Source organism: Gouania willdenowi, chromosome 14 (genome assembly GCF_900634775.1).
Source record: "Gouania willdenowi chromosome 14, fGouWil2.1, whole genome shotgun sequence".
Lineage (NCBI taxonomy): Eukaryota > Metazoa > Chordata > Actinopteri > Blenniiformes > Gobiesocidae > Gouania > Gouania willdenowi.
In genome coordinates, this window is record NC_041057.1 from 25,472,732 (window position 1) to 25,614,075 (window position 141,344).

The window sequence follows — 141,344 nt, forward strand, 5'->3', positions numbered from 1 at the left end:
TTTCATTTTTCACATTTTAAAAACAAAAAGTGTCCAACAGGTTACACTGCAGACCTGTTTGGAGCTCTTTGACAAAAATAAAGTACACAGCAGTATTTTGGTTTTACAAATAAAGAAAATCACAAGGTTTGAGGTAGATGATAAAATAATAATCTAAAGGACAAACTAACAAAACATCTTTAGGTTTCCATGTAGTGCAAAAATTTAAAATGTCCAAATGCATCAGCTTTGTGGATATTTTGATGTAAAAATATTAATCTATGAATAACTTACAACAGCTACAGTGTGGTGAGCACTTAGGGACTTTTTTCTCACCCATGGGGTTGATGGGTAGGAGGTGTGGTTTTACGCCCTATATAATGTGTTGGCGCGCTTTGTATCATTCATTCATGTGATGCTGCTGAATTGATTAAAAGCTATACCACCCTCCACTTGAGTCGTTCATCATCCTGCCACAACAGGATAAAAGCTCCTAAAAAGTCAAGCCTGAGGCGGTCCCACTGGCATCAACGTCGGCAGCTGATGTAGCCCGGGCGTTTATCGGGACGTGGGTAGTATGGTTTGGCATCCCTGCCGACCTTTCCTCTGACCGCGGTCCGCAGTTCACTTCCGAGCCCATGAAGGCTGCCCTCCGGGCCTCCCTCACGGACTGCGGGTGGGTCGATAGGCTTCCATGGGTCATGCTGGGCCTCAGAACTGCGCACAAGGAGGACAGCCAGTACTCGTCGGCCGAGTTAGTGTACGGGCAGCCGCTGTGGGTCCCGGGGGGTATCTGGCCTAGCACTACTGCTCCCTGGTTGGCGTCGGTTCAACATGCCTCCCTGCAGGGTATCACTAAGACTTTCGCCCCAGTGCCCACTACTCAGCACTGCACACCTGTGTCTAGGGTGCCGGCGGAGCTGCGTTTGGCGAGTCATGTATTCATTCGACATGACGGGCATCGTGCTCTGCTTCAGCCTCCGTACAACGGCCCCTTCTGGGTCCTGGATCACGGGGTAAAGCATTTGGTGGTGGACGTTGGTGGCAGGCCGGATCAGGTTTTGGGGGACCACATTAAGCCTGCTCACCTGGACTTAAGCCTCCCGCTGGAGTTGGGGGTGCCCTCCCGCGGTGACTCGTCTGTCTGATTGCCCTACGGTGTTCCCTAATTTGAGTTAAATACGAAGATAATGCCTGAATATTAATTGTTCAATTAAATAAGATGAAATAAAATGACTTGTGTTGAATATACAATTGTTACTTTTGGAGAATCTTGAACACGTATGAGTGAGGGGGTAGTCATGGTATGACAAAAAGGCTCAAGGGGTACACAAGACAAGAAAGGTTGGGAACCACTGGTCTAGAAGAAAGAATTAGCCAGGCCAGTTGTTGATACAGCAGACAGTGATGGGTTCTGAAGGAGTCGTGGAGAAAACACCTGCACAGACTGTTATTAAACAACACTGAGTGACTGCAGATTAGTAAGTGTGATATTTTGATAAATTATATCACTGTAATCTATAATAGGAAGTAATAATTGAGAGGAAATCATTTTTCTTACTAAGAAAGTAAAGCAATAAAATGACCAATAAAGTAATTTCAAACGATATGTGATCTTGTTTGTAACAGAATAAATATGAGAGGTAAAAGAACAAGTGAAGTCAAACATAGATATTTTACTTACTCTACTGGTATGATAAGGGATGTATAGATAGGTAAGATCAAGATCACGGGAAGATGTACAAATGTTATTCCACTGAAATAATATTGACTGAGATTTTGTTTGATTAAGTAGTAGTTTATGATCTTGAAGCCATAGCTGCACTGTATCAAAGTCATGTTGAAGTGATTGCTGAATATCGGTGATGTCAGACTTTGAGCAGTAAATTACCGTATCGTTTGCATAAAGCTGAATATTACAAGGGAGCTCAATGATAAACATTGTGAACAAAAGAGGACCAAGTGAGGAACCCTGAGGCACACCACTATCTATACCATGAAATTCTGAATAGCTACCTTTAGAGAAAACACATTGTTGGTGTAAGGAAGTCAAAAATGCATAAGTTTTATTTAAAACAACCACCCCCTATTTTTAAAAAATATTTTCTACAATATGACTCTTGACTTTTAATGGTGTGCAGTTACACCGCTTGGTCAGACGATGGCGACCGCGTGCTTGTAGGGCAGAAAGAGATAAGAGATTGGGCCAAATCAGCGCGTCTCAGAAGTAAAATGGCGCTGGCTCGATAAAGATGTGAAAACTACGTCTCTCTCTCTTCATTCACCTACAGGTACAGTTTTACAATAGTGTATGCCTTTTACTAATCCATACTTTAAAGGAAATGGTTAGGAATCCGTTTAGTGACGTTGTATGGTAGAGTTAGAACTAGGAGAAACTTATATTTTGTTCAAAGTTAATAGTGTATGGCTGAGCGTTACCACCGCCATTAGAGTAAAGAAGGAGAGCACGAGGTACCGTCAGTGTATCTTATAAAAAAAGCTTTAGAATGTATAGTGTTTGACTTGATAATGTTATTGTGACTATGTTCAAAATGTTTGTCTATGTTAATAGAAGTATGTTTCAAATGTTAAGTGTATGAAACTACAGTACAGTGTTAAATGTTATATTAAAACGGTCCCTTAGAGACTGAAACCTTATGAATAAGTTGCAGCTTCAGGTGGTTTCAATAGAGTTTTATGTTTAAACAGTATAGAGTGTGTTTGTTGGATATTGTGTCAGCCACAATAGATATATGTTGGTAGTATGTTAAGGGGAAAGGTTATTAGTTAAAGTATTTTTAGGTGTTTGTCTATATGCTATAATTGTAATATTATTTGAAGTAATTTTTTTTATTGTCATTTATGTTTAATTTATTATTTTATAGTGAAAATGATGTTTTTCTACAAAGTGTGATACCGATTCAAGAAAATGTGTTTTGTTATTGTCGGAAGTAAAATGACGCTGGCTCGATAAAGATGTGAAAACTACGTCTCTCTCTCTTCATTCACCTACAGGTCCACAGTGCTCTTCAGCCTGTGTATCTCATGTGACCGCTCAGATTCCCCTAGGTCTGACGCCGGTTACATTGGCGATGATGTAGATATGAGTTGAACCAGAGAAGAGAGTATCTTTCAAGACCAATCGCATCAATTTTGTCTCGTAGGAGATAGTGATCAACCATGTCAAATGCCTTAGTAAGGTCAATAAATAAAGCACTAGTAAACAGGTTTTTGTCAAAGCCAGTGAAAATATCATTAGTGAATTTCAGTAGAGCAGAAGTTGTCGAGTAATATTTTCTATATCCAGATTGTAGTGGTGATTACAAACTATTATTGGATAGATAGTCAGAAAGTTGATTAAAAAGAATATTCTCAATGACTTTGACAATGCAGTTAATGATTAAAATTGGTCTATAATTATGAATGTTGCTCAGGTCACCCCCTTTATGGAGGGGAATAACCTTAGCACATTTCCACATAGAAGGCACTTCACAGGTAGATAAATATAATCCAAAAGGTCAGCTAAAGGAAAGAAAAGAATATGAGATGCAATCTTAATACATTTGAATTCAATACCATCAGGGCCTGCACTAGCACTAGAAGAGAGCCTACTAATGGCCTGCTGAACATCAGATGGGCTGATTTGTCTAAAGGAAAACAAGCTTAGAGTGACCTGCCTAACGAAGGCTTTAGCAGAGTGACTGGGGTTTGTACTTGATCCGGAGAAGTGCTGACTGAAAGCGTTTGCAATAACCATTACATCAGTTGTGGTTTTATTATCAACACACATATTAATAGATGCACAATCAGAGTTTTTTCCAGAAATGTTTAGGATTTTTGAAGTTATTGAATAAACAGTTTTTATGGTCATCTGATTTGGCATTTCTAGTGAGAGTGTTCCTAAGTAATCTATACGCTTCCTAGTCAGCGGTATAGGCGATATTTCTATCCTGCTTTATCTCTCTGTTTAAAGAGATGAAGCAGATCACAGTTCACCCAGGGAAGATGGTGCCATTTGACTTTAATCACTTTAAGAGGCGTATTAATGATCTTAAAAACCTCATCATGAAAATATTGTCATGCATCATTAACGTAAGGTATGATTTTCAGTCGATTCCAATTGTTATTTAATAAGTCATTGATAAAACTATCACAGTTGAAGGTTTTATTTTGTCGAACTGTGATAAATTTAGGAGGTAAGCGAGGAGTTTTAATTTTTGATCAGCAGTCGACAGTGATTGCTAAAACAGTCAGATAGGACACCAGATTCCAGAAATCTATGAGGATAAGTTACTAAAATCAAGTCAATAAGAGTTTTAGTTTTAGGAGTAATTCTAGTGGGTTCTTTAATGAGTTGAGAAAAAGGTGCACTGTTAAAGATGTTGTGTTCACTGGCAGAGGATGGGGATAACCAGTTAATGTTGAAGTCACCAAGCAAAATATGTTTGCCTGTTTGACTTAAAGATGTAGCAGTAGATATAATATTAATCACACAATCTTTTCAAGGCAATAGGTAAAAATGTGTGTGGACTCATTTTCTTTGGTTTAGAGCACTACATCACCCTGTACACAACTGTAGAACCACTTCTCAAAAAGCCCAATCTGGACCCAGCAGATTTAAAAAACTTCAGGCCCATTTCTAAACTTCCATTTTTGTCCAAAGTGTTGGAGAAGGTGGTCTCTGATCAGTTGGTACCCTTCTTGGAGAAACACAACATTTTCGACACTTTTCAGTCCAGTTTCCGTAAGAATCACTCCACGGAAACCGCCCTGCTTAAAGTGTCCAGTGATATTATGATGTCCGCGGACTCTGGAAAATGTGCTGTTCTTGTGTTGTTAGATCTCTCGTCAGCATTTGACACTGTGAATCATCAAACCACGTTGACAAGACTGCGTGACCTGGTTGGAATGTCTGGACCAGTCTTGGAGTGGTTCTCCTCGTATTTGTCGGGGAGGAGTTTTAGTGTCTATGCAAATGAGTTCCTGTCTGACCCTGCTGATTTGCTGTGTGGGGTTCCCCAGGGCTCTGTTTTGGGCCCGATTTTGTTTTTACTCTATATCCTTCCATTAGGGAAAATTATCCAGACCTTTGATGATGTTTCCTACCATTTGTTTGCGGATGATATTCAGCTTTACTGCTCTTTTAAGCCCTCTGAGATCCAGAAATTAAGCTCTCTGCTGAAATGTCTTGCGCAAGTTAAACAATGGCTCGGTGCAAATTCCCTACAACTAAACCCAGACAAAACGGAGGTGCTGGTGTTTGCCCCTGATGACGCTATGCCAGGGATTCACCAGTATTTGGGCGACCTGAGTTTGTCTGCGAAAAACAAGCCTTAGAAATCTTGGCATTATCTTTGACAAAGCAATGTCATTAGAGCACCACTCTAAACTGTTGACAAGGAACTGTTTTTACCAACTGAGGAAAATCTCTAAACTACGTTCACTTGTGTCCAGAGATGATCTTGAGATGATTATCCACGCCTTTGTGTCTTCCCGTTTAGACTATTGTAACAGCTTATTTTCCTGTCTAAACAAAAAGGCGCTGTCACGTCTTCAGCAGGTACAAAATTCTGCGGCGAGGTTACTGACTCGCACAAACAAAAGGGCCCATATTACTCCCATTCTAAAAGCCCTTCATTGGCTCCCAGTCACTTTTCGTTTCAATTTTAAAATTCTGGTGCTGACCTTCAGAGCCTTGCATGGTCAGGCTCCCTCCTACATTAGAGACTTGTTGTGTCCTTATACCCCCTCCCGGAGGCTGAGGTCTCAGGATCAGAACTTGCTCATGGTCCCCCGTACCCGTTACAAGACCAGAGGAGATCGCTCCTTCCAGGCGGTCGCGCCAACGCTCTGGAATGATCTTCCATTTTCCTTGCGTTTGCTTGATTCCGTTGATGCTTTTAAGAGCCAACTGAAAACCTATTTGTTTCAGAAAGCATTTTAAAATTCCAGTGATAAAGGGTTGTTTTATGACCATCATATTTTTTGTGACAGTAACTGTATTTTGTATTGTATTGTATGCACTGTATGTATTGTGAAGCACTTTGTGACTCCTGTCTGTAAAAGGTGCTATATAAATAAATATTACTTACTTACTTACTTACCCATTAGCATAAAAAAACCTTAAAATTAATGTTTATTTTTTCTCAAATCTCAAAGCATACAGCAGTGATTCCCAACATTGCAGGGGTACTCTTAAATATTGATCAAATGATTTGAAATATAATAGGATACTGTTTGTAGCTTTTTAGGGTCTTTTTTGGGCAAATTTACCACAAACTAACAATAATATTGCTCAATAAATACTGTCTTTTTTTTGTAATTTGCTGAAATTAGATTGTTTTATGCTGTAGAAGCCATTTAATCACACTTCTGACATTAATGAACAAAATTAGCTATACTTTCCAAAGAAGACAACAATTACCTACTTGTAGGAGCCAAATTAAGTAATTTTTATTATGATCAAGTTCTCATCTTGTTTTCCTCTGAGTTGTCTCCACCTAGTGGGCGAAGTGAAGTATAAAGTGGAATGGAGAGATACCTGGAGGAAGACACAGTCTTGGGACTTTTGTTATAGTTTATATCTATCTATAACAATCAAAAATTCATTTTTTTAATTGCAATTTTTGTTATTGGAATAAACCTTGATTCATTTTGCTTTATTTTTTGTGGACATTGTTATTTTTGTAGTGGAGCGTCAGGCCTTTTGCTGTCACCAGAGCCAGGAATAAAGCTTTAGAACTGGACACTAACAATACTAACACTACTGTGGGCGACAGTGCCTCAGGTGGTAGAGGGTCGTCTTCTGATCGAGAGGTTGGGGGATTGATCCCAGTACCTGACTATGTGTCGAAGTGTCCTTGGGCAAGACATGAACCCTAAGTTGCTTCCAGTGGTCGACTAGCGCCTTGCATGGCAGTCCTGTCCCATTGGTGTATGAATGTGAGAGTGATTGGGTGAATGAGCTGATATGTAAAGCGCTTTGAGACTGCTTCAGTGTGGGGATAAAGCGTTATATAAATCAAGTCCATTTACCATTTACTAATGAAGTAATCACATGAAAGTTGCATTGTTTTTTTTTTTTTTATTTTGAATTTGGATTAAGCCTTGTTCAAGAGAGGAAGTTCAGCAGACACACAAATGAAATAGCATATTAAATTGTGGAGGCGGTACTTTTGATATGAAGAGGGGGTACACCTGATTTTACAAAAACAGGACAAAAAAAATTGTGAACCACATGCATACAGTTATGAATATAAATATGAATAAAATTATATTATATGCTAATAAAACAAACTAAACTTCAGTGGCTAATTTAAACACCTAGCAAAATGTCATCTCACTTATACTGCATTTGATTGCACTCGAAACCTGGTTAAATCCAACAAAACGAATAGGAAAAGTGCAATAAAACGGCCCTTGGGCTCGGGACCCCGACTTTGGGCAGGATCCAAGGAGCCTGAGTCAGTCAGAAATATTTTTTACTTTAATGTGGCATCTAATTTGGCATGTGTTCCCTCTCTGTTCATTTCAACTCCGCTCTGCGTAAGTAGTGATTCCCGGGGGGGTCCAGAAAAGAGGTAAAATTTCAAAGTGCACTGATTCTTTCTCCACACCACTCTTTTTTATGTGTTGCATTCCTCTAATTATGTGTGGAATTTCATCACAATACAACAATATTTAGATGTCGCAACACTTTTAGCAATCCATATCTACCCAGTGGGAAATTATTTGGCCACTTTCGAGAGCATGTTTTTGAAAATTAGTAACTCAAGACATTCCCCAAACCTAGCGGTTTGTGGAAGGCATTTTTAAATAGAGACCAAAATTATCCTTCATCTTTATGTTCACTCCGAAAGCCCCCAAAAACAACATTGATCTTTGGCTGACCTTGATTTGATTTCAGAATTTCTGAAAATCCACGGTCATTAAATGGCCAAATCTTATTTTGTACCTCCAGTATCTTTTCTGACGTAACTAGACACATCTCACTCAATATTCTTAGTAATTCTGGACATGGCAAACAGTGCCCGTTCGAGCACTGAGCGCTGGCTTCTCGAGAAGCCTGTTCATTCCCTGTCATGTTCGCGTCTACGAAGTAAGCAGGATGTGCTGTCGTTGTACCTGTTGCACCTTGTCGAGGAAAAGAAGACCGCTTCGGAAGAATTGAACTTGGCATGTGGCGAGGTCCTTAGCATATGGGAAAGAGCCATGATCCCAACACAGAGTGGATGCTTGCGTCAGGAAACTTTGAGGAATCCACAAAGAATTCCAAGCACTCAAACACTGAAATCATGGGCGACAGTTGGACCATGTAGAGCTGGCACCAGGAACCCCCGAAGGTGAGCCTCCGAACAAGGCCCCCCAACCCATGAACCGGCCACCATCCAGCAGGACAGCAGACAGCGCAAGGACAGCAGCCCAAGCCCCGCTGCTCACCGGGCAGCACAAGCCATGGGGCCATCACGGCGAGATGGTGTCGTGCAGCAACCCCCAGTCATGGGTGCCCGTACACACCCATCGGCCCGCAGATAGCAAGACAGACCAACCAGGCGGTCGACAGCGATGCAACTGAAAGCGGAGTGGCCCTGGCTGAGGCGTACAGTGCGATGCTATGAAAGGATGAGGATCAAAAGCAATTCATCTTCAGTCTTGTTCGCGAACAACGATTGTCCATCCCGACTCCCTCAAAGACCTACCTGATGAAAAAAAAATTAAAAGTGGGGTGACCCCTAAATCATAAATTAGGGAGACAAAATTTTACGTGTAATTCCTTTTTGTGAAGTTCAATCAAATTAGCCCTGTGGAGAGAAAGAAATATCATGTTAATTTTTTTGGACCTGGTTTGGTATCAGGATTGAAACCCAAAAGTACAGATGGTGGTAGAGTTTGTAAAATGATGGAAATGGCTCTTGTACACACTTTTTCAGAAGAGGCAGGGTGACCTTTAAAAGTGCAGGTAGGGGGTAATGTCTTCAGCTGATCGACCAGTTTGTCTGGCACTTCCTAGCTTTCACCCAGCTTTGCAAGACTGTTGAAGTAGTTTGTAACTTTCAGCATTTTTTTCAGTGAGTGGAGTTTGCCTTACCATGAAATGCACCAGTGGTGTCAAAGCCAGTGAAGATATCTACCAGTCTAACTTTGTTGTGTTGTTGGAACAAAGTCCTAAAAAATAAAGAAAATATCACAGGCCAGACTTTTGATGCAAAGACTAACCTCGTTCCTGCTGACAGCATATTTTGTGTAGAGAACACACAATATCTACCTCTTGTTAAGGTGATCTGAGTAAAGGAACTTGCACTTTGATTGTCATTCTACCATCTTCTGATATAAGAAGATAAATTTTCCCTTCATAGCTCTCCAGAACTGTTACAATCCTCGCCGTATTATTTAGTGTTCAGTTTGTGCTCTTTTTTTTTTTTTTCCTTGTCTGCACATGCTGTCAAAGGTCAACACTACAAGAAGTGCAATCATTATAAGACAGCAATGCATGTTTTGTTATTGCAATAAAATAAATTGATTTATTTTATTGCTTAATTGTGACCATCACCAGCCCTCCCTAAGGAAAGGTAAGAAATCTTTTATTATAGGGAGGATATAAAAAGGGAGAGCAGTGTTACACCTAAGTGGAGGGGGAGGGGAAAGGGAGCAGTGAGGAGAGACTCAAGATAGAAAATAAAAAGGGTGGGGAAGAATAGATTGTTATACAGTGAGGGTGAGATGTGAAGTTGTAGAATATATTGTGCTTATTATGTTGTGTAATCAAGCCAAGTGTAGTGACAAGTGTGAAGCTTAGCTATAATGGTGGTGACTGTGGACAGGGGGAATGAGTGAGTGGTAGTACCTAAAGGTATTTGGGATTAACGTGTCTAAAGTTAAGCCCAGTATGAGTTTTTTCATCCCAAGGCGTGCCAGTGCATCATATACCAGTATATGTGCAAAAACCGTTACCGCAAACCCAGGATCTGCCCCGGGCCCGCAGATAAAGCCAGGCCAGCAGAAAGAGTGGGGGCCAGGGAGCTCCAGGCTACACCCCCACGGCCGAGCAACCCCCCAGACGCCCCCAAGATCCCAGGCCGAGAGGCAGCCACCGCCCCCCACACACACATCAGAGGAAGCCCAGAGCAGCCGAGCACCCAGCGCATCCCGAACCCAACCCCCAACCCCAAGGCCCCCCCGCCAGCATCCCCCCCCCACCCCCCACCCCCACCCACCCACCCACACCCACCCACACCAAAGCACCCAACCCCCGAGGGGAGGGCCCAGAGAGCCCCCAGCCTGAGACCCCAGCAGAGGAGCCAAGGCCCACGCCCAGAGCCAGCAGGGACTGGACCCCAGGCCAGAAGGACCAGGAACGGAAGCAGCACCGAGAGCAGCGCCCCCAGGGACAGCGACCACGCCCACGGTTACCAAGGGGATGCTGCAAGTTGCCTGCGCCAGATCGCCTTTCCTTGATGCCGCCCGCGCGATGAGCCCTAGACAGCCCCCCCCACCAAAGGGCCCAGCCACACCGCAAAGCCCGGCTCACAGGGTGCCGCCCAAGCCGGGGTCACCCGGCGCCGCATCCGCAGGCATGGCAGGGCGCGGCCTGCACCACCCGCCCCGGAAGACCCCCGCCAGGACCGGCCCGGCCAGCCGGCCAGGCCCGCCGGACCCCAGGAGCACCACAGCAGAACAGGGAACCCCCAAGGGCGAGCCCCCAGGCTAAACTCCCGTGAAGCACTGGTCTAATACAATTACACACTTTCCAAGCTCAAGTGCACTGGCTCTAGTTCAGTTGTCAACACTTTTACAGGCAATGTGTACTAGTAGTCTGTCTACTGGCATTCTCCTTCACAAGCATACAATCAAGAGCATTGCAGATTGGCCTTCTTGCATTTGCAGAGGTTTCTACAGCCTTTTTTCCAGCTGCACTACACCAGTTCGAAACAGCTTTTTGAAGCTCTGTGGTTCAGAGCAGTTTGTAGGACCCACCCTCTGTAATCTCTTCATATGCTGTTCCAAAGCATCATAGATTGATGGGATGTGCTGGACGGAGTTCCTCTTGGTGAAGAGGTTCTTTCTGGCCTTGTTGAAGTCCATGTATGGGCTGGTGCAGTCATAGACAAGCAGCAACAAGTCCAACTTCAACCAGCCTTGGTCAAAAAACACATGTTCAGTATGTCAACGAATCAAATACATAGGACATGTTTCTTAAAAAAATAAAATTAACATAGTAATACACTTTCATGGGGCTGCTAACAAACTAAAATGACACTGCCCCACACAAAAATACCATGTGTAAAAAGAAAAGCACCCTTAGGTAAAAACAAAAAATTACAGTGTCCTTGCTTGTAAGAAAAAAAAAAAACAAGAATCCTCCAGTGAGGGAGGAAAGGTGTTTAGCCTTATCCTAAAATGTTGCAAAATAGACAGAAAAATTTGTTTCTCTCTGAGAAAATTGCTCAATTGTAAGCCAGCAAATGAACATGTTAACGCTACATACATTTTAAAATGTTATGTTTCAAAGCTTAATGTATAATATTTTGATAAGAATGACACTTAAAAAATGCAAATTTAAACTTAATTGTATAAATGTTAATAACAGCAATGATCAATTAACATTTTTTTAAGAATAAATTAGCTATTTATGACTTTTTTTTACTTCTAAAAGGAAGATAATATTTATTATTGAATGACTTTGACCTTAGAAAAGCTAGCAGACATACCATTTGAAATTCTAGTACGTTAGCACAACTAAAATGTTCTATATAAGCACTTTACACCAGCTAAAATCAATTTCACTAGTCACCTCCACTTGAAATATTAACACTTGTTAATATTGTATATATGTATAAGTGTTCATTTAATTGATATCACTGTGAAATCTTGTGGAATCTTGTATGCCATTATCTTGACTGATTCTTTCTTTTTTCTTTTTTTTTTTTGTCTGTGCGCTTAGAGTTGATGTATTATTGTAATTGGCACTGTATAAATAAAGCTGAATTGAGTTGATTTTTGTCTTTTACATGAAGAGTTCAAGGGGATTTTGGTGTGTTTAATTGTTTTAAATGTGTAGTAGGTCCAAGAAACAAAAATGCAAAAATGTTCAATTATTCTATCCAATTAATCATTTATTAGGTTAAAATATGCTACATGTTCTCCCTGTGCTGCGTGGGTTTCCTCCGGGTACTCCGGCTTCCTCCCACAATCCAAAAACATGACCGTAAGGTTGATTGGAGTCTCGAAATTGCCCATAGGAGTGAATGAGAGTGAGTGGTTGTCTGTCTGTATTGCCCTGCGATGGACTGGCGCCCTGTCCAGGGTGTACCCCCGCCCAGCGCCCAAACGAGAGCCAGAGATTAGCACCGGCAGACCCCCGCGACCCTGAAGAGGAATAAGTGGGTCTGAAAATGAATGAATGAAATATGCTACATTCATCGATCACCAAGTCGATTAATCAACACAACTAATGCCAAAAATATGTTTTTGTTTCAAAAATGAATGCACATGCCGGTTGATCCACAAACGCACTTTATACAAACGACAAGCACAATTGAGGATTTACACATAAGTCATGATAAATACACACATACAAATAATAAAACTGTGTAAATTGTGAATATATTTGTGGATTTGAAAAACACATGTGAAAATCTGAAAAACAGTGAAAATCTAAAAACCACATGTGAAAATATTTGTGGATTTGAGCTCTGCTTTCAGTACAATAATCACTGCCATGCTCCAGGAAAAGCTTTCTCAGGTGAATGTGCCTGACTCCACCTGCAGGTGGATCACAAACTTCCTGTCTGACAGGATTTAGCAGGTGAAGCTGGGGAAGTATGTCTCAGACAGCAGGTCCATCAGCACTGGCTCCCCTCAAGGCTCCTCTGCTATTTTCTCTGTACAGAACCAACAAGATGATCATGACAGTGAAGACTCGGACTTTGACATTCCCGGTCGCTGAGAGTGACTGTTTTGTGGACACAGATGGTTATTATCATTAATTAATTATCTTCGTGTAATTTTATCTGGAAATTGCTCTTGTAAACCTCAACTCTGTTGGTATGGATTATTTTGATATGAAAGTTGGTGTGCATAGTAGTCTATTCTGGGCTGCTGGCCTAGTTTTGATCCATCAGTTTTTTTGCCTGTGTATCTAAAAAACTGTATACATTGCCAACTATTTTTATAAATGCAAACTTATCATTTCAAAATCCTGTTTTTTTTTTTTTCTTCAACAAGCCATCACCACAGATGTATGTTTGACCTGTTTCAAAATAAACTGTGGTCTCTGTGCTCACATGCTTCAAAGCAATCATCAAATGTTAGTTTTGCAATTAGTGTGAGAAGATACCCACCGATCAGTTCATCACATACTTCTGTTTACTCTAAATAAGGTGACAAGAGTGCTACCACAGAAAAGCTCCTCAAAATGCATTACAGATGCAAAGGCATACTGGGAAGTACTTGGTCCGCAGGAAAGTGCACAATATTTGGAAAAGTTACCTTTTATTGGTGGTGAAGATGCATACAAGTTGGCTCTTTCGTCTTGGATCAATGATGACCCGGAGAGTCTTCCGTCTGCTATGTATCCTGATATCATCAACTACCTGGTTTTCTCGACAAGCCCATAGAAAGCGGAAGAACTTAAATCTTATAAAAATTTGGAGACCTATAACCAGATGGTGGGTGGATGGGTGAGGGAGATGTGGTATCAAGTCATCAACAACAGATGTGTTGTAAGTAATGCAATAATGGTAAAAGTTCAGACCTTTTACCTGGAATACAATGAGAAATACAGCATATTTTAGCTCTTCATTTTATGAACTGTGTTGCTACTGTAGTAAAAAATTAGTTAAGAGCTGCAGCTATCAACAATTCACTTACCCGACAAGAAATGGGCCAAACAAATTTGGATGTTTTTCAGATTTTTTTTCTCGTAGCCACAAGATCCTCCTTTCCTCTGATCATTTTTGACATTGTTCTCCGTGATTTGTTATATCTTTTGGCAGTCTATAAAACTTCAAATGTTTTTCACGGTCTGACCGATTGGTACAGCCAAGAATACGACAATAATTCACAATTTCCTCTTGAAATTCGGGATTTGCTTATGTGCTTGCGCTTTATTTACCTGCTGCATATCACCAATATGGCGACTTCCGGGTTGATGGACGCGCCGTGAAAATCCTCTATAGCAACTCTCCACAATAAGTTGTTCTTTACCTGCAGTGCAGTTGTACTCTGTCTCAATGACTGGAGGTGTCCGAGCATGCAGTAAGTATGATTGAATAAGAACTTAAATGAAGTTCACCCACAATAAAAAACATGTTCAACACTGAAGTGTATCAAAGTATTTTAACATCTCGATATTATAAGGTTCATATTCTTTTCAGCTAAGGTTAACTGTTTTCAAAACATCATAGTAAAAAGCTTAGAGTTTGCAGAGATTACAGAGTTTGCAATGATCTGGCCAGCAGCTCTCAGCAGGTTGAGACACTCTGTTTCTGGACTCTGATTGTACAATAAATGTAATAATATTTGCAATTCAATTGTCCTGAAAATTTCTTCTACACCACCTTTTTTGTCATCACCATCCACACCACCAGATGCAACAACACTACTGAATTTTACTTTTTAATTGAACACAATACAATTATCTTGTAACAGTGTTACTTTTTTGGTCTATGAAAAGTAAAACCTTAAATCACTTCAATACAACACATGACTCGGCCATATAGATGATGTTGTTTACCTCTGATCATGCAAACTAAAACAAACATACAACAAAGTCTAGGAACAAAAACACTCAAAGAAACAAACTGTAAATTAGGAGGTAACAAGAGTTAAAAGTAAAGGACCTTGATCCAGTAACAATCCACCAGCAGCCACCCTGGGACCAAACACTTCTATAATAGTGCTGGGAGTTTAGAGGAAAAGGATTCACCTGTGACAATGGAAGATCAGCGGCTTGCCAGGCAGCCCAAAGTGCACAGTATATAGCTCCCGTCAAAAGTTGGGAGAATTTGTTTAGGCGAAGATCTACTGTATATGCAGACTGTTAAAGCCATAAGATCAACCTGTGGCTGGCACAGGGATACCTACACATTCCTGACGCCATCACTGGACAGCAAACTGGAGAGTGCATAGGTCAAAGTCAGCAATAATCAAAACCAAGGGCCTGATTCTGGATGACAGAGGGCTGGTAAAGCGAGACATAGTTTCAACATGTGGCTGTGGCTAAACACTGAGTGGAACTCGTTGGTATCATCTAACTAATGATTATTTTAATAGTCGAATAGTCATCAATTATTGAAATGATTGATCAACTAATCGGATGACAAATCGTACATTTATTTGCTCTATGTTGCTACAATCTTTTAAATTTGGCTTGGGGCAAATTACAACAAATAAAAACAACAAATAAATAATTAAAACAATTCCCAACTTAGTGTAAACAGGTTCCTTACAAAGTTTGTGCATATTGGTCATTCCATTTGTGTTACTGTATATAATTAATTAATTACCTCATTAATAATGAAATTATTTTCTAAAAAAAATAAAAAGCACATGAAAAGCAATTACTGTTTAAGATAAACCATTGCTGCGGAATCTAGTCTAGATTATATCTAATGAGTTACATAAAGTTATGGTTGATAAATATCTCTCTGATTACTATAATTAAACCAGATCAGGTTTGCTGATTTATTCATGCAGGATATTTAGGTATAATAATCACAGTAGTTACATTACTGTCTAATGGGTACAGCTTTGTCTGTGAACACGTAAAATATAATTAAATATATTGCGTTTCACAAGTTGGGACGGATGAATAGTGACATTAGTATTTATTCTAACATTTATTTCACACAATGTGTAAAATGTTTGCGTTTATCCTTCCATACAAGTATTAAATCTGACCATAAACAAATCTGTGGTCTTTGTGGTTTAATGAAAGTAAGCTGTGTAGTTTTCATTTGGTCTATTCCTTTAATGCAGTGGTTAGCGTTAGCTCTTAGCCCAGTCTTATGTGTCGGTGGGTTAGCTTAGCATGCTTTAATAAAGCACCGTGTTTGTGGGAACTTTGAATAGATCTGATGGAGGAACTTAGACTGGTTTGCTTTGTTGGGTGGGTGTTTGGTAGACTTCAGGTAGACTGTGACGAGCAGAGCTGCGTGTGAGCGGTGTCGACAGCGCTGAGCTCCTGGTAACTTAACGGCGGTAATAGCGACATATTTTTACCAGTGGGAATGTTTTTGACGACATATCTCCGCTAACCAGGTAAAGACATTAAAACTCTAATAGAAACGACGAATGAGGAACTATCAAAAATCCAAACATGGCTCAATGTAAATAAACTAGCCCGAAATGTCAGCAAAACAAAATTCATCAGCTTTGGAAATAAAAAAATAACAGAAAATATTAGACTGAAACTAGACATGGATATAATTGAACAAGTAAAAGAATATAGAGCACTAGGAGTGTGGATAGATGAGAAACTGACCTGGAAAAAGCACATACAAGTAGTTAAAAACAAAGTTGTCAAAAGCAGCTACATCCTATGGAAATTACAACAAATACTACATACCAAATCACTGAAGACAATCTATTCTTCCCTTGTTGGGTCACATTTAAATTACTGCTCAGAAATCTGGGGAAACACCTACAAAACGTATCTTGAACCTTTATTTAAACTACAAAAAAAAGCAATTAGGATTTTATATAAGGCACCACACAACGCACACACAAATGAACTATTTGAAAAGGCCAAATACCTAAAACTGCAACAAATAATACACTACAACACACAAATTCTCGCATATAGGGTATCACTAAAAACACTCCCATACCAAATACAAAAACGTTTCACATACAAACACACTGCTTATGAACTAAGACATAATAATGTGTTTATACAAGAAAGGGTTAAATCTAACATTGGAAACTACAGCACTGTCAACAGAGCTATTACCAGCTGGAATAGCCTTGATGCAGAGACAAAACAAGCTGCAAACTTGGCTAGATATAAAGAAAAAACTCGGAAGACATTTTTGCAAGAATACGAGATCAACACATCAATGAGAAAGAAGATGAACTTTTCTTTTGAACTGGAGGAACACAAACAACGTTTGGGAATGAAATCTACGGGGAAGAAGGACGACACGAACGACGATGGAGAGGAAGAATCAAAAAAAAAGAGAAGACAACACTGACTACAGATGAGAATAAATCCTACACAAAAAAGGACAAAAAAAAAAAAAAATGAAAATGTGTTCAGAACCAAAGAATGTTTGACCAGAAAGACAAGCTCTGATGTAAATTTTCTGTGTTCAAAATAGGGGACGGGACTCAGATAAACAACCTGCTTCTCTCGTCTCCTTTTTCGGCATGTACAAAACAAAAAAAAAAAGAGAAAAAGAAAACTTCTGTGAATGCAACCATGTCGGAAATAAACTGAATAAATAAAATAAAAAAACATGCATACAGCTCTGAGCAAAGATATATAGAAAGTGAGATGAGCCACTCCTTATGAAACAAAAATGTTCTGCTCTGTCCACAGTTTGACCCCAAAAGTGGAAGACCCAGCCCTACTACCCTTCACTGAGAATATATTTTCACATGGTTGTCACTTGGGGCATGCAAGGCAGACCAGTACTGAAACTCATGACATCTGTTAGGACGTGTAGCCATTATTAATATTCATATGGCATTGAACCTGTGCTGATAAAGTGCTGAGTGTATGTGCAGGGAGGAGGCCCAGCAGCTGCTTGTTCAAATATCTCCTTGAATTCTTATCTGAACTGGCTGAAGCTGGATTACAGAAATGCAAAACTTGGGAGTGGCTTCCCAGCCACCAGGCCCCCAGCTAGTGGCATCACCTTGTGATGAGTCTGACCCATGGTTTGATTTGCATAAATGGCTGAAGCAAGTTGTTCATGTGAAATCAGGACTTTATGAATGGATAGCCTTATGATGGGTGAGGAGCAGAGGTGTTCCGTTATTCCCTGTGAGCAGATCTCATCAACATGTACAGAATGTACTAGAAAGAGTCAGGCCTCCACAACCACACACACCTGATGGTGATGCTCGAACACTGCCCCAGGTATGACAGAGGATTTGACCTCACCTAGCTCAAAGACTGACCATGCTAATGAACTGATACGGTTACTCAGACTGTAAGGAGCTTCAGGCTGGATTCCATCACTCAGTAGGCCCTGTCTCAGCATCCGTCACTGATCCAATAGTGATCAGATGTTGAATCAATGCTCTCCTAACATCTTTGAAGGCTTCATGCTAATTTACGCCCACATCTAGAGAGGTGATACCAGCAGTGGGCTGTTGTGTGTTTGACCAGTCTCTATATGGCGCATCTCCGCTGCATCAAGCTTTCTATGGTTGGATATGAAGCACTGGTGTGTGGCTTCCAAAATAAAAGTGAGGCCACACATTGGATCACAATGACTGAACCACTGTGAAAAGTTTTTGACTTGCAGTGACAAAAACGTTTATTCCTGAGTTCCTTGGTGCTGATGACATTTACCTGTGATTTGGTTACTGCATTTTCTGACCTGCGTGCTCCTTTGCAGGGTCACTGGGAATTTATCAGTTTGGTTATTCAATTTCAAAAGATGTCGATATTTTTTTTTTAGAAACATTATTTGAAAAAAACAATTACGTTAACAATTTTCTGCTGACTACAATGAAGAAACCTATCTAAATATTGGTTAACTTAATATAAATTGAAATATGAATTGATTTTATTTTACAAATTAAAATGATAAGAGGAACCATTACAGAGTTGTATTATGTTGATCTGTTACAGGTTTAACATTTTGCATCAGCTTTTACTTCCAAGCTACTGAGCGGAAACCCGGTGTCGGAGAGTTTCACTGCAGTGACGGTGCTGCGCATCCCAGCGACCGGGAACAGCGAGCGATCTCTGAACACATCGGCCTTTCCCTCCGCCGTACTGTTGGCAGCGTTTCCAGTGGGCTTTAGCGGAAGGCTTGGACGGCGTACGGAGCCCGGGTGTCGGAGCTAGTATGCGCATCCGTCCGGACCGAACCCTGTGTGTTTTGCACGGAGAAATGAGGCAGCGCGGGGGACGCCTCGGAGACGCTGGGCTCCGGCCAAACATCACTGCATTTTAGCACAGAGTCGCTTTGCATTGCATTAAATCTGCTGCAGCGCCGATCTGTTAATATTTATCCTCTGCTCATTTACAAACGTGCATGGTGAAACATGCAGCTGGGCTGAGGGCTCCCCCCTCCACATCTCCATCGCTGCCATGACAGGCAGAGGGATCCTCTCCGCGGCTCGGCCGGCCGGACAAGAGGCAGATTGATTTAGGACTGGAATCTGCGAATGTTCTTCAGTCTCTGTGTGTGCATCAGCCTGCGTTAACACACCGTGACTCTCACTCAGGGAACACAGCGACAGGAGGAGGAAAACAACATGTCCTCTCGATCTGCATTACCGTCTGGTAACGACAGGAGTAGCGGAGACCATGTAAGTGCAGCCTATAGCCTGCTGTGTGCATGCAGGTGCTGGACCGTGCATACCTAAAACAAAGCTCGGTATGTGTATATGGGGTCTGATGTGATTGGAGTGACAGTGCAGATGGTGGGAGGGAGTGTGCTCATGGATGGGGCTGTTTGTGGTGGTGCTGCTGATAATCGGACTAACCTTGAGTGTGTGCGCAGAGAAACAAGCAGCCCAGAATCAGTCCATCTGCATATAATCAGTGATCAGCCGTCACCTCCTATTAGTACGGCTGTGGAGAGATAGTGATGTCACACTATCGTGTGTGTGTGTGTGTGTGACCCTTAAATTGTATGGGTGGGACAAGAGAGCGCACAGGAGACCAAGACGTATGGAGACAATTTGCATGAAGTGAGCGTATTACATTTACTGCGTTAACGCGACTAGTGTTCCGTTTCTGCGAAGCTTACAAAGCGCCCAACCCTGAGCAGTACAGAACAGATGAGGCCTGCAGAGACAAGCACAGGCTATTTGCATGATCTATCTATCTATCTATCTATCTATCTATCTATCTATCTATCTATCTATCTATCTATCTATCTATCTATCTATCCGATGTAATATTGCATTGCATCATTTGTTGGATGTAGACATGTATGTATATATGTTTGTATATGTAAATGTATGAATTGGCATATGCATGCGGACTGTGCACAAGCAGACCTTTCCTCTGCAATTAAATGACAATGACAGTTTATTGAATTGAGCTGATGCAATGTTTACCTTATCAGGCAGGTATTTTGGCTGATGAGCAAAAGTGTGTGTGTGTGTGTGTGTGTGTGTGTGTGTGTGTGTGTGTGTGTGTGTGTGTGTGGGTGTGCGTGTGTGTGTTACTATAAGACATTTTAGGGTTAGAATATCAGGGCAATGAGGCATCCTTTGTATTTCCCCCCTCACTCAGGTGTAACACTGTTCACTCTTTTTACATATTTTCCTCTAAAAAAACTTCACCGCCGTTTGTGTGTCCATCTGTTTTGTTAGCTGGATATCTCAAAAAGTTCTTAACAGTTTTAAATCAAATTTGGTGAATGATAGACAATGTCAAAGGACAAAGTCATTCCATGTCATTTCACAAATGGCTCACGCACTTTAGTCTAAAAATATTCAGAATTTTTTTGCTTTGTACACTACTCCACTTCCATTTTACTTCTGCTTTCTTGCAGAAGCAAGATGCTGATGTTATAGGCTTCAGCTCCTAATATGCATCATGCCACGTCAATAGTAATAATATAATTACAGTTAACATATATTAGTATATTTTATGTATGTAATAATGACAACTAAATAGTATTGCTAATAATGATACTTTAATTATCAAGCACATTTTGTACAAAAAAATGCAGTTTAAAGCACTTTGCAAGGTTAAAATGTGCTTCCAAACGTTTGCCCACCACACATACATCGTTCATTCCTGGGTACAGAGAATATTGGTTAAGGAGACGCCAACAAACGTTACCATATTTGTGGCCTACCATTGGTGGGTGCTGGACTGTGCTGCTGACGCTGCAGAGGCTGTCTTGGCGCTGGTTATGTGAATCATTTTGTGGATTACAGCAGGTCCAATTAATGTCCAAAATGCCATGGAACATTTGTAAGATGCAAACCTTGTATAAAATGGCACATTATCATCTGATGGAGACAGGCGCTCTATCTCAAAACGCTGGTGAAGTTTGAGGACTTCCAATTATTGCCGTAGCTCCTTAACTTGGGGATGTAGAGCTTTGTTTTCACCTTTTATTTGCCTCTGCTCCTGTTTGAGGGACCACATATTAATCATGATCCAAAGCCATTTCATTCTCCATCTCTCAGTCCGAGTGTAGTTGTGAGCCGGAACTCTCAATCCATGGATGCCGTTCACACACACACTCGGTCTGGGCACAGGTAGTTTGTACCCATTCCATGTGAAATAAACAGGTACGGTTCCCTTCTTCAGCTTCCTCATGCCCTCTGTAGCCTCCATATATCTCAGCAACTACATCACATAGGAAATTTTGTATAGTAATACAGCTTCACCTACTCTCTCAGAATCTGAAAATGTCTGCTATACATTCTATCTGGTGGACATGCCAGCCCACTAGCGGAACAAATCAGGGGGCGGAGCAAATGACCGGGCCCTTTAAACCCAAATAATAAAGCTCATGATATAATTTTACAACATACACATGTCCTCAACCACAGGGCTTACAAGCTTCGGCCCCACGGAAGCTTTATTTTGAAGTCCATCAAACTGACATGAAGTATAACAAAACAAGAGAACAACAAAAAATGTATAAAAACATGAGGCTACATGGTCACTAATAATAAAACAACACAAATTCAAAGCAGTTCAGCACCACTGATAGCGACTGTATCAGTTTTACACCCACTTTAACCATTTCAACTCAGAGAATGTATCAGTAGCTATAAAGTTTAGTAAAACTGGCTCAATGGCCCACATGTTCACAAACACAATTTCCATATGAAGTACTATAGACCTACTCACCACTATTTGAAGGGCATATGACGAGCCTTGCGCTCTGTGAACTTGTCCACATGAAGCTCTGTATGTCCCTTTTCTTTGCTCTTTCATTCTCTATGGACAACATGGCAAGTCCACTCAGTCTCTCCTGTCCCACTGTGCTCCTCAACTGGTTTTTAATGAGTTTTAACTTGGAGAATGAGCGGCGCAACATATAGACCCATTTCAGTGTGGACAAAACATGACACGTGATTGATGTGCGCGCATACTCGGTATAGAAACAACGTTGCTACATACATGCAGCATTCCCGAAAGCGAGTGGTCATCTGATGTGAGCTCCTGGCTCGATGTTCAATGGCCAGACATTTATACATATCTGATAGAAAAGCCCAGTGTATAAATGAAAGAAAACCTAAAAGCATTTAAGTCTCTAGATGCTTATAACTACTTGTTGCAGGCGGGTAGGTGGGCTGCTGTACTCCTGTTACTGAAGGTTTCCTTGTATTTCTGCGTAGTCTGATCAGTTTCAACAGATGAGTTTCCATCTTTATATTAAGTCTCTTCCTCACTGTCCCACATTTGGATATCAGTGCATTTACAAAAAAGTGTAAGAAATCTGTTCTCTGTTTTAATTTGTAGTATAAAGGTTACTCTTTCTTGGGATATAAAACACATTTTCTTTATGCTTCTTAATTTTTGTTCTGGGGGTGTTTTTGTAATTCATACTTTGTAGTTTTAAACCTTGTATAGTACAGCATTTGTTATTCTTTGGTCCAAAGGCACAATTTGCAAGGCTAGCAGCCATGAAGATAAACTTGACCAACACAGAGGTCAAAACTGACTAAGATATATATGCATTTCATATATGATAATATTTCTCCAGCTGATGAGAACTCCTTTCCAGGAAATGCACTTACTTATTAAAAGTGTGGAATTTATTTCTTCAATGTGGGAAAACAATTGATACAAAGTTAAACTAGAATTGCTCAGTGATACAGCAGAAATGAAATTTCCAGAAAACTAATGGTATAGTTTAGAAATCAAAATTCCATTCATACATTTTTGTGATTGAAATTGAATTAAATTATCTTTGCTTTCTAAAATGATCAAATTTGGGGAATAGTGACCAGTATAATTATTGTTATAATTATTATGAAGATTTCATTGAACTGGTGCAGCATTTAATCTCTGTTTTGACAATGATGATAGATATATCATAAATAAATGAATAAAACACCCCCAAAAAGTTTAGAACATGAGAAATATGTTCATAATAAATATTATGTTTTCAAAAAGAAATGTTTTTCTGATGCAATGTTTTTTTTCTTTATTTTTTTTAATTTTTTTATGTTACTCATGAACAACTAATAAACAATAAATAATTATAGGACACAGAGACAAGCTACAATGACTTAATGTAAAGGATTTTCATCATCTGTAAGTGGTGAAATAACTCAAAGTTGGGGTCCAAAATACAAATGAAGAAGTTGCATAAAGAAAAAATATTTTACATCCTACGAAAGACTAAATTAAAACAGAGATCAGATTTTTTTTCTTACATTCCCATATGCAGTTATGGCCCAATGAAAAGTAGTTTTCTGGATTTCAACAGATTGTCACCCAAGAATCAATACATATATCTGACTAATCATTAGTGATTTGAACTGTCTATATGTACATAGCTCAAAGCAAACGACAAATTCAGACATGGAGGGCGTGGTGAGAGGGCAGTTAAAAATAAATAAAATAGTGAATTTTAAAAATAAAAAATAAAAATAATTAGCACCAAAGTTATCAATATTTAGTATCACGAGCGGAAGGAAGATGATTATAGCCAAATCAATATTTTGTCCCACGCTTAGGTCTGTGTGTGTGTGTGTGTGTGTGTGTGTGTGTGTGTGTGTGTGTGTGTGTGTGTGTGTGTGTGCGTGCGTGCGTGCGTGTGTGCGTGCGTGCGTGCGTGAGAGAGAGAGAGATGCTGGGAGCCGGATGACATACTGGAGGGGGATGGAAGTGTGGTGCTAAAGGGCTCAGGACTATCCAGGCACTACTGTGCCAGCATCTGTTCCCATTTTTTCCCCTCCTACGTATTTCTTACCACTAGTTACCCTTTTTCTTGTCGACACCTGTTTTTAGTAGATATCCTTGTTCTTCTGTCGCTTGTTTACCACCAAAATCTCTACCATCTGTTGTCTTTATATTTTTGACTGTCACATGACAGGAAGCTGTGTCTGAATGTGAATGTAACACATGAAGAGTTGTTGCAATGATGAGATGTTGGAGGTCTGGCAGGGTTCTTGCCAGGGCTGTTGAACATAGAGGGCCCGACATTGTAAATTTGATCCCCGAAGACAGTGGTTCCCAATCTTTTGTGTCCCATGTACTCCCTTCACATTTTCGTCAAATCGTGCATACCCCCCTTCATGTCATATGTACCCTCTCCATAATTTCATATGTGTTTTCATTTGTGGAACAGTGGGCTCTCCTAAACCCCTAAATATGTCTCAAACATTGGTCCAAATTCAATACAATAAGTGGAGTTTAAAGTGGAATTTAGTTAAACTAAAACTTCTGTGATTACTTCAATAGTAAGTAAATACAGTCTCCTTTGTAAAATGTAGCTAATTATTGTCTCATCTCATCGGAAGTGTGATAAAATGCCCTCTACAGAATAAAATAATCCTGTTTCAATAAATTACAAGAAATTATGTTTTTTTTTATTCCCGAGTACCCCCTGCAATGTGCACCTGTACCCCTAGGGGTACACATACCCCTGGTTGGGAACCACTGCCCTAAAGAGTGATGTTGCCCAGCAACATTGTGGGGGGGCTTTTCTGTTGTTTTTTCATTTTTAATTGGTAGCGTCGTAATAATTGTTGCACACTTAGGGGTGTATTCACTAAAGTTTTAGGGGTATTAAAACGTGTGCAAACTAGTGCTGCAGCTATCGAATATTTTTGTAATTGAGTATTTTGTCAATTTTTTCATCAATTAATCGAGTAATTGGATAAATTACACTTGTGTTTGGAAACAACTATATCAATAGTGTGTTATGAAATATGAAAGACATTTTGAAATGAGCTAGCATTGTCAGTTATTCCTCAAAGTGTATTTAAAATTATTTTTCAAAACTTCAACACTTCAACTTAACAGTAAACAAATGTCAGGGCAAAAAAATAAGAATAAATACAATAAATGTAGTAAAATAAACACAACCCGTTTATCATAATAAAAAAAAGTAAAACGGGTGTACTAGCCACTGCTATAACCCATCTGGTAAGATCTGCAGCTTCCTCCACAGTGCATGAGGGACAAAGCTGTGCATGCCCCGCTGTGATGTACTGTGGGGGACAAAAAAAACATTGATTTGTACAACAAATTCAATAACCTTGCTCATAAGTAAATCTATATGCTAATGAATGCAGATTTGTCCATGTTTAGCATTTATTTAGCAATTTTTAATAAATATAATTTTTTTCGTTCGGTGTATTTTTCTGTAATGTATGTTTTTTGGAGTCATTGTATTTTGTATGTTTCTGTTGTCTTTTTGTGCATTTTTTGTATAATTATTGTTTTTTGTTGCCATTTTAGTGTGATTTTTAAGTCATTTTGTGTAATTTTGTATATTTTTTGGTGTAATTTTGTGCATTTCTGTTGTCGTTTTGTGTATTTTTTGTATAAATATTGAGTTTTGTGGGGGGTTTTTAAACTAATTTTCATATTTTTATTGTCAGAATCAGAATCAGAATCATCTTTATTCGCCAAGTGTATGTTGTACACACGAGGAATTTGACTACTAACGTTGTTTGCAGATGACACAACCATTCTATGCACAGGCAAAGACATTAAAACTCTAATAGAGTCAACAAATAAAGAACTATTAAAAATCCAGACATGGTTAGATGTAAATAAACTAGCCCTAAACGTCAGTAAAACAAAATTCATTAATTTCGGAAAGAGAAAAAAAACGGGAGATATAAGACTGAAACTAAACAAGGAAATAATAGAAGAAGTTAAAGAATATAGGGTACTAGCAGTGTGGATGGACGACAAGCAGTTACATCCTATGGAAGCTTCAACAAATCCTACATACCAAATCACTTAAAACAATCTATTCTTCACTCATAGCATCGCACTTAAATTACTGCTCCGAAATATGGGGAAATAACTACAAAACGTATCTTGAACCACTATTTAAACAACAAAAAAAAGCTATAAGAATTTTACATAAAGTACCATACAACACACACACAAACGATTTATTTGAGAAGTCAAAATACCTAAAACTGCAAGAAATAATACACTACAACACACAAATACACGCATTTAGGGCTTCATCAAAAATACTACCACATCGAATACAAAAACGTTTCACATACAATCAAAATTCCTATGAATTCAGACATAATAATGTGTTTAGACCAAACAGGATCATATCAAACGTTGGCAAACATGGAACTGTGTATAGAGCCATGAACCTCTGGAACAGCCTTGACGCAGAGACGCAACAGTCCATTAATCTGAAACGATTTAAGGAGAAAACGAGGAGTACATTTCTACATGCATACAGATCTCAAGTCAACTCTTCATTGAACTCTACAGCGACGACATGGAACTCATTAACTGGACAAAATCTTCTCAACGAGGGAGATACGGAGAAAAAGGACAGTGAAGAGGAGTAACAACAGGAACAATGACTGCAGACGAGAATACATCACATAAAAAAGGACAAAAAAAAAAAAAGGAAGAAACGAGGTTGGATGTAAAATTATCTGTGTTCAAATTAGGGGACGGATCTGGATAAGCATAATGCTTTTTTCCGTCGCCCTTTCCGGCATGCAAAAGGACAAAAAAAAAAAATAAATAAATAAATAAAAAAACAATGATGTGATTTTGCTCTGAATGTCAAATGAATTTCTGTGAATGCAACCATGTCGGAAATGAACTGAATAAATAAATAAAATAACTGTGCTCTCTCCAATAGTGGTCAGTTGGTGTATTTTGTCATTTTGTGTTTTGTGTACTTTTTGTATAAATATTGTTTAGTTTTTTTGTTTTATTTTGCTCATTTAGTATTATTTTTATTATAAATAAATAATGTTGGGTGAGGGCGTGCATGTGTGCGTGCGTCTTTCTGTAACACCACACACACGGGAGAGGTGAAGAAGAAAGTTATGTGAGTGAGATTTTAGCGCATTTGCCCTCTTTTTACTTATGCCTAATCACTATTTCCTCATAATACAGCCTAAAAGGCATTGCCTTGTTGAGGCTCTGACTCCGCTTGCAGAAGTTCCATTCATGTGAGGATGTTATCTTTTTGTGGAAGGTAGGCTAGATCCATCTTACAGTATCTATATTGGAATACAGTGTTCGCCTCGCAAAGTGTAAAATGATCCAACACTTTCACATTTTCTGTCTTTTTCGCTTTCAACTGATGTCCCTGTCTTCCGCTGAAAAGCATATATGTTTTTACACATATACAAAGGTGTTCTCTGCATTTAACTCATCTCTGAGGGGTTCAGGGACTTGCTCAACGTTCCACAGTGATAGCCCAGGTGAGATTCGAACCGGTGACCCACCGATTACAAGCCCAGCATCCTTAACCTCCTAACCACATGATGCTGTCAGAGTAGTGGAAATGTCACTCCATGCACTAAGGGGTAGAATCCTCAGGGAATCAGGACTGCACGCCTTCTGCGTGTCACAATGCGCTCACAATCCATTTAGCGCATTTCCCTCTGATGAATATGTAAAGTAAACAAACACATTTATCATGTTGATGTCCCATAGAATTAAATTGGGGAAATCGCACACGCTGTTTTATTTTGCACCCGCAAATAAACCCCTTTATAACACTACAGAGTATGTACACCTCTTTGTACATCCAACCTTCAAACACATACTCATTTGGCCATAATTAACCCTACTTAAGCTCCCACATGAATGCATACTTCCGATGGGCACTGTACTAATATTATAAAAGAAGTGTCGTTTCCATTCACTTTCTGACCAGCTGTGGTACATATTTCCCAGTTCAACAGAAATATAGTGAGCCATCATCACTACTAGAGGTTGACAGTAGGTTTCACACCGATCTGATTGGCAATATAACATCGGCCGATATTTTGCATTTTATGCAAATGTTGTGATCGGCTGCAATGTCTTAATTCGCCTATCCGATCAATAACGTCATTGTCATGATGAAACTTTCTGGAGATGCTCCCATTGCATTGTTTTATCATCTCATTTACACTGAAAAGTTGTTCTCTACGTGACAGCTTTATTTCACTCACATTTGTGAACAAAGGTGAAAACCTATGAGCAAACCGCAAAAATGTCTGTGAGTTGGAGCGGAGCGGCTGAGTGCCGGACTTCTTCCCCAGTCTACTGGCTCTGAATGCAGCGGGGGCAGCGTCTGCTGTTAGCACCTGTGTGTGTGTGTTTGTATTGTACGTGTGTGCGAGATTGTTTTGTTTATTTGTTTATTATGCATGTTAAAAGGGAGAGACCTAGAGCGAAACGATAAGCTCCCATTTACTTTTGCTTTCATACCGGACACTTCTGTCCATATCAGGGCGATGGTGGGCATAGAAGCGTGCGTGTGTGTGCACCCCACCTCAGCTGTCCACCTGTGAATATGGACTATAAGCGACAGCGGGTTTTGCGATGCCACAGTCAGGAAATATGTCTCTACTCTATAATGCTGATGGAGGCTTCACATAGTTCCAGTGTGGTCTGCCTCCACAGCTTGTAGTTGCTTCACAGCAGTCATTGAGTATGACATGGGACTCCGGTTTAATTAATAAATAAATTAATTAATTAATAAATATTGCAGCTGTTGAGCTGCAATGTTTATTTTGCCAATCACTCAAAAACGGCATACAGCTTATAATCTTTCTGCTCCGTTCACGTATACTACCTCAGTCCACACACTGGTTGAGCGACCAGCGCATTAATTCGCAGTTAATGGGCCACACACCTACACACACACACAATCTGACAACAAATGTTATCTTCAGGTCTTGCATGGAAATTCTTCAACTCTTCCACTCCCTCACAGTCACAAGGTCTTGGTCCCGAAACATGGTACCATTTGATTTTCCCTGAATCTGTATCCGCTAGTACCGAAGGAATTCTGTTGGTAGCTAAAAAAAACTCAACCTGACTTCATATGATCCGATCGGTGATTGTTTTTTTTAAACTAACTGATGGTGATCGGTACAAAACTCCTGATCGCGTAAAGCCTAGTTGACAGTAACTTATTACTGGTGCATGTCATGGATGGAAATTATTTTTTTTGCCTACCTGCCACAGTGTCTGGTAAATTAGAAACTCTAACAGCAACTCAACATTTTTATCTGCCACTTACATATTTTAGCATCAACAATATATATCGCGATAGAGATGTGATCAATACCAATACAAAATCTGTGCTATAAAATATCCAATAATTTCACTGAACGCCGTTAAAAACCAGCGACCCAGAACCGCAAGGCACTCTGGGGGATGTAGGCAGAGGGACGGTTGAGCACGAAACCTGTACATGTACATGTAGCAATATCAGAAAAATTTGCAGTGATTTTTTTTAAATTTTCCAGAGCTGTATGACTTGACTGAATAACAGGTTGTTTTATGTCACAGATGTTCAGATAACCGCAAGTTTATTCTGATTTCTATTTGTTTTTTGTTACGTATACCATACATATGGCCTTAAAGTGAAACAGTTGTCCTTGCAGTGAAGCCATGTTGAGTTGTTTAAGAAGGGTTTTTTATTACAATTTTATGCTTTTTTCATGACATATTTATGGCCCTATAAATTCCACGTTAACAGAATCGCGGACGGAATCAACCAATAAAAACGGAATCCACTGTTGGACACGGAAATTGACACACTGTGAATGAAACACCGTCATAGTGAAGCAAAGGACATTTGTTATGGGGAAATGATTCCGGGGACCACTCAGAGGTGCTCCGTGAGAAGCATCCTTCATTAGCTTCACCTACTCAGACTGTTTGAACAACACATCTCATCAGTGCTACAGAAGATCTGTGGAAAAAGTTGTCAGTTGTTGTAGACGAGACCACCAACGCCAGGAATTGTATCGTCTTAATCATCGTCTTTACATACATCCAACATAGTAGGATAATGATAACTTTATAGCTTCTAATACTGGTCGGACGGGTTCGGGCCGTGTTCTCTCAGGCCGGGTCTTCTTTTTTCAGCCTGATTAAAGCTCTCCTGTGTGTATTCTCCGCGTGTGTGTGAATGTGTACGTGCCCGTGTGTGCGTATGTGTGTGTGCGCGTCCTCCGCATTTGTTCCAATATTACCGCAGATCCCACACAACACTTCATTTAAATTTGAAAAGCACGTCTTGGAATCAGTCTTTTCAATAAAATGTTTCTACTTGTCTCTATACAGTGTGAGTATTTATTAGTGGAGAACCTATACCAAACACAACTCTTTAACTACATTCATCATCATCTTCACCATTTCCAAAAAATATTTTTAGCTTTAAAGAGTAAATAAAACCTTGCTTTCTGCTGACCTGCCACTAGGAGGGAAATTATGGGCATTACTGCTGTAGCAGTAAGACACACACTCAGGCAGCCCACACCGCTGTGCACAGAGACAGACGGTAATGCACACGATGTGTCTGTACACACACACACACAGAGTTCATAAGATGAGATGTGTCACTACAACCACAGGCACACACAATGACAAAGCTCACACACAGCCTTACAGACATCACTCAGGGGCAAACAGTCCTGCTCTCCCACCCCCTCGCGCACATAGCAATAAAATGTACACACACATTCGCGCTCACGCAGAGACAGACAGGAATATACTCATAACATAGATGTGTCTGTAAATACACACATAGCTTGATGAACCCTCTGATTCGCGCAGAATCTGCTCTTTATAGAAGCACAGAGTCAAAAAACATCACCGCTACAGCAGCTGTTTCACACGGAACACAGTGGACTTCCTCATTAAAACGATCAATCAATGCTCTCTGAGGGCTGTGATTGTAGGAAACCCGGTCCCTCCTCTCAGCTTTTATAGGAGGGGCGGGGCTAACAGTGAAAATTATGACGCAAGGGAATCTGAAGAATCAGTTTTCAGCCAATAGCAAAATTCAATTGTAATAGCCGGCGTTCAACCCTTAGTGACCAGTATATCAGACATTTTACAACTAAATATGCAAACTGGAACAAAGATTGTGCTGTCAAGAGATTAAAAAAATTGTGCGATTAATTAATCATGCTCTGTAATTGAATAATCTAATTAATCTCTTATTTAATTACACTTAAAAAAATGCTGAGAAACGCCCTCAACTTGAGGTATTTTCATTTAAATTGCATAATTTTGGAAGATCAAAACATTGATGGATAATAAAGTGGCTTTATAAAGTTATTTACTGTTTGTTTCTAATAGACAAGAACATTGCGTATCCATTTACATTCCGCTGTGTTTGAGACTAGTCCCTAGGGCTACGTGTCAAATTGCTGTGTACTTTTGTCAAACTCTAAAAAATTGAAAATACAAGTGAAACAAGAAGACATAGTCCTCAACATCCCCTGCCAAAAAAAACGGAACAAGGGCAACAACTGCGGAAAAAATATTTGCATGCTTCTCATTTTCTGTAGTTTTCTGTAGTGCTGTAATGCATCAATACCTTGATGGAGTTCGAAAATGTATTTTAATTATCCTATCTCAAACAGTTTCAAACAGAAAAGCTGTCCCCTTTAACTCGGAAGGACGTCTATGGGAAAACCCACGTATATGCTCATGCTAATATTTACAGCGATCGGCAGTGTTTTATTTAACACACCGTTTATGCTTTACTTTCACAAACACAGTCTTAGGAGTGTTATCAAACACATACTCACAAGCTATGGCCGGGACAACGCTTCAATGTCATCGATGAAGTCGACGCAAAATTTGCGTGACAATGCGTCGCCCGACCAAAAGAAAGATGGCGGCGCCAGCGAATAACTAACGTGAGTGGCTCCTCCGAGTTTCAAAAGTGCAAGGCAGGGAAGGCACGCACTCGTTTGTAGAACGTAGCTGTTCCCCGTAACCCTTGTCCTTTATCCGAGGTGTGACTGGATGGAAACACCCGCCGTGATATCAGTGGCAGCAGCGCGTCCCGCGCACACACACACACAGGTTTCTTAAACAGTTTCTGAGAAAAGCTGTCCCCTTTTACTCAGACTGATGGACGCACGGACGGACTGAGCCCAAACCTATATCCCTCTTCCACTTTGTGGCGGGGGATAACAAAACTTCATATGTAGTGCTATAAGTTAGCACATCATAAACAGTAAGAACACTTTTCTGACAACAAACTTGTTGCTTTCTCTCTCCTTCAGTTAATAATATTTATCCGTGTCCGCGCTAGCAGTCCGTGCTAGCTGCTACATGTTTAGCATTGAGTGTGAATGAGCTGATATGTAAAGGGATTTGGGATAGGGTAGTCATGATACTAGAATTTCAAACTAGATATTGATACTCAGGGGAAAAAACTCGATACCTGATACCACTTTTGATACCACGGGGGGAAAAAAAAACAAAAATTTAGAAGTATAATTTCCTTTAATAAAGTTGAGATGATTAACTATGAACAGTATATAAAGTATTTTTAAATTAAGTGAATGTAGTGCAACATTGAACAGCACTTGTAAACAACAAAAACTATTACACTTTTTTGAGTAAGTATAACAAAATGTAACAAATTTTACCTTCTCATTTTTGACTATAACTGGTGGCGCAGACCCCCCAGCAGCAGCACGAGCCAAGCTGCAGCCTTTTTTAAAATTCCGTTTTTTTTTTGTTTTTTTTTAATAGAAATATGAATATTTTTTTCAGAAAACAAATGTATAATGCAAAATAAATAATAATAAATAAAAAACATAATTACACAAAAATCTATTGTCAAAAATAAAGTATCGAGTGTCCTTGTACACATAGTCACATTTTAAATTACTTCAGTAGCTACGTTTAAAATATAAATGTGTAAACATATGAAATGTTAATCTATCAAGTGTGGCATTAACTTGTGCGATGATGCGGTAAAACAACATTTTGTGAGGGGTTTAAATTATTACTTGAAGTAGCCAATTAATTAATGTTTACTTTGTGTAATGGCTTAAGTCAGTTCAAAAATAAAATTGGATAAAATTACCTGAAATACCCCCCAGGTCAGTTTGCTAAAAACTCATTGCCTTTTAATTATTTCATATTAATACAGAAAAGGGCTCGGATTCACAACAATTTAACAGAATATGGATAATTTCCATCTCATTTTAAAGGTTTTCTGTGTAGATAATTTTAAACAGAAAATACGTGATGTTTAAGTTTTTGCAACAAAAACAAAAATGACTCAAATAAATAAATGGTACTTCTCAATGTAGGATTGACACTGAATTTTTACTGTAGTGCAGTGTTTGCTGAGCAGAACCTTAATGTTAATCTTAAAGGGGCAGTATTATGAAAAAATCCCTTTATAATGGTTTTGCTACAGTGATATGCTGTACATTCATTTAGCCTCATTCAGAGGGCCAAAGTTGACAAAGTTCTGTTTCCTCCCTCCTTTGTTATTCCACATTTTGTAAAAAGTCAGCTCCAAACGGGTGAGTTGGATTTTGTCGCATGTGATGTGATGTCACATCACGGAAACTCCTCCTGACAATCCTCGCTCCTCCTACCCTATAAGAATGTGAGCTCCTCCCTCTCAAACTACCTTACAGGTAAAAAAAAAACGCTGTGGTTTAATATAGAATATATATTGTTCTTTATTGTCAAATGACGTAAAGCTAGTACACAAAATAGAGGGAAAATAGAGGGAAAAAAATAGCATAATACTGGACCTTTAAATTAGGGGGTACACCCTGAACAGGTGTACACCCTCCTAGGCGCACGTATTGTTATGGGGGAGGGGGTCTACGCCAACATCAGTCTACGGTGGGGGATTTTATGCAGAACCATATAAAAGGCTTAACTACGCCCCTCCTCCCTTTGCTCAGCGCAGACAGAGACGACACACCCACATTGACCAATCAAATGCTGCTTGAAGAGAAAAAACAAAGCGGCTTCCAATCAGGAGCCGGCTCCTGTTGTCAAAGTGCCGACTCTCGGAGCCATTTTGTTTACGACCAACAAAGTTACCAGTACCTGGTTTAAGGACCATGGTATCCCTGTTCTTGATTGGCCAGCAAACTAGCCTGACCTTAACCCCATAGAAAATCTTTGGGGTATTGTGGAGGAAGATGTGAGCCAACAATGCAGAAGAACTGAAGGCCACTGTGTAGGCCAGTCCGTCTCATTACTGATATCAGGGTGCTGTGCTCTGCCCGTTAGACTTTCCAGCGGACATGACTTTCTCTTAGGCTTAGCTCAGAGAGTATTCCAGAGACGACGCGCACCTGTTGGCATATCAGCGTGAACAGCATCCTCCTTTGCTCTGATTGCTTTGTCTGCACTGGCTGGTAGCAAGTTAGCTTTATCTTCCCCACTGCTTAAAACAGCAGCACGGTTGTTTCATTCCCAAATCCACAAGCATTTTAGTCTCCGGTTCAGTAATCTTTTGAAGAAGGTTGCAGTGTTCTGTTGTGCAAAGAGCCATTCTTCTTTTGGCTTTTTTTCCTATAAGGGACAGCATGTGTGAGTGATATCTGTGGTGTGGCTTGTTTAGGAGTAGGTCTGGGTTATGACAAACTCACCAATCCATCTAACTGTGATTTTCTGAGAAATAATGAAAGCAGCGACAACTAAAACAAGTTTTTTAATACAAAATAAGCTATAAGATTAAAATATATTGTTATAGGTGTTATTGTAATTTTCAATATCGCCAAATGAAAATCTCAACATGTCTTGATTCTCGATAATTACCTCTGCCTTGCATGCACCAATGCTTTTGGCCAATGCTACCATTTTAAATATTAGTACCTATGATGAAGCTCTATCAACCATCATATATAATAGTAGACGTTTATTTAAAGTGCCGGACAGAAGTTCACATTTACACCCGTCACGCTGCTATCATCCATGTTTACTGAACCCGCAGCTTTGATATTACGCTCTTTTGCTTGCAATGTTGAGTTCAAGTCCTGCATGGGAAATTGACAATTCTTCCACTCCCTCACAGTTGCAGGGTTATGTTTAGGTACCTAAACCTGTTACCATATGATTTTATGTGAATCGATACCAGGTATTGCTGAAGGAATTTTGGCAATACCTGTCATCCTGCAGAGACCCCACCCTTTTCTTATGTATGGTGGTTATTAAAGTTTACTGTTTGTGTCTTCCAGCATGTGTCATTGGGGGCCAGTCGCTCAGACAAAGCCACCAGCCAGTCCAGCCGCTCTCTGGGCGCCCGGTGCAGAAACTCTATTGCCTCGTGCTCCGACGAGCAGCCACACATTGGAAACTACCGTCTGTTGAAGACCATTGGAAAGGGAAACTTTGCAAAGGTCAAGCTGGCACGACACATCCTGACTGGCCGGGAGGTAAGACATTGGAAAAGCAGATACCCAGGGTGGAGGAATTGATGAATGTAGGAGATGATGGTTGTAGTTTCCATTATTGCCAATACCCTAAAATTACTTCATAACAGACATCTCTAACTGCAACAAATGGGCCACTTCTGGCTGCAAGTCCTCAGTTTTCCATTCTGCCCCTTAATTTCCTTAGAACAAAATAATTTAGATATATTGTATTTGAATACAGTAGCCTGATTGAAGACATATCACATCTCATTCAAGAGACTTCTTTAGTTTGTTCAGAAACTGACTAGTTGGGTGTCATTACTTTCCTTCTTTTTTTGCTTTGGGGGGATTTGTTATTTTTGAATCAGATGTTTGTGGGCATGGCTTTAGATGGAGCCCCGACGGGAGCATAGGGTAGGGAGAGGAGAGGGTGGAGCTTAGAGATGGATTTTCTGCTTAAATTATGCTAGCTTTCTAAGATTGTGGACTCCATCTTCAAAGGACACTAGTAACAGGTAAGACATGTGTCATGCTTCAAACAACAAATTGAATAATTTTTAAAATCTAATATGATACAATGTCTTTAGGTTCATATTAGGGATACCTTTCAAATTTGAAGACGCTGCAGAAGCAGGTGAGGAGGCCCAAAACTGCATTTTCGGTTTTTGACCGAAACACTTTACTACCGAAACAACGCAGCCGGAACAGGAGGTTGTAATGACGCGAACAAACACTGTGGTCAGTGTACGAGCTTCTAGAAACGGGCCAACGTGTAGCCAGAGCGGCCCTATCCCAATATATTTGAGCACTAAAGCATCTACTAAGTAGAGGTTGAGAGGTAGAGCTTACATACTCGAGTGCACTAATGCGTAGTAGTTTCCAGTAAAATGCTACTTTTTCCACAATCCTTAGCGCTTCTCTGCAGTTCTTGTACTCTTTTTGGGACGTGTTTTAAAGGCGTCTGTACTTTTGTAGCTCGTCTGCCTGTCTCTGTTTCACCAGGCGGGCAAAATGCAGGTCGATGTTACATTCAATAAGGGTTGATACATGCCGTGCAGTGTTTTGTGTGACACCAGGTACGCAGACAAGTCTGTGTGGTTGTAAAATCTGAGCTTTGCATTTAATTGCACTTGATTAGCCTGGCCTCCGCAGATGTCCTCCCGAGTATGTTTGAGCCTTTAGAGTTTGTCAACACACATTTCACAGAGATCTTCTTCACTTCATCGAGACTTTGGTCCACGTTATAAAGACCATTACTTGAATTAGGGACATACCTGTCAAGTATCCCGTTTTGGCTAGGAAACTCCCGTATTTTACCCCTCTTTCTCGCCATAGTCCCGTATTAGTATTTTCCTGTAAATGTCCTGTATTTTAATGTAATAATAATTAAAAGATGCCTTACTAAACTGAACGCCGTCACTAGCCGCGCGAGAACTGCAACCTGAAATAGCCTGAGTGGCAGTTCTCGCGAGATTAGTGCCGACAGCGGCAACAAACCCGTAAACAACTCAGAAAAGATATGGATGAATGAAGACGTTCCGGCAAAAAAAACAAAAAAACTGGTGTAAATACGTTGTGAAATGGGACAAATGTGCTTTTATGAAGTTTTAGTGATATGCAATAACTGTACTATAACATCACTAAAATTACATGAAAGCATATTTACTAAAACAAAGTGTTGTAGTATAATCATAAAGAGTTAATCTATGCGTGCTGTAAGTTTAATGACACTACAACATGTTATTATACAGTTATTGCATTTTTTAGTACTTATTTAATTAAAAAAAATCACTAAAATTTTATAAAAGCACATTTGTTGAAACTAAGTGTTGAAGTATAATCATGAAGAGTTAATCTATGTGTGCTGTAAGTTTGATGACACTACAACATGTTATAGTACAGTTATTGCATATTTTAGTACTTATTTAATGAAAAAAATCACTAAAATTACATGAATGCACTTTTTTAAAAACATAAAAAGTGTTGTAGTATAACCAAGAGAAGTTCATTGATGTGTGATGAGTTTGATGACGCTACCACTTTCCTGTGTGAAGTTATTGGCTTTTATTTTTTGTATCTTTTTCCGGTGTTGTTATTTGCAGACGGTCCCTGCATATTCCAGCCACAGTCGGCTTCGCGTAGAGGCCTATACATATTCCCATGTGTGGAGGACGGCTCATTTTGAGGAAAATTGAGGAAAATCCGGTTGTAGTTTGCAGTCCACCTTGCTGTGATTGCAACGAGATATCGGTTTTGTAAAAGCAATGTTTCGTTGATGAGTTATTGGTCCAGAAAAGCTGAATCTGTGAATATCTTTCTAACTTTACCTAACTTGAGAAATCAATCAATCAATCAATCAATCAATCTTTATTTGTATAGCGCCAAATCATAACCAATGGTATCTCAAGGCACTTTACAGTAGAGCAGTCTTAAGGATGGACTCTTCATTTTATGGATACACACATATGCATATATACGTATATACACATACATATGTATCCCACACCCAACATGAATTCATCATGGCGGCAAGGAAAACCTTCTGTTAAGCAGCAGGAACCTTGTGTGGATCCCATTCCTATGATGAACAGCCATCCACGTTATGCTGTGTTGGGTGTGTGCAGAGAAAAGGGTGGAGACAGAGTTGTTGAGACTCTGTAACTCCACACTGAGGATCCCACGGACCTGCAAGACAAAAGCCAGAAGGAGTACAGGAGCAAACACACAAGGGAAGAAGCAGACATAGAGGGAGTGTTTGAAAGAGGAATGGGACCCTCTCCAGTCCCTCTCTAACCTAAATGACCTCTCTCTTAACGCCCTCTCCAACCTCTCTCCAACCGAGCATGCCAGACCCCCCCCCCGGCAGTCTATGCCTATTGCATCTTAATTATGAGCTATGAGCTGGTTCCTAACTAAAAGCTTTATCAAAGAGGAATGTTTTGAGCCTAACCTTAAAGGTAGAGAGGGTGTCTGCCCCCCGAACCGTGGTTGGTAGATGGTTCCAGAGAAGTGGGGCCTGATAACTGAAAGCTCTTCCTCCTATACTACTTTTAGAGACAAATGGAACAACGAGTAGTCCAGCATTTTGAGAGCGTAGTGCTCTGGGGGGATTGTATGGCACTACAAGCTCCTTGAGATAGACTGGTGCCTGTCCATTTAGGGCTTTATAAGTGAGAAGAAGAATCTTGAATTCTATTCTATATTTTATGGGAAGCCAATGCAGAGAGGCTAATACAGGAGTAATGTGATCTCTTCTCCTAGTTTTAGTCAGTACACGTGCTGCAGCATTTTGAACCAGCTGAAGTGTCTTAAGCGACTTGCTCGGGCAGCCTGCTAAAAGAGAATTACAATAATCCAGTCTAGAGGTAACAAAAGCATGGACTAGTTTTTCGGCGTCGCCCTGAGACAGGATAGATCTGATTTTAGCAATGTTACGGAGATGAAAGAAGGCAGTTCTTGAAGTTTGTTTTATGTGAGAGTTGAAGGATAAATCCTGATCAAATAGAACCCCAAGGTTTCTAACAGTTGTGCTTTGTGCCAGAGTAATGCCATCTAGGGCAGTTAGGCTAGCATAGGTTTCTCTAAGGTGTCGTGGGCCCAGTACAATGACCTCAGTCTTGTCTGAGTTGAGAAGAAGAAAATTTTGGTCCATCCAGGCCCTAATGTCCTTTAGACAGGCCTCAAGTTTAGATAGCTGATTTGTCTCACCTGGCTTCATTGATACATACAGTTGGGTATCATCAGCATAGCAGTGGAAGTTAACAGAGTATTTTCTCATAACATTACCAAGGGAAATCAGCCTATCACAAGCGCCACAAATATACATTGCTTTAAAAAAGTGTTAAATAATGTAAAGTCTGCAACAAATGTGTATAATTAGTCATTAGTGAATACCAGAGAACCACATGAGTGAGCATGAAAATATATCAGAAAACATATAATGAAAATAAAATGTTAATGTCTAACTTAAAGACAAGCAATGTGAAACTAACAGTAAATATGCAATATGTTGACTTGTATATCAACTATATTAGTATAATAAATAAACACATGTGCTTCATATACCCATTTATGTTTTTATTTAGGCTGTTTTATAATTTAGGAATTAGGGCTGGGCGATATATCAAGATTCAAGATGTATCGAGTTTCTTATTTTGGCGATATAGAAAACCATAATATTTCATATATCATATGAAACAAAATACTAGTTAGATGGATTAATGAGTGCACATATTGTGCAGCAATTTGTTAATCAATGTCCCTGTGTGGAATTTTGCATCAGCAAATTAACCCAGAATTGTCTTTCTGGTCAGATTTTATTTGATGAAATTATCGAGATTTATATCGTATATCACCATTTTGAGAAAATATATTGCGTTATTTGAGTATATATGAGTTTTGGTCCATATCGCCCTGTCAAGTTTTCAAATCCAAAACTTGACAGGTATGATTAGGGATTAAAGCAGCGTGCACAAGAAATGATACTGTACATGCCAGAATGACTAAGGAGAACCTGCTTCGAGCAGAGAAAACGGAGATCAGAGCTGAGAGACTGTCAGAAAGAGATTTCACCGTGATAAAGCAGAGAAGTTGCTCTTCAACAGCAACTTAAATGCACTTTGTGTTTCTATTTGAAAACATATTCATTTTAACTTTTTTCAGCAGCCCAATCAGTTGGAGGCCTGTGCATTAATTATTTAATTTATACATAAGTGGAGTTACTTTAAACATTTTATTTTGTATTTTATTTTATATTGTGCATTGTTGAAATGGCAGTGTTAAATAAATTATTTTGACTGTGACTAGCAAAAATGTATTTCAGACCTATAACAAATACATTTTTGGTCAAACCACATCATCTTTAAAGAGTAACTAAACCCCAAACCCACATTTTTCTGGTGAATACATATGGGTATTAACTAGTGCTGTTGATTGATCTTAGTCCAACTTTTTAACATTTTAGTAAAAGTATTTCAATTTTGCGTATTTAGTTGTAAAATGTCAAAGTTACTGACATCTAAGGGTTGAACGTCGCTATTACAATTGAATTTTGCTTTTGGCTGAGATGGATTCTTTGGATTCCTCTGCATCATTAACTTTCACTGTAGTCCCTCCTATTTCTATATCACTGTAGTTACTACATGTGTGGTATAAAACGCTCATAAAATGAAATTGAACTGGGTTACAGGGACCAAAATTCTATTCAATACAAATGGCAATATACAATATAAACTCAATGTATTTTTTTCTCAGTGTGGTTTTACAAGAAAAGCAATACCCTTTTGTTAATCACCAGCACCACAATTTCAGTATTTTGTACCACTTTTGGCTTTTCCAACCATTAAGGACGAATTGTGTGACTAAATTCTGTAGTGCGACTTCTTTCAGCAACTCAGACCTGCCCTGAGTTATTAGAGAAATCAGCAATCCAGTACATGGTCCCTTTAAGACAATCGCATGAAGTGAGAAGTGTGTAAAAACAGAGCTCGGTCAGAGCTGCCATTCCTAGTTTGAAGCTGCGGTCCAGCTTCAAACTTGGGATGGCACAATACCACTTTTTTTGTGTCCGAGGCAGATTTCATTACCACAACTTTGAGTATCTGTCGATACTGATACCCTTTTTTTTACTTAGCAATTAACTTTGCCCGATCCCGTTGGATCTCGGAAGCTAAGCAGGTCTGGGCCTGGTTAGTAGGTGAATGGGAGACCACTGAGAATTCCAGGTGCCACAGTGGGGTGGCAGTCACCCCAGTGGTATCTGTAATTATGTCCTTGGGCAAGGCACTTTATCCACATTGCCTGTATGAATGTAGTGTGTGAGTGAGTGTTGGTGGTGGTCGGAGGGGCCAATGACGCACTTTGGCAGCCTCGCTTCCGTCAGTCTGCCCCAGGGCAGCTGTGGCTACAACAGTAGCTTACCACCACTAAGTGTGGCGTGAAAAAATAATCCCTTAATTCTGTAAAGCGACTTAGAATGTCCAAAAAAGTGCTATATAAAATTGATGTATTATTATTATTATTATTTTACTGTCTGGAGGGAGTTTCTGGCACTTCTCAATAGTTGCATGTCACTTTTTTTCTTAGCACTCATTGCTATCACTGGTCAGCATACTGGTTTCTATGATGCTCTGGCAAATGTTTTATCAAGTTCATAGTATTTAAACTTTCAGTGCTGCCCCACCCCTCGACACACTCACGTTGCATAAATTACACTTGGCTGTTCTGCTTTTTTTCTTTAAGTGCAAAGTGAGTCCACACAGCTGACATGACTACAATGCTGCTGCTGACTAGTCTCCCTCTTGCCCTAGTTTCTGCTCAGTGTTCACGTGACACATACTGTAACTACCAGCAGTCTGCTCAGCCACCCATTTACGACAGGGGTGCCCACTTTTTTTTTGCTTGTGAGCTACTTTTACCACGTACAGTTCTTCGCGATCGACTGTGTGCGATCTACTCACATCCAAATCCACAGAAGCACCAAACACAGCTGCTCACATCATCAAAAACCCAGTTAGAGTTCAATGCTTGCACTGAATCAGAGCACATTAATGGGGCAAAAAAGTATTAAAAAAAGTAGTCAGCCACCAATTGTAACAGTTCTCCCACCTAAAAAGATGAGAAGGGCCTGTTATTTTCATCATAGGTATACCTCAACTATGAGAGACAAAATGAGAAAAAAACGTCCAGAAAATCGCATTGGAGGATTTTTAATGCATTTATTTGCAAATTATGGTGGAAAATAAGTATTTGGTCAATAACAAAAGTTAATCTCAATACATTGTGGCCCATTCCTCCATGCAGATCTCCTCTAGAGCAGTGATGTTTTGAGGCTGTCGCTGGGCAACATGGACTTTCAACTCTCTTCAAAGGTTTTCTATGGGGTTGAGATCTGGAGACTGGCTAGGCCACTCCAGGACCTTGAAATGCTTCTTACAAAACCACTCCTTTGTTGCCCGGGCGGTGTGTTTGGGATCATTGTCGTGCTGAAAGACCCAGCCACATTTCATCTTCAATGCCCTTGCTGATGGAAGGAGGTTTTCACTCGAAATCTCACGATATATGGCCCCAATCATTCTTTCCTTTACATGGATCAATCGTCCTGGTCCCTTTGCAGAGAAACAGCCCCAAAGCATGATGTTACCACCCCCATGCTTTAGAGTAGGTATGGTATTCTTTCTTCTCCAAACACGACGAGTTGAGTTTTTACCAAAATGTTCTATTTTGGTTTCATCTGACCATATGACATTCGCCCAGTCCTCTTTTCGATCGTCCATATGCTCTCTATTAAACTTCAGACGGGCCTTAAGCAGGTGGACACTTCTGGCATGGCAGGATTTCAGTCCCTGGCGGCGTAGTGTGTTACTGAAGGTAGCCTTTGTTTCTTTGGTCCCAGCTCTCTGCAGGTCATTCACTCTTGTGTGGAGCCCCAGATCGAGGGAGATTATCAGTGGTCTTGTATGTCTTTCGTTTTCTAATAATTGCTCCCACAGTTGATTTCTTCACACCAAGCTGGTTTTGCTTTAGAAGTAAAGTCAGGAAAACTCACCATATGCTGAATGAAACAAAGGAAAACACTTAGGAATCAAACTTCAAACCATCCAGTAAGGAGGAAACGTAGGAACTGACAGACTCATGATGGTGGCAGACTGCTATGGTTTATTACGATGTGCAGGGGGTGAAACCACCATTAAAACCACATTTAGCTGTGCCAGTCAGTAGCTCAAAGATCAACCTGTATTGATGCAGAAATATAAATCACTCTTGTACTTTTCATTGTTTTCACTTCATGCTCAGTCTCGACTTCTGCTTAGAAGATGCTTTAGCGCACATATCTTGAGATACAACCACACCACAGACACGTTGGCCCGCGACCAGCGCGCAATGTCTGGAGACGAGGGATTGACCGATATGGGTTTTTTTAGGGCCAATGTTGATTTTTTTTTTTTCCGTCAGCCTTAGCCGATGACAGATACGGACTGCCAATTTTCTTGAGCCGATATTTGGAGCTGATACTACTTTTGCTCAGTCAATTGACATCATAAAAAATACACAATGATAACAAATGCTACAAGTCTCAATTTTAAAAAAAGAACATTTATTGAAATTAACAAAGGTGAGGTAGAACAACACCAAGTGAAAAATATTTACCAAATAATAAAAACAGGGGATGTAGAACAAGAAAAAGTAAAAAAAAATAGTGAAAGATAACTGACTGATGATGTATTTTATTAACAGGATTATTGATTATAAAGATATGTAATTATAGTATTAAACACAAAAAGAAACCATGAATAATAGTCCATTCCAACACAACCCCAGAACATAAATAACAGAGGAAAAGTTTCTGTTCTAAATTGCATCAACATTAACAAGAATAAATATTCAAACAAGTAGTAAACTGCTTGTCAAACTTAAAAACTTCTCAGCGTATCGCTGAGTGAGAAGCAGAGAGAGAGGAAAATAAGTGGCCTTTTTTGAACATGGCTTTGGTCTGTTTTAACGTTGATTTATACCTTAAGACTGACATCCTCACCTCCATGCCAGCAGCTCTCCCTGGGGACATGTCTCTTGTTGTAGGTGTTTGTTGTAAATTTTGATGCCTTGATGACAGAGGCAGGGGCTCCCACTTAAAACACTGTGGCCCAAGGCAGTGCCACAGCTCTCAGCTCTCCATGTCTGCAACAGAAAGGAAGTCATTAAAAAGCAAATCATGTAAAAAAAACTATAAAACATCAAGTGATTTTTGATTGAATGAATGTCTTAGCAGCAGACTCAATGTCCATAGAAATACAATATTACATACAATAATAATCGAATAAGAACAGTTCAAATGAACATTAGACTAGACAAGGCATTTGTTTCATTTACTATGTATTTATGCTGATACGTATAACCTACAAGTGCAATTCATTAAAACTCTTATTCATGAATAAGAGTTTTAATTCATTTAAGCTAATATCTAGCACAGACACGTAGGAGTGGGCGATATTGGGGGAAAAAATCACATCACGATTTTTTCTTTGTAAAATCACGATCACAATACGATTTTTTTCATTCAAATTATTTAGACTATGTTAAAGATATTTACCAATAAAAGAAACCAATTCACTTACTTAAAATCATCTCCCTAAATGGAAAAAAATAATAAAATATAATTTAAGACAAGGTCATTTTCAAATATTTTTTTAAATTGTATGTAAGCAATTTATCAAACTGGTTCCAAGTACAATTAACATCAAACAAAAGAGCTGACAAGTTCTTATAGTCGCACACAGTCTTTTTACTATGTTTAACTAAAGTGGTGTAGCATTAGCATTAGCAACATTTGATACATAACAAGGCAGCAGATCAGTCTAGTGATTTCCATTTGTTATTGAGGTAACACTCATATTAATAAAATCCTACTTTAAGCAGTGTTTGAACGCCTCATTTCACACAGTTTAGACAATAATATCCTTTACAAGATAAAATGTTACTCTTTTGGTTACATTAGGCCTGGGTAATATGGACCAATATTCATATCTCTATATTTTTCCTCAAAAAGGCAATAGGCGATATAAACCTTTTTTTTTTTTTTATCAATGGTTTTACAAGAAAAACAATAATGGGTCAAAGTCATTGGAGCCACAAAGACCCTTTTATTAATCACTAGCAGCACAATAACAACATTTTGTGTCACTTCCTTCATTAAGGCTGAAATGTGATTAAATTATGTAGTGTATCAGGGCAGCTCTGAGTTGCTGAAAGTCGTTTTTAAGGTAAATCACATTCGGGACACTTTCTCTTTAAGAATGTGTAGCAGCAGCAGATCTCTGCTGAGGAGCGACAGAGAGTTAGTTTGAGAAGAGAGAAACATGCAGTGTTTCCTCAAACATCTCTCAGTGTTTAACACTCAGAATTGATAGAGTTTTACAGGACAAACAGACATCTGCACTGAGCCTCTGACAGACAGTCGCTAACACAGCTGACTGCGTGTGTCCGTGCATTGTTCCATCACTGCCTTACGCAGTGATGGAACAATGTTAATTTACGCAGTGATGGAAGAATGTTCACAAATGAGAGTGTGCATGACAAACGCTACTCAGGAGCTCAGATCTGCTGGATGATGGTCAGTAGATCATCTCCAAATGGTGCTGACTGATTGACAGACTCTGTTTCTGCCTGTTTTCCATGGACTGAAAAGATCAAAGTTACAGGACGTGGGGGAAAAAAATATCGTTAAGTTTTAAAGTTGTTTTAAAAAAAAAAAAAACACTTTTATTTGTTTATTTTGTTTCCTACATTATTATATGTTTGTCCAGCAGACATAAAAGTCCACCAGCCTCCAATTGAACTTTTTCAAATGTCATTTTGTGCTTCTGTGCACTCACCTCTCCACGTTGGACGAGCCAGATGTTAATTTAAATAGGGCAGCCCAACCACGTCTATACACGCAGCTATTTATGCCACAATGTTCATGAATTACCCCCAGAAGGTGAGAAAATGGCCCCACCAAAGGATTTTTGGATGCGCCTGATTTACCACCCTTTATTTCAGATTTTAATGAATCTGCCCATGATTGTTCTGCCTCTTTGGAAATCTTTTTCAGTGCCTTATTTGTCATACACCTGCAAACTCTTGGACATCAATCCTTCTTTTTTCTAGTTGGAAATACTTCTGAATACTTACTTTAGGCCACATTTACCTGACAAACATAACATCTTATTTTCATCTTATTTAAACAATTCTCTACTTGTGGTGGATTTTAAATACATTCAAGTAGGCCTGGGTGATATATTGGATTTGGTGATGTATCCAGTTTTCTGTTTTTGGTGATAGAGAGAATGACACTATTGCCCTAAAATGATATTTTATTTGAAAAAAAATTGCATTTCGCTTTGTTCGCACAGCATCTCTTAGTGCAGATATCTGGTTGACCTCTGTAAAACTCCCTCGTTTATGAGTGTTAGAAAGACTGAGAAACGTTTGAGGAAACAGTGCATGTATTTCTCTTTTCTAACATTCCAAACTCTCTGGCCCCCATCTTAAGTTGCACAATGTAGCCCGCAAAGCACACCTAGAGGCCGAGTTCCGTAAATTAATATTGCTCAGGATTGCACCCACCTCATCCAGCTCGATCAAACTTTCTCATTATTCAGTCTGAGCATGTCTTTCTCAGCCATGAAGCTAGGGGACCGTTTGTACTCTCAAGCAATAATCACTTCTACAAATTCCTTTTGTACTACCAGGTACCCATTTCACAGAAAATCAAACAGTACCATGTTTTAATACCTAAACGCATTATTGTGACTATGAGGGGATGGAAGAGTTGCCGATTCCCCCTGCATAACCTGAACAAAACATTACACACACAAGAGCGTCATGATGTCAGTAGCTGCGGTTTGAGTAAACATTGCTGATAGAAAGCAGTCAAAAGCGTGGCTCCACTTTTTAAAATGCGATGTAGACCAAGCACTTGCAAAAAGTATGACAGATGTTAATGTGAGCTTCACTCCAGCCCTTGAAAACCATTTAATTTAGTCCCCTGAACAACATGCTGTGTCGACGACAAGAGAGTTGGAAATCAAGCTGCTAAGGCAGGTAACACGGGAACGACGTTTGTGAAGCCTCCATCAGCAGAGCACAGAGATATTTTCCAGGTGTTTGGCATCGGAAAACTGGTTGTTACGTATAGTCCGTATTCACAGGTGCACAGCTGAGGTGGAGCGCACACACGCTTCTTTGGCCACCATCCCTCTGAAACGGACAGAAATAGAGCTCCCCGGTGAAGTGAAGCTTTTTTTAGAGCTCCCCCTGCTGACTGGCTGCAGTATAGGTCATAAACTCCGCCTCCTCAATGATAACAAATGAGATGTCAGTCAAACTGTAAAGTTCAAATACTCGTCACATAATTTTTTTTCAAACCTAAAGTCTCTGTGATCATTAATTATTATCACCCTACATTGTGTTCAAGTGCTCATTTTTCTGTGAAGTTTGTTTTAAAGAAATGATTTTAGGTTAAAAAACGGGATTTTAAGTCATATATAACAATGATAATTGACTGCTACGGATCTTGTGTAGCTCTCTTCGTGAATAGCAGTTACGTCGTGAAGGAAAGCTGAGACACCATTTAACTAGATGTTTGAGTTGAAATATATTGTGGTTTTGTACTAACCTCAATGATCTGAACAAGACGTCGGTAGAATTTCCATACCGGAAAGATAGTCATGTTCTTGGTGTAGCTGGGCTACCTAAGTCATCAGGGCAGTACGCTAAATGGGTGGGGCGTGTTACCAGGGCTCCTCCCATCGGACCCTACTGCACAGATTCTGGCAAGATGGAAGCCGCTCCGCTTCAATCAAGTGACATTTTCGAATACTATAAAGCTGTGTTACGTAGAGCATATATGTCTGTGGCGTAAACGAGATGAATAAAACAATGCAATGAGAAGATCTACAAAAAACTTAATGAATTACTTCATTGTCAATCACATTAATTGCATAAAGGCAAAATTAAAATATTGGCCGATCCGATATATCATCGGTGTAAAGCCTACTCTGTGTGATAAAAGGCACATTTTTAAAAATCTCTTTATGCAAGTGAACACTAGCATTGTGTCTGTAATCATCACCAGACCCTGTCTGCGATACAATACACCTTCTTTCATGGCTCAAAGTCAGTTTTATCATAACACATGCATGGTGCACCATGCATGTGTTCCTCCAACTGTGTTGCTTAATTTCTACACCACACTTGATTTTTAGAGACATGCCTAACAGACCAAGAAACGAAACGCTAGTCTGAAAAATCAGGCACTGTGATCAAATGCAGCGCAAAGCTGTGCTTTAGGTCATCAAAATAGTGGTTTTTGTGTTTGAGACGTTTTACTGCAGTTCACATTCACACACCTCTCACGTGGCCCTTGCTCCAACTCTCTTAAAGGAGCCACGTACTGAGTGGGTCTGAGCTCTAAAATCTGCTTTCACCATTTCAGACATGCCCTGAAAGAAGCCAAACTACATTTACTCACACATTTGGTCCTTATTAATGAGAGAAAAGGGCAAAAGTTGCACAAAATCTTGATATTGTGGTGCTGGTGATTAACTGTGTTTGTTTATTTAAACAGCTTAAAAGGGGAAAAGAAAAATCAAATATACCAAGTGCTCTGGCAGAAAATTAAACAGATAAATTAATAACAACATAGGTAATAATACCTTGTTTGAAAATGGTGAAGGGTTAAGTTAAGATTTTTCTCCATTTAATTTTAACCCAGTTTTGTTTTTCTTGTAGAACCATATTGAGAAGAAAAAAATATTGCTTATGTTTATGCTTATGTTTATGTTTTGTACGAATTGTGTTGAACAAATTATCAGGGTTTGACCTTCATGCATGTTGTGCTTAGAAAGAGTTGAGACACCTTGTTTTTTTTTTCAAATTAACTAGAGAACTCCCTTTAACTGTTGAAATTTGTCATGGTTTTTAAATAGAATTTTATAGTCTTGGTCTTGACTCTCAATAGTCTTGGCCTCATTGCATTCTGGCCTCGAGGAAGTCTTGGTGGTCTTGAATACAACACTGTGTGTTTTATCATTATTTCTCTGCACCAGAGTTATTATAGTTAAGTAAAATGAACAATGAAACATAAACTACAAGTAAAAAAACATGTTTGTTTACTTAAATAAAAAGAAAATTTAGGGTTTTTTAAAAAAAAAAAACAACAGCAAATTTAAACTGTATTGTGTTTTTACAAAACTAACTGTAAGAAACTTAAAATATAGCCATAACATCCTCTGTTTTTGTCTTTGTGTAAATATATTTTATTCATAAGTTTGTTAGGTTGATCTATTTTTATCGGCTCTGGGGGTATTGGCTATAACATTACTGGAATGTAATGTTAACTTATAGCCATTACATGCCAGTTCATGTAATGGCTATAACAAAAGTTGAAAGAAAGTCCTATATGGGATTTCTTTGAATATGGCGATGTGATTTGATGATGTCATATGCGATGGACTGGTGCTGCGTCCAGGATGTACCCCTGCCTAGTGCCCGATTACAGCTAGAGATAGGCACCAGCAGACCACAGCTACCCTGAAAAGGAACAAGCGCGTTGCAAAATAGATGGATGGACGAATGACTGACTGACTCAATGATAAAAGTGCATGCCTTGTAGTGGAAGCCGGTGATTTTTACTCTGCACACTACACTAACCTCAGAAGCAGTATTGCACACATTTTTTACTGAACTACCGGAACTTGCACTTAATGTTCCCCCTACAATTTTGTTTTATATTACGTGTAAACCATTAAATATGTTGAATATTAATATCAAACGATCTTTTAACAGGTAAAACATTTTTTTTTTTTTTTTAGCAAAGAAAAATCGGTGCAATTTAGAAAAAAAAAAAAGCCATTAAAAGTCATTTTATTTTTTTTAAATTTTGACAAAATCAACGTCGGTGGGTTCGTAAATTAACTAAAATAAAATAAATGGCCTTAGACAGAGAATTCTTGGAGCTGGTTGTGTTGGAGGGGTTCTTGTAAGGATGGTCATATGTTTGTATTCACCCACTAATGATACTTTATATGTCTTCCAGGTTGCAATAAAAATCATCGACAAAACTCAGTTGAACCCAACTAGCCTACAAAAGGTGAGTGTTTTACCTTGTTTACTGATGCAACTATGGATGAAAAAATGTGAGGCGACAATATAAGATCAGCATTTAAAACAGTTAAAATGTAATACAGAATAGTGTTTGGCATGTGGTTTTTCCTGGGCTGCTTTACCTGCTTCACAAAGGACAGGAATCATGAGGGAACGGATAGGGAGAAGACCCGTGGGACGTGATGCTCTTTGGCAGGTGTGAGGAAATGGATGGGAGCAAGAGGAGACCCCTGCTCCACAGATCATCTCCCATTCCTCTCTGGGCTAATCGCTGCTCAGAGAGGGAGAAGGTGGAGCAGGTTGACTCATCTCACCTCTCACAAGCCTTACTCACTGTTTCATGCATTCACTCCTTGGGAGTTCACTCCTAGCTTCTTTAAATATATGCTTTTGTGCTGAGCCAAAATATTAAGTGGAATTAGCAGTGGTCGACGATGAATGATTAGGTTCCAGGTTTGCTCGTGGATTTTTTGATTGTTTGCTGTTCTTGATCTTGTTCTATTATGTTTTTAATATCTACTGACTTTGACTCATAAGACCATCACCTCTAATTTAGGCTCGGCCAGAGAAAGCAGTTTCCCTTCACATTCTTCCACAGCCTTAAATGCTTTGCTCAGTATCTTCATATGATTAGCTTGTAAATGGAACAATTACCGTAAATGGAACAATCTAGAAAAAAAAATAGATTTTGAGTAATTTTTGTACCTCTTCACAGGAAAAAATGTGTTTCTTAACAAGAAGATTATATAAGAAGTGTCAAACCTTACATCTGAACAGAGAAATGTATTGTACAGGACAATCAGGGCAATCATTTTTAAGTCAAATCACAGACGTGAAATTGTCCTGTACTAAAATAATCAGTGCAACGTGTTCTCAATGCTGACTAAAATTGTTTGGAACTGACAGATACTTACTGGTTTTTTGACTCACTTCTCCCAAGCAAACTGTTTCAGGTTTCAAAGCTGAATCTCCAAACTGCCTGTTTCAGCTCCTTTTACAGTCATTGCAATTAAGAGTGTAAAATAAGAAGCTGAAATTGAAGAAAAACAAACCAAGAGCTTCTCTAGCTTGGTAAAATAGTAAAATAAAACATAGCTGCAAGCGGCGATAAACGCCTTCGCCACGCCGCCTTCACTGCGCCGCCCTTGCCTCACCACTTTGCTGCGCTGCCGTCTCCAAATTGCACCGCCTTCGCTGCGCCGCCTTTGTTGCGCCGCCTTTGCCGCACTGCTTTGCAGCACCGCCTTTGCCCCGTCGGCCTTTGCCCCATCGCCTTTGCTGCGCTTCCTTAGCCAAATTGCACCGCCTTTGGCAATCTGCAAATATATCCTTCATATATCATATGTATTGTGAAATGTGCAAAGTTCAATTATTTCACTCAAATGTATCAATTTTAAAGAGCTGTCTTTAATTTCATCCTTCTCCTGTGGGGTCGGAGTTTCCCGTTTCTCATGATTTTGTGCGTATGGCAGGGGCAGAGCTGCCGTGGAGGTGCACACATTATCTTGCCAGGATTTTTTTTTATAAATCCCAAACTTTGCTTATATGTGACGTACGCTTTCTTTTGTACGTATGCAGTGTTTATAAATGAGGCCCCTGGTAGTCCTGACCAGGCCTAGCATCAACATCAGGAGATGGGTCCTGACACTGTTCCTGACAGAGGCCCTAGTGGCATTTAAGGATAGGTCAATTGCAGAGGACAAATTAAAGTACACTGCAGTGTTTCATACAAAGCCCTGAGGAAGACTCTTAGAAGTTCAAATGTGTTGGTGTGATAAAAAGGCTTAACTTTCAAACAGAGTGCCTCGGACCTTTTATCTCATTTTCAACTCAATGCTATGCCCTAAATGACCTTGAAGAGCGCCTGTTCTAAAACATACTATCTGTGATCTGGGTGAGCACTCCCAACTTCATATTTTGTATACCTTACACCTGTGTTTTAAAACACACTGTATGGAGTACAGAGTGGCCAGGGAGCCTGCTTTTATCATCTATCAGGTCAATTACCTGTTGCCCGTTTTGTTCTACTAAAGCCAAAGGCGTGAGGACTTTAAATTCCACATGTATTTAAGTCTGCATGTGGTGTCAGAACGTAGTCAACTACAGCTTTTCCTCTGACAGATACAGAAGTAAAATTGTCATTTCCTGCGGTTACCCTTTCATTCACAACCCAACATTTGTATTAGTAGTAGTAGTAGTAGTAGTAGTAGTAGTAGTAGTAGTAGTAGTAGTAGTAGTAGTAGTACTGCTGCTGCTACAGCTCCAGTTTGGCCAATTTCCCATTAACACAAAATGGAGTCTCATGCGTCTCATTAGCTTTTTTGATCGAGAGGCCAAAACAGAAGTTTATGAAAAATTCCAGACCTTTTTTATTTATAATTTTCCCCACATTAAATTGTCTTCACTCTGTAGGGGGGCGCTTACGTGTCAATTTTTGTATTTTCACAATGAGCTGGTTTTAGGGCCGAGAATTTAATAACTGATTCACATTTTCAATTTTCAATTCTAGATTCTGGACTTCCTGTGTGTTTTTTGGCATGATCTTAATAATATTTTTACTTGTCTTGTCATGGTCTACTTCTTTGTCAATTTTCATGATTCTATGATGAATTAATTTTATTGGCAATTCCTATCTCGTAATGCATTTTTGGCATACTTGGGGGCGCTGGCGCATCAGATTTTTGCATTTTTAAAATTGGAAACAGCCACAAATTAGAGAGGCGGGCGATTTAATTTTTGAGACTCTACATAAATGGTTCAGTGGGTGAAAAGTAGGTGAGTTGGTTAATAAAAAAGGATTTTTCAGATATTTTGGAATTATTGTATGTACTTTTTTCTAAATAAAAATGTACTGTAAGGTTCAGTTTATTTATTTATTTCTATTGGAAATATACAGGTACACTTTTGTGCTAAAAAAAAAAAATCCTTAATGAAAACTAATCATTTCATAATCATTGGCTGTTACTCAGCCTGTGTGATTCCTACTCCACACGGTTTACCAATATGGGCAGGCTTGTTCAGGTCAGTGTGAGCCCTTGTCTTAGCCCACTCACTGCAGATGTAAAGCAGGTCAGATAATTAGCTGGTGTGTCTGTATCTGTCAAAACAATTTTCTCACACCATTCTCCACTTTTCTAATTTACGTTCTATACAAATAACAACAATACTACTGTATAATGTATGCATGCAAAGAAAATAAACAGGAGTTTAGAAGGTTGTTTCCACTTTGATGTATACATACATTGGACTCAAAGACTTACATAACTGATTTTACCTCATAGAATATCTACTGTGGTATAGATTAAAAAAAACTCTGTTTCGAGCAGTTATTAGGCAATAGTCATTAAAATATCTTAGCTGCATTAATATATGTGATTATGTTAGGATAGTGGTGGCCTAATGGTTAAGGAAGCAGATTAATAACCCTGGTCACCGGTTCGAATGAGCGAGGCCCTTAATTGTGGCTGCTCCCCGGGGGTAAAATGCAGAAACAATTTCATGAAGGACTTGGACTGTCTCGAGTTTCAAGATGACTTGCTGTTCCCCAACAAGTTATGGGGTATACAGTTAGGTCCATATTTGTATTTGGACACTGATACAAGTTTTGTTTTGTTACCTGTATAATGAAACCTATTCCAGTTGTAGTAATATAATGGACATAGACATTAAGTGCGGATTCTCAGCTTTTATATGAGGGTATCCACATTCAGATTGAATGAAGAGTTTAGGAGTTTCAGGTCCTTAACAGGGGCCACCCTAGTTCAAAAGGGACTAAAACCAATTGGACAATTGACTCAAAAGCCATTTCATGGGCAGGTGTGGGCATTTCCTTCGTTATGTCATTACCAATGAAACATATAAAAGGCTTTGCATTTGTAAGATTTTTCTGTGAAGACAACATGCAGTCAAAGGAGCTGTCCATGCAGGTGAAACAAGTCATCCTTAAGCTGCGAAAACAGATAAAACTCATCCGTGAAATTACTACAATATTAGGAGTGGCAAAATCTACAGTGTGGTACATCCTGAGAAAGAAAGAATGCACTCGTGAATTTGGCAACGCAAAAAGACCTGGACGTCCACGGAAGACAACAGTGGTGGATGATCGCAGAATAATTTCTATGGAGAAAATTACCCATTCACAACAGCCAACCAAGTTAAAAACCCTCTCTAAGAGGTAGGCGTGTCATTATCCAAGTCTACATAAAGGGAAGACTGCATGGGAATACAGTGGGTTCACTACACGTTGCAAGCCACTCATAAGCCTCAAAAATAGAAAGGCTTAAAAAAACATCTAAAAAAGCCAACAACAAATGAAACCAAGATCAACCTCTCCCAGAATGATGGTAAGATAAAAGTATGGAGAAGGTGTGGTACCCATGATCTAAGAGTTTCCACATCATGTGTAAAACATGGTGTTTATTGATGATGTGACACACGACAGAACCAGTCAGATGAGTTCTGAGATGTTCAGAGACATACTGTCTGCTCAAATCTAGCCAAATGCAGCCAAATTGATTGCGCGGCATTTCATAATACAGATGGACAATGACCCAAAACATATAGCCAAAGCAACCCAGGACTTTATTAAAACGAAAAGAAGTGGAATATTCTTGAATGGCCAAGTCTGTCACCTGATCTCAACGCAATTGAGCATTTTACTGAAAGCTGCTGCAGTAAAGGACTGGCAGAGCATTAAAAAAGGATGAAACCCAGCGTCTGGTGATGTCCTTTAGTTCAAGACTTTAGGCAGTCATTGCCATCAAATGGTTTTCAACCAAGTATTAGAAAAGAACATTTTGTTTTCAGTTATTTAGTTTGTCCAATTACTTTTAAGCCCCTGAAAAAAGGGGATTGTGTTTAAAAATTGCTTTAAGTTCATAGATTTTTATGCAATCTTTTTGCTCAATCCACCGAATTAAAGTTGAAAGTCTACACTCCATGAACCGCCACCTTAACGTGGTGGAGGGGTTTGAGTACCCGAATGATCCTGGGAGCTATGTTGTCGGGGGCTTAATGTCCCTGGTAGGGTCTCCCAAGGCAAACAGGTCCCAGGTGACGGGTCCGACTAAGAGCGGTTCGATAGCCATGTATGAAAAATCAAAATCAAAGGAAGTTCACGTCGCCCGGATTGGCGCTACCGGGGCCCCACCTTGGAGCCAGGCCCGGGGTTGGGGCTCGAGTGCGAGCGCCTGGTGGCCGGGGCTTTGCCCACGGGCCCCGGCCGGGCAGAGCCCGAAAGGACGACGTGGGCCCGCCCTCCCGTAGGCCCACCACCCGCAGGAGGGATCATACGAGGCCGGTGCAGTGTGGATCGGGCAGTCGTCCAGGGCGGGGGCCTTGGCGATCTGATCCCCGGCTACAGAAGCTAGCGTTAGGGACGTGGAATGTCACCTCTCTGGCGGGGAAGGAGCCTGAGCTTGTGTGCGAGGTGGAGAAGTTCGGACTAGATATAGTCGGTCTCGCCTCGACACATAACAAGGGCTCTGGAACCAGCCTTCTCGACAGGGGTTGGACTCTCTTCTACTCTGGAGTCGCCAATGGTGAGAGGCGCCGGGCCGGGGTGGCTATACTTCTTGCCCCCCGACTTAGTGCCTGTACGTTGGAGTTTACCCCGGTGGACGAGAGGGTAGCCTCCCTCCGCCTTCGGGTGGGGGGACGGATCCTGACTGTTGTTTGTGCCTATGGGCCAAACAGCAGCTCGGAGTATCCACCCTTCTTGGATTCCTTAGAGGGAGTACTGGAGAGTGCTCCTTCTGGGGATTCCCTCGTTCTGCTGGGGGACTTCAACGCTCACGTTGGCAGCGACAGTGAGACCTGGAGGGGCGTGATTGGGAGGAACGGCCCCCCTGATCGGAACCCGAGCGGTGTTTTGTTGTTGGACTTCTGTGCTCGCCACAGATTGTCCATAACAAACACCATGTTCAAGCATAAGGGTGTCCATATGTGCACTTGGCACCAGGACACCCTAGGCCGCAGTTCGATGATCGACTTCGTAGTCGTGTCATCGGACTTGCGGCCGCATGTCTTGGACACTCGGGTAAAGAGAGGGGCGGAGCTGTCAACTGATCACCACCTGGTGGTGAGTTGGCTCCGATGGCGGGGGAGGATGCCGGTTAGACCTGGCAGACCCAAACGTATAGTGAGGGTCTGCTGGGAACGCCTGGCAGAGTCTCCCGTCAGAAGGAGCTTCAACTCCCACCTCCGGGAAAACTTCAACCATGTCTCGGAGGAGGCGGGGGACATTGAGTCCGAGTGGGCCATGTTCCGTGCCTCTGTTGCTGAGGCGGCTGATCGGTGCTGTGGCCGCAAGGTAGTCGGTGCCTGTCGTGGCGGCAATACCCGAACCCGTTGGTGGACACCGGGGGTGAGGGATGCCGTCAAGCTGAAGAAGGAGTCCTACCGGGCCTTTTTGGCCTGTGGGACTCCGGAGGCAGCAGACAGGTACCGACGGGCCAAGCGGAGCGCAGCCACGGCGGTCGCCGAGGCAAAAGCCCGGACATGGGAGGAGTTTGGTGAGGCCATGGAGAACGACTTCCGGACGGCTTCGAAGAGATTCTGGACCACTATCCGGCGTCTCAGGAGGGGGAAGCAGTGCACCGTCAACACTATGTATGGTGCGGATGGTGCGCTGCTGACCTCGACTCGAGACGTTGTGGATCGGTGGGGGGAATACTTCGAAGACCTCCTCAATCCCACCGACACGCCTTCCAATCAGGAAGCAGGGCCCAGGGACCCGAGAGTGGGCTCTTCTATCTCTGGGGCTGAGGTTGCCGAGGTGGTTAAAAAGCTCCTCGGTGGCAAGGCTCCGGGGGTGGATGAGATCCGCCCGGAGTTCCTCAAGGCCCTGGATGTTGTGGGGCTGTCATGGCTGACACGACTCTGCAACATCGCGTGGACATCGGGGGCAGTGCCTCTGGATTGGCAGACTGGGGTGGTGGTCCCCCTTTTTAAGAAGGGGGACCGGAGGGTGTGTTCCAATTATAGAGGGATCACACTCCTCAGCCTCCCCGGTAAGGTCTATTCAGGGGTACTGGAGAGGAGGGTCCGCCGGATAGTTGAACCTCGGATTCAGGAGGAGCAATGTGGTTTTCGTCCTGGCCGTGGAACTGTGGACCAGCTCTACACCCTCAGCAGGGTCCTTGAGGGGTCATGGGAATTTGCCCAACCAGTCCACATGTGTTTTGTGGACTTGGAAAAGGCATTTGACCGTGTCCCTCGGGGATTCCTGTGGGGGGTCCTCCGGGAGTATGGGGTATCGGACCTCCTGATAGGAGCTGTTCGTTCCCTGTATGACCGGAGTCAGAGTCTGGTCCGCATTGCCGGCAGTAAGTCGAAATCGTTTCCGGTGAGGGTTGGACTCCGTCAGGGCTGCCCTTTGTCACCGATTCTGTTCATAACTTTTATGGACAGAATTTCTAGGCGCAGTCAGGGCGTTGAGGGGGTCCGGTACGGGGGCCTCAGTATTGCATCACTGCTTTTCGCAGATGATGTGGTCCTGTTGGCTCCAACATACCGTGACCTTCAACTCTCACTGGATCGGTTCGCAGCCGAGTGTGAAGCGGCCGGAATGAGAATCAGCACCTCCAAATCCGAGTCCATGGTTCTCGACCGGAAAAAGGTGGAGTGCCTTCTCCGGGTTGGAGATGAGGTTCTGCCCCAGGTGGAGGAGTTCAAGTACCTCGGGGTCTTGTTCACGAGTGAGGGAAGGATGGAGCGAGAGATCGACAGGCGGATTGGTGCGGCGTCTGCAGTGATGCAGAGTCTGCACCAGTCCGTCATTGTGAAAAGGGAGCTGAGCCGAAAAGCAAAGCTCTCGATTTACAGGTCGGTCTACGTTCCAACCCTCACCTATGGTCATGAACTTTGGGTCATGACCGAAAGAACAAGATCACGGGTACAAGCGGCCGAAATGAGTTTCCTCCGTAGGGTGGCTGGGCTCTCCCTTAGAGATAGGGTGAGAAGCTCAGTCATTCGGGAGGGGCTCAAAGTAGAGTCGCTGCTCCTCCGCATCGAGAAGAGCCAGATGAGGTGGCTCGGGCACCTAATTAGGATGCCCCCTGAACGCCTCCCTAGTGCGGCGTTCAGGGCACGTCCCTCCGGAAGGAGGCCCCGGGGAAGACCCAGGACACGCTGGAGAGACTATGTCTCTCGGCTGGCCTGGGAACGTCTCGGGGTCCCCCCGGACGAGCTGGAGGAAGTGGCCGGGGAGAGGGAAGTCTGGGCCTCCCTACTGAGGATGCTGCCCCCGCGACCCGGAAACGGCTAAGCGGGAGAAGATGGATGGATGGATGGAGTCTACACTTACTGTACAGAAGCAAAATTAGAAACATTTTCTCTCTGTCTAAATATATATAGCACCTTAGCTAAATGCCTCTTATATAAATATCTGTCTATTTTTAAAAAAATTAAATTCCTTTCAGCCCTTGATTCAATGTATAATGATGTTTGGTCAAATTAAATTCATCACACTTCAATACGTGTGTTTTATGTATTAGCTACGGATAATGATTACAACTGATGATCATCCTATTCAACCATTGGCAACAACCAAAACAGCCAAATAAGTATTGGAAGGATAAACACTCACTTAACAATAACAACAAAATAAAAGTTCTGCACACTGATGTGTGGTTATAATACATTTCCTTTTTGTTGTAGTAATTACTTATTTTGCTATTCTGATGCTATTTGAGTTTACCCGCATGTTCTACGTTTTCATTGCACTGATCACTGCCTGCTTTCCATAAACCTAATCCTAAAACATTTATTATTGTTGATACTGTTTTGCAAAAAGGGATACTGCAGGTAAAATAAGCAAATTTACCTGGTATAGTAGTTTAAGGCAGTAGTTCCCAATCTTTTTTGCCCCGTGTACCCCTTTTGTATTTTCGTCAAAGCATGTGTCCTCTTCATATCATACGTAATTACCCCTTCATGATTTCATATGCCGTCTCATTTCTGTATCAGCGGGCTCTCTTAAAGCTGCAGTATGAATGTTTTTTTTGGCGTCATATGGTCAGAAATCGATAATGACCTTTCAGCATATTGTAATGAGCTATTTTGGGCATTACTATTGGCTGCTCAACTAAAGTCGATGCATTGTCCTTTTGGTAGTGGAGGTGCAATGGCGGACATTCCAGCAGGAGAGGCACGATGCCTTACACGGCAAAGCAAGCCAAAAAAGCAAGAACAACTGGGAGAAGCAACAGGCCCAAACCGGGGAGGTCCGCGGGCTCAAAGCGGGCATCTGCGCCACGTACTGGTGTCAGAGAATGATAACAGATGGAATGAATTGAATGTAAACTTTAGACAAGCATTCCAAATGTTAAGAGAACATGCATCTGGAGGTGGAGTGGTATGGGTCTGCTCTCTCTTGCAGCTAGGAATGCTGTGGCCAGGGGCTACAAACCTGACCGCTTGTGAGCTTTGGGACAGAGGAGGGACTCATTGAGAACAGTAACTACAGAGTGATACTGTATGTGCTTTCATGTGTCTCTAAAACCTCAAAAAATTATCCACCCTAGGTTTGCCACTCGTTGCTACAGTGCAGCGCATTCACGAGGATGTCGGTGAATTTGAAACAGGGAAGGTATAGGGAAGCGTGGTTGTTTCCAATCAAGTCTCATAATTCTACATACTACAGCTTTTATGTACAAACTTAAATTAATAGGTGTATTTAAAAACAAAAATACCGATGCCACTTTAATGTGATTACTTCATTAGTATGTAAACTACAGAAGCAGCACCGGCAGCAGCCAGCCGAAGAATCATGGCCGCATCCCCAGCAGCCAAGGACACCAAGGGGATGCTGCAAGTCACCCCACCGTCCCCCAGGTGCACCGGCTGAGACCCCCAGATCACCCTTCATCAATGCCGCCAGTTATTGTCAGAGGCTCGTGCCGCCCACCCCGACAGACCCTCGTGTAGATCGGTCCAGCCAGCAGGCTAAGCCCGCCAGTATTTTCTCTCCCCCTCCCTGTATTGGTGCTGCTCTGTGATCGTTGCATACACCCTTAGAGGTTACGGCAGCGTTTTTGCTCTCTTTTCCCTTTGTTCGTGTTACTCGGTGATTGGCAGTTAGTGTTCAATGCTGCTCTGCAAATTAGCCAGTGCTGCTCTGCTTGCCTGCCCCTCTGATTCCAGAGGATGGTTATGACTTGTACCCCTCTTGCCTTGGCCTTGACCATTTGCAGGAGGGCCTTTCAGAGGGCCCCTGTATGAATTATAGCTATATGCCCCGGGCACTAAGATCTGCCAGACTGGCGGAGGTGGAGCAACTCCTGGGTGAGGTCCACCAATCCAGCCAAGCGGCCCTGACCCAGGTGAAACCAGCCCAGTATTCGGATGCTGGTCGGCTGAGCAGGCGGAGACGGTGTGAGACGGTATTATGGGGCACCAAAGAAGGTGAGCTCAGGGCTGGCCTGTAAGGTGGACCAGCTTACAGCAGAGCTCAACCAGATGAAGTCTGCCTTCCTGGCCCTCCAAGCTGGGCCGACTTCAGGAAATTTTGACGATTCTCCTCCTGCAGAAGATAATATTATGTGGGTGGCAGCTTCAGCCACTAAGTTTGAGGAGCCTGCTGCAGCATCCCATGAAACGATTTCCCAGGTCTTTGCCGGGGCTTTGTGTACTTCTGCTCACAGCTCGGTAGGTAACTCAGAGGGTGCCTCCAGGAGTTCTGTCATGCCCTGGCCCGTCTGTCGCTTGAGCTCAGGGTGCTCCACACAGTGCCTTCTTTAGACGTACTTCTGGAGCAACCACTTTTTGCTGTGCCTCCTTCAGAAGATACCAGGATTTGCGTCACCCTGCACCACACAATGCAGCTAGATTCGGCTTGGACTATTTGCCCACTGTGGAATTAGCTATTGCTAGCCTAATTGTGTTATGGGGCACTTTGTCAGGGGGCACGGTATCCTCACCCCCAGTGTCGGGTGATGCTCTTCTTACATGCACCGACCCCCAGGGACTCTGGAGGTGGAGATGGAGGCCCTGAGGTACCCGGGCCAGTTGTCGGCTGCTTATCCCATCAGCGGCTCAGTTACTGGCACCCTTGGGTGTCATCTACCCTGACTGAAGGGTACAAACTAACCTCTCTCTCACCGCAAGTGTTCACCAGGTGTGTGGCTGCAGCTCTATCGTCTGTGCAGGCACAATGCATGAAAATTCTTCCCTACCTGGATGACTGGCTGGTGTGCGCACCTTCCCACTCACGATTGGCTTGTGACACAGAATAATACGGCTGCCATGATGGAAAGTCCATCAAACAGTGCATGGACGACATACTCCCCCACCTCAGAGATGGTATTTGGTTGCACTATGCTTGTTTTCTCAGCCTCCAGGGGAAGCTGACAGCAAAAGCAACTATGGTTCCTTTAGGCTTGCTGTCACTATGCCCATTACAGCGGTGGATCAGTTACTCCAGTTAGATACCAGGTTGCACAAGCACAGAAGGATCAGGGTGTCTCAAAGGAGTGTCCGGGCTCTGTCACCATTGACACACCAGTCATTCATTCTGTGGGGCATGCGCAGGGGCCCCGTTTCTGCCTGTCAAGAGACAGTCACAACAAACAATCCCTCCTGGGATGGGGTGTGGTCTGGCAAAACCAGATAGCCCACGGACAGTGTGCTCCTCTGGATCTCATGGACCATATAAATGTGCTGGAACTACGAGCAATGCACTTGGCATTGGAGCCCTTTTTGCCACACCTCCAGTGGACACATGTACTGATCCAGTCAGACAACACCTCAGCTATCTCCCAGGTCAATCGTCATGGGGAAACAAGGTTGGTACGGCTCCTGTAGGTGGCTCAGGGCCTTCTGACTTGGGCTGCCTACTGCCTTGCCAGTGTGCTGGTGATTTACTTGCAGGGAGGGTGGAACCAGGTGGCAGACTTCCACTCCTGGAGGTGGTACTCTGTATCTGTAGTCTCTTCTGCAGGGCAGAGATGGACCTTTCTGCCTCAGAGGAAACAACCCATTGCCCCCTTTGGTTCTTGTGGGCCGAGGACTCCAGTCCTCTGGGGCAGGATACGCTGGCTCATGATTGGCCAGAAGATCTCCTGTGTGCTTTTTCACCCCTCCCCTTAATAGCAGTGGTGCTGCAGAGGGTTCTTCAGCAGGGTCACAGGGTTTTAATGCTGGCTCTTTTTTGGCAATGCAGGACGTGGTTTCCCCTGCTGCACCAGTTGTGTTACGCTCCACCCTGGAGGCAACCCAACAGCCCTGAGGTACTACGTCACAACGCCGGCACTTACTGTTCACTGACGTAATTATTGTATAAATCTACAATTTTATTTAGCTTGTATCCAAAGCTACATATAACACAAGCAGTTAGAGTTAAAGTCTTGCTCAACATCTCACAATGATGGCCCAGGTTGGATTTGAACCTGTGACCCTCCGATTACAAGCCTTCTTCCTGACCGACAAGCCACCACTTGCTCACACACTATATTCATACTAGGCAATGTGGGTGAAGTGTCTGGCCTAAAGGCTCAAACATACTCCTCAGAAATACTGGAGCGTACCGCCACATAGTAGTTTCCATTAAAATCCTTAATTTCCCACAATCCTTAGCACTTCTCTATAGTCCTTGTACTCCTGGGATGTGTTTTAAATGTGTCTGTAATTTTGTAGCTCATCTGCCAGTCTCTCCTCTCAGCTCATGTTCATCTCTCCTGCTCTGTTTCACCAGACGGGTGAAATGCAGATCGGTGTTACATTCAATGCGGATCGATACAATGCAGAGCAGTGTCTTGTATGACACCAAGTACGCAGACAACTCCGCGCGGTCGTAAAATCTGAGCTTTGCAGTGATTTGGCTAAGTATGCTTGACTGTTTGAGCCTCAAGGACACAATGACAGAGACCACTGACAGACACCCCCCCCACACACACACACATGTATGTGACATTTCCGTTTGCCAATTAGCTCATTGACATAGAGGATGTTAGATCACGAAATTGTTGTGAATTAATTATGTGTTTGACTTATTAATTTGTTGCCATGCCTGAAATTGTGAGTTCAAGTTTCAACTGATAAAAAAGTTTTAGAATCTTCCTACACTTTGCTTGTTGCTTAGAATTGCCTAATTTTGTCTAAAAATTCCTGGCCTCAACCGCTGCTGAGCAGCAGCTATAATCAGGGCTGTGTAGAGACCTTTGATGGGGCAGGGACTCAAAGTTCAAAAAGGGCACATGAAGCGCGAGCAAATGTTTTTGTTTCAACATCCTCTCCTTACGAGGTGTTTCTGGAGAATGAAAGATTATACACTACAGTCTGATGCACATAAATCACACACGGCAACATTTCATATATTTTTGAGACATATACTGTATAGCCAGCACGGATGCCCTTTATTTTTTGTAGTGTTAACCATTAAGTAAAAAAATATTTAAATGATATAGAAACTAAATATACCGTAATGTATTTGTGCTTTTATTCAGTTCGACTATTCAAACATTTATCACAGCAATGTGAGTTATAGTAATGTAAAAATATAGTAACAATTATATATTATATTTATGCATGTTACCTTTAATTTGTGTGATTGTATTCCAAGTACTGATATGTTTAGATGAGAGGTTGATAAAATCACAATTACATTCTTATAAATATTATTGTTGTATTTGTACTGCAATACTACAAAATTATGTGAACATGTACAGGTTTACATTAGTAAAATAGCAGCATGTGCCTCATTGCCTCTAGAAACAGGAAAAACTGTTACTGTTACTCACTGACAGTAAAATGATTCATCTCTCTAATGTACTTTGCTAATGACATAATAAACATATAGAAACAAAACAAAGCCTGACATGCATTTCTCCTCAGCAGCATGCTCTGTGCAGCAGGATGCTCACTCTACTTCATCAGTCATCTTAATGCAGAAATACACCATGCGTGCACAAATCCATAATACTGCTAAACCTACACACTGGACCGTCAGTTGGACTCCTTCTGGCCTTTGGTTTCTATAGTCTAACAGTGAAGTGACCATCTCAGCAGCTGAGCAGCTCTTCTATAGAGCCCTCATAGACTTGCACGTGAGGGCTACATGGATCATGTGACCAATCGAGGGTTGATCTGAATTATTGCTATTATTTTGTTTTTTTCATCATTCTCTTAGACCAACAGGCACTTTGTACCTTGAAGGGCAAAGGCCATGATTCCTATCTGGTTTCCAATGCAGTTGTTAACAGTTGCCAGGGTCAACATGCTGCTAGCATTGGTTTATCTATTTTGAGGGATAGGAATGTGCGATAATTTATCGTTTATGATTTATCGTCAAAAATATTCTCACTGGTAAGAATATGTCATCACATGATATAAACGATAAATTCTCATGTCGGAAATTAGCATGGGCCACGGGCCATTTGTCCTTCAATTTAGCCAAAAATGCCCATAAAATCCTTGTTCCACAGGCCAAAACTGCCCCTGTATGTTGTCAACAGTGAAGCCTCCGCGGCCGCGGTGTGCACCACGCCTCCCGCACCCCCACCTCTCACACCCACAGATGGCGGTGCTCGTCACGGCTACCTGAAGCTGCCGAGCTGCGATACATCATGGACCCCGACTTGGTTAAGACCAGATAACCATCCAACAAAGTGAACCAATCCAAGTTCCTCTGTCAGATCCACCCAAAGTTCCACAAACACAGGGACAGAGATGAACTTGTAGCAATGATTATGAACTGGAAACTCAACTAAAGCTAACTATGCTAAGCTAATACACCGACACACAGAGCTAACGCTAACCACTCTATATAAGGAATAGGCCAAATTAAAAGAACACGTCTTACTGTCATAAAGCCACAGAGAGACACCGACTTGTTTATGGTCAGATTTAACACTTGTGTGGAAGGATAAACAGCTAAACATGTCACACGTTGTGTGAAATAAATAATAGCATAATATTAATGTCACTATGCATCCATCCAAACTTGTGAAACGCAATATTTTTTTATTATATTTCACGTGTTCACAGACAAAGTTGGTCCCATTAGACAATTTAACTATTGAGATTATTACACCAAAATATACTGAATGATTAAATCATCAGCTTGATCTGGTTTAATTATAGGAAATCGGAGAGTTATTTATTAACCATAACTTTATGTAACTCTTAAGATGAATAAAACAAGATTCGGCAACAGTAAGAACACTGATGGAGTTATTTTTAGAAAATAATTTCATTTTAAGTGAGGAATAAATACATTTCATACAATAACACTAATAGAGTGATCCGCATGCACTGATATATTCCATAAAATATCAGCTCATGAGCTCTTTGAGTCAGCAGCTATTGTAGCCTTTTTCAATGTGTTGATGTATTCAAATGTATTTGTGTTTGTAAGGAACCTGTTTACACTTTAAGTTGGGAATTGTTTTATTTATTTATTGTTTTTTATTTATCGTGATGTTTATCGTTATTGTGATAAATACCAGAAATTATCGGGATAATTTCTTTTTTTGGTCCATATCACCCATCCCTAGTGAGGGATCTGGCCTGCTCAGCCGTGCCGTGGTGAGCGGAGAATTAGTGAGACTAGCCCAGATGATGGGTTGCTTCTGTAGTACGTATCCCAAGATTCACCCCCTTCCCCCAGCACAGCTGGAGAAGCTGGGAAATGGCCCAGTCTTAATACCTGGGTTGCTATGGCAACAGTGACGTTGGGGCGTTGCTGGAGGAGAGAAGACTGCGAGAGGAATAAAATGAAGGGGGAGGGATTGGAGGGAATAAACAACATGGAAGAGTTTACATTTTATTTTTTCGTCTTTTATCAAGAAAGCGTACAGTTTTTACATACATAAAACCAGAGAAACAAACTTAATTGTTTCTGTCTGTGCTGTCAATGGAAATATACAAATATATTTTTGATAGTCGATGCGGTTCTACTGACACAAACAAGTTTGATGGACGTTCTTTATTTTTAACATTAAGAAGGAGGCTTTCACATGTTCTCAAAGTGATACATTTTATTTTTATTCTTCAAAATACATTTGTTCATTTACATTGACAATTGACTTCATTAGCATAACTAATTCCTTTAGAGAAATGTTCAAATTCTCAAATTATTTGCAATTTAAATCATAGATAACACAGCAGAGCAACAGTTACATTTTTTACTGATAAAACCAAAAGGTGGTGGTGACGAGATATATTTATTTGGCTTCAATCAAAAACCAAAGAGTGCATTCTTAGTTCAATGGATCGTGCTTGTTTTTACAATGCATTGATTAGCAATTCCTTGAGTGTCTGACTTCATGTAGTCGAAGTGGGTAACCCTTAGAGCAGACATGGGTAACTGGCAGCCCAGGCCAGGGCCACATGTGACACTATCTACCACAAAATAAATCTAGGTCCACAAAGGGACAGAAAAATATAGAGTGATAACAAAAACACACAAAATACCAGAAAAATATACAAAACAACAACAAAAAATACTTTACAAACAAAGAATGACAACAAAAATATATACACAAACACACACCAAACAACAGCAAAGTTCCAAAGAATGACAGAACCATATACAAAATGACAAGAGAAACGCACAAGATGACTCAAAAATTCACAAAATAACAACAAAAAGCACAATGAGAGATTAATATACAGAATGACACCAAAAACACTATTTTTCTTTCCTATGTCATTGCTTAGATAGATCAGACTATCCTATTTTTGTATCCCCTGCTGTGATAAAAGTTTCCCATTTTTTCAATAGAGTAGCTAAACTCTCACCAAATAATTATTAATTATTTGATGAGTATGATTCGAACAATATATATCTTTGGAGGGGTTGTGTGATGTTTCCACGTGTTCTTTATGAACAACTTCACAAATTAATGTCCATAGTACACATTCGAGCAGCTCACTCCATTATTTAAAAAAGGTATCTAAGGAGTCTTTAAAAGGGCTCTATTTTAAAAGAATCATAGTGTGATGCTGAAAAAGGTCATAAAAGATAAGAAAATAAGATTTTTTTCATCAGGGTGCTTCAAGATGCAGTTTGAGATTACAGCAGTTCTGTTCCTGGCAGTTCACAAACAAGATAGGAAAGTGATCGAATGTTGCACATATGCTTCATCCTCCAATACATTAATATTGTTTTTTTTTTCTTCCTGCAGCTTTTTCGGGAGGTACGAATAATGAAAGGCTTAAATCATCCTAACATAGGTAAGATCTGTCATCAGACATCAATCTGCTTTGTGTTTGTGTATCTAAATGGTCTATCATTAGTGTTTTTGTGTGCATCATCCATCATATGTGTGAACAGATGGATGATGATGCTCTCAGAAGGCTTTAAAGCATTCATTGACCAAATAGCAGTGAGCAGCCTTGTCTCGGGCCACGAATGGAGGTCATGGTCTAAAGCTGAAGTGCCACATGAATCAACCCCCCCCACAGCATTAGTGCGCACAGACAGACAGGCATAACACTGTGCTGTTATAATAATGTCAGCGGGATTCGTACATATGTACCTTCATTTGGTTTTGATCTGATTCCCTTTGTGCCCACAGTGCAGCTGTTCGAGGTGATTGAGACAGATAAGACCCTTTACCTAATCATGGAGTACGCCAGTGGAGGTGGGTACAGCAGCCATCATGTCTATACAAAGCAATGGTTACATAATGTATCTGCAAATGATGCACACCAAAGTTGGTGGAATCACACCTTTACAAGTAATTTCCATCAAAAATTCTCAGTTTGACTAGCGTTATGCATTATTTCATACTCATCATGTTTTGAAGGCATTTGCCTTAATTATATCACACAAAATAAGCTCTTTATATATTTCTCCTGCATTAAAAATGACTGTGGACTCCCCCCAAAAGGTGCCCTGCAATCTCACTTAATGTATGAAACCACACCATAAATAAGTGATTTGTATCTCCGCAGTAACGGTACGTCTGCTTAAACTAACAACATATTCCATCTAACACACATTCACATTCATTTTATGTCATCAGTCATTTTTCTCTCTGTGTCTAAATTTCTTTTGTTCTGGTTAGACTAGTCTTTGGATTAGTTTGATGTTATGAGTGTTGTAAGAACCGTTTAGCTAGTCTCACTCATACTTTAAGTAGGGTAAATGAAATTGGAAGTTTGAAAAAAATAGAATCAAAATGTGTACACACACACTTAAATGATACAGCTTTGGCTGTGAACTGATGAAAAAAAAAAAAAAACTCCCTCAGATCACTAAGGTATTTTTATTTTTTTATTGTGTGCTCACGTAAAGGTTCCACGCGAGCACGTGATACTTGTATTTTTTTTATTGCGTGCTCTCGTAAAAGTTATACGTGAGCAAGTGATACTAGTTTTGCGTAAGCGAGCACGTAAAGGTAATTGTTAACCCTAACCCTAAGGCTGAATTAAAGCTTCACGAGATCATCTAACATGATTAACTCCTTACGAGCAGAGCATGCAGCCTGATGACTGACGTTTATAAGTGCGCACCGCGCTTAAAACTATTAACTATTCCTTAGAACTACTTTCATGCGCTCACACGTAAAGGCTCGCATGGAACCTTAATGTGAGTACGCAATAAAAAAATAAATATCTGTGTCGGCCAAATGTCTGGACCGCCACAACAGGAAGAAAACGTAGTGTTCTGCGACATGGCTCGGATAGAGGGGACTGTGCCAGCCAAACCTGGCGACGTGTCAGAGTTATCGTGGACATTAGTCTGCCCAGCTGCCTGGTCATGAATGCAAATGTCTGCAACAAGGCATCGCTGAGGGACTGGGCCAAAGGCTACAACCCGGACTTATCCACTTATCTTTCTCCTGCAGTATTTCACCCGGAAGACTTTAGTGACAGGGAAGGGTCCTCCAGCTCTTGTTTCTCTCTAGCGTTAGTTATGACGTGGGCTTGCACATGTAGCTGCAAGCGGAAGTCAACACACGCAACTTCCGTTCCGTTCCGGAAACTCACCCGTGCACAACCATGTACCTGAACCGAACGTCCTGTACCGAAACGGTTATATACAAATACATGTATTGTTACACCCTTAATGATTACTGTGTCATCTGAATACTTGATGTAGGTTTTTCCCAGGGTGGTGCTCCTGCAGTCGTTAGTGTACAGGGTGAAGGGGCCGTATTTGGGGTTATATTTGTAGCGTAGTTGTTATATTTAAAATATCAATGAAATCACAATAAAATCATGAATAAATTAAATGTCACAAACTTAAAGTGTAAGTTGTCTTGAACAAAGTGGTCGTAGTAAACAAAGAGTGTAAATAAGTAACTTTAAAAAGCTGGAGCTAACCTGCCTGCAGTTTGTGGAGGTAATGAGGTTTAAACCAATCACAGAGCTCATTTTGCCAATTCCAAAAAATAAAAGAATAAATAACAATATTTCAAATATTATGGATAGGCCACTAACACACTGATGTGCAGTGTTAAACATGCTTTCAGACATACACACAGATGTAATATTACCTATTATTAATTCATATCTATTTGAATCACAGACTGTCGGCTAACAAACACATAAGCATGTGATTAGAAATGAAAGAGTAGGAAAATATCAGCGGTAGTGATGTCACTCCTCCGTACGAACCGCGGCTTTGCTGTGTTTCTGTTTCAGGTGTCCGTGGATCTCCGTCGTGCTTTAAAGGGGATATATTATGAAAAATCTACTTTTACAGTGTTTTTGAACACATATGAGGTAACTTGAGTGTCCACCGGCACACAAAATGTGAAATAAATCCATCCAGTCATTTGTTTGTGGTCTGTGTAGGTCTTACAACCAGTGGCGGCTGCCAATAGAGGGCGCTAGGGCGTTGCCCCACCACTTACCATGTTTGTTTGAGTGAGACATAAAAATAATAATGAATTAAATATACTATGAAACAAATGTATATCTGTATTTAGATAATCAGAGTAAGTATTATATAGATAATAATGATGATGTGTGAAGTTGTTTCGTTCATCTGTGTCCGATTGGTGATGAAAAATCTTTACCGTCCACTCTCGTTCAAAGTCTTGCATTCATAGTAACGCCTCTTCAATACGAGTCAATGGAGTGTCTCTGGGCGCAGTTTACCTGTGCAGAGTTGAATGCAGCCGGAACATTTAGACAACAATCTCCTCCCGCCATTGGGAGGGGCTGACGTCACAGTGGTCCGTCATAAAGTGGCTTTGACAGGTGAAGCCATGGAACATTAGAAGGAGACGCAAAATGAAGAAAGAAATTAAATAATTCTGCTTTATCTGTCTACCTGCTGACTCAGCATGAATAAAGACAAGTAGGACCCATTTAAAGCACTTTCAAAGAAGGCAAAGAAACATGAGCTACAATTGATGATTTCAAATCTTGAATATGTTCATATTTTGTAAACTAAGTCTTAAATTATATTTTTTCATGTCTTAAATACGTCTTAAATTATGCATATTCATTTACCACTTCATTTTTCACCTGTTTTTATTTGATTACTTGTTAAACTAACTAAAACTGGAAAAAAAGGTCAAATCTGAAAAAAGAAATTAAAAAACAAAACAAAATACATTTCAAGAAGTATAATAACCCTGACACACACTCACTCACTCTATTGTATATACCAGAGTTTCTCAAGTTGGGGTACGTGTACGCGATGGCACTACAGGGGGTACTTAAGAGAGAGAGAGAGAAGGAAAATTAACAAATGAAAGCATTATAAATATTGGGTTTTATAATGTTTATTTCTTTATAATACTACTAAATATTACCAGCAATTTACAAAACGACAATAAAAACACCAAATAAGAGAAGAATATACTGAATAATAAAAAAGAACAGACAACCAACAACAAAATCTGCAAAATGACACCAAAAACCCACACTAAGAGATTAAAATACTTACTATTACCAGCAACACACATAACGACAACAAAACATTCAAAATGACATAAGAAACAGACTGAGATGGAATAATTTACATAATACCAACCACACAAAAACAAAATACACAAAATGAAACCAGAAACACACACATTCACACAGAAAACCCTCAAAATGATACTGATAAAAACATTATCTGAAAAAACAAGGATCATTCTCCTGGTCCCACATCAGGAGGGAGATGACCATGAATGATAAAAACTATAGAAATAAATCTATTCATAAGGCACTAAATACTGTTTCTTTCTATTTATTTACAAAATGAGATTCTTTAAAATGTGCGTTATCGCTCATTAATTCCATTATTATGATCTGTAGTTGTTTTTTCTTAGTATTCTGAGCAAAATGTGGTAGTTGGACATAAGGAGGTACATGGATTCAGAAATGAGAGAAAGGGGTACTTGAGCCAAAAAAGTTTGAGAACCGTGGTATATACTACTACTATATACTATATTTGTTCTTTATTGTTTATGGGTTCAATAACAATAAATGTGGTTAGTTTGAAAGCAGTTCTGTAATTGTTCTTACTTATTTGTTCAAAGCTGCACAAAACCTGTTTTTGGTGTATATTTATTTTGGAGTTGTAGACCCCCCCCCGGAGAAAAATGCACCAGCCGCCACTGCTTACAACACAGAGAAAAGTCCTCCGTTTCAAGCTTTTCAGCACTTACAAAAGTTACTATTTTAAAGCAAAAGTTTTGTTATCCTCCATAATTTCACTATGATCTCTCCTTCTGACTGTCTCCTCTATTTAAAAAAACAGTAAAAGACTACTTCTTACGTCCTTTTCAAATTGTGATTAGCTGTTTACATACTGTAGCTTGCACTAATTTCTAGAGCTTACTGCTATTAGCATGGTTATCAAAAGATAGATGACTGAAGTTGTCATTACCAGTCCTTTTTTTCAAAGTTGCAGTTTTGCAGCATATTTGGCACCACATTTGTGTCTAGTGTTTCTTTGAAGGTGTAAATGCCAAAGTAATGCTGAATGAAGCTTCTTTGACATTTTGATGATGTTCTTAAAACAATGATCCCTATTACAGGGCTATAACAGAGGTAAGCGCACAGGATGTCACATGACTTAAATAAACCAGAGCAACTACATGACGCAGTGCTCTGTCTGGCTAGCAAACATCTAGCTTTAAACAACATGTAGCAGTGCCATTTAGTGCCACTCAGGATGTTTCTGTGTATTTTTCCATCTTCAGGTTTTGTTTGAAATACATCTTCATAACTCTGATGTTTGGCTGGCTGAGTGTCTTCTGCTTATTGGTGGTTTTAAATTAACAGATTGGTGCATTAGCACCATCTCATCGTGTAGTGAGATGCTGAATTGTTACTAAAGGTTTCTGTAATAGCATCTGTGGTATTTGTGGTGTTCTCAGTTATTTATGAAGGCCCACCGCCTTCCCGGCCTACGAGCAAAAAACAGATGTGCTTTTGTGACCAACGAGGTGGTGATCATGGCAAGGGTTGCCACCTTTTAAAAAAGAAAATAAGGGACAACTACCACAGTGCCATGGGGGCGTGACCCCCACTGGCCCAACTTGTGAGATGGTGCGCAGCAGTGTTTTTAATAAAGGGGCGATAAAGAAAGTAATTAGTCATAATTAAAGCTTGAAATGCTTCAAGAAATGTATTGTAAAGATCACTGTGTTCCTCAAAAACTCATAAGTTTTAGAGACATTTTAATCTACAGAATGTATATATATTGGGGATGTTTGATATTAGATTTTTGCTGACATCCAAAATGCCAATATTTTCTAATACTAAATTTCCGATACTAATCGATACTGATATACACACAGATAGAGCTGGGCAATATGCACCAAAACTCATGTCTCAATACTTTTCCTCAAAATGGTGATATACGACATAAATCTTGATATTTTTAACATTGGTGACCGTGGATCAGATGGTAGAGGGGTTGTCTTTTGATCAAGAGGTTGGGGGTTTGATCACAGGGCTATGTGTCAAAGTGTCCTTAGGCAAGATACTGAACCCTAAGTTGCTCCCAAGGGTTGATTAGCCACTTGCTTGGCGTGTGAATGGGTGAATGAGCTGATATTGTGAAGTGCTTTGGACGGCCCGCAGTGCCGCGGGCTCATACCAGACAGGTCTCCTACATGGACACTTCACATCACTCACTCCCAGCTGGTCTGACTCACCCACTTGTTGCACCACACTCACATACCCAACCCTTGGGGGGCTGGATGGTGGAGCTGGGGTTCGAGGTGGCCGCCGCCTGTGCTACTAAGTAGTGGTGCGGGGGGCGGCACTCCCACCTCTGGCTGCCCTACTAATCCCTCCAATTTTAATTACACCTCAACACACCACCCCCCGGAGGGTGGGACCACCACTTCCACCCTCCGGAGCTATTGCACCACATACACATATATACACATAGGTTGGATGGGGAGCACCGCTCCCCTCCATCCACCCTTTTTTAATAGCACTTCATACATTCACTAAACACACACATTCACTCAGGGGATAGGGAAGTGCCTCTCCCTTGGGGAATGGAGAGGTGTTGGGTAGCTTCACACATTTGGGCCTGTCGGGTGGGGGCCCGGCCACTCTGTTGATGGCTGAGCCGCCGTGTAGAGATTGGGAGGGTGCGGTCGGGCGTGGCGGGGCGGTGGGTCTCTTGGGGGCGTGGAGGGGTGTTGCTGGGGGCTCTCTTTGCGGGGTGTCTTCGGGCGTGGGGGTGCCCCTTCCCTACGGGCGGACGTAGGGATGGGGCAACAAGGCTCACACCGGACGCTAGGCAGGGTTTCACCCTGGACAGGGTGCCAGTTCATCGTAGGGCAACACACAGAAAAACAATCACTTTAGAGACTTCAATCCACCTGTCATGTTTTTGGATTGTGGGAGGAAGCAATAGTAACAGGAGGATACCCACGCAGCATGGGGAGAACATGCAACTCCACAGAGGAAGAAGTCAAGTGTCCACCCCAGGGCTTGAACCCAGGACCTTTTTTCTGTGAGGCGTACATGCTAACCATGAAGCCACAGTTAGTAATGGAAAAAGTGTCATATTTGTTTTTAACATCAGTTCTTCAGTATCAATGGAAAACCCACTATCACGGGGGCAACATCTTTACCAGAGAAGCCTAGACTTCTCTCTCTCCGGCCACTTTGTCCAGCTCTTCCCAGGGGATCCCAAGATGTTCCCAGGCCAGCTGAGAGACTAAACAGTAGCCTCTCCTTTGCTGAAAGCCTCACCCGGGACCACCACCCCAGTTTGCCAATCCAGAGGCACTGCCCCCCCATGTCCATGACGATATATATATATAATTTAACTTTTTCTTTTAACAATATTTATCAGTTTTGTATTTATGTAGTAACTGTTAATTCATTCGTATAATTTGTTTTTTAAAAGGCAGTAATATAATATTTACAGTATATTGGCTAATACTACTGTATATCAAATAAATGACCATTCAACTTTAAAACCTCACCATCCTAAACAATCAATCAAGCCCCAATAGCTCACGTACTAACATCTTCTGACAAAAGCACAACTTTATTAGAAATTGAATCATAACTTAATGTGCTCTACGTTCACAGCTTTTGGAGATAACTGTGACACTGGCTCACCGACATATTTTACAATTTACATCAAGATGGCGCCGCGGATGGCTGCTGTGGTGTGTTGGTGCGCACTTTTTTGTCTTGTTTTTGTTGTAAAATCCGCGTTTGCCTATAGATCCAACAGGTCAGTAGACGATGCTGTAAACCTGGCTCTCCACTTCATCCTCCAGCACCTGGACTCCCCAGGCTCCTACGCCAGGATCCTGTTTGTGGACTTCAGCTCTGCTTTTAATACAATAATCCCAGCTCTCCTTCAGGACAAGCTTTCCCAGCTGAACGTGCCAGACTCCACCTGCAGGTGGATCACAGACTTCCTGTCTGACAGGAAGCAGCACGTGAAGCTGGGAAAAATCATCTCTGCTCCCCGGACCATCAGCACTGGATCTCCTCAGGGCTGTGTTCTTTCTCCTCTGCTCTTCTCCCTGTACACCAACAGCTGCACCTCCTCTCACCAGTCGGTCAAACTCCTGAAGTTTGCAGACGACACGACCATCATCGGTCTCATCGCTGATGGAGACGAGTCCGACTACAGGTGGGAGACAGACCGGCTGGTGTCCTGGTGCAGCCAGAACAACCTGGAGCTCAATGCTTTAAAGACAGTGGAGATGATAGCAGACTTCAGGAAGAACCCAGCCCCCCTCACCCCCCTCACCCTGGGAGACTCTACAGTGAGCTCTGTGGAGTACTTCTGCTTCCTGGGGACCATCATCACTCAGGACCTCAAGTGGGAGCTGAACATCAGCTCCCTTATCAAAAAAGCTCAGCAGAGGATGTACTTTCTGCGGCAGCTGAAGAAGTTCAGTCTGCCAACAAAGATGATGGTGAACTTCTACAGCTCCATCATCCAGTCCATCCTCTGCTCCTCCATCACCATCTGGTACGCTGCAGCTACGGCCAAGGACAAGGCCAGACTGCAGCGTATCATCCACTCTGCAGAGAAGGTCATCGGCTGCAATCTGCCCTCCCTCCAGGACCTGTACGCCTCCAGGATTTTGAGGCGTGCAGGAAAGATTGTGGCCGACCCCTCCCACCCCGGTCATAAACTGTTTCAATCTCTCCCTTCTGGTAGGAGGTTTCGGTCCATCAGGACCAGAACCTCCAGACACAAAAACAGCTTCTTTCCCTCTGTCACCATCCACATGAACACACCCCAAGTCACCCACTGAACCCCCCCCCCACCCGATCACCACCTCCACCAGCTTGATACCTGCTGCACTGTATATATATATTTATATTTATCCTATTTATCCTTTATTCTCTATCTATCCTTTATTTACCCCTCATCCTTTATATTTATCATTATTATTATTATTATTGTTGCTGGGTTGTTCTTTGTTGTGTTGTTTTTATTTCTTTTATTTCTTTTTGTTGCTTGTTTTGTGCACCAACCACCAAGTCAAATTCCTTGTACTGTCCTCAAAACTGTACTTGGCAAATAAAACATTTCTGATTCTGATTCTGATTCTGATTCTGAATTTGTCTTGTAACAACCTTTATGTCTAGCCAAGGATAGGCCTCTTCCCACTGGCTGTACTTTTGCAAGTGTTTTTTCTTTTGAAGACGTATTGTAGAGTACATATTTTTAAAGTGGGTTTGAGCAGCACTGCTGTGTGACGTATGTCGCTAGGCAACATCTGCCAGCACGATAATCTGGCATCAAGCACAAACATACAGAGGACCAGAGTGGGGATTCTACGTATACCGACAAGTTTGCTGGACTTTTTTGTGTGTTTTATGTTGTTAATTTTTGTCATATTTGGTGGTGTGTGTGTTTTTGACATTTAATAAAATATGGAACAAATTAACTGTCCCGCGTCCCATATATAACCAGTACAGAACGCAGGACAGATAATGGCCAAATAATAGACTATTTGCATTTTACAGGACAGGTGGCAACCCTACTCACGACCCAGTCTTGGGCTGCAGCCCTATGTTTAAGAAACACTGCTTCATATGATACAATGCAATATTTATAAGCATTAAGTTATGCTTTTTGTTAATTTAATTAGTGAAAAATCAATTTTAAAATCTCCAATAAAAGTCATCAAGTCAAACATTTATGCAACCACTGTGCCACACCGTTTCTTTTACTAATTCTCCAGTGATTTTATTGGAAGAGTGCTCAACAATATTTAAAATGACAGCGTAAACTGTACATGAAAGCGGCAATGGGAATGCTGGGAGCAGCTGCAGTGGTATAGAATCTAACATGCTGCAGGTGGCTAGTTAACATGTTAGCGAACATAGTTGTGTTCAGACACATTCGTGACTGCTCCCTTGTTAGACACATGGGCAAATATACCAGAAGGCTTACAAAAAAAGCATTTTGCTGTCTTTTTTCCACCATTCAAGGTAAAATAACACAATGTTTTATCTGGGGTAAAGTCAGAGTCATTAAGTTTACAAGGTGATGCCTTGCTGTATGATTAAATATCTCTGGTGACTCGTCAACAACTTATGTTGACTAATCATTGCACCCTTACTCGTGAAACTTTTCAACTTTCAGTGTGTGTATATATGCAGTGTGTGTAGATGGATGCACTGCGTTATGCGTATGTATGTATGTATGTATGTATGTACATGGATGTGTCAGTGACATGTTTTGCCTCCAATTATGTTGTCATCAGATGTCTGACTAATTGCTTCTTTGACACCTGAGCAGAACGGTTTGTCTTGCTCCTTACAATATTGACATTTCCATACAGTGTAGGTTTTCCTTCAAGGGCTGTGCATCCACCTTTTACTTGTGGGAAACTATATAGTGTATATAATTGTAGGCATAACTTACCATCTGATTGAAAAAAAGGTGCCCTGAGCAACAGTAGTAAAGTTATATGAGGAGCACAAGTTTATAACTGATATCCATGTTACGTGAAAGGCTACCATTGCTGATTTTCAATCTTCTTGTACAGGAAGTTGCACCCATAATAAGAAAGTAACTACCCCAGTGTCAAATGAGAATATAGCTTTAAAAGGAATAAGAGGAACATTGAGAGAGATGTTTTGATGCATATTTATTAAACTCATATAAGAGTGAAACAAAGTTGAGGAACACTACTTGATGTATTCCCAAAGTTTGCCTGAAGAGTCGTTAGCTAACACAGCTTTATAAACCAACAGGCTTGTGTGTGCTGATCAAGTACATGCATGGGAATAAATGCAATGAAGGATGTTACAGAGAATATGCTGTGGTATCAGAGCTCACTGACATTGATGTCAACAGGAACTTTGTCTTCAGTAAACACATAGAATCCTACTCTGTTGCTGCACTCTTTGTGATCATAATGAGACATTCATTAACTACGTGGCTACATGACTTTCTTACCACCCTGCTATAGCCCAGATTGCATCCACTATGTGTAGACAGCAATAGTTTTAGACAAAGGCCAACTAAGTGCATTATTTGTAATGTGCTTGTAAAAGATCTTTCACTTGTAATCATATTCAGCTTTTCACACACCAACAGCAACAAGGCTGGCATCAACTTGAGGACAGTGACTTTGAAAAAACTGGAGGCAGTTAACCAGACCCTGTATCCTGATTGGCTCACTGTGGTTTTAAGCTTTTTATTATTCTCTTGGCCAATAAGGCATCCAAGCACATGATTTACTTAAACTCGGATGCACTGTCATAACGAGCATTAAATATGACAAAGTTGAATAAGTATTCCCTGTTTATGTATATGTATTTATGTATTGTATTCCCGTATGTATTGTATTTATTTATTTCCATTCATTATTACCATTTTACTTATACATAAGCATTTTGCACGTTATCATTCATTTGCACCTTGTTATTCATTTTACCTTACAACCTTGTTTTCTGCGAGGGTGTGTATAATTATTATAAGTGTTGTTTTTTTTGTTTTTTTTATTAGGGTCTGAAGGTCATACTGGCTATAGGAACCTATTGTTCTTGCTTTTCTTGGGTATTGTTATTCCATTTCGGTTTTGCCTTTTAGAATGCCCAAACTCTCACCAAAATTTGCATGCACCTCAGGCCTGCTGAACAAATAGATAATTTAACGCAATAAAAAAAATTGCTGAAGGACGCCAAAAAATGCGATGAAACCGCACAACCGGCAGGTTTGCTTATCTTGACCTCAAGATGAGCAAGAAGTTACCATGACTCATGCCGAAAACCAAACAGGAAGTCAGCCATCTTGTCAAAGGTCAAAAAATGGCGAAACACATTTACGCTTCAAACTTGGCCAGAACACTTAGGACCCACTGAAGATTAAAAATCATCAAAAGAATTTGCGTAACTCTTAACGGTTTGGCTGTGGTGCCACCGCAAAGTTGTAATGCTAATTTCTGAAGCACTTTACAATTTCAAAAAACCCATAACTCCTGACACACAAAGTTGAATCAGCCACAGATTTCACACAAATTACATTTGCCCAAGCCTATTCATGACTGTTTTGAAACACTTCCCATCATACCTTGTGTTTTCGACTGGTGCCATTTACGGTCATGTTCACTGTTAGCAACTATGGCACGCCATAATAGAAAAATGCATATAACGCTAATATACAATGATAAAACTGCCTCATATTTGATACACATGATGGTTGTCCAGCCCTAAACAAGAATCAATGTTAAAATTACCCATCATGCTTTGTGTTCTTGACTGGCGCCATTTAGCACGCTGTTTCACCCTTGCGCGAACAAGTCTGAGGAGCTTCACCCGATTTGCTTCAAATTCTGCCAGAACACTAAGGACCCACTGAAGATTAAAAATTATTGAAATAATCTGCGTATCTGGTTTGGTTGTGGAGCGACTGGTGCCCTTTAGCATGCCATAATAGGAAAATGCTTATAACTCTCAAATGTAAAATTCTAACACCCTCATATTTGATGCACATTCATTTCAACTTTATTTGTATAGCACAATTTACAACAAAGCCATCTCAATGCGCTTATCAAAATAGAAAATTCATGATAAGAAAGAAAAAACCCAACAAGATACACATGAACAAGCATTTAGTGACAGTGGGAAGAAACAACATCCTTTTTCCTCCTTGAAATCTCCTACAGAACCAGGTTCAGAGGTGGCAGCCATCTGCTGTGACTGGTTGGGGATAGTGGACAGATGGATTGACAGAACAGGATAGAGAGATAGAACATCAGAGTGTCCCAGACTAGTTGAGACATCAACTACAGATCAGGAACTGCCATCATCAGCTTCACAACACCAGAAACAGAGCAGAGAGAGAAGGGTGAGGAGAAGGCACTGACTGTAGAAAAACATGAGACAGTATTATCAAGTCAGCCTGCCTTGGCCTTGGGCCTCACCCCCAGTGGCCTAGTCAATACTTATTATAAAGGTGACGAATCTCTTCCCGTTTATTGATAAGCTAACAGCAACTACAAGGTCTCTAGCGGTTATTTTATGTTATGATTCAGTCCTGTTTATGTGGACTGTAAATCATAACCAGCTACATCAGAATTTGAATCTCTTCATATTTATTGAACCAGTAAATGTGACCATTTACCATTTACACATGATGACTGTCCATCCCTAAAAAAAAAAACTCAAAATGATAATTACCCATCAAGCCTTGCAGAGGGCGCCGCTTTTAGTGGCATCTGGCGCTAACAGCTCTAGCGGAAAGACGATATGTCGTGTTCACTTCAAAATAGTGTTGGATGAGTCTTATAAGATGGGAGCAGGTTGCTGATGAAGAAAAAACAGGCCTACAGGGGGAGGGGCCTATAATGTCACTAGAAAATCCTTTACCATTACATTCTAAATGCTGCATCTTGGCTATTTTTCAATGGATTCGGATCAAATTCACTGAGAGAAACATGCAGTAACTAAGGTTGTAACTCAATAACTCCATAAGTAACTACTTCAGTAACTAAGTAAGTGAATCAATAAGTAACTAAGAAAGTAACTCAATCAGTAACTAATGCAGTAACTCAATCAGTAACTAATGCAGTAACTAAGTAAGCAACTCAATAGGTAACTACTGTACTAACTAATAAAATAACTGAATAAGTAACTAAGAAAGTAACTAAATGCAGTAACTGAGTAACTAAGTAACTAACTAAGAAAGTAACTCAATAAGTAAATATGTAAGTAACTAATAAAATAACTAATGCAGTAACTAAGATAGTATCTCAATAAGTAACTAATGCAGTAACTTAGTAAATAGCTCAATAAGTAACTACTGCAGTAACTCATTAAGTAACTAATAAAGTAATTAAATATGTAAGTAACTAATGCAGCAACTAAGTAACTTACTAAATAGGTAAGTAATTAAAAAGTAACTCAATAACTAAGAAAGTAATTCAATAAGTAACTAAGAAAGTAACTAACTAGATATGTAAGTAACTAATGCAGTAATTGAGTAACTAAGTAACTAACTAATTATGTAAGTAACTAATGCAGTAACTAAGAAAGTAGCTCAATAAGTAACTACTGCAGTAACTCATTAAGTAACTAATAAAGTAACTAAATATGTAAGTAACTAATGCTGTAACTGAGTAACTAATTAAATATGTAAGTAACTAATGCAGTAATTGAGTAACTAAGTAACTAACTAAATATGTAAGTAACTAAGAAAGTAACTCAATAAGTAACGAATGCAATAACTTAGTAAGTAGCTCAATAAGTATCTACTGCAGTAACCCATTAAGTAACAAATAAAGTAATTAAATATGTAAGTAGCTAATGCAATAACTGAGTAACTAAGTAGCTTACTAAATATGTAAGTAATTAAAAAGTAGCTCAATAACTAACTAATAAAGTAACTAAGTAAATAACTAAATATATTAGTAACTCATGCAGTAACTAACTATCTAAGAATAACTCAATAAGTATAAGTGTAAGTAACTACTGCAGTAACTACTGCAGTAACTACTGCAGTAACTAAGAAACTAACTCAATAAGTAACTATTAAAGGTTACCGACCCCGATGCTTGCGGCTTTAATTATTTTTGTTTATTTAGTTTTCTTTATACTGTATGCCGCTCTTTGCATTTCTAATTACCCCATGGAGATAAATAAAGTTTTTTTCTGATTCTTTGTTTAGCAGCTTGTTTGGGACACTCACACTTCGAGTTTTCTTACTTCTCCTACAGGTGAAGTGTTTGACTACCTCGTATCTCATGGAAGAATGAAGGAGGTTGAAGCCAGAGCCAAATTTCGACAGGTATGACTACCAAACCTCATCATGAGTTGTATGAAACCAACCCACCCATTCTCTGGTCAGTGATTTAGCTTTTCGGTCTTTTCCTCCCTACAGATCGTGTCTGCTGTCCATTACTGCCACACCAAGAACATTGTCCACAGAGATTTGAAGGTGAGAAATCTCAGATGAGGTTTTGGACAGCTTTAGGAGATGGGGGATTAAGGCTTGTCCAAGACCAGCAAAATTCATTCACTGAAAAGATTATACTGAGCTGAAATCTGGGACTAGTCTTATTCTTCTGCAGGAAAAATGGTCAACTAGCATCTTTATCTCTTTGTTGGTGAGGAGTTTTTTTGTTCTGTTTTTTATGATCTGGGAGAGAAATCGAGAACCGCACCTAAACACACACTGACATATATACAGTATGAGTCATGACCAGTATCTGTGCTGTTGGCACATGCAAGCACAGCCCCCCCACTCTCCATCTGTCCCCCTATTTGCATTTTTCCTTCTAAAAGCCACTTTCTATTCCTACTGCTCACTCTCTCTAATCTGTTTGCGCCTTTTACTCTCTGATTCAGCCCATGTCTTATCTTTACACACATCTTACGTTAAATCCTTATGTATTCCTCTGCAGGCAGAGAACCTCCTACTGGACGCTGATGCCAACATCAAGATCGCTGACTTCGGCTTTAGCAATGAGTTCACATTGGGCAACAAGCTGGACACATTCTGTGGATCACCACCCTACGCTGCACCGGAGCTTTTCCAGGGAAAGAAGTACGATGGGCCCGAGGTGGACGTCTGGAGCCTGGGAGTCATCCTGTACACTCTGGTCAGCGGCTCGCTGCCTTTTGATGGGCAGAATTTAAAGGCAAGTGGACTGAAGGAGTAGCTGTCTCTCAGTTGACCTTGAAGGGCATTCCTACATCCAAAAGCTGTATGCAGTCAAAACTTAATTGCATGCCTTTCCAAATATATATATATATATATATATATATATATATATATATATCCATCCTTTTTCTTATATATTTATATATGTGTATATATAAGATTAATAAAATAAAATTAATTTAAAGGATGTCCACCATATTCATGCTCTACTGTAGATAGGACTGTGAGCATATCTTCCTGACATTGACACTTCCTTCTAAAACAAGTTCATTAGGGCAGTGATCCAACCAATGGGCTGTGGCACACTTGTATGAAATGACTCATCCTCTGGCATGTCTTAAAAAACCGTCCAATTCGATTTGGTTGGTCTAAAGATGGGAGTATTTCAAATATCACTGCACATTTCTGACACAGACCGTTGTCAAACAGTCAGTTTAACAGTCCATGTTGAAGAGTTTGTACCATAACAAATAATTGTCGATAGTGCATCTCCCCTGCTGTGTGTGTAACCTGAACAATATTGCCAATAGGAGCTGAGGGAGCGGGTGCTGAGGGGAAAGTACCGTGTTCCTTTCTACATGTCCACGGATTGTGAGGGAATTCTTCGTCGGTTCTTGGTGCTCAATCCTTCCAAGCGCTGCACCCTTGAGGTGAGCCCCCACCGTGGGCACACGCACACACACAAAAAAGTTTTCTTTTTCTTTTTTTGAGAAATCAGATGAAGCTAAGTCTTCTCTTTTGTCTCATTTTTATAGCAAGTCATGAAGGACAAATGGATAAATGCAGGGCATGACGGTGAAGAGTTGAAGCCTCACATAGAGCCGGTGGAGGACTACAGCGATCCAGCTCGTATAGGTGAGTAGTTACACTCACACAGTAAAACTGTCCTTTACATTCTGTCTCTGACTGTCCATCGTTGTTTTCTGTATGTGTTGCTCAGAGGTGATGGTTGGGATGGGTTTCACTCCAGAGGAAATCAAAGACTCCTTGCTCAATCAGAAATACAATGAGGTCACCGCCACCTATCTACTACTGGGTCGCAAAGGCGACGTAAGTCCTCTAAAACACATATCATAACAGCTTTTTTTTTAATTCCAGCCTGTATTGCCTATGTTCAGTTGAAGTCACTTTTTGATAAGAACATGTATTTGAATATATTCAATGGGATTGATGTAGTGATCCTATTGAATTGAGTAAGCACTGATCTAGTAAATGTAGTGATTGATCAAAACTTCAGGAATAGCATGCAGTGACAGCAACAGGTGATAAAAGCAATAAAAAGATTTAATTCAATTATGTTTTAAAGCAAGAAAAACAAAGAAGCTGTGGTTGTGTCGAGAATTCGATTAGGTTTCTTCATCTTTGCGTGAGTGACACCTTGCTGTGTCCCCTGCATGTCTGCATGACGCAGGAGGGCAGTGAGGCCCGCAGTGCCAGCAGCCTGTCCCTGGCCAGGGTCCGACCCAACCCAATCACAAATGGGACCAACAAGCACTCCTCAGCTACTGGCTCATCCTCCTCCTCTACCTCCTCCTCACACAGCAAGACCCAGCGCAATGCCTCCACCTACCACAGGCAGCGGCGACACAGCGACTTCTGTGAGTTTCTAACTCATTTTAACATCATGTCTGCACCACTCAAGCCAGACAGCAATCTCCTAATGTAGCTTTCACCTAAATATAGATAATTCAGCCAGAACATTATGAACACAAATGAAGAGAACAAGATATAAGTATAGTTTATCACAGCTCTTAGTAGCAATGATCTATCAGGTGAGGCTCACCTTAGTTCTGATAGATAGAGTTTCTAGATGCAATTGAAATGAAATCTACTGCTACCAGGATATCACAAATTCATATTTGCTGATTTACTTCTTGTGTATTTTAGAGTAAACTACACATTTAGGACAATAAAATCACAAAAGCTTTGGGATTGTGTTTTATCAATTTTTCCACAACTAAATATCTACTCTGGAATTTAATGCATACAACCATTAAACTTTTTAACTAATAATATTGTTACATTTCTGTAGTCTTAGGACAGAGGAATATGTAAAAGAGGTAACATAGTGGTAATGGTAAATGATTAAAAAGCTTAAACATATTCAGGTTGTGGTGATTTTTGCACCTGTCAGCAGAGCTGCACTAAGCTTTTGTTCTGAGCAAAAATATCTCACAGTTGAAGCTCATTAAAGGGTACCTGTACACATACTGTACGTTGTAAACAACATATGTGCACATTTGCAGTGGTGCAGTGTTTACATTAAGTTCCAACTGATTTGTTTTTTTTTTATTTTGCTGTTTATTTAGGTTTTGTAATGCTTTTCTCCACATTTTCTTTAATAATGCTTATTTTATTACAATGGATAACACAGAATGTGTGTTGGAGCTGCCTCTGACTTGTAAGAAGTTCTTGTCGTGCATTAGAGCAGCCACAGCAGGCAGTCAGCTGCATATTTTACATGAGACAAGGCATAGATCACGCTGCGTGACTCAGGTGAGTAGCAGAGTGAGTGTACTTACTGTGGAACCAAGTCAACCAGGTTTTTCTCCATCCTGACTGTTCTACAATGACTTGTAGAAAGTTACCTGAGTAAACATCTAGTATTATATATGATCTTTGATATAGCTTACCATTAAACTTCACTACAGGTACCCTTTAAAGTAGCAACTTATGTTGTGAATTACGCAGGAACCTTTGTCCCATGCCTGGTTTAATTGTTGCTTCCAGTCTGATGTTTTGATAGCATGTTCTTGAATGTCTGCAGAGTTTAGCTTTTTGCTCTCTGATGAAGTTCTTCTGCCTGGCTGTACGGTTCAGCTCTGTTTGCCTTTCCCATCATAGCCACAGAATATTCCTTATATGAATCCCTATGTGTCTCTGCTCTGCTGTCCTCCACAACAAAGGCGGGCCTTCCATGCCCGTCATGCACCCCAAGAGGAGTCCAACCAGCACAGGCGAGCGTGAGCTGAGGGAGGGTCGAATGCCCTCTCGTAAGGCCAGCTGCAGCGTGATGGGAAGCCACAGCCTCCCTCCCTCCAGCCCAATGGTTAGCAGTGCCAACAACCCCAACAAGTCTGAGATCCCTGATCGTCGTAAAGATATGACGGCCACCACGGTAAAGTCACAAATCTACTTCCAGGAGGGACGTTGACACAAACACCAGATGTCACCAAAGTGTCTGGTTCAAGTAATGTTGACGTTAGTAGCTGTTTTCTTTTTGAATAGCCATGATAGCCAGTTGCCCTCTATGTTTATAGTGGTCAGTTTCATGGAGACTAACTTTAAAAGATTTAAAAATGATTCCTTCACCTAACCTTGCACCTGAGCTCTTACTTGGCAGGAACACACACACGCACGCACACACACACACACACACACACACACACACACACACACACACACACACACACACACACACACACACACACACACACACACACACACTCTCACAATCTCAAAGCCTGTTGCTGCTATCACTGCAGGAATAACAATGCTGCTCCTGGCAGGATAAAGAATACAAACAAAGGAGTAAATGGGAACTGGGGATAAAATGGGCATATTTGGGATAAGCTGTGTTTTCCCACCACAGAAATGAAAAGACCCTTCGAATCATTTGGTTATATTTAGGGTGTAATTACAAGGATTAGTTTTGTGGTTGTCATAAAGTAGCTCTGTTAGAAATCAGTAAGATGGATACATAGCTCGTTGGAGTGGCACACCTGTTGCACTACTCTGGAAGTGTAGAGTTTTAAATCCCGAAAAAAAGCATCCAATCAGATACCAGGTAACACTTTGTGAAATGATTCTCCTCACAGAACAACATCCCTGGAAGCGCCATGACACGACGGAATACATACGTGTGCACTGATCGCTCAGGCACTGACAGACACTCCCTGCTGCAGAACGGCAAAGACAACAGGTACCATTGGGAGGAGCGTCTTCCCTCCTAAAACCAAGCCCGTCTTTGGATGGGATCGGGCTATCAAAGTTCACTGTCCACTAAGTTATCTGGTTATTTAGCAAAGCACTGAATCCTAATCTGCTGACATCATGAACATCACAAACAAGTGTTGCACCTGTTTGCTTTGTTGAATGTGTCAAACTTTTTAAATTTGTTTAAATGCACCGTAGAAAAGGCAACTATTCATACAAGTTAGTGATTTAAAGATTGATTTGTACATCTTAGGGATGTTGTCTTTCTTTATTCACTAACTATATAAATATATAGGGTGAAGATTAACTTATGTGAACTAATTTTCTTTTATCTTTCCTTCAAATAACTGGTATCCAGTGCCACTTGAATACAAGCCAATATTGCAGTAGTAGTGTTTTTTTTTTTGTTGTTGTTGTTGGGCGTCAGGTAGTAGGGTGGTTGTGTTGAAGGGGTTTCATTCTATCTAATTAAATTCTTTAGATTAACATAGGTGGTGTAAAGGCTCTGCATGGTAAGGCGAGTGTCTGATCTTCACCATGCTACAGTATGGTGAGGTTTTTCTTCATGCTGTGCCACACACTGTAACACAAAGTAAGTAATGTAGAATCAACATGTTTACTCTTGACTTGACAGGCAGATACTTAAAGTGTCTGTGATGACTATCACATGTGCAAAAACACCCATTTGGTAAATGGACAGGCTTTCGTGATATGTTTTCAGCCTGCATCCTGTAGGAACTGAACTTTACATCTTATTGAATTTTTCCATCTGCACTATACCTCTGTTATTTATAGATCCAAACCCAGAAAAATTTAATTTGGTGAAATTAACAATTTTTAAAAAATGTCATTTTACAGTATCTACTTGCTATTATAATGTTTTTCTTCAAATACTTTATTCAATTTTTAAACCAAATTAGTAATGTTATTATAAAAACGTTCTTCTTCTCTTCAGCTCTCTGAGCCACCGCATGCCTGCAGGATCTCCCTCCACCCTCAGCATTTCTGGGGCAGGAGCCGCCTCCTCCTCCTCCTCCTCTTCAGACAGATGCCGTCTGACTCGTGGCTCCACAATTCGCAGCACCTTTCACGGGGGCCAGCTTAGGGATCGTGGGCCAGCAGTGTACTCTGCTCCGCCCACTTCACCCACCCTGTCCCACCACGAAGCCAGCCCCCTGCCCCACGCCCGCACCAGGGCCACCTCCAACTTATTCACCAAGCTGACCTCCAAACTCACTCGCAGGTGAATATATACTACATGTCACACCAGGGCCAATAAGAATATATGGAAGACTACAGTGCCTGTGATTGATGAGGTGCAGCTGAACAATACACAATCCAATTCTGCATCCTTCAGGATAAAAAAGGCAGGTTTGTCTGCCACAGACAAGCTTTGTATCCCTTAAAACTCCCCGTAATGTTCTCCAGCAGCAGACAGAGTCAAAACTTGCAATGACATCTCATAGTGATGAAGGTTCAATGATTTTGATGTAATCACTCAATTTGTGCCATATTCTTTTAAAACCATCCATGTTAAAAAAAAAAAAAAAACAAAGGCAAACAGTAATCATTCTTACAACCTCCTAATGTCAACATCTTTGTGTGGCAATTTTCAAAATCTGCCTTGACTTACCTAAAACCTATCAGTCTGAAACATGAACCTCCAATTTCTTGTTCTCTCCAGTGATGGCTTCTGTAATATTGTCCCTATGAAAGGCTGCATGTGATGCACAGCGATGCAGGCTTGCTTGGTAATTGAATCCTGTCAAGCACTGCAAATATTGATGGAAATTATTTTTGTAAACTAATTTGTTGGAAATTTAGCTGTCAAAACCTTTTATACAATCACAAAGATATATTTAAGCAATCGTAAGTAATAAACAATCATTATTTGTTATCTTTATGTATAGCTAGTAATGCAATGTATGCTTTTTCCTGTGTTTTTCTCTTCAGTTCAGCAGGAAGGCTTAATGTTTGGATTTCAGCTGTGATGTCTTTATTTTGAAGTTACAGTGAGAAGATAAAGAAAAATATTTAACACAAACTGATGGAGAATTGTACAGGTGAACTTCTGCCTCTCAGCCCAAGTATAGCTTTGAGTGGAGATCCATGCTTGTCTAAACATTGAATTAGCCAAGGCTTTTTTGGCAAGCCCTTCTCTGGCTGTGGATTATCCTCTCCCTCACAATCGTCATAATCACACGTCTAATCTTATCAAACCTCAGCTTTATCCCTGCCAATCAGCTCCCACGCTGCATTCTTTTGTCTTACCTCCTCTCCTGTGGTTCAATTATATTCACTCTTATACTCCCCTTAAACCCCCTGCTCTTACCTTTTACCCCTTCTTTTTTTCCATCTTTATCTGCTTTCCCCCCCAACTGTCATGGCATCAGGGTCAACCTTGACCCATCCAAGCGCCAGGGCTCAAACAAATCAGTCTCGGGTTGTACTCTTCCACAAGGATCAAAAACAGTTAGTAAGTTCCCATGTCTCTTGCTTCTCTCATCTGACTGTTGCCTCCCTATTTGTCTGCTTGCTCCAACTGGAGCTGCAAAGCTTTTTTAACTTTTTGTCTGCATGACATGTGATTCCTCTTCAAAGTGTCTTGGTCCAATACAACATAGGGGCAGATTCACTAAAGGTTTAGTTTTTTTTTTTTTTTTTTTTTGAAGTTTTAAAACGTGTGCAAACGTCACTGTATGTGCTGATAAGGGATACAAACCCCTGTGAATCAGGGCTGCGCGTGTTCAGCATGTCACAATGCACCCACCATCCATTTTAGGGCGTTTCCCTCTGATGAATGTATAATGTAGGCAGATCACATAAGGGTAGCAAAAAAAGTGAAGGGGAAATGAAAATAAATTAATACGGTGGACGCAATGCATTTCATCAAATCTGGAACTGTTGTTTATGCACCGGAAAATAGTACAAATCACAGGCAGGTGAAAAAAAAGGCTCCAGTTAATCTTTCAGTATAAGAAAATATTTTAACAACAACAATAGTCAATATTAACAGCCCCTGAAATAAAATGCAGAGTAAACTGTGTGTGAGGGAGAGAAACAGCTGAACATGAGGCTGCCCGTGTGGAGTCTGGGGTGGCACGCTGCAGTGCGGAGAGGATACTGTGCGCAAAAATCCATGGATGTTGCTCCAAACGCACCTCTCTATGTTTTGAACATCAAACTCTTGTGTCGCAATAATGGCAAGGAGCGTCAAGCCAGAATCAGCTGATCAACTACGTAATTTAGGCAGCGATGGAACAAGGCTTCAATCTCAGCGTGTGGTGACACAGCGCTATTCAGGAGGTCGGACCTACTGGGTGATGGTCAGTAGATCATCTCCAAATGCTGTAGACTGATTTCTCTGTTGCTGCATTAACTCAGTTCAATGGCATCAACAGCTCAATAGGACGGTTTCTGTCCAAATCTGCCTGTTTTCTATGGACTGATGAGAGCAAAGTTACAGGAACAAACGTAGCAGCCACATTAAATGTGAGGGGGAAAATAACATTAGTTTTTGAAGTTCAATCACCAGGACTTTTATTTCTTTTTTTAGTTTTCAACATTATTAAATGTTTGTGCAGCAGACAGAGAAGTCCACCTGCCTCAAATTTAACTTCTTATGTACTCACCTCTCATGTTGAACCTCAACCACGTCTACACGTGCACTAATTTGCGCCACAATCTTAGTGAATTCCCCACAGCCGGTAATGAAACAGTGCCACCAAAGGATTTAGGGATTTTAATACCCTTTATTTCAGATCTTAGTGAATCCGCCCCATAGTTTCAAGCATGCTTGCCTTAAAAAAATAATTTTAACATTTTTAAAGTCATCTGGATTAATGTCATAGTGTGCATGGATCTCTTTTGGTGAGTCTTTCATAAACACACCCTCATTAAAGTTGCCTTCATCTGTTGTGTTCGTAAGGCTCTCCTTTGTTGGGATGTGTGTAGCAGAGAGGGAATGTTAGGTCAAGGGACAGTGTTTGTACAATGCAGGTCAGAGGAGGGATCGGGGAAAGGGTTAGAAGTCGTAAGGTGGAAGGTATTTCCTAAATGAAAAGTGGGAGAAGTTTGGCACTTCTAATAAGAAGATCTAATAAGATGTGATAAGATGAGATGAGATAGATATGATAAGAATATATATACAGTAATAAGAAAAGATAGTGCTTTATTGATTCCAAAAGAAATTCAAAAATTGTATAAAATAGTGATTAAGGCTTGCAATAACCAAACCAATAATATATTAATATATATTTATGGGTGCGGTAATGAAATGCAATGTAATCTATGGGTTAAAAGGTTTACATGTTCTCCCAATGAGTTATGAAACAGTTTAAAAATTAGGTTTCAGGGTTTTCACCATCATCATACCTGCATGCTTTCAAGGCTTTGAGTGAGAGGATTAAAAGAGTGCATTAATTTAAAGGTAGGATCATACTGTTTTTTTTTACATTAGATGCCTGTCTTTGTCAATGCTTGCTTTCTCTCATTCTGTAAATCCCATTGCTGAATCCCATCTCATCTGAGAGTGTGGATTGGTATGTGGTGTGTGTGTGTGTGTGTGTGTGTGTGTGTGTGTGCGCGTCTCTGACTCTGCTGATTTTTCCTGCAGGGTCACAAATGAATCTGAGGGAATCAGGAGATTTGCGATCACAAGGTTGGTATATCCATAAAGGTCATGGTGATTGTGGTTTACTGAGTAAAGACGACTGTGATTCCTTTGGGGTGTTCTTTGAAAATGATTTGCACGAAACATGTAGCTTCTTCAGTTTTGATTTGACGAGTTGGGAGTTCAGGATTTATTCTGGTGATGATGATTAGGCATTTGACTTCGAGGAAGTCCAGTCACCCACTTTCTATGAATCAATGTGTCTGTTTTTCTTCTTTTTTTAGTTGCCATCTACTTGGGTATCAAAAAGCGTCCGAGCCCCGGGCCATCGGACGTTGCTGGGATCTGAGGGGCGCTGGGCGGCGGGACCCTGCGGAGGTGGTTCTGGCTCTGCGGGAAGCAGCACTCGGATGTGGCTGTCATGTCCACCATGCCGGACCTTTTCTGCTCTCCTGCACCCACGGCGTGGCAGGGGGCCGTGTGTCTTTCGAGGCTGAGGTGTGCCATCTTTCCACGGGTACCTCCGAGACTTCTAATGGGGTGCGGTACACACGACTGTGGGGGGCGCCACTAGTTTTTCGAGATATCGCCACCCAAATATCCAAGGACCTCGAACTTTGAATGGAAAGTGATGAGAGAAATGTGTGTGTTTTACGTGAAGGTGTGTGCTTTTGTGTGAGTGTTTATGTGTGCTCAGAATAAGATCCAATGATACAAAGAGAGTAGTGAGACAGGACGGGGCTGGACTCCAGAGAACAGACTTGAAATGAACTTTGTATCTCTTTCAAGACTTCTCCCCTGCACACACACACACACACACACACACACACATATTTGACCTGTGAAGTCACAAAAACAGACACGCCCTAACTTTCCATCACCACACCTGGCTCAGCTGCTCCACCCGCTGGATCACATGGAATCTATTAGAATATTTTCTATTGCTACTCTTAGCCATAATGACTCTTTGTTATTTATTGCGCTGATTATTGTTCTTACCCAATGTCACTCTCCCCGCTACAGGAAACATCTTGTCTGGAACATCACTGACCACCCAGCCTTTCCTTTTTAAAATCCCTTCCTATTCACTTTAAACCTTTGCTTCATCATCTGGAGACTGCAACATGTAACTCAAAAAATCTGCTGTGATTTCTTTACAGTGACGCTTGCACTGGATTAAGGTCAGTGGGGGCAGGGCTGACAGGCATCTTGGAACAGCCAATCAGAAGCCAGAACAGAACAGACAAAGAAGCCAATCAGATGTTGGAACAGCTTAGCTACTGGGGTCGTGAGCTTTAGATGTTTTCACTGCATTTGATGAGCTTGACGTCCATGAGTTTAGACGTCTATGAGACGATAATGCCACAAAAAACAGTAATCTGAAAGTCTTTTCACCTAAATAAATGAGAACCATTCTCACAAGAAAATTGAGGTTTCATATGTGATTCAATTTATTTCAAAATTTACATTAATTTTAATGAATAAGTTCATCCCTAAGAACAATGCATTTTTTACACTAAAAGCTAATTTTATTGTAAAATAAAACAAAGTAAATTCTGGTTCTATTTTTACTTCAGTAAAATGATTGTTGCTCTGATTGTAGCGTTCATTGTGTTCTGGTTGTTTACACTGCTCTGAAAAGTAAGGCGAACACATAAAGCTTCTATCCAAAGTCAAACATCTCGATGTCCCGCCCTCAACAGCTCTACTTCCTCCCCTGCCAATCTACCAGAGGCTACGCATCTTTTTTTGTGCACGTTTGTGCACATTGCAAAACATAACAAAGTCGCATTACTACGCATAACTGTTAGCGTGCCATAACTATTGATTAAAACATGTTTGTTACCTGTCCATGAGAAATTTTGCCAACACCTGGTCCTTTTGGAATCCTTTTAAAAGCATTAAGTCCCTCCACCTTTGAAACTTAATCCGGGTACCAAACTTTGTACCCAGATTTTTCTTTTGTCTTTTTTCTTATAGGTTGGCAATTGTGGAATGGGTAACTTTGGAGTTTTGGAGCACTCCTCCATGACGCTCTGCTGCTCAGAGTGATACCTGTTAGAGACCCACGGCCTCGTTTCAGTGCACAGTTAATGCAGCACGCAAATTCACTTTGATTGACAGTGCTTGCTCCAGGAAGTCGAAGCTTATTGGCTGGGCGCACTCAGCAATCTTTTCCATTTGTATAGGGTCTATAGGACGAAGGAGGGACTTATATACCTTAATGTATATGAATGACACCTGCAGTAGACCATAGTAAAATACTAGTTAGGTATTGTTTTGCATTTCAAAAGAATCATACATAAACATAGATTTTTCAGAAACTCCGGATATCAGCTTTAAACTACACAATGTAACTCTAAGTCAATTGCACTTTTGGAAGATCAACCAGTCCAGTTAGGAAACAACAGTGATTGTGAATCAGTTTCACCTGATGATGTTATGTAATTATTTAGCAAGACATCTACTATAAAGGAGTAGTTCTGCAGGTGGTGACCACAGACCATTTATTTGTCCTTATTCTTTCTGGATGATTTTTGGTCACGTTTGCGTATTGCCAGTCCCCTGAGGCGGTGTCTACAACCCACAGTTAGTGCAGCTCATCCAGGAGGGCACATCACTGCACACTGAGGCGATACCAGCAGACATGCCAGTATACCAGGAGACATGGAGGGTCTGTAGGAGACCAACAACCCAGCAGTAGAACCGCTATCTGCTCCTTAGTGAGGGTCATGGAGGGCCAGAGCATTACAAAATGACCTGCAGCAGGCCATTAATCTGCTTGTTTCTGCTCAAACAGCAAAAAACAGACTATTAGGGCCCAACGTCCACAAGTGGGGCCTGTGCTTGGCATTTGGCAGGGATCGCCAAGAGTGGCAGCTTCTCCATTGGCATCCTGTGCTCTTCACAAATGAGAGCAGGTTCGCACTGAGCATATATGATTGATGTGACAAATTCTGGAGATGCTGTGCAGTATGTTCTGCTACCTACAACATCCTCTAGCATTAGTGGTTTAGCGGTTGGTCAGAGACGGCCTGGGGAGGCATTTCTTTTGAGTGGCCCGCCGCCCTCCATGCGATAACTAGAGGTACCCATACTGCCATTAGGTAACAGGATGACACCCTCAGACCCATTGTAATATCATATGCTTAGACCATGATCTCCAAACCTGAATCCAATCCAGCAAATCTGGGACATCATGTCTCATTTCATCTACCAATTCCACATTGCACAACAGACATTCCAGGAGTTGACAGAGGCTTTGATCCAGGTCTAGGAGGAGAGCGCTCAGGAGAACATTCGTTGTCCCGTCAGCGACATTCGGTATCTCATCAGGCGTTGTAATGGCCACACTCACACATACACAACCACAACTGAGCTTAATTTTGACTTGTCTTGAGGAATTTCAACAGAAGTTGGATCAGCCTGTGATTGGATTTTTTTCACTTATTTTTGAGTATGATTCAGAATCCAGGTCTCCATTGGATAACAATTTTGATTTCCATAGATTATTACATGTTATTTTGTTCTAAACGCATGCCAAAAATGTTCCAACTGGAATATTTCATTCATTGAGATCTAGGATGTGTTGTATAGGTGTTCCCTTAATTTTGTCTGAGCAGTGTAGATATTTTGCCTTAAATGCACCTTGACAGGGTGGTGCAGTTCATTCTTGCCAGTCAAGTGGAGCCTATTTTACATTTTTTTAGGTGGACTTATAAAGTAAGTAAAAAAATGATGTTATTGCGAGAGATAAAGTCCAGATATAGTCTTTTGACATAGAGCCTGTACTGTGATAAAGTACCTGTCAACTGCCAGTTTTCATCAGAGCAGGGGTTCTGCTGATCACCTTTGATGCTTCTTTTTCCTCTCCTTGAATAGTATGTTAAGGTTTTGTTAATTCAGACAAGACTATTACTTGGAAGTCAAGTGAAACTTCAAAGAAAACATCAAAGGTGATCAGCAGAATTCCTCTGACAAAGACTTGCAGTTGACAGTTGAAACATGAAGATGAGATGAAAAGAAATTCCTGAAAAACTTTTAAGAGAACAGTTTATTTGTGGTAGTTTCTGTTTTTCTAAATCAAATAAAATCTGATCAAAGGCTTTTCTAATTTTGATACCTTAGATGTCTTACAGGGAGCTGTCTGTTATTGTTATTGTCCTTTTAATTACCTATGAGCTCTGATTGGCTGGATTCAGTGTCCATCTTCATTAGATTCACACCCTGCTGTAACCTGTTACCTCTGCCTGAACTCTACACTGACCAACCAACCAACGAGCTGTGCGGTTCCATGGCATGTGATCTTTCCTTCAGTCCTCGTCTCCGTATGTGGAGTGGGGGTGGAGGACTAGCTAAGTTAGAAAAAACTCTCTGATTACACATTGACACAAATGTAACAGACACTTCCCAAATGTCCATCCTCCTTTTCTCTTGGTGCATGATAAACCGCTCTGTCCATTATTGATGACTGTGGGGATCCAGGCAGGCGGTGCATCAAGAAGGGCCCATCTAAGGCTGTGAGGACCATTTTTTCTTTGTCAGTCCAGTTGCCTTTACAGTGAACTACCCCAGCGCCTTCATACAGTATTTAATGTAAAAGAAAAAAAAACTGACAAAAAAATTAAAAGACAAAAATTAGGGAGACTTTCTATTCTCCTTCCCTGTTTTTAGTGAAAACCGTACTGTGATATTTCTGTAGGCTGCAGAGGTCATGTTGTTTGGCCGCTGATTTACTGTTAATACTATCTCTTAGTTTGGTCATAGTGACCAAAACCACTGAGCCCATCATCCCCTGCTCATCTTCCATTTTACCCTGCCTGCATTCCACCCTTGCCATCCTTTCCCTTCATACACCAATGAATTATTTTCATCATCATCATCATCGACTTTCCCACCCAGTCCTCTTTGGGTGTGCACTTTGATCAGGCCTGACAATGGGAGCCACCTACCCTGTGTCCTCAGAGTGGAAAGCAGACACCAACATGTAGACACTCTCCCTCTGGACATTTCCTATTGTGGTGTATATTAGCTTTTGGTAATATAGACCTCAATGCACTTTGCTTTAACTTGAATCAGCTCCTTCCAGTGTAACTGTATAGGTGATACCCAGAACTAGCCACTGGAGGGCGCCAATGTCTTAAATGTGAAACACTTGGATTTGTGGATATTTGCACAGGTACTTTATTTATTTTTTAGAATAATATCATTAAAAACAGGATTTATATCAGTCAGTTAATGGCTGTATATAAAATATATAAATATAGTATATATCTTAGAGCTCAAGGTTTATTTATAGCTAGAGCAAGGGATGTTATTCTAGATTAAAGGAGTTTCTGTGACAATGTGGAACTTAACCAACCTGCAATCCTGCATGACTTCAGAGTTTTGGGGAAACAAAATGCACACAGAAGATTGGAAGCTTGCCAAACACAGACATGTTTAGGCTTTTAGACATGAACAGCTGAATGAAGCTTCCTCTTCGCCTCTCACACAAACTAACAGAAGGGCTTGAATGATATACAGAGATCTCAATCCATGTTACAGCTCGTAGATATGTCAAGTTTTTTCGAGGAGGTGTCTGATTTCCTCAAAATCTTTAGATGGACCACATTGTACTAGAAGGTAGAGGATGTTCTGTTTTTGACCCGGCACCAGGACCTTTAGCAGTGTGCAGTTTGCTTTTAATTTCAACTTGAATTATCACTGATCCTGAAAGTTCTACAACACATTGAAAGCCCTGGGTTGCATTCAAGCCATAGAAATGTTACTGACTGTGTCATTTCAGTCAGGTTGGCTGAGTTACTCAGCCAGAGCTTTTGGAGTAATCTGTTTGGTGTAAAACTGATCATTTTTAATTTTGGATGGGTGAACGTTCATTTAAGGTGAATTCTAATGTGATTTTTTTTTTTTTTTTTTTTTTTTGATTTGAGTGTTACGTTAATGCTTGTATAGTTTCTCGAGGTTTGAGGTCTAGATTTGCTATGGTGGATGGAACAGTATTATGGCCCTGAGAGAGCTCTCAGTATTAACATTCACTGTCATGTTTTATCCAAATGAGGCTGAAGAACACACAGTTATATACTATTCTGCTGTTTAACTCCTCCCATGAAAAGCAAACTGTAAACTGATGGAGTGATTGTGGTATACAAGAAGGTTGAATAAAATTCACTTATGTTGGCATCTTTAGCATTCTGGCGTCTTGTTTCTGTCATCAATCACAGCTACCCTACAGGTTTTTCTTAGTGAAATATATTGATTTCACATGATGTGTGTCAGACAGACTGAAATGACTCCTTGTTTTAATAGGGCACTTTTTTATTGAGAGGTGTGAACAGCTTTAATTGTTGTTACTTTTTTTTAACAAAAAGTAGGTGATGGACACGTCTGCCAGGTAAGCCCAAGATGTCACCAACCAACACAGGAGAACGTGAAAAAGAATAAAGGACAGAAATAAAATCCTACAAGGAAGTAAAAGAGGTTATCAGAATTAAGAGTCTCTCAGTGTGCAACTGTTCCCTCCAGATGGTTGTCAGCTGGCTCGATTGCACATGAATGGTCACAAGAAAATTAAAGTACTCTGCTCTTTACTTCTGGGAGGGGATCATGCTGTCGATGGACTCTCCCTTCTCTAGCTTTTTCTCCATCTCCACCATCAACTTGACACCATCAACTACCAACTGGACCTGGTACACCTCAGAGGAGCCCAGACGGTCGGCGTTGGAGATGTCAAACACCCCCCCAACAGAGGCAGTGTCCACACCACCTGATGAAAGATGGAAACATAGTTTCAGAACAACACTTTCTGCTACCTGTAACCATCTTATAGGTTATTTCAGCTAAAGAGTTAGCAGACCTGTGCCACGCTTCTGCAGACGCAGCCGAGTGAGAATCTCCTCAAATTTGGCATGTGTGCTCAGCTTGGGAAGCTTAACATGGACACCACCACGCAAACCAGTGCCCAGGTTGGAGGGGCAGGTCAGGATGAAGCCCAGATGCTCGTTCCACATGAAGCCGTGGTTGTGTTTCTTGAAGATCTCCTCAATCTGAAAGACAAAAGATGTCAGTGCAGAATTCTGCAACATCCTATAATGGTGTCCTCTCGAGACATGATCTGAGTACCTTCTGCAGGCCAACGCAGAAACGTCTGAACACTTCCCTCATGTTGCCTCCCTGCTGCATGGAAATGACACGCAGGTGATCCTCCTCATTCACCCACACCAAGAAAGTTTTGTTGTCGTTGTGCCTTCACGGAACCAAAAGTCATTGTATAAGGAACTACAAACTGGTCATTTTTTATGTTATGTTAATCAAACTTGTGGGTGTAGTCTTCTGATTGAACAAGTTTTCTTCTTCAAAAAAGACTTGTATCTTTTGATCTTTTAAATTTTGTTTTATGCTTTCTCTGCGTCTGCCTGTCTTGACCAGTTCACACATAAAAAATATTCTTGATTGCATTGTGGCATTCCTGGTTAAACCAAGTCTGGATAAAAATGAAAAAGGTTTTTGTAAACACTCACCAGATGCCTCTCGCATCAGGCCAGTCACGGGCCATACCAGCACAGGTCAGCAGAGGAGACACAGGCTTGTCAAACAGGAAGTGATCATTAATCAGCTGCTCCTGCTCAGCATCAGTCATGGACTTCAGGGGGTAGTACTTTCCCTTGAACTCACCATCTAGGCTGGTCAGAGCTATGAAGACATGCTCACAGTTAGAATATTGAGCACATGACATAAAGCACTTAAGTCTTGTGATGGTCAAAAGTCCATTTGTTCGTAAATTGTGTCGGTTTGCCAGGATTCTTCAAATCTGTTTACCCTCAACGGACAGCTTCTCGATAAGCCGGCGCTCGCCACGGCTATTGTGGGGGGGCAGGGTAAATCCCTTGATGCTGCGACCAGTACGCACACGGCTAGAAAGAACATAGTTGGGGTCCAGGTCATCTCCACCCTAATGACAAAGTGAAAACATTGACTACCAGCTGGACAAAGTAGAATAAACCATCTCTCTATTGGTCACTGGGATAAGACATATCTCATAGTTGTTTGAGCAGGTTGAAAACTGATGAGTACCTTCAGGTTTTCGAAGTTCAGGTCGGTCTTGTGCTTGTCAGTTGGCTTGTATCCACCATGACGGTCGGAGATGATGGGGTCGAGCAGATCCTTAAAGACTTCATAGGACTCCTCATCACCAGCGACACAGCCAACAGTCATGATGAAGGGGTGACCTGCAGACAGATGGGAGATTTTTCAGTTCAACACTGATGAAGAATATACAAACTTTAGTTTGTCTGATATGGATGATTTTCTGTGTTTTCACCTGGGTTGTCAACACCGGTCTGGATAACATCATCCAGAGTGTAACCACTGGGTGTCTGCTTGTCCCTCAGCTTGCCATAGATTTCCTTGGTCAAAACCTTGGCCATGTGGTTGTTGTGCTTGGATAAATTGGGGTACTCCTCCTCAACTTTGTAGTTGAGTTTGAAGTTGTTGTGGGTGTTTCCGAAAGGCATGTTTGCTTTCTAACACTGCAAGAAAGAAAAAAACAGAAAGGTCTAGGTCGTTGAGTAAAGGTGATCTTAAAGTTCTTAAACATTTGGAGTTATGTGATATTCTACAAGACAGCTGCAGGGCCATGCTGCCGTCAGCAAAAGAATCCTGGTAACGTGTCACTCAGTTTGTAGCATCTCAGATGTCAGGTTGGAATAGAGTGTGGACAGGAGTGCTGGTCATTGTGGTATTTTTAGCAGCAGCACTTCTGACTCTATACCCTTTTTGTCCTACACATGGACAGGAAACATGTTGGTTCCTCTGTGGAGCTACTGAACCATATGTCTAGATTCCACCTTGACTCAAACTTAGACAAATAAATAAGTTCTGTCCTATAAAAACCTAACTTTCTATTTAACACACACCAGGAGTACTAAGATGCTTTCTTGACAGGCACTTTTCCATTCTTGATCTGTATTCAACTCTCACCAAATCAGATTTGTGCTTACTAAGAAGAATGTTCACATAATCTAAGATATGATGCATGAATATAATCTTTTTGGTCACAACATTGTTCACTTAGCGTAAACATACAATCTTCAGATGACTGTGTTTAGGACTGTCACCAACACCTTGAAACCATCTACATTACCACATAAACTTAACCAAACTGTGCCAAAAACTACATCCAGCCTACTGAAGAATTACTGTAAGCTGATATGTTGTTGAAGATTAACACCTTAAAGTTCTATAATCATGATTGATGAGTTCAGTAGTCTTCCATTAATAATCTCTAAGCACAGGTTGCAGGTTCCTTGTATTTATATATGCAACATAGGTACGTAGGTACAACACAATAGTATACTAAATCTGCATCAATAAAAAGACGTATTGAGTTTGGATACTGAAGCCACTCTAAACCAGTTTTTCACAGATACAACAAAATTATTTGGTTTCCCAAAACACACAATAATATTTTACTTGCTTTACTGTCACTCATACACAAAATAAATTCAGCCACATAGCTGTTGCTTTAAAAAAAAAATTGGATAGCTCCATTAAACCAGTCCCCATGTTTATCACCACAACACTGTGAGATTTATTTACCTGCACACCAGACAAGCACAAAGGTAACAGTCCTTGGGATCAGATCCTGTTCACCACAGCTGAATTAGGGGTCACCCAACTCTGCATGTCCCTGCTCCCCATTTATATACAAGTATGTCCTGCAGTCATTGGCCTGGCTATTTTTGTGCCTGGTGCATGCTCATTGGCCAAAGCCTCTGCACTCAGTTTATGAAAGGGACACATTTTCATCCCAGCCATCCAAGAGAAGGACTGTTTCCCCCACCCCTGATCCATACATAGCTCCACTTAGAGAGTGGGTGTATGTTGCCTTTGGGTGCGGTGGTGGTTAAAAAAGCTGTGCTTCACTTTTGCACACCATGCCACAAGAATCATGGCTCCCTTTGTCAGACAATAGACAGATGGCATTCCACAAACCCTTTTGAAAGCATTGGCCTTGCAACTGTGTGTCACATGGTGAGAAGGGTAACCCTCAAATGACTGTTGCTCCAGGATCCTTTCACAGCTCAGAAAGGTTTGGAACAGGACCTTTGAGGAACACACCTAGAGGAAAGGGAAACCTTCTCAATTGACAATTTAACATTTACAATTATGTTTCCCAGAAGATAAAGCTTTAGCAAATCATGACCATGAGATTTAACCAATAAATTGAATTTGAAGAATTACTGTAAGCTGTTATGTTGTTGAAGATTACCATCTTAAAGTCCTATAATTATGATTGATGAGTTCAGTAGTCTTCCATTATTAATATCTAAACACTGGTTGCAGGTCCCTTGTATTTATATATGCAACATAGGTACGTAGGTACAACACAATAGTATATATATAGTATATAGTAAATCTACACCAATAAAAAGACGTTTTGAGTTTGGATATCAAGGATTATGTACGTTATTTCTCTATAGTGCACTTAGATATCCCACCGCTCAAGACACGGTTCCATTTGTCTCTTCATCAAATTTTGTTATTATTGATTATGTCTCAAGTGTCAACACACAATCCTTTACCACCTGCACAAGAAGCTCACGCACAATTGGGTATCCAATGTATTTATTCATTCACTCATTTATTCCCTCATTTATTCATTCATTCTATTATTGGTGCATAATTCCTCTTGCTGTGTTTATAAGCTTTTAGAAATCCCTACAAAACAATAGGGACTTACCCACTTGAAATCTACTTATTATTCTAATTTTCACTTAATGAATCTGCACTTGGAATATAAATTGCTTAAGGAGAAGTAGAGAAAGACAGATGATGCCCTCTTACACATTGGCCTCTTTAAGTTCTCCATTTTCTCAAGTGCTTGATACTATCAATCCCCTTACAACTGCTTACAGCTGTTGTTTTACTTTTTTATGTGATAGCCACCAACGGACCTGGTCAGGACTATCTCGAAACAGTATTTAGTGAAAGAGTTGAGCCCCAATGATAGGGGACACCCTGAACAGGTACTCAGTAATGTGATTACAACCGGAAATGAGTGTGGACATGAAATATTAAATGTTTATTGACAATTCATCCAGGGAGCCATGGCAGAATTACCATCAGCACTTACAGTATGCAAGCAAGGGGCTTCCCAGCATGCAACGCTGTTTGTGGCTTGCCCCATGCGTGTCTACACAACACTTGGCTGGCTCACACCTGTTCTTATGGGTTCCTTATATTACAATCCATGCTCTGCACCTTGTACAGAGAGCACTGAATACAACCTGAAAGCTTTTACATGCAGAATGTCTTCAGTTTGTTCTTCTCTTCTGCTGCCAATGCACAGAGATTCAAACACCAATCATCTTCCGGTGTCCTGCAGCCTTGTCCTTAAACGACAGTCCCTCTCATATAACCCAGCTGTTTGTTGCTCCTCAGAAAAGACATTGGTAACTAAATCATAGCCGATTTCTGAAATCACTTCAGGTGTTCTTTTTCACTCATAGAGTCAAATGTTAGTATTAATTACACATGATGCAGACCTTTGGTTGTTGCATTACAGTAGACCTTTTCCTCAGAGGTTCTCACTTTCAATGTCCAGAATGAGATTGTATCAACTGCCAGAGCAGCACTAGTTGCTGGCATTTTACCCAGTCAGGGTCGGGAATAGTTATGCAACAGGGCTTGTGGGTGATCAGATGAATGTGTCTGCTAATTGTGGTCAAAGAGCACTGACTGTTTTACAACAAAGCAAGCCATACCCATTGTGTCACTGATTGTGTATTCCCCATTACTGCACATTTTTCACTCATTGCAGAGTTAATGACATTCAAAATACTGTGAAATGATTATAAGAATTATTCGGGTTTAAACATTTGCGGCAGAATTCGTTGGGAACAGTTGATTGGCTGTGATATTTGATTACTTGTCTGCGGTCTTAGAAAGAGGGGCATTTTTAAGATGAATTAATGTACATAATTCCACATATTTCTTAAGGTATTTGTTTATTAGCTATACAACAATACACTGATTTTATGATATGCTGTTGGTTTACAAGGTTGATAGGATATTTTTGAAAGAAATAACAATAGCCATGCTTTTATTTGACTTTGAACTTTTCAAGTTTTAAGCTAAATATAGAAAAAATAAAATAAGTAAGAAAAAAAACTTGAAAAGATCTCGTCTCTTCAGTGTTGCTTTCTATCCTATGTATTTAACTACATATATCAGATGAATTGAGCAATTGTTTGCAGTTACGAGGTACTTTAATGAAACATATACAGCTTGACCCTCTAAAGGAATCTCTGCCAGCTGCTATGACTGGTGTCAGAATAGAACAGTGTCAAGCAGCAGCTGCGTCCAGTTATATCACACGAGACAAGTGACAAACAAAGCGAATTAACTTCAACAGGACTGGAAACATTACACTACTGTCACAATGATTGTTCACCAAATATACAATTGCAGCCACACTGAATATATCGTGTGTTAAAAAAAAAAAACAAGCTCAATGATTACAACGATTTACTTTACCTAATGTTTTTAAGTGAAAAAACGCAATGAGATGTTTTTTTTTTTTTTAAGAGTAGATAACTTATATGTAATAATATAATATATAATGTAGTACTTCTGGGTATGAAAATTGTTTTGTATTTGAAATGTCCTACCCTTTAGTAGATAATGTGACTTAACTAATAATATGAAAGGACCTTAATAATAACAGACATTAATAAGTTTAGTGAACATATAAGAAAATGTTTGAAGCAGTTTGTACATATTGTCATTATTCAAGAAAGAATAATGTTGTGATGCTGGCTAAGATAAACTGTTTTACATATGTTATTGAATTAAATCTTCTACTTTTCCCTTAAAATGCTACACATATTGTGCAAAAATGGGGCCTTTGTGAATCAGACTCAGGAACTGGAATGATGGCAGTGGCTCCAAATCTGTGAAATCTAACTTATTAAATAGATAAACTTTGACTGGCAGCATACATTGCATATTGACACTGTAAATTTTAGCTCATAAAATTTGCATAAGTGCAGGCAGCTCTTGTAATGAATGAGTTTAAGTCAAAAAGTAGGAAAACAAGTTACACCTACGCACTCAATGTGTATAAATATGGGGGTTATTATCTTCTGCTACAAGTGTCACATTTATCATACCTCAATGTCCAAAACTTGCTTTTTTCTATGTTAATTAGTAATTTAGTCAGGTTTAAATATGGATCAACTTTTAATGGACAAAGTAGCATTTCTTTACTTGGTTTATGTGATCATAATTGCAAAATATTGTTTACTATAATTTCAATACCTTAAAGCTTTAATAATAATACAACACTATAAACTGCATTCAACAATAAACACTTCAACTATGATTATTGTCTAGATGTAGAACAGGAGGCAGAACGTTCAGTTACCAGGCTCCTTGCCTTTGGAACCAGCTCCCAGTCTTAATACAGGAGGCTGCCTACCTACGTAGAGAACTTAATCATTCGAAAAAGCATACATCGTGTAGAAGCGTAAACCTAACGACTAGAGACAAAGCCCTAAACCTAAAAATAAGAACTAAAAACCTAAAATGAAGAGTAGAACACCAACATTACATTCAAACACCCCCTCCTTTTCATGGGGAGAGACCGGTGGAGGTTTGATGCGGGTGATATCCAGACAGGCACAGTTGCGGTTAAGGTGCAGTCTCATCTCCCACTTTTGACATCTGCCATTCAACTGACCACACCCTCTTTACATCTACAGATAGTCCTCCAACAGGTGCTGTCCAGACAGACACAGTAATGATGTTGTAGTTCATCCCCCACTTCTGACCCCTGTAGTACCCACCACACTGCTTACACACCATTTACACTGATCTCCACACCACACATTCACACCACATACTCATTCTAATTCCACTCACACGTAGTCTAGCACCAGGTGTTGCCATAAAGGCAAACCTGCCAACACTGTATCATGTTCTTCTGCAGTCTGTGCTTTTTTCCTTCTTCCTTCTCTCTCTTTTTTTTCTGTTTTAGATGCCTAGAAGCAGGAGTTGGTGGTTCCTTATATGTAGTTCAACCACTCTGGGATACTTTGATGTTCTTTCTCTCTATCTTGTTCTGTTCTCATCTTTCTGTCCACTAACCCAAACCAGTCAAGGCAGATGGCTGCTACCTCTGAACCTGGTTCTGCCTGAGGTTTCTTCCTCTTAAAAGGGAGTTTTTCCTCTCCGCCGTCACTGACGCTTGTTCATATATAATTGTTGGTTTTTCATGTAACAATTTTATATTTTGTAACAAGTGCTATGAAAAAACTTATTGTTGTAATTGGCACTATATAAATGAAGTTGAATGGAATTACCAGAGATATAAATTAAACAATATGTAGGTCTTATAGTTTCTTCGATTCTCAGATGTTGGTTAGTAGAGTTGCTACAAAATTTCCCAAATTGTTTGAGGTTAGTTGTACTTCACTAAAACTGAGTAGTAGGGTCACATGTACACATCGTAGTCAGGGCAAGGCTATAATTAGTCCAGGCCTGTTTGGATCCATCCCCACCCAGTCAGTCTGCAGTACCCGCCCACTCAGCCCCCGATTCTATTTCACTGAGTCAGTTTTCTGTGCACATTGAACTCCAAAATTTTGGTCATTACAAGAAAGGGTGGAATGTAAGTGTAAATAAAATGAAGAACCCAATGACACCCCATTAATGCATATTGTCAAGAACTGCTCTACTTGATCCTTTGCAACAAACTCTGAGTAAATTATCAACAGGAAAGTGGCCTTTGTCCCTTGCCATATCATCACAGCATGGCCAAGTAAGTCATACAGGTGCAGTTGCTACGCAAATAGATATATTCTTCCCCTGAACTGGAGCAAAATACACAATGATACAATGTGCACTAGAAAAAAGTATTTGCATCCCTAAAGCCTTTGAGTGCTGTATGTGACCATGAAATATTGCACATGTTATGTGACCACAAAAGACACTGTGTACCATGTGCAATTAAACATGTGTCTGCACCTGACTCAGGGCCAAGAGCTTGGAGAAATGTATATATAGCGCAAGTTTTATGGTTGATGTGTCCTTGCCAAGTTTGCTGTCACACTCTATGTCAGTGTTCTCTTGGTGTCAGTAAACCTGATTCTACCTGGCTCTTGAACTTAATTAATGCTTGAATAAGGAAACCACTGGCTAATTATTTTCTGTATTAGCCTTATTCATGCTAGTCTATTATGGCGCTATCACAATCCAAATAGGTAAATGTCATCACTATTACATGACTAACACTAATTGCTGACAACCCTCCAGCTCAACCCCAAGGTTTCATCAGTCACAATTTGTCCAAACATTCAAAGAGAGCAATTTGTTGCTTGGGCAACCCCTGCAGAAGCTGCATTGCCAGAATTGGATTTCCAGAGGAGGTGTAGGTTACATTTTGGTAGTTTTGACAATTTATAGCAGGATTTACTATCTCTATCTGGCAACGCAGAATAGACTGCATCATGTGTGAAGTTGCATCAAACAAACACTGACACTTTGTTGAATTGAATAGGTAAATAGGCAGAAGCTGCTCATTCTTATAAAATAGTTTATTTAGGGCTCAGTTGGTCTATTTAAAGTGCTTGAAATGCTCTATGAGAGCTATGTTTTGAAAACTTTAGTAGCTTAGGCCTATAGTTGAGCTAATGTCAGCTTCAGTTTTAAAAAGTATTAATAAAAATAATGTGTGCTAATGTATAAAGTTGCTACTTATAAGGGTTCTCTGCCATAAAACAGCTGCTGGTTTATGAGTTAATTAGTGCAGAAAATAACAGTTTTGTATATGAAGATTATTAATTACTAAAAGTAAAAGATAATATTTTAGAAAAGCAGATATTATTCCTTAAAAATATTTGGTAACACTTTACTTGAAGTTTTATACATAAGGCTGACATTGCCTTGTCATTATCTGTCATTAACATGAATGATGTGTCATGAAGGCTGTCATTAAGTGTCGTTCGCTATATTTTAGGGATGTCCCGATCAGGGTTTTTTGCCACTGAGTCCAAGTCCTTTGATTTTGAGAATTGGCCGATACCGAGTCCTTATCCGATACTTTTATAACATTAAAAAGATTAAAAACAGATCCAGGATGTCCGTTATTTTTTTTATTCACCTTATTTTAACATTCAACCCTAAACAGAGCACTGTGACGTAGCTTGATCAATCAAGCCATACATTAAAAAAATAAATAAATAAATCACGTGAGACTTAAGTGCAAGAATAAATGATATTAAATAAAAATGTCTAATATAAAAATGAATAGTGCCTCATCTTAAAACACCCAACAGGCATGTTTACAAATAAGAAAATCAAAGTGCCACAGTGTTGTGAAATAAGGCCAGTAATGTGCTTTTAGGAACTGCACTCTTAATGTGGGGTCCTCATGTTTTTCTTGATGAAAAGTACGACAATTTACTTTTGTTGGCATTGCAAAAGCAGAGCATGTAAAGTATTAACGTCAGTCTTTCAGCACTAACGCAGCACAAACGATTGAGACCATTTTTGTTGAGTGACGTCATCACCCTATTGCAACAACACATCATCAGTAGAGTAAACCTAACCTGTCTCATGTAAGTATAAACTTGTTATATCAGTAAAGTTATAAGCAGTAAAAACGATAATACTTTCAGCACAAACTAGCACAAACCAGCACTAATGATTGAGACCATTTTCACAGAGTTTTGCGTGGGGTGGGGGGCCAACTTCACTTATGGTCTATTCTCACACACAAACATACTCTCGCGCAAACAAACACTGTTGTAAATCCCTACAACAAATGTTGAAGGGATTTACCTGCTGTTGAACTCCTTTAATCAGAAACGTGTGGGAGCACGTCTAAAAATAATATTATTGTGGAGTGTAGGTTTTTAAAAAGAGATTTAATTGGATAGGTTTCATTTGCTTTAAATGAAAACATGGGTTTCATTCTTCATTATGCAAGGCTTGCTGCTTGTGTGAGCAGGTGTTGTAGGTCCACCTAGGTGGAGGGGGGGGCAGGGGGGGGGGACTCAAGGTCGGAAATAGAAATAGAAAGGGTGGGGAAGAATAAATTATTTTACAATGAGGGTGAGATGTGAAGTTGTAGAACATGATGTGCTTATTATGTTGTGTAATCAAGCCAGTATGGTGACAAGTGTGAAGCTTAGCTATAATGGTGGTGGCTGTGGACAGAGGGAAGGAGTAAGTGGTAATACCTAAAGCAGGTATTTGGGATTAACGTGTCTAAAGTTAAGCCCAGTATGAGTTTTATTCACCTTATTTTAACACCGGCGAGCATGGGCCAGAAGCACCCGGAACGGAAGCAGCACTGAGAGCAGCCCCCCCAGGGACGACGTCCTGGGGGGGGGCTGGTCCCATAGTCGCATAGGGCACCAAAGGACCCCAAGAGCACCCTTGCAGGACAAGGAACCCCCAAGGGCGAGCCCCCGGGCCCAAGAACTGGCCACATCTTAGTGAACGCACCTTTAGAACAGGCTCATATTCCACAAACTCCGTTTATTTCATACATCAGGGTGAATAAGTCACTCTCTTCCGGGTGGTTACCATGGTAGTTCGTGTAACCTTCGATCCATTGATGATGGTTTTTTTTTGCGTGCATGAGCGTAAGAAACCCAAGGTTTACATACTCAGGGTTGATTAACCCACTTCATACCAGCTGTAATGGAATCCGATACCCAGAGCTTTCCATCGCTGGGTATGTTGACCCAGAGTTTATGGATAGACTCAGAGTTTGTTAACCCTCCTCTATGGAATACCCCATTGGAGAACATTTCACTTTACGGCAGTCATATGACCACAGGCTCGGATATATATAGTTCCCACCTTTACAGCCAAAAAAGCACAATATGGTAGTTTCGTATTGAGTTAATGGTGCACTATTCGCTGGGATAATTCAGTTCAGATAGTCCAGCCCTGAGAGCCAATCCCTATCCCGAAGTTACAGGTCAACTACTGTCTGCATACACACTCAAAAGACGAAGGGAGGCTCGCCCAACTGACTGTTTGTTGATTTTAACAGTGCTTCAGCGCTTGAGGCCACTCGGGGCACTTGCATGAAAGTTACCGGTCTACGGCCCCTAGTGGCCAAAAGTTACACAGTGTGCCTTTAAGAGAACCCCAAAACTAAATGAAAAAAATGTAAAATAAACTAATTTTAAAAAATAAATATATAAACCTTATTTAGAGGCTGCATTGCTCCCTGTGAAACCTATGTTGTTAGTCATTTTGTAGGAAACGTTTTTACAAAACTTGTCTTCTGTGCTCAAAGATATCCTTCTATAAGTCCAGGGGCCTAATTTATAAATGCTGTATACGTACAAAAGAAAGCGTACGTCATATATAAGCAAAGTTTGGGATTTATGAAAAAAAAACCTGGCGAGATAATGTGCGCACCTCCACTGCAGCTCTGACCCTGCCGTACGCACAAAATCATGAGAAACAGGAAACTCCGACGCCAACAGGAGGATGAAATTGAAGACAGCTCTGTGAAGTTAATAGAAATTGTGTAAAATAATCGAACACATTGAACATTTCACAACACATATTATTTGAAGGATGCATTTGCAAAGACGAAGGAGCAAAAAATTATACTGACGCCCGCAGGGAGAGTGATCACATGATCATTGCGCAAAACTGTAGCTGTTATAAAAAGGAACACACTTTAATGCGTAAAGACGCACAATGGCTTATTTGGCACTGCTAGAGTATGAGGTGCACGCAAGACTCTGGAGGGGAGGATCTACAGAGACCAGCGAGAGGCAGGACCCCCCCATGAGGACAAGGTACTGCAGGAGGGAGGAAGAGGCTGCAGTGGGAGGAAGACAAGCTGCTGTGGAGTTTAATCCCATGTTTTTGGCGCATATATAATGCATCTCTGTGTGTGTCCCACTTCTGTTACACAGAGGGGATCCCCACTGATCCTCCAGCTTTTTGTGAGGCTGAGCTCCGGTGCTCTTTCCTCCACCTGTTGAACAGAAGTTCTTCCTATGAAGAGTGAGCCACATTTCCTCCTCCGCTTTTATGTGTGATCGTTTATTTTTCCCCTGTCACAGTCTTTTGAGGCAACGCAACGTGATCTACCTTTCTATAATTCGTAATGTTCACTGCGTCACCAAATTACGCTCTACTCACTCAGTGCCATTGATGAGATAACTCGTCATTTAAAATTCAAACGCTCAGTGCCATTGACGAGATAACTCATCATTTGCGTTTTTTCATGGGGATTGCTAGAAAACACCCTGGCGGAGGTCCCTCATCAATATCTAAGCTGTGGGGTGATGTAGTGACCAACTGTGCCCTGAAGATGGCAGCAGTACACCTTTAGATGAGAGATTAGCCACTGATGCTACCATTAGCTGGGGAGGAGAAGCAGGAACATGTGAGATTATGGCGCTACAGAGTGATATTGTGACGTATCTAGCAGCTCACAGCTCCACATACTAACACAGAACATGTGTAGACCTGAGTGGACTATTGATAATGTTGAGATGGTGATTGCAAAATAATGATAATTTTGCCATCAAAAGCGTGGTCTCAGTGTTTTTTTTTTGTTTTATATAAGGAAACAATGTTCAGATGCTAGAGTTGTCACTAAAGTAAAAACCAATTGCTTTAAAGTCACTGACAGGGTTATTTTTTTTAGAAAAATCCTGTTTTCTCAGCTTTTGCTCTGATTTGTGTAAAACTTGCTCTATTCAACGGCTGATTACAAAAGCATGAAACGAAAGTAGAGGCTTCAATCTTTCAGAATCCGGTGTCAGATTTCAGATAGTTATAGTAGAAAATATTCTGTGGGTCTTTAAAAATCAGTCAAAATGCTCAAAAACGGCTAGCACTGAGGGGGGTAGAAAATCTGAAAATGGCTGGCACTGAATGAGTTAATACCTCCACCTCACAGTGAGTGAAATTTGTTTTATTTGCTCGTTTTGCCCTTCGATCCACCGTGAAATTCGTATTAGTGAATACTCATCCTTTTATGGGCACCAATTGGGCAGAGCAAGGTGTTTCTTCACATGTGTTGGCAGTTCACACCGTGGAGGCTAAACGATAAAATATCACACATTCCTACTATAAAACCAATAATAAATATGACGTGATGATGACCACCGGTAGAGTTTGTCATTGGTATCCTACAGCATGTGAATCTATCAGTATACTTACTTAAGATGAATATTTAGTAGGCTATTGTGTAGGTTTACATTAGGCTGCATAATTAACACTAATAATAATTTATTTGATATTGCCTGCAGAAAAAGTAACCCTGTGCCTTGTTGACATATAACCAAACAGTCTTATTCAAATTGTTGGTCTCTTTTTATTTACCAATTGCAGTATAAGGCCTAGAAAGGAGAGGATAAGAAAGGAAAAAGAAGTGGAGCCAGAGCAGACAGCCCAGGGGAGCAGCTCTCTGCTATCTTGGATAAAAGCATCCAGCAGCGCAGAAAGGAGGAAGAGGAAGATGAAGGTGAAAGGTCAGAGTCAAGAGTCATGTTCACTGTTTAGGGCATTTTAAAGCTCAGATTTTAAATTTGAACTTTTCCTCTAATTTTATTGAAATATCTTAAAAGCTGTCCACAAAGTGGTTTGGCTGTACTAAATTAAGCATTAAGCTATTTTAGCTAATTATCTTAATTTGTACCAACAAGTAATTTCTATGTTACAAGACTTGCAGTAATCTTGTATTGACCTTAATAGGCTACAGTATATTCAACCTTAAAATAGGCTATTACTAAAACTATTATTATTCTATTCTAGGCAGCTCCAGCAGGAAAGCAGTAGACCATCTACCAGCAAAGAAGATGAGATAGATGAATTTCCAGATTCATCTACAGATAAAGCAGAGTCTATAGCAGCACCGAGTCTATGCACAGTTACAGAATCAGAAGTGCTGTCTGATGACCAGAATGAGGGAAAACAAGAAAGGCATGATGTAGCAGTTGCATGTGAAAGATGACTCAATTAAAAAAAAAATAGCAGCTATCCAACAGCTTGCCATAGAGAAAGACATCCAGGTAAATCATAGTGAGATCATCAGACTCTTTAAAGACATGGATGCTGCTTTAGAGAGTGGTAACGCTCACTCTTCACTCCTCACTTCAAAATGATACTTTGTACACTTATTTTGTTCTGACAGGGAAAAAAGAGTACACTAATCTATATTGTAGCTTGTAACTTGCTTAAATCCTCTCCATGCGGTTTAATGCCAAAGAAATAAAACAGTAGTGATTGACTGATAAGTGCTATAGTGTGAAACTGTTCAAAGGTCAAGTCATTTTATTAAGATATTGACATAATTATGCAATTACATTCAACATGTGCCTGTAATGTTTCTTTTTTTAAATCTCACACTGCTATAATAAGGCAACCATCAGTTCTACATGCTGCATAAAGTGCCCTTATTTTTCACAGAGCACCTGCCCCCCAAAATGTCTGTGCACTCCACTGCTGATAATGATTAATTATAAATTAGTTAGAAGTTGTGTTCTGTGCATTTGTAAGTTGTCAAGTGCTACTATACAGGTGTGTGTATATATATATGTATATATATATATATATATATATATATATATATATGTATATATATATATAAATTCGATTGGAATCACGATTAGCTGTTGCCAATTCAATTCAATGACGATATTGGTTAATTTTGAATGATTCAGTGACTTAAAATTGATTTGTAACTTTTTAGCAAAAATAATAATTCAACCAGTGTGACTGAAATAAGTACAGGTTTATGGAGGTAGATTTGAGGTAGATTAGTGTCTTGAAAAAACTTTTCAATCATAAAAAAAAATCATTTCAATTTTTTTTTTTTTTTTATTCAATTAAAAATAAATATTAAATATTTGAGAACCAAATAACTGCAGTCATCTTTTTTGTATCTAGGCTATTATATGGCTAGTAGTACATTTGTGTATTTATCATTTATTCAAAAATAAAATATTTCAATCAAAGAAAAAAGTGTTTGAAGGCAAAAAATTGTGTTTTTGAGCTCTTTTTTTTTTTTTTTTTTTTTTTTTTTTTTTTTTTTTTTTTTTTTTTTACAATCATTTTGACGCAGACGTTCCACGGTGGGTGGAGCTTTCCTATTGGTCAGTAATGTTTGAGTGACAAGTCAATAAGTATTTTGTGGCCGCAATTTTTCTTCTTCTTCACCATGTCATGTCTGGGGCTCTGCAAATTAAATCTTTAACGTTTTATTTGGCAAAGGAAGTTCAGTTTTCTCACTTTAAGTTTCACTGAACAACATATTTGTGTCCAACACAGGTGAACATAATTTTCCTCTGCACAACAGCGACCTTTGGTGAGCCGTACTGGCCCCGAATGCAAAAACTGTGAGAGAGCAAGACTATGAATGTATGCATGAAGAAAGACATACTTTACTGTATGTCTCACAATTCAGCACTGTTATTTCTGAATAAAGTCCCTTGTTCTGATCATCTTTGTCCAAGTTTCACATGCATTGTCAGTGATTTGTTCCTAGTTCAACAAGTGATTTCAACAAGCGCTTGCCACCTTCCTAAGGTGAGGGAAAAAATTAAGGATGTCCCGATCAGGTTTTTTTGCCCCCGAGTCCGAGTCCTTTGATTTTGAGAATTGGCCGATAACGAGTCCCGATCTGATACTATAATACATTAAAAAGATAAAGAACAGCAAAAAAACAGATCCAGGATGTCCCTTGTTTATTTTTTTCAGCTTATTTTAACATTCAACCCTAAACAGAGCACTTCTGTAATGTAGCTTGATCAATCAAGCAATACATTTTTAAAAAAAATTAAAAATCACTTTAGACTTTAGTGCAAGATGAAATAATATTAAATAAAAATGTCTAATATAAAAATCAATAGTGCCTCATCTTAAAATACCCAACAGGCATGTTAACAAATAAGAAAATAAAAGTGCCACAGTGCTGTAAAGTAAGGTCAGTAATGTGCTTTTAGGAACTGCACTCTTAATGCTTACTATCCTAATTTAGTTTCAAAGATTGAAATGTATGTTTTTCTTGATGAAAAGTATGACAACTTAATTTTGTTGGCATTGCAGGTGCAAAGCATGTAAAGTATTATCTGCTCACTAAATAAAGTGTGTGATGTCTGCAGATAGAGGTTGATTTAGAACACACCCATACGTCCTGCTGTAAGCGCTTGATATAGGAAATACTGAGGTAGATTGACTTAGGATGGTCTATTACAAGGGTGTCAAACTCATTTTAGTTCAATGGCCAAATATGGAGCAATTTGATCTCTTGTGGGTTGCATATTTTATGCAGGAAAACTAGTAATTTCAACATTATTGTGCCCTAGTTTGCACTTCTACGTATACATAAAATACAAAATATGTAAGAAATCGACAATATTCTATCAATAAGAGATAAATATCAGTCCCAAAAGTATCTTCACGTTAAGTTTACTAGATCTTGTGACCAATTACTGTTTAATTAAGGGAAATATTATGGAATAATTGGAGGAAAAACTAAAGATTTTGTAACAATTTTGAGTCTTTTCAACACTAAATATGACTAGAAACATGTGACATAGGCATCAGGGGGGTATTTCATCAAAGTGTTCTCAGTAGAGTCAGGCTTATGGTTTGAACCTGGTTCAGCTAAGCCGTCCGTGACCATGCTGGCTTTCACCATTTCATCAAACTCTTCTCAGTTTCAATCTCTCCAGCTGAGCCGAGCTAGCTGACAATGTTTAGCTTAAGTGAACGTCGTCATAAGACCCATGAGATCGATCACAGATTTAATGATTAGAGAGTGACGGTGCATGCGCTGTAGCTTTTACAATGAATAAGAAACCACTAGAAACCAATGCTGAGACCAACAGGGCATGACGTCATCTGTTACTGAGCAGTGAAAATAATTAACCGACACGTTAGTTTGAAAAAAAAAAATACAGACTGTGGTTTGAACATTTTAAAAGTAGTAAAGGGTTAAAGAAGGTGTTATTTAGTCAATTTATCATAGCAAACAACTAAAGCATTTGTGATCACACACTGATCTTGTGCGTTTGATAAGTTTTTTAACACCTGTCGCACATCCCGAAAAGCAATAGTGTATCTTTGTCATTGGGAACCTTATTTAACTTTAGTCCCTGTGACTGTCCCTGAAACCCCTCCCTCTCTGTATATCCACAGCTTTCTCATTAATAATCTCTGATCAATGAATGGACACATTTATACCGTGTGGTAAACGGAGGCAATGGATACGCACGTATCCTTATATATTATTACTGATGGTTTAAACACATGGAGACTCATTAAAAATAAAATACACATTAAACATGTAATAAGACAATGATTTTATCATCATTTGTATAGATTTAAAATCATATTAAAACATTTACCATGATATTCTGTTTAATTTCCTTTTAAAATACCGTATTAAAGTGGTATTTATTTTCCTTTTGTAGATCTATATTGAGTGTTTTAAAGCATCACTGAATTACTTCAGTAATGATGATGTGGTTTCATGAGAGTGCGTCTGCAGCTTAAGCCAAGCCTGCTGCTTAAATCTGATCGGGAGCAGGTTTGACCCACGGACTGTGTTACCATGATAACCAAAGTGTTTTTCTGTTGATGAAAACGCTGTTCCAGTTAGAACTTGGCTTAACGGAGCAGGACTCTCAGGTTAAAACTGGACTTAACCCTGAGCTGGGTTTGATGAAATACCCCCCAGGAGTGTTGAGTTTCATTTACACAATGATTCATGTTTTCTCTATAATTTTTACTTTCTCCTTCGGGCCGAATTGGATGCTCCAAAGGGTCGGATTTAGCCCGCGGGCCATGAGTTTGATACATGTGGTCTTTTCTTACACACAAACATACTACGCGCACACATAAATCACACAAACACGCATGCATGCGCAAACAAACATTTGTGTGAAACAGACAAACAAGCCCTAGAACATCTGTGCGCAGTGCACACACACTAGCATCAGGCTAGTTAACAGAGAGGCTAACAAAATGTTTCGTCTCTTCCAAACAGAACAAATGTTGTAGGGATTTACCTGCTGTTTAACTCCTTTATTCACAAATGTCTGAGAACTTCAGTCTAACTCTCCACCTCCGCTCTGCATCCAACTTGCTCTGCCGACCAAACAACAAACAGGGCTCCTCTTTTCATCACAAGTTCTTCTGTGTCATCATGTTCGACTAGTTTTGCAGCTTCAGAGCTTTCTTAACCATTTACACCGTAACCAGAGCGCTACTGTTTACCTTCGCAGTGCAACATTGAAAAGGCTCCGGTCTAACATGGCGCAGCGTAACGTTCCAAACATTGTGTAATCAATATACTGGTACGGTGGTATATATCAAAACAAAAATATATACCGGTATTTGGTATGAACCGGTATACGTCCCTACGCCTGGTGAGCACAAGGGGCCCCAACATGGTAATGGTGGCCCCTACGTTCAGTTTTCAGCAACGTAGGGGGGATTTCTGTTGTTTTTTCCTTTTTTAATCAATACCATTGTAATAAATGTTGGATAAAAAAGGGACTCCCAGGTGTGCACGGGTTGTTTCAACTCTCTTTTTAATCTGAATAATACAGCAACACATTTATCAGCCGCGGCTCCGTGGCTCCAATGTGTCCCTTGCAGTTGCAGATTCCGCGATCATCTTCCTGGAAGCTACAGGGAAGCAATACAGTCACTGATCTGGTGCCCATCCCGGTGAAGGCTGCTCGTTCACGCGGAATCCTTGGTAATAGCCCATTTCAGGGCTAACAGTTCTAGCTTAAAAAAGTTATAGTTCTGATCATTCTTTTCAGTTAGCTGGAGGCTATGGCTGTCATATGCAATCACCCTCTCTTTCCCATTTTGCACTTGAGCCAATACTGCCCCCAGCCCATCCAAGCTAGCATCAGTGTACAGCCTAAATGGTTGTGAAAAATCAGCATAAGCCAGTATTGGTGCAGTGATTAAGGCTTCCTTTAGCCTTTTTGCATTCAGTTGGCCATGTGATTGAGGCATTCTTGCCATGTCTGGCAGTATCACGCGTCAAGGCATCCAAAGGAGTGGCTATTTTAGAGAAAGCAGGTATGAAGCGTCGATAGTACCCTGCAAATCCAAGAAAGGATTTTACCTGTTTCACAGGCTGGGGTACTGTCCATTCTCTCACTGCAGTTGTCTTCGGTTGCTACTCCATGCTCACTGATTACATGTCCCAGGTTTGTCACCTCACGCTAGAACAAGTGGCACTTTAAAGGTTGCAGTTTCAGCCTGTGATTGTGGAGGCACTGGAATACCTCTTCAAGATGGCGCAGGTGGCTACTGAAATCAGGAGAAAACACAATCACGTCATCTAAGTATATCAACAGTGAATCATTTACTAAGTTGCCAAGGCAATGTTGCACTAATCTTTGGAATGTAGCAGGTGTATTATAGAGTCCAAAGGGCATCCTGTTAAACTCATACAACCCAAATGGCGTTGTAGTATGGCAGTATTTTCTCTGTCTAATGGATGCATTACCACTTGCCAATATCCACTCGCAAGATCTAGTGTTGAATACCATCTGGCAGAGTTCAGTCCAGTCAAAGCCTCCTCAATACGGGTCAGCGGGTAGGCGTCTATGAGTGTAAGAGTGTTGAGTTTCCTGTAATCCACGCAAAATCTCCAGCTGCCATCTTTTTTCTTGACAAGTACTATTGGGGCTGCCCAAGGGCTTGCACTCTCCCTCACCACACGGCTTGCCATCATATTTTGTAACAAAGATCTCAGTTCTACATACAAACTTGGAAGAATAGGTCTGTACCGCTCCCGACTGGGAGGTGCTGAACCTGTGGGTATTTGATGTTTAACCACCCCCGTACGGCCAAAATCTTCATCATGACTGGTGAATGCTTTTTGACCACTTCCGCAGCAGGTTGGTCATCTCCCTTTGTTGGTCTGGAGTCAAACCATGTCCTTGTAGGGCCAGCGCTGGGTGTGATTCAGGTGCATCTTCAGCCTTCTGAAAACGCTTGCCCCCAAGCCTGGCCTTCAACCCATGGTATGGTCATCTTAAACGCAGCCAACACTGGATGGTTCCCTTGAGTGAGAGCAGACCAGACAGGATTAATGATGTTCATTCCAAGAATGCCCTTATCGGGCCCCAGACATTCATCATTTACGATTATAACCCCCGTTAATGCTCCCTACTCTGCAGTCGACCAGAGCATAACCAATGTACGGAATCTTCAGGCCATTCGCAGCACGTAGGTTCAGCCAGGAGGCTTTGTCAACACTGGTCAAGCAGGTACCTTCAAGGTATTCCTCAAATAAACTTTTACTCAGAAGGGAAACCTGTGACCCCGTGTCAAGCACAAATGGCACAGCAATTTAATTCATTTTAACAGCAACATCAGGACACTCACCAATCAAGGCGGACTTCTTTTGTGACATGGGCCCCACTTCTTGGATGACAGCCCCCACTACTTGGCCCTCAGTTGTAGGATGATTTAAAAATTCCACCACCTGGATGGGATGTGTGGGCTAAGACATCGCACATGGCCAGATGCGCCACAGCCCAAACAAATGGGCCGGTCCTCTGCATCCCACTGGTAAGTTGGCCTAGTTGCTTGTCGTCTTGCCTGAGGCACATGTGCTGGGGCTGCAGAACCATGCATGGGTCGAGGACTGGGGCTTGGTGTTTGTTCTATAGCTGTTAGATGCGCCTTGACCTCCTCCATCAGGCTGGCCAAAAGAGCCTTCATCTGTTCGAGAACCTCCACCACTAAGCCCTGTTGTAGTTCCTGGCGCAGCTGGTTTTTCAGTTGTTCCAGGTTGCCTCCGTCATTTTGTGGCGGGGCTATGACCCTGCAAGCAAAAGCAACCTCCTCTCCTTTCTAGGGCTCCTGTTCGAAGGCTCGCGCTTCTTTGCAGGCCGCACTGAAACTTATGTGTTCACCTCGCTGGAGCTGGCGGTTTAACTCCTGTTTTATGGGCCCTACACGTAGACCAATGAGGAGTTGGTCCAATAAAAGATTGTCTCCATCTTCAGTTCCATCTGCATCTCGCTCCTGCCATCTGGAAAGAGATTCTCTCAATCTTGGAATGTAATCACTCACATTTTCCTCTGCACGCTGTGCCTTGATGGCTGGTTTAGCATACAGGGTTTGTAATTGTTGCAATACTTTCACTCTAGTGTCCTGTCTTGCAGATTCAACTAGATGCAATTCATGCTTAGCATCCCCTTCTAGAGGGCCCAGCAAAAAATCTGCTTGCTGTTGTTCATTAAGTCCTTGGGCCCTCAGCATGGCCTCCACCTGAACCCTCCATTCTCCAAATTCAGCTCTGTTACTATCAAATTTAAACCATAAACCATGGCATGACAAACTGGGCCATAATGGCTGGACTATTGTTACCCTCTGGTGGTGGGTGAGTGCTAGTACCTGGAGTTGAATCCATTTTTTTATCAGTGGAGCTGGTGTCCTGTCGACAAATGCTAAAAAATGAATGACACAGAGGTGTGAGGTTTTGTGTGAGTTTCCAAATTCTTCACCAGCATGTAAATCATCCACTGATAGAAATAAGAATCACATCCAGATATCCTGCATACCATTTATTCAATAAAAATAGGTAGGAAATCTAAGATAAAGTGCTTTAAAAGAGTTTCACAGCAAATACAATTTAAAAGATAATTTGGTCCTGTTATGTTCTGTTGGGAGTTTAGTTATTCTGTGTCTTTGTTTATTTTAAGTCTGTCATGAGTCTGCTTAGTTAGTCATTGTTTACCTCCTTATTCACTCCCTGTTCCTTGATTTTGCCTGTTCCTGTTCATGTTTTTCTGCCTGCCCAGTTTTTCTACTCTCCACAGCTGCTCCTCATTCCCTCGTCAAGTCAGAGGAGGGTATATATACTCCCTCAGTTCAGTCAGTCGGTTGCGGGATCATTGTGTTTGTATGTTGTCTCTCCTCGTGTCCTGCTGCATTTTGTTCCCTGTACCTCCTGCCTCGTTGGATTTAAGTTACTTTTGTTTGGTAAATAAACATGGACTTGTTCCAAGAAAGCTATTCCTGCATTCTGCCTCCATCTTTCCCTGCATTTGGGTCCACACCAACAGCTAACCGTGACAGATCCATCCAAACCCGTAAATATTTTTTTTTATTCTTGGTTAAAGTTTGTCTGAGTTCACCATCCACAAGAGGGTGCTGTGTCAGGTCGCGTAGCCAACTGGATTGGTCATACCAGCGCTGCTCTGATGTCCAGTCCACACGTCAACCGTCCGTGGTCCTTTCCCCGTCCCCTGCGATGAAGCAACACACAGAGTCACCCTCTGATCACCACCCACACAGAGATCACACACACACAAATTGAACTCTTCCCTTCAACTTATCTGGTCACGGTGTTGTACGGTGATCGTGCTGCGTCAGCTGGCTACAATGCGTCGAGCCTTGCAGTTCCCGTCCGGCACCGATTCCGTGATCCTCTTCCTGGACGCTACAGGGAAGCAACACAGTCACCCTCTGATCCCCACCCAGACAGGTAGAGATCACATCCACACAGGTGAGTTGAGCACTTCCCTTCAAATTAGCTGTCATGTGCGTTGTACGGTGATCTTTCCATCCATCCGTCCTGGCTCCCGCTTGTCCGTTCGTAGCCTTCTCGTGCCCGTCCTGGTGCAGGCTGCTCGTTCACGCAAAATCCTTGAGCTCTTTTTGTGTCCATGTGCGTTCTCCTGCAGTCCCTCCTCTCTGTCTTTTCTACCCTCTCTAGAGTGTACCCACACCTGTACTTAATCAGCTGTTCATTAGTCCCCGTAGCACAGTAGAGTCTGTCAATCAGCTGGTTATATTATTCACACCCAGATAGCAATCTTAATGCCACAATTAATAAACAAATACACACAGGCATGAATACATCACATCAAAGTCTTATATACATATTTACATACTGGGTTTCCATACCACTGACAGTCAGATATTTCCATATTTGACACGTGTACCGGATCATGACAGTGGCAATGTCGGCCACTATGTCAGACTGTAAAAATCAATTTTCAAAGGACCTGGTACGCACCGGGTACGAGCGCGTACGACGTCCTTACGTTACCATATCACCAGAATGATTGACAACTAGGAGGACCAATAGTCTTCATGATCCACCCAGAAGCCAAAAAAAAAACCATTGCCCACTATACCTTTAACTTATCTGAAATAGTAATAGTAATAGAAATATAATAAAAGTTGTATCATATAGATGAGCATTAACAAGCATTCACAAAAGTAAAACACTTTCAGATAATGAAGCCGACTAAATTAAATAATAATGAAGCTAACTAGCTAGTTATAATGAAGCTGACGAGTTACTTGCTAGCTAGTTATTACTTATAAAATGATCAAATTCAATGAGAAAGTTATACGAACCTCAAAGTGTTATCCGGTCCCCTCTGACAACAACAGCTACGCAGATGGAATGTGTTGTCGATGGAAATGATTTGAATAGGTTCCTCCTGACTGGTTGAAATCTCATGCTACATTGAACAAATTTAATGAACAGAAGTAGCACAACTTTTATGTGAAATGTGCACATTTACCCTTACTTTGTCATAGGGGAAAACTGTTGGTTTCTTAAACTTGAAACCTATTTTATTGCATTCCTTGACCCCCCAAAAAATAAATCTTGACACCAAATTTGTCATCATATCTATTACAGAAGTAAAGATATGGGCTCGAGAGAATTTCAAGCAAATTGGTGGACATTTATGAAAAAAACAAAAAAAGGGTCTATTTCCGATAGAAAAGTGTGATTTCACTTGTGTTTTAGCATATTTTTGGGGCTAAACCCCCCTACTACTGTAGAAGTGAGGGGCCACCTCAGATGATGCTGATGATTCATCTCTGGGGCCCCCTAGTGACCAGTATGCCTATGGAATAACAACAGCCTATGGCAATAACAACTGTGATGATTTGGAAGCGATGTTGTTTTATCCTGATAAAAAGTTAGTTCCTGAACTCGCAGCAGCGCTGTGACTTTAAGAGCGCTGACGTCATGGCTGACATCACGCTGCTAAAGACGGGTGTGTCGCACACACTCACCCATCTAAACCTTGTGCAAACTTCCTGGAGGAGTCAGTGTGAGTGAGTTTGTGTGAGACAGAGAGAGAGAGCACCATGTCTGAGTGGAAGCAGAAGTGTGAGGCTGAGTGGAGCCTTCCTGGAGCTCCAATGCCCGACATTGTGGACTGGAAGTCCGTGTACGAAGCTCGGCCGCTGGACAGGAACCTGCTGAAGAACCCTTCTCCTCACGGTACCAGCTGCAAACCAAAGTCCTACTGTCTGTCCTGTCTGTTGCCTGATCATCTAGCAAAGCAAAGAGATTTTGGATCCACTGCTTGTTCTGAGTTTGAGTTATTAGAGATGGCAGAGACATTTTAATCCACTTTAACTCAACGAATGTCATCCATGAAATTGATTTATTGATTTAATTGTTAATGTTCTGTACCTGCTCCTTTTTAAGTGATTATGGATGCTGATAGGTCTGTATGTACATGAGCCAACAGGCCTTCCTTGTTAAGAAATTACACAACTCTCCTCTTTTGTAAATTCGCGCTGAACTAGAAGTGTGCTGAGACTAGGGATGTAACGATTCACTCAACTCCCGATACGATTCGATTCACGATACTGGGTTCACGATACGATTCTCTCACGATTTATTTTACAAAATGGGACTGTAGACAAATTTTTTTTTTTGGGAAAAAAAACTAGAAAATGCTGGACTATTTTTCTTTTATTTTTCATTGTCAAAATAATCCCTTGATAAACTATTCAAAACAATGCAATTTAACTAAAAATAAATATTGAATGAAATAAATAAAGGAATAATACAAATGAAAATGAAGCCTATTAATTTAAATTCTGGTTCTATAATAAACAATGCAAAACTGCATAATAGTTCTTTTTCTTTTAAAAGTGCAACTGAAAATGTATTTTGTGCCTTAACAATTAAACTTCAAAAAAAAAAAAAAAACGATTGCACTGATTTACGTCATATTTGTTTGGACCAGCAGAGGGCGCTGGTAACACAGTGGTCGGTTGGCATGCAGCTATCTTGCAGTGAAGAAGAGAAGCTATGCTAGCAGACAGAGCTAATAGAAAAACGTCACTTTTACAGATATTCAAGTAATATTACAGATATTCTTTCGGTGCTAAAGGGGTAATGAATCATTTATTAACATATTTAAGAGTAGAAGGCAGCCAGAAAGAAAGTATTAGCAGATTCCGCCCGCCGCCTACACTTGTGGTTAAAAAAAGTACTGCGATTCAATTTTCAGAAAATCGATATCAACCGTGATACCTATGAATCGATTTTTAACTGCCTTACGATTAATCGTTACATCTCTAGCTGAGACACTAATCTAGTTTTTACAAATCCTGATTCTAACCAAAGGTCTGTCTTCTTTATTGTAGACTTTATTAGTATGTTAATTCTTCTGTATTTAATTTTTTAGTTGAATTTCAATTTTTTTTATTTGTTGGCAGACTGAATTAAAACAAAGCAATGACTCAAGACAACAATACATATTGTTACATGATGCAAATAGGCTGCATGTCAGATATCTCAGCAGTCATCTTGGATTGTAAGACTTAAAAAATCTCTCAAGAAAAGATTTAGATGCATTCCTTGGGGAGCAGATGACTGGTAAGCTATGCAGCAGACAGGCTTTATTTTTTATTATTTAAATGAAGCTCTTTTTCTTTACACACAGAACACTGATCAGATATTAAAATGTTTATTTGATGTTGTTTTATTCAACTGTAATTGAGGAATTGTTTTCTGTTGGCTGTTGCATTCTACAAATGATTTATTGTCACTTATAATTGAGACTAGTCCTATTAAGCATAATTGCAAATCAAAACTTCAGCCGGAGGTGAGTTACATCTCTAACCACATCTCTTAAAGGGTGTGGCCACCTACAGGCTTTTACCACCACTAAATTTATTAAAATGTTGACATTTTCAGGGGAAATGATGAAGCGTTTTACTCAAGGACAAAGCATATAGAATGGAGGTCAAGGTCATTGGAGAACCCATTCTACCTACAACGCTACTGCTAATAATTAACTGATACCCACCAATAGGATTTTGGAACAGGAAAAAAAAGCTCAACCAAACGTTGTTTAAAGAAATAAAGTTTACACACCCAGTGACTGTCAGGCAGCTCTTTTTTTGTCTCTGCAGCATATTTGCATTAAGCTTAAAGAGGTCACAGTGGAAGTATGTCTTCTTTTGCTGCACAGGTCTGAGTAAACACACACCCCCACCTGAACCTGATCTGCCGGACATGCCTGATCGAGGACCTCCACGTTTTCAGCCTGACGGTAAGGAAGGTAATACGGCCGTGTCCAACAGCTGAATGGTGAAATTTACAAACTCACTTCATGTTACTTAGGCGACTTTACTGACTGGACCACAAGCATAGAGCGACTGCCCTATGATACAAGCGGCATCCCTGAAGGTGTTGTGATATGTCAAATGCCCGATAAAAGGTGCGTTAATAGTTACTAGTACCTATATGTGTGTACAGTGTGCCTGTAATTGCCTTCTTGTGTTTATAATCCTTGGATAGAATGGGGAACTGTCCTGGGGTTCTTGGTGTAAGGGTTTCTCTGTGATTGAGGTCTGATTGGTGTGTATCAATATCTAAATACTCTTGCACCCAGCATAAAATCATCAACTTGTGTAATATATATGCCCTTTTTTGTGAATGTAGGATGTGTATCCTTTATAACAAAAGTTTGAAACATCTAAACAAACTAATGATTACAGTATTAATAATTTTTAAAAGTAAAAAACAAGCTTTTTTCTGCTAGATCTCCCAGATCTCTTTTAAGTTTTCCAAATCTATAGCTAAATATAATGCCTTTAAGTTTGATGTATGCTAAACATAATGCATTCTACATGGGTAGCTGGTTCACCATGGAGCAGATGGTGGACCTTAAGGCAGAGGGACTCTGGGACGAGCTGCTGGATGAGTACCAACCTGAGATCTTCATTGAAGACTGGTAATTTCAAAAGCACTCTCATATACATACCTGCCCCCAGATGTAATAAATGTACCATTATGCTCTTATCAGCTTAGAATGAGAACACATGACATAACACAGCTTGCATTTTTACAGCACTGAGTCATGTTAATCTGTGTTTACAGTCTACGTTTACGCCCTTATGAGAGTAAAAGAAAAAAGTGGCGACACTTGTAATGCCTGAATGGCATTTTGCACTGGTCACTTTATCCCAGAATCATCTTTCTTGTAAGACATTGATTAGAAATTAACAATAATTATATTTTATTAGTGTTGTGTGCTAATAATAATGGGAATATGTAGAGTTAAAAGAATTGATTAGATTATGGATTGTTTTTCTTTTATCAGGTACGAAGAGTCTCAGTTAGATCAACACATCTATGAGCTGCATGTGAAACTACTGGGTGCTGACAAGAGCACAGTGATTCTGGAGCACTCGGTCCAGCCCACTGAGGATCTGGGAGAATACTCACACATTTGGAAAGAGGTAAGCAGCCCAGTTCCCCATCACTGCCTGTGTGAAGCGTGATTTGCATCTAAGCTTCTCTCTGTATGTCTGTGGTGGCCTGCAGGTGTCGCACAAGTTCTCTGGTTATGGACCTGGAGTGAGATATGTCCACTTCCAACACCGACTGAAGAACAGTTTCCTGAACGGATTCCACCAAACAAAGTTTACTGGCAGCTCTGTTTGTGTAAAAGCAGTCAAAAGCAGCTAAATCATCCTTGAAGGCTGCACTCGATAAACACGCCAGAGTGAGGTGTGAAAGCGACAATCATATTTTAAACATATTTTTCCAATCAATAAATAATCTCCAAACTTTAAGTGTTGTATTGAGTTTTTGTTGTAAAAAATAAATAAAGTAAAATCTGCTTTTTTACACCATTTGAATGACTATGAAACTGTGTTAGATGTCAGTGTCATATCATGTAAAGGCAAACAATGTAAATCATTTTAAAAGTGAAAACAAGCTTCTTCTTTTTTTTGCCAGATCTCCCAGATCTCTTTTAAAATCTTCCAAATCTATGGTAGATTTGGAAGATTACCTGTGAGTTTGATGTATGCTCCACTGTGATTTTGTGAGATATGCCTTAAATCACAAATGTTGTTTTTTTTTAATTAAGTAATTGTTTTTTGTTTTTTTTACCAATCACTAGACAATTTAGGCAACCCCATTTTAATTCCAGGTGACCTAACATGGGGCCCTGTCCCCAAGGTTGAAAAAAACTGCAATAACCTATGGAGGACATATCCAGTGTTGGGAACGTTACTTTAAAAAAGTCATTAGTTATAGTTACTCACTACTTGTTCAAAAAAGTAACTGCATTAGTAGCTAAATTACTCTATAATAAAAGTAACTCATTACCAAGAAAAGTAACTATTTGCGTTACTATTAAAAAAAAAAAAGTTGCTCTATCTCAAATAATTCACATTTTTTAGATGCGTGTGTCGTGAGGTGCTTCATTAATATTGAGTTGCTTACAACAGATGTGGACAAAGTCTTCACTCCTGGATGTAATGAACACTTCACATGCACGTTCTTGCCTTTGACCACAATTAATTTAAAGTAGTGTTTGTATCGTCACCTTAAAAATGACAACTTTTCATCAGACTGTTCCACACTCACCATCTCTGCTGTGTGTGTCGTGTGCTGGCACGTCGCCTTAGCCAATCATAATCGCTCACCTTGTTTTTAACCCGCCTCCTCTTGCTGGCACATGTGTAAAAACACTGGCTCTGATTGGCTACCATGAAACATGACACCGCCTATGCGAATCATAATCGCTCACCTTGTTTTTAACCCACCTCCTCACAACAGCTGAGTCAGAAGATGGGGATACTTTTGGATAACATTTTATTCAATCAGTGCATGTAACGCACAGCATTTAACATTCAGTAACGATAACGGCGTTGTAACAGCGTAAAAAGTAATTCGTTAGATTACCCCGTTACTGAAAAACAAACGCCGTTATTCCAAACACTGGACATATCCATGGCTTGTATTTTATAAATCTGTTCTACTAGATTTTAGTGGTTTATTTTGTGTTTGTGATGTACCTTTGCTACAATTTAGAGGCTACTTAAGAGTTCGTGGCAGCAAAACTTAGTCTTCAAAATTATTTAAAAATAATAGTTATATTTCAAACTAAGATTTGACATGCAAAAGGAATGTTCCAGCATTTAAATGTGCAAGAGTGCACATAGTTTATTTCAAACAAAATAATATATTGCCTTAAAAAAGATGTGTTTTAAAGCTCACCTCTGAAGATTTGAGTAAGCAGTTGCTTTCCCTTATTTCACCTTCTCTCCCTCTCCTTTATTTCTTTGCATTTTTGGCCTGGTTTTACTTTCTTGAGGAAAGACATGCTGCTGTGTATCTCCCACTCCTTGTCGCATCTACAGTGCAGGTTGTACCATTTGCACTATTTTAAAGGGGGTGGTAGCGAGGGCCCTGATGCAGCTTGAATAATTGTTTTTAGAGCAGAACTGTGCTTAACAATTAGCTTATTTTAACACAGGGCCCTTTTCAATCCAAGATGAATAATAAAAAAATGTTTAAAATTGATTTTTGTACTCAGTACCCTTTACCACCCCAGTCCGATGCCCCTGCTTCCAGGGCCTTTGTCCTACCATCTTTGCTTCCTGCTCCAAGAATCATTATCTTCTACGACCTTGCGTTGACTCCTTTTCACAATGCTGTGTGTGTGTGTGTGTATGTTTACACATTTACTAAGTCTAGTTCCTCCAATAATCATTCTACACAAGCATTTAGTTACAACGTTCTCACCACACTCATAGAATCAGTGTACAGAATCTGACAGTTTACTAAGATAATTTGTGCGGTGTCACATGTTGTATAGTGTTGTCTTTCTTTCGTGCTCCTCTCCTCCTCTTTGAACATAACAGCATATCCTTCAGGAAGAGCAGACTTCTTCAAAAGCCCCTTCACTTTCTGCACTGCACATTCAGCTTCAGCATTGCCATGAGGATATTTTTGGGCTGATGGTCACATGCTGGAACCCATACGATTTTGTAAACTCTGTAAAAGTTGCCCCAGAGAATTGTGGCCCGTTTTATTGTACCAAGGTCTCACAGATTCCCTGATGTGCAAAGATGGACTTAAGGTTGTGAATCACATTTTCTGATCTCATAAGAACTAGCAAGGCAATCGCCACATATCTTGACATGTACAGTCCACTATGAACAGGTAGATTCTGCTCCTTATCATGAACAAATCTGCTACCAGTTTATGCCATGGATGGGCTGGGTACTGGGTTGGCAGCAGCATCTCCTTGTGGTTTTATCTCTCTTGAAAGCATTTTCGAGAGGGGTCCAGCTGCAGAACCTCCAGGCGAACTCATTCCCTGCCACCGTACTGTGTGTGGTGTAACTTAACCATGCCCTGGTGTCCATCGTGCAGCTTTGCAAGAACATAATTTCTCATGATTGAAAGTATGACAAGTGTATCCCCCTTCAGCAATAGACCACCCTAAACAGTAAGGAACACCCTGTCAGACCAGTACAGCTTAAGTGAAGTTTCATTGGTGTCATGAGCCAGCAGCCTTCTGCACAGAGCTGCGTGACTTGTGCACACACACTGTCCCTCCACAACTGCTCTTTCAACTCTTTTAGATAGGCAATGCTTGCTGGAGGGTTCTCCATCACCATCTCTATGTATATATTTGTGGCCTCAAACAGCCTGTTGTCAGCTTGTGTCTCTTTTCTCACGACAGACACTCGTAACAACATCAGCTGTCAACAGACACTTTCCTGGCACATGTGAAATGGAGTAGGAATAATGCATTCAAACGCATTGGATACAAGGAGGTAGAGCATCCAGTGCCTGAAACCAAGCTGAGCCTCTCACAAGCTTAGGTTAGGCCCAAAGCCTTCTTTACCACATGCGCATATCGCTGCTCAGTGAGTGTGAGAAACCACAATATGAAATCAACTGGTCTCCACTCTTAATCCCAGTTTTGCAACACGACTATACTCCAAGTCCATAAAATGATGCGTCTGCTGTGACTTTACATTCCATTAGAATCATTTACAGCTCGCACTGGCTGAGATGTAAGGGCATCCTTTAAATCTTCAAAGGAATTAGCCTGCTCAGCACCCTAGACCTGGCAGTTCTTCTTCAAAAGGAGATCTTTGAGGGCTCTGTCCCTCTCAGCTAGCTGTGGGATAAACTTACCTAGCTGGTTTACCATTCCAAGGAACACTCTCAGGTAGCTTGTCATTTTTAGGCTCAGGCACTTCCCTCACATCCTCTGTTTTGCTCAGATCTGGGATAATGCCGCTAGCAGACATCACATGACCTAGGAAAGTCACTTTGACAGGTCACACTTGGCAATGTTAAGTATTATGCCTGTCTTCTGGATCCTTTCTAGCACAGCATGGAGGCAAGCATCATGCTCCTCATGTGAATAAGCACCAGCATTGTCAATGTGACAAACTACGCCTTTAAGCCCTTCTGTAACCTTTGCCACCATTCTATTCTGAAAATGTTAAAGAAGAACTAAGTAACTTTTTCACCTTAATAAATCCTTCTTGTAGTCTCTGTGAGGGTAATACATGTGATTGGGGGGTCTTTCATCTACCCCTGCTGTCTGTCTGTCTGCCTGCATGTCTGTCCGTCCATCCATGCATCCATGCATCCATTCATTTTTAGAGCTGCTTTGTCTGTACAAACAAACACATCACACACACCGTCCTGGGAGCGCAAAGGTGCGCATGAAGCTGTGGGGTGGGGCAGGCGGTGAGGGGTGCGGAGTTTTTACGACAGTGACATAACCAAAAGGGACCTTTAGGGGGAGCGCTTAGCGCAAGTTACTTTGTTCTGCTTTAAGGGGCTAACTCAATGCTGAAAGGTAGCAGTTTGAAATAATTTCAGCCAAATGACATGTTGAACATTGTCAGTTTTGCTGAATCCTCTGTTAATGGGATCTTCCTATACCCCACAGTTGCATTACTAAATATTTTGGCTCTCTTCATACAAACTCATTGAGGTTAGTGAGGTCGACACATACAGTATATCGACATATTTCTAGGCATTGTTACGGCAAAATTTGCGGTTGACCTCATTTGGAGACATGATTTATTGCTCTGGTTGAAGGATGGAGTCCAGTCGGAGCATTGATGATTTTATAAAAAAGATTTATTAAAACTAAGCAAAAAAAGACAAAGATGGAACAAAGTGAAACAAAAATTAGCGACCGTCCCGGCGGACGTTCGAAGGCAGAGCGACACACAGTTCTGACACGTATATCCCTGCAGTTCCCCCTCCCTCCTCCCCCCTGGGAGATAAAGACAGGACAGAGTGGAGGAGGTGGGGAGAGAGGAGAAGAAAAAAACATTTTCTTCTTCTTGGGTCAAACAGTCCTGGTATCTGCTTGATTGTCATGGAGACGGAGGTGTGTGTGTTTTATGTGTTCGTGTGTGTGAATGGATGTGTATGGGGTGTGCCATGTGAGTGCGTACACATAGAGTGCCTACGCATCTGTCCTTGGGGTTGTTTTGGGGAACTATGTGAGTGTGTGTAAGCATATCATGTGCTTTGGACAAGGCGGTCTGACCAAAGTTGAAGAAATGAGAATCACACAATGGAAAGTTACCCAAGGCTTAAGGATTAAAAATATATGAGTAAATATATTATGAAGCATAACTAATAATTTTGCCTTAACAGCATGAAAATAAATGTCATACTATGTGCAACTGTAATATGTTAAACTAAAGCTAAAGAATACAGAAAATATAAAGTGCAAATGAATACAGTATGCCACAAAACTTAGAATTATGCAAAATGTTTGGCTTGACTGTCCATAGCACCATGAACTGCATATTCAGTATAAAAGCATCTGACTTGTAAATGTATGTAAAAACTGTTAATTCTAATTGGAGGGCAAAGGGGAGTAGAAATTAACAGATTTTAATTAGAAAAAATTGAAAGTGCATCTGTTTAAGTAAACTTCTAGGTTAAATTACTCTTTTTTTTTAAGGATCAATAAATCTACAATAAAACTTCAAACTCAAAATAATGATATCCTACATAAATGAATGTATAAACCTGGACAATCATCCGACCTAAATCTGAAATAGTGTCGTATTTGTGTGATAAATCAAAGGATATGGAAGAGATTGAAAACATGTCCTCTGTCCACTCTGACTGTCACAGCACCAGGTAGGGGAAAGGCTTTTGTTCAAGCAGCAACAGTGACGAACTGGACAATTCACAGATTTACTGAAAACAAATATAAACAGCTGTTCAAATTTTGCTAAGCATAAATATTAACACCCTGCTGAACCAGTGTTGTGTTCATTTAAAACGTGCTAACAGACCTAACGGGGTTGAAATTTAGCTTTTCATATTCAGTGTGTTCAGAACAAGTAGAGATACAAATAACTTAAAAGTTAATTTTTGGCACGTCAAGTTATTCATGACCTTACAGCCTTAGCGCTCTGTGTGGCTGTGTCCAGCTCACAGAGCAGCAGCCACGCGCTGAGAAACAGATTAGACATTGGGCGTCAAAACAACATTAAGATACTATTTAAAAAAATATTTGTGATTACAATGACGTTTTTTTGGAGGGGACAACTTTATTAAAGGAGGAGAACACGACCCCTGCGTCCCCCACCCCCATTTTTTTCTACAGCGCTTACTTCAGGTCATGTGACTGCCGAGTTTTTGAAAGGCCCTGATAAGGAAGTAATAACATGGTGGACATGCTTCTAGTTTCATTGAAAACTGCTGTGTTGTAACATAGATTTAGCTTTGTCTTTGTTTAGATAACATTTCTAGAGACAAATATACACTTTATTTTCTTAGTATCCAGTCGGTTTCTGTATACAATCTATACTTTGTTTGTTTCGACAGATGTTGTTTCTGCAAATCTTTTCTCTTTTTATACCTTGTCTGCACATGTTGTAGTGCAATATTTTGGCAGTGGCTATCCATACAGTTGCCGTATACCGACATTTTATCCGTACGCAGCGCCAGTTTAGGTCACGCGATAGATCAGTCATTGGACAGTTTAAGTCACGCTACTAAGACTAAACCGGTCTTGGTCTCGAGACCAAATTTTAAAGGTCTCGGTCTCGTCTCGGACTCTGAAGCATTTTGACTCGGTCTTGTCTCGGACTCGGGATTTTCTCTCAAGACCGTTGGAGACCAGCACTAATTTCTGCTATTTTTAAACTTTTTTATAATGTGATATATTGACCACAACCTTCCTTAATGTGATATATATATATATATATATATATATATACATATATATATATACAGTATATATTATTATTTTATTATTATTTTTATTTTTTTTTATTTTTTTTTTTATTTTTTTTTAATAGTGCATGAACTTTACATCACACATTTTTTTAAACATCAACATCATAACTTTAATTGTCTGAGTTATTCTATGGAGGACCAAACCTGCCAAAATTGTAAATACTTAAATAAATGTATAAATAAATATTGGAATAAATATATACAATAATGAATAAATAAATGGGTGAATAAGTGAATAAAACGAAAAAAACTGTTAAATAAATAGAACATAAATAATTAAATGTCTTAAATTTATTTATACTATTATTTATTTATACTTTTTTCAGGTTTGGTCCTCCATATTATTGAGTCTTTTCACTCAAGAATTTCAAACCTCAAGCTCCGCCTCCTTTTTCTTCTTCTACTATTTCTCTATGAGGTTGATTTAACCTGAGGCTGCACTACTGCCCTCTACTGGAGGAGAAAAGAACTAAAGCCTTCTCCTATGTGTGTTTGGTTAGATTATTGAATTAGAACGGGAATAAACGGAAAATAAGCACAGATAGATGTCACTACATTACACCTACTATATCGTATGCACTTCAGAACGGGGCATTAGGTCATTAGCATAGGGCTTCTCCATCACAACGTGATTGTTTTTTAACCGATGAGAAGTCGTATCTGATTGGCTGCAGAGGGCACTACGTCCTCAACCAATCAGGAGCAGGTATGAGATGAAAGCGAGCTGTCAGTGAAGACAGAGCAGTTGCAGTTAGTGAGCATTGTGAAGACATTGTGAAGACAACTGTTTATGTGACTTTTCAAGCATCTGAGTGGAAAATGTCCCAATTTCTGTTCTCTGGAACTTCAGCTGCTGCAAGTAAGAAAGACTCAATGACAAACAGGGCTTTTATACTTTAGAGAGGGCCTTTAGACTGGAAAGTGTGTGTTATTACAGTGGTGTAGCAGCAAGTATTTATGTCTCCTCATAAAAATAGTTCCTGTATTTTATTCCTGAGATGGATAATTAAGCAATATCACACCAGAGGGAGTGCTGGTGTGCTGAAATATCAGCACTGGTGTTGATTTGATTGTTGTAAATATCTGTATCTATCTAATCCTTATTTTTAACAGTCTTTTACTTAATTACTGTATACACTTATTTAACGTTTATTCTCTCTAACGTTTATTCTTTTATTTGTAATTATTTCTTGAGTGGCTGTAACAAAAATAATTTCCCCCTGGGATTAATGAAGGAATTCTGATTCTGATTCTGATAATCATACCAGTGCTGATATTTAACCCAACAGCACCACCTCAAGTGTGATATTAGCTGTTGCCAGGCAACACATAAACGTTTCCTAACTGACCGTTGACTAATGTCTGTATAAAGTCCCAGTGCTGTTGTTGATCTATAGCAGCAATTACGTTTTCAATTACCCATGTTCAATTACAATTAAATTAAGATAACAGTGAGCAGCATTTTTTCCCAATCACAATTAAATTACAATTATTTTTTATCCTCAGAAAGTCAATTACAATTGTGTTTTCAATTACTAAAGTCCAATCACAATTACTGAGCTTGAAATAAATAACCTAATAACATTGAACCTACCTCTTGTGTTAGCTTTCTGTTAGCATCTCTTACGATAACAGGTCCTAAACCAGTTAAAACACACTAAAAATTCATTTCTATCATCTAATTTATTTCCTATCCATTGGTTACATTGTTAGGCTTCCTAATCAATGAAAATATAAGTTCTAATATTTTTGTCGTGGGCATCTGAGCCTTTTATGTGTCAGTGTACCCCTCAATTTTTATATTTTTTTAATGGTAAAATGTGGAAAAGCTGGATTTGAAAAATATTTTAATAATTGTTAACTACATATGTGTAAAACTGTGCATAAAACTGTAACATGGTTCTTTAATTTTTGTGTCAAATTATAATTGACAATTTTTATAGAATTTACATGGTAATTACAATTACAAAATTAAATTTTCTGAATTCAATTACAGTTTAATTACTCTTACAACAGCAACAGCAACATAATTTTTCAAATGCGCTTACAATTATAATTACACCAAAATTGTACTTAATTATCAATTACACGATTACAATTTTAATTGACCCCAACCCTGATCAGCACTCATGGAATGTGACGTCTCTTTTCCAATCAAATTACTAACTGTTGTATGAGTTGCATTGAGTCCCTTCCAGGTACCAAGTCCTGTTGGAAAATGAAATCTGCATCTTCATAAAGTTGGTCAGCAGCAGGAAGCATGAAGTGCTCTAAACTTCCTGGTAGACGGCTGCGTTGATCTTGGACCTAAGGAAACACAGTAGACCAACACCAGCACATGACATGGCACCTCAAACCATCACTGACTGTGGAAACCACAATACAATTATGGAGAAAATATGTTGTCCACTACAGACACATACACAGACTGAACTAGTCTATACTCACCCTCTGTTCTTTCTTTCTACTGCAGCAGCAGAACTTCAGGTTCTCCACAGCAGCACTGTGGATTACTCCATCCTGGAGTGTGTTGGTGAAGGCAACTTTGGGAAGGTGGTCAAGTGCCAGAACCTCAGCAACAATGAGACGGTGGCTGTAAAAATAATCAAGGAGGGCTTTGAAGAAGATCTTGAGCATGAGGTACTTGTTTGTACCTTCTATCATATTTGAGGGCTCAGGTTTTGCTACTTCTAAACTCTATGAAGAATATTTTTTGTTATTAATGTGTAATTACTTCAACATAGCAATGTACATTTCAGGACTTCTGTTCTCTTCAATGCAATTTTGGGAATAAACATATCTATTTTTATTTATTCATAACCTAATATTCCATGTACATATCATATTAATATACATGTAAATGTAAAGCTGATTTACACTTGTTTATATAGCTTTTGTACCTATTACTTTATATATTTATTCATATCTAATCCAACATTGAAAACAAACTTTGTTACCATTTGCACTTTTTTGATATTTGCAAAATAACAATATAAGATTATCTAAGACCTGTTGGAACCAGATGATGTATTTTAAATCAAACTGTGCATTCTTCTTCTTTTTTTCTATTTTTTTTTACAGATTTCCATGCTGAAGTTAATCAGTGACCTTGATGCTGACCGCACAAATTTGCTCAAATTTTATGAGCATTTTGTGTACATGAACTACAACTGCCTGGTATTTGAGATTCTGGACGTCGACCTTTACACTCTAATGGAAAACCGAGAGTGGGAGTACCTGAGTCTGACTGAAATCCGTTCTATTGCTGAGCAGGTATGGTTTATAACATTTGTTGTCAGAGTGTGTGTGTGTGTGTGTGTGTGTGTGTGTGTGTGTGTGTGTGTGTGTGTGTGTGTGTGTGTGTGTGTGTGTGTGTGTGTGTGTGTGTGTGTGTGTGTGTGCGCGTGCGTGCGCGTGAGTGCGTGTGTGTGTGTGTGTGTGTGACCTTTTAACCACAAATTAATGCAATATCATCCGACCAGCAGCAAAAAGGGGCGTTTTGGTTTGTAAGCGGGTACACCCCCTTTAAAGGCAGATACACCCCCTTCTTCTCATTCATTTTTGAATTGTAACTTAACGTCTGGTCTTGATCGGTATTTCATCTGACCAGCAGCAAAAGGGTTAGGTTAGGATTAGGGTTACTTCTACTTCTACTTTGACTATGACGGAAGTCAAGTAGCGGAAATGATGTATTTTCAAACCTTATTGGTTGGTGATTAGTATAAAGCCTAGCTCATACAGCAAACAGACAATGTTTATTCTAATCCTGTGTCTTCTGATCTTGTTTCTGCAGCTACTGGTGGCTTTAGATTCCCTGAAAGACCTTGGAATCATTCACACTGACATAAAACCTGACAATGTCATGGTGGTCAGTGGGAAGATCCAGCCATTGAAAGTCAAACTAATCGACTTTGGTCTGGCTATTACAACTTCCAGCATGGAGCCTGGCCTTGACATTCAGCCTCTAGGATACAGGTAGGAGGATTTCTCCTCACATGGCTTAGCTGTGGCTATGACAAACCTGTATTGTATTGTATTGATTTGTTGGTCACAGATTCTCACTCTTAACTCGTGTCCTTGCTCCTCAGGGCTCCTGAAGTCTCCATTGGCCTTCCCTTCAGCGAGGCCATTGATGTGTGGGGCCTGGGTTGTTTGCTCACATTCCTCTACATTGGAGAAAACCTCTTGTCTGTGTCCTGCGATTATCAGATGATGAAGCGTGTTTCAGAGCTTCTTGGTCTACCAAAGGACGACCAGCTCCAGGCCGGGGTTCACACCAGGAGCTTCTTTTGTGAGGCTAAGGGAAGCCCAAAATGGCGATTGATGGTAAAACTGAAGTGTTTTTTTTCGGCAAACCTGAGTTCACCAAAGTTTAACTTTACAATGAACTTCATGACACTCATCTTGTTTTCCCAGACACCAGAGGAATATGAAGCTGCGAACAACATCGTACCTGAGGAGCAACAACGTTTCGTTGAGTTCTCTTCTTTGGATGATCTGGTTAATGTAAGTTTTGAATTAACATTTTCTATTTAAACATTTGTTTTTGTCAATTTAAAAAAAGCAAGTTTTTAAGTTTAATAACTCTTAAAACATGGATGACATAGATTACTGTTTAAATATTCTAGATCATTTATTTGGAAAATGCTATTCATGATGAATGAGAAATTTCCTTTAAACAAAATCTGATGTAAATTCATGCAGTGTCCAAATCTATTCACTGTCCTGTTATTAAGTCTTGACTGCCATGAAGCTTGTGAGATATGCTGACCATAAACTACTCACTGATATGCCTGATGTGTGAGCTTGTGTAATAACCAGTGTCTTGTATTAAAATGCAGGTTCATCCAGGAGAAGAAAGTGGTGAGGCTGAGGACAGAAAAGCCTTTGTTGACCTGCTGAAGCAGCTCCTGCGCTTGGATGGAGATGAAAGGATCTCTCCCTGTCAGGCTCAGTTTCACCACTTCTTCACCACATCCCACCTCAACCAGCAGGAGACCAGCAGACACTATCAACCCTCCTCACAGGTTGATAACACAACCTGCCCTGCATCTGGTGAAGAGTCTGTTCTGGATCAAGCCTGTGTGACAGAATCAAACGATGGTGACAGACTGAATTTGGCCGCTACATCCTGGGATATGTTCTATGTGACTCTGCCAGAAGAAGAACTTTCCCTCTCGTCAATCAGTTGTGATGCCTTGGTTGCAGAAGCTTCACATGATCTCCCTCCTGTAACTGATGTGGACCTGGTTTCTGTTCCCACTCCTCATACAAATGATCAAGTTCTGGATCAGTCTTCAAGTGGAGCAAAAAAACGTTCTTTGATGAAGAGGATTCGAAGGCTTTTCCGAAGAATCAAGACTTTTTTTTGTTAAGAAGTGAATCCTTATACATGTAAAAACATATATGTTCAATAGTTGGTTTTAGATCATTTGGACTTTCACAGATATATTTTATATATTTTTTATATTAAACAAATAAACATGTAAATATTTATTCTTTTGTTCTTGTTCCATGTTTGTGTTGTAGTTTAAGAGCCTCTTAATTTTAAATAATAAGTAACTTAAACTGGAGGTGATCAAAGAACAGGTGGAAAACGCTAGAACCTTGGTGTTCTGATTGATTCAGATTTGATCTAACTGCTTATTGTTAGATTAAATCAAAAACAGCCTTCCACCACCACTGCAGTTGGATTTGCAGGTTTGTAAATTCTCTTTAAATTTTTGTTAAGAACTAATACTGAAACACACGCTAACACAAAACAATTCAGTCATAAAATTGTGACCAGTGACACCTGCAGAAGGGGCGGAGCCACGGTTTCCCTGACTTCCTGTTGTACTGGTCGCACTCCATCAATGTTGGGTGGAAATATGCCTGATCAGAATAAATGATAAACAAGAGCAAAACCTACACCAAGACCTAAATATCCTCTTTGTCAGATATTTGTCAGCTATCTGTATCAATGATCCTGATCATGGTACCATGATCATTCACACACTATTCCCATTAATAACCATACAGTAGGTCCAAATGTATGGGCATTAGGGCTGGGCGATATGGACCAGAACTCGTATCTCAATATTTTTTTCTCGAAATAACGAGACACAATATAAATCTTGATTTTTTTCAACTCAATAAAATCTTACCAAAAAGACCATTATAGGTTAAATTTGCTGCAAAATGCCACACAGGCATATTTTATTACTAAACAGCTACACAATATGTGCCATTTTTGGCATTTTTCTTCTAGGAGAAGCTAACAAGCTAATGTTAGTCCGACAGCAAAATCACTGTAATATAACATGCTCTGTTAAAAGCATATTACTGCAGCGCTTCTCTCTCTCTCTATGTGCCACACACCTCCACAGCAGCAGCAACAACAACATGTCACTTACAGCAGCCACACGGAGGCTGCTGCGCACACATGAACAACACATGCACTACAGAGTTCTACTGTAACAATTACAAATCAGACAATGTAAATCAAGCAGCAGTAATTACCTTTCAAGCAGGAAAGTCACCAATTCCATCTTCTACTCTTCCAGACCATACACTGACGCGCTCCAGCCCCGGGAAAGGGGGAGGAACTGTGAGCAACAGCTGTCAAAACAGCTGATCAAACACAATCCTGCCTCTGATTGGTTCTTTTTGCTCGGTCACGGTGCATTTTGCCAAAGGCTGCAGGAGCAGCAGGGGGAACGCAATGAGCCTGTTTTTTTACACAAACTACTAGTTTTGTGTAAAGCTGTCCTTACATACTGTAGTGACAGCTTTAGCAAATATGACAAAAAGTCACTTTTATAAGAGTTGCAGACTGCACCTTTAAGCCTGTGACGTCATCCACAGGGTTATGGAAAAGTGGATAGGAAAAGAGATAAAAGGGACTATTCGGATGCATCCTGCATCTCAGTGAGTGATGAAAGTGAGTGAGATATTTCGGGATCACTCCAAAAGGACAAAGTTGAAAGAGCAGTAATGATTGGTGTACGGGCTGCACATCAGCTGAGGGAATGTGTAAACAACTTCCCATGATTCACTGCTGCTCATTAGAATCAATGCACTCAGAGCTCTTCTTCTCTCCTTAATGGCGTCTATACGAAACAGCAGAGTGGGAACTGTCGCACCCTGTGGCCACAGATTTTTTTGGGTCACGGTTTTATTTATCATCTCTCAGTAAACAAAAGAGGTTTAAATTGACTTTTTAAAAAAGTTTTACTGATTGCTAGATCAACTTAAATCAGCACAAGTTGACATTTTGACTGAAAAAGCTGCTAAATGATCCTGAATGCTTCACCTCCCATGGAACTCAATGGACTAAAAGGGGCTTATCACGTCACCAATGACGTCATTTCAACATGGCGGAGCACGGGATAAATTGCATTTAAAATGAATACCATACTTACTGTGGGTGTGACATTTTCAACACAACAGATATGTAGAAAATAAAATCACATAATTCTTAAAAAGAAATTAAATTATGTATATATATATATATATATATATATATATATGACTGAGTGACGTGTGTGACACACTCGTGTGTGTGTGTGGTAAATGGACTTGATGGTAAATGGACTTGATTTATATAGCGCTTTATCCCCACACTGAAGCAGTCTCAAAGCGCTTTACATATCAGCTCATTCATCCAATCACTCTCACATTCACACACCAGTGGGACAGGACTGCCATGCAAGGCGCTAGTCGACCACTGAGAGCAACTTAGGGTTCAGTGTCTTGCCCAAGGACACTTCGACACATAGTCAGGTACTGGGATCGAACCCCCAACCTCTCGATCAGAAGACGACCCTCTACCACCTGAACCACGGTCGAAACAGAAAGTTTCACTTTTACAGTTACAGCTGGAAACCTTTGTTAATTGAATATCCTAGTTACATTACAGCAACCAAATTAAACTATATCAACTAAGTGAATTAATAAAAATGGCCTGTGTAAAGGCTTTTTCAAACTAAAAAATTATCTTGTGAACTCTGTGACCTGTTAAACCTGCACAACTCAAAGAATCAGAATCAAGAATCATTATTTCTTGGCAGAAATACTTTTAAACACTTGCTGTACATTCAGCTGACATAAAAATCTTGTTTTCAAATATGTAGAATAATTGTGAATTTATCAGTAGCAGTTGTAGTTTTAATATTTTAGTTAATTTTTTACAGGCACCTTTTTTTGCCGTCAAATGTATTTAAAAGAAACTATAATTAAAGAGAGATGTTATTTAACTGTCGAACCTTGTCATATTTTTTTTAAAATTGAAAAAAAAAAAGTTTATGGTCTTGGTCTTGGTCTCGGTCTCGGCTTGTCTCGGTCTTGGTCTTGACTCGGTCTCGGCTCCCCAAAGTCTTGGTCTTGTCTTGGTCTCGGTGCATTCTGGTCTCGGGCAAATCTTGGTCTCTGATAGTGTGGTCTTGAACACAACACTACTAAACACTAACCTAACCCCTAAGACGTTAGGTGTACTTCGATAAACGTACCAATAGCACCGGGGGTTGTCCGTACGAATAGACACTCTCCAATATTTTTATAACAGCTATGCATGTTTTATTATTGCAATAAAACGAATACATTTATTTTATTGAATTGAATAATTGTGACCATCACCAGCCCTCCCTTGATATACGGATTGTTTACGTGATTCATTTATTTATTTATCATATCCATTATTTTTATTTGCATTCCTTTACATTTGAATATAACACCTTGAGCCTACAGTATTGTTCATGTGTTAAAAGTTAAAAATTATGAAATGTAAATAAAGTTTTTTGGGGAAAAAAGCTTGTGTGACGAATCAGATGGAAGTTGATTCACGCACTTGTGTCATTTACTTATTATTA

At 40.3% G+C, this 141,344-nt stretch overlaps 4 protein-coding genes across 9 annotated transcripts; 3 read left to right on the forward strand and 1 right to left on the reverse strand.

Annotated features, from left to right (window-relative positions):
• Positions 1–18,818: 18,818 nt before the first annotated feature.
• Positions 18,819–93,377, forward strand: mark4a (MAP/microtubule affinity-regulating kinase 4a). Of its 5 annotated transcripts, none has more exons than XM_028465888.1 (18): positions 18,819–19,467; positions 35,275–35,472; positions 50,027–50,080; positions 67,218–67,266; positions 67,611–67,676; positions 81,657–81,727; positions 81,821–81,877; positions 82,344–82,580; positions 83,134–83,253; positions 83,359–83,458; positions 83,544–83,653; positions 84,015–84,201; positions 85,495–85,721; positions 86,422–86,525; positions 87,495–87,782; positions 88,933–89,015; positions 91,155–91,199; positions 91,436–91,628. In XM_028465888.1, exons 1-18 carry the CDS (start codon positions 19,414–19,416, stop codon positions 91,498–91,500), a joined length of 2,115 nt encoding a protein of 704 aa, XP_028321689.1. In that variant the 5' UTR covers positions 18,819–19,413; the 3' UTR covers positions 91,501–91,628. The 5 variants fall into 5 exon arrangements, with proteins under 5 accessions (XP_028321689.1, XP_028321690.1, XP_028321685.1 ...); XM_028465889.1 differs by having other exon boundaries at positions 85,510–85,721; XM_028465887.1 differs by having other exon boundaries at positions 18,820–19,467; positions 88,921–89,015.
• A 4,071-nt stretch (positions 93,378–97,448) lies between these two features.
• Positions 97,449–100,906, reverse strand: ckma (creatine kinase, muscle a). The gene is made up of 8 exons (XM_028465898.1): positions 100,749–100,906; positions 99,472–99,679; positions 99,225–99,379; positions 98,970–99,102; positions 98,672–98,843; positions 98,274–98,397; positions 98,008–98,197; positions 97,449–97,917 (listed from the first exon to the last, which is right to left on the reverse strand). The coding sequence occupies exons 2-8, from the start codon at positions 99,662–99,664 to the stop codon at positions 97,739–97,741; spliced, it is 1,146 nt and encodes a 381-aa protein (XP_028321699.1). The 5' UTR covers positions 99,665–99,679; positions 100,749–100,906; the 3' UTR covers positions 97,449–97,738.
• A 21,271-nt stretch (positions 100,907–122,177) lies between these two features.
• On the forward strand, positions 122,178–126,032 carry nccrp1 (P1, F-box associated domain containing). The gene is made up of 6 exons (XM_028465900.1): positions 122,178–122,433; positions 124,424–124,504; positions 124,576–124,672; positions 125,093–125,188; positions 125,558–125,696; positions 125,782–126,032. The coding sequence occupies exons 1-6, from the start codon at positions 122,298–122,300 to the stop codon at positions 125,923–125,925; spliced, it is 693 nt and encodes a 230-aa protein (XP_028321701.1). The 5' UTR covers positions 122,178–122,297; the 3' UTR covers positions 125,926–126,032.
• A 6,544-nt stretch (positions 126,033–132,576) lies between these two features.
• Positions 132,577–137,885, forward strand: LOC114475227 (homeodomain-interacting protein kinase 1-like). 2 transcript variants are annotated; one of them, XM_028465896.1, is made up of 7 exons: positions 132,577–133,354; positions 134,969–135,135; positions 135,577–135,768; positions 136,289–136,470; positions 136,584–136,821; positions 136,912–137,001; positions 137,337–137,885. In XM_028465896.1, the coding sequence occupies exons 1-7, from the start codon at positions 133,315–133,317 to the stop codon at positions 137,868–137,870; spliced, it is 1,443 nt and encodes a 480-aa protein (XP_028321697.1). In that variant the 5' UTR covers positions 132,577–133,314; the 3' UTR covers positions 137,871–137,885. The 2 variants fall into 2 exon arrangements, with proteins under 2 accessions (XP_028321697.1, XP_028321696.1); XM_028465895.1 differs by lacking the exon at positions 132,577–133,354 and having other exon boundaries at positions 134,510–135,135.
• The last annotated feature ends 3,459 nt before the right edge of the window (positions 137,886–141,344 follow it).

Excerpts from the sequence above, each read along its gene's own strand:
- mark4a (XM_028465884.1), top strand. The coding sequence starts at position 19,414 with ATGTCCTCTCGATCTGCATTACCGTCTGGTAACGACAGGAGTAGCGGA. Across the intron at positions 83,654-84,014 it reads TACTGGGTCGCAAAGGCGAC|GAGGGCAGTGAGGCCCGCAG; the intron begins GTAAGTCCTCTA and ends TGCATGACGCAG. Across the intron at positions 84,202-85,494 it reads GCGGCGACACAGCGACTTCT|TCCTCCACAACAAAGGCGGG; the intron begins GTGAGTTTCTAA and ends TCTGCTCTGCTG.
- ckma (XM_028465898.1), bottom strand. The coding sequence starts at position 99,664 with ATGCCTTTCGGAAACACCCACAACAACTTCAAACTCAACTACAAAGTT. Across the intron at positions 99,103-99,224 it reads TGAACTTCGAAAACCTGAAG|GGTGGAGATGACCTGGACCC; the intron begins GTACTCATCAGT and ends CTTTGTCATTAG. Across the intron at positions 98,198-98,273 it reads TCTGCGTTGGCCTGCAGAAG|ATTGAGGAGATCTTCAAGAA; the intron begins GTACTCAGATCA and ends TTTGTCTTTCAG.
- nccrp1 (XM_028465900.1), top strand. The coding sequence starts at position 122,298 with ATGTCTGAGTGGAAGCAGAAGTGTGAGGCTGAGTGGAGCCTTCCTGGA. Across the intron at positions 122,434-124,423 it reads GAAGAACCCTTCTCCTCACG|GTCTGAGTAAACACACACCC; the intron begins GTACCAGCTGCA and ends TTTGCTGCACAG. Across the intron at positions 124,673-125,092 it reads TGTCAAATGCCCGATAAAAG|CTGGTTCACCATGGAGCAGA; the intron begins GTGCGTTAATAG and ends CTACATGGGTAG.
- LOC114475227 (XM_028465895.1), top strand. The coding sequence starts at position 134,839 with ATGGCACCTCAAACCATCACTGACTGTGGAAACCACAATACAATTATG. Across the intron at positions 135,136-135,576 it reads AAGAAGATCTTGAGCATGAG|ATTTCCATGCTGAAGTTAAT; the intron begins GTACTTGTTTGT and ends TTTTTTTTACAG. Across the intron at positions 137,002-137,336 it reads CTTTGGATGATCTGGTTAAT|GTTCATCCAGGAGAAGAAAG; the intron begins GTAAGTTTTGAA and ends ATTAAAATGCAG.